The 111336-nt window shown below is 32.4% G+C and overlaps 10 protein-coding genes across 10 annotated transcripts in view; 5 read left to right on the forward strand and 5 right to left on the reverse strand.

Moving 5' to 3' along the window:
• The window catches only part of LOTGIDRAFT_153128 (hypothetical protein), a gene marked incomplete at both ends in the record, with an annotated part of 10317 nt that extends 4154 nt beyond the window's left edge, over positions 1–6163 (forward strand). Inside the window, 2 exons of the mRNA XM_009057063.1 lie at positions 5386–5501; positions 5821–6163. Coding sequence (XP_009055311.1) covers positions 5386–5501; positions 5821–6163 — 459 coding nt within the window. The remainder of the gene's footprint in view (positions 1–5385; positions 5502–5820) is intronic.
• Positions 6164–8750: 2587 nt separating this feature from the next.
• On the forward strand, positions 8751–10382 carry LOTGIDRAFT_153129 (hypothetical protein; the record flags this gene model as incomplete). The annotated part of the gene is made up of 4 exons (XM_009057064.1): positions 8751–8904; positions 9662–9847; positions 10090–10254; positions 10336–10382. The coding sequence occupies 4 exons, from the start codon at positions 8751–8753 to the stop codon at positions 10380–10382; spliced, it is 552 nt and encodes a 183-aa protein (XP_009055312.1).
• A 6712-nt stretch (positions 10383–17094) lies between these two features.
• Positions 17095–19113, forward strand: LOTGIDRAFT_104988 (hypothetical protein; the record flags this gene model as incomplete). The annotated part of the gene is made up of 2 exons (XM_009057065.1): positions 17095–17902; positions 18740–19113. The coding sequence occupies 2 exons, from the start codon at positions 17095–17097 to the stop codon at positions 19111–19113; spliced, it is 1182 nt and encodes a 393-aa protein (XP_009055313.1).
• A 4198-nt stretch (positions 19114–23311) lies between these two features.
• On the forward strand, positions 23312–30236 carry LOTGIDRAFT_104937 (hypothetical protein; the record flags this gene model as incomplete). The annotated part of the gene is made up of 8 exons (XM_009057066.1): positions 23312–23444; positions 23991–24116; positions 24443–24568; positions 26015–26137; positions 26394–26516; positions 29354–29497; positions 29718–29840; positions 30067–30236. Coding segments are annotated over 8 exons (1068 nt in total), but the record flags the coding sequence as incomplete, so codon positions are not given.
• A 4487-nt stretch (positions 30237–34723) lies between these two features.
• On the reverse strand, positions 34724–35608 carry LOTGIDRAFT_153132 (hypothetical protein; the record flags this gene model as incomplete). The annotated part of the gene is made up of 1 exon (XM_009057067.1): positions 34724–35608. The coding sequence occupies one exon, from the start codon at positions 35606–35608 to the stop codon at positions 34724–34726; it is 885 nt and encodes a 294-aa protein (XP_009055315.1).
• A 5326-nt stretch (positions 35609–40934) lies between these two features.
• On the reverse strand, positions 40935–47315 carry LOTGIDRAFT_104663 (hypothetical protein; the record flags this gene model as incomplete). The annotated part of the gene is made up of 14 exons (XM_009057068.1): positions 40935–41057; positions 41226–41323; positions 41626–41744; positions 42027–42189; positions 42558–42645; positions 43053–43263; positions 43504–43673; positions 43818–44033; positions 44407–44562; positions 44878–45129; positions 45425–45570; positions 46235–46371; positions 46797–46920; positions 47234–47315. Coding segments are annotated over 14 exons (2085 nt in total), but the record flags the coding sequence as incomplete, so codon positions are not given.
• A 5356-nt stretch (positions 47316–52671) lies between these two features.
• LOTGIDRAFT_209217 (hypothetical protein) lies at positions 52672–75164 on the reverse strand (the record flags this gene model as incomplete). Its single annotated transcript, XM_009057069.1, has 15 exons — positions 52672–52786; positions 53155–53318; positions 53622–53795; positions 54167–54246; positions 54579–54684; positions 54930–54990; positions 55255–55347; positions 55724–55841; positions 56180–56276; positions 59163–59258; positions 59527–59659; positions 60155–60252; positions 60650–60778; positions 61138–61182; positions 74673–75164. 15 exons carry the CDS (start codon positions 75162–75164, stop codon positions 52672–52674), a joined length of 2001 nt encoding a protein of 666 aa, XP_009055317.1.
• Positions 75165–79074: 3910 nt separating this feature from the next.
• LOTGIDRAFT_104873 (hypothetical protein) lies at positions 79075–84749 on the reverse strand (the record flags this gene model as incomplete). Its single annotated transcript, XM_009057070.1, has 5 exons — positions 79075–79475; positions 79892–80140; positions 81328–81396; positions 81682–81894; positions 84344–84749. 5 exons carry the CDS (start codon positions 84747–84749, stop codon positions 79075–79077), a joined length of 1338 nt encoding a protein of 445 aa, XP_009055318.1.
• A 6399-nt stretch (positions 84750–91148) lies between these two features.
• Positions 91149–96907, forward strand: LOTGIDRAFT_104845 (hypothetical protein; the record flags this gene model as incomplete). The annotated part of the gene is made up of 13 exons (XM_009057071.1): positions 91149–91409; positions 91645–91680; positions 91952–92010; positions 92434–92591; positions 92931–93172; positions 93518–93723; positions 94471–94562; positions 94829–94944; positions 95293–95337; positions 95609–95698; positions 95971–96177; positions 96316–96379; positions 96771–96907. Coding segments are annotated over 13 exons (1713 nt in total), but the record flags the coding sequence as incomplete, so codon positions are not given.
• A 3166-nt stretch (positions 96908–100073) lies between these two features.
• Positions 100074–100646, reverse strand: LOTGIDRAFT_95373 (hypothetical protein; the record flags this gene model as incomplete). The annotated part of the gene is made up of 1 exon (XM_009057072.1): positions 100074–100646. A coding segment is annotated over one exon (573 nt), but the record flags the coding sequence as incomplete, so codon positions are not given.
• Between the last annotated feature and the right edge of the window lie 10690 nt (positions 100647–111336).

Here is a 111336-nt window from a genome sequence, read left to right on the forward strand (position 1 = left end):
CATCACAATTGTCTACTTTATGTAGTAAATCAGTGAAAATCCATTGAAATTTTTCATGCATGGTGTATTGCAAGACAATTCAGTTAATCAAAATCTGTTTCAAATCATGGCAAAATGGAGAGATAAAATTGTATAGTAGTGGACTTTTCCAAAAAGAAATACCATCAGGTGAATCTTAAGGAGGTGTTGTTTGATTGATATTTTTTTCTATGTATGTCAATGAGAGATTTATTTTTGTCTAGAAGTTATTATGTTAACTTATTGCTTTCGTACAGTGATAATTTATTTGGGTCAAGCTGTCCTATAGGAGGTATTAGCTCCTTTTCTCCCGGCTCATTAAAGAACAGAGAGGCATTGAGGTCTGCTAGACCTGCTATAACCTGTCTGACATAAGTAAATCTTCATTTTCCAATTGACAATCTCAGAATGAGCTATTCATTGATGAATTCATTTACAAATTGATAGTCAAGTCTGAATTTGAAAAGAAATCTTGATTTTCAATACCCAGGTTTAATTTTATTGGGTAATGAAATTATTTAATTTGAACTATAGAATACGGCTGTTGATTTGTCAGACATGGAGGCAAGCCAACCAAGTCATCTCCATAAAAGGCTCTGTCAAGACATACCATTTAGTTTGGAAATCTACTGTTGGTTCAAAGTGAATAATGAAGATTTAAAGAATTTTTTGTGGGAAAAACTTGTTAAAAGATTTCAATCTTGACAATGATTAACGTTTCTCAAAAATTGTAAAAAAAAAAGTTGTGTAGATTGTTTGTAAAGTTGGAATCTATCTCGTCTCCTTGAAAAATAAAATTTGACCTTGGTATTTCCTTGAAAATGTTTATCATTTCAACAGCTGTGAGTAATAGAGGAAAAACATATCTTTGATTTTCCCACATGAGATGAAGTAATTTGTCTGCCGAGTTATAACAGTATTTAGGACTATTCTATATACTGTCAATGATGGATGTATTGTACTGATATCAATATGTTTCTAAGTCTAGTCTATATTCATCTAGATTTAAATACTGGTATTTGATACTGGGATGATACGAATCACTGTAATTCATACTAAATACTCTATTCTTTAACCAGACTTGACTTGACACAATTCTAAATGGCAAAGTCTCTTGTGATTTATCATTTTAGGGTATGTTTTAGAATTTTATAAAAGAATTTGTAAGAGGTTTTTTATCCTTTCTGTTAAGTATTGGAAACACGTTTCACTTCTCTACAGAAAACCTTCTTTAAGTCCCTTTAAGATATTTGCATTGCATTGATACTAGTGGTGTTTCTATGAATCATAAGGTGAGGAGGGTGGAGGAGTGGCAACAGAATTGTCAAGTGGGGCAAGTTAACAAGGTATTTTAGTGCTCAATCCCGTAAAAACGCCACTGGCTGATTCTTGAAATGGTTAAAGGGAATCAAGATGATAATATTACATGTTACATGCTGACAAACCAAGCCACAGAGAGGAATCATGTGTTCTAAAAGAGTGAGATCTTTAGGGACATCCAATTCTGAATTCTGCTCAGGAGCTTTAAACCAGGTGGAAGTTTTCCTCTGGATAGTATATAGATTCACTACTAATGGATTTTTAAGACATGAACTAACAAAATTATAGTATTTTATCAAATTTAAAATATCACTGTCTGTGAATCAGTCAGCCATATCAATTAGCAACCATCCTTAAAATATTATTCTCACTCAAGTTAAAACCTAACCTAGGAATGTCTTGGTGGAAATAAACTAATGATATTATAGGAATCCATGTTGACAATAGACAATCACAACAATCTTAATATCTGCTGTGATTTGAATTTAGAATGGTTGTAACATGGAAGTGGCAGTGATTTGTCAATTTTTTCCAGTGGGATTAGTTTATCATGTTTTAGTATTATTTAGTATTGTAAAATAATATCTTATTTGGGCTAAGATTTGCCTACCGGTAGATATGAAAAGCCCAAGATACTGATATGTACATTTAGTAAGAGATTGACCAAGTGGACATTATTTCGTTTGAGGCAACAAAAGGCTCATCAGACATAACAAAATCTGAGTATTCAGTAGACCAAACATTATATAATTTGAATTGAATATTTTAAAAAGGTTAAATGAAAGTATTTCTATATGGAAAATGAAGAATATATCTTTCCTAGGAGCACCTTCACATGATAACTTTCCTATAAATAAATAGAAAATAAGTGTCATATTTTAAGAGAGAAAAGCAGACAACCAATTATTTAGATAAGCTGCGGTGAAATTTGTCTAGGTGGAATTGAAACTCTATCAGGACTCCATTTATGCAGTGTTTATTTTGGCTGATGAAGTGAAATATTTATAGCTATGGAGACCAGACAGATCAGGTTTAGTCCATGATTAAAGATGGACTACAGAACCTAACAAAGATTTAATGTTTTACAAAGGAAATGAAGAAAAAACATATTTCTGAAGGATATAATATTCAGCAGATCTTTTCCACCATCTTTTTATACGCCCACACGTAAGATGGGCGTATATTGTAATCACCCCGTCGGTTCACATTTGGCTCGTGCTCACTCTACAGGCTACAGTTCTTTATGGATTCTTTTGATTTTTATTTTGTGTGTCAATGTCATTATGAAGATGATCCCTATTGATTTTCGTGATGATCGGATAATTTTTCACCGAAACATCGTGTCTGACTTGACGTTTTTCTCTATTAGCTATATTGTGCAACTCGTGCTCACTCTACAGGCTACAATTTTTTACAGATTCTTTTGATTTTTATTTTGTGTGTCAATGTCATTATGAAGATGATCCCTATTGATTTTCGTGATGATCGGATAATTTTTCACCGAAACATCGTGTCTGACTTGACGTTTTTCTCTATTAGCTATATTGTGCAACTCGTGCTCACTCTACAGGCTACAATTTTTTACAGATTCTTTTGATTTTTATTTTGTGTGTCAATGTCATTATGAAGATGATCCCTATTGATTTTCGTGATGATCGGATAATTTTTCACCGAAATATCGTGTCTGACTTGACGTTTTTCTCTATTAGCTATATTGTGCAACTCGTGCTCACTCTACAGGCTACAATTTTTTACAGATTCTTTTGATTTTTATTTTGTGTGTCAATGTCATTATGAAGATGATCCCTATTGATTTTCGTGATGATCGGATAATTTTTCACCGAAATATCGTGTCTGACTTGACGTTTTTCTCTATTAGCTATATTGTGCAACTCGTGCTCACTCTACAGGCTACAATTTTTTACAGATTCTTTTGATTTTTATTTTGTGTGTCAATGTCATTATGAAGATGATCCCTATTTATTTTAGTGATGATCGGATAATTTTTCACCGAAATATCGTGTCTGACTTGACGTTTTTCTCTATTAGCTATATTGTGCAACTCGTGCTCACTCTACAGGCTACAATTTTTTACAGATTCTTTTGATTTTTATTTTGTATGTCAATGTCATTATGAAGATGATCCCTATTGATTTTCGTGATGATCGGATAATTTTTCACCGAAATATCGTGTCTGACCTGACGTTTTACTCTATTAGCTATATTGTGCAACTCGTGCTCACTCTACAGGCCACAATTCTTTGCAGATTCTTTTGATTTTTATTTTGTATGTCAATGTCATTATGAAGATGATCCCTATCGATTTTCGCGATGATCGGAAAATATTTCACCGAAATATCGTGTCTGACTTGACGTTTCACTCTATTAGCTATATTGTGCAACCCTGTAGTCACTAAAGACTGTTTAATCATTTCTGACTGCTGCCAGTGGGCGTATGTTACCTTGCCTGGCAAGCTATCTTTTATTTTGAAAATAACTTTTACCTATACAGGAAAATGGAACTTGTTGACTCTTAGTGGCCTAAAGAACTCAAGAAACCCAATTTCTAGACTTTTCGAAATTTCCAAAACCCAAAGTTATCTACAGCCACCTGGAAAAATATAGACTAATTGAGTTGATAACCACTTAAATTTCCTAAAAGTGAATCTTAAATCTTAAGTTGGTGACTTCATTCTAGAGCTTTGAATTAATCATAGCCAGTCTGGTTAAAAGAAGATTTTTGTCTCTGATTAACCAGACACTATATTATTGAAAAACATTTAGGCATAATAAAGTTAATGTGTAATTTAGTCTCCAAGTTGTATCTAGGTCTATCGAGATCTATCAATAGGTAAACAGTACCATATTACCACACATTCACTTCTTCACTGTTTTCTTAAACAGATTTTGAAAATATCATTTTAAACTAAGTTTTATACAGCATTGTCTTCAGTCCTTCAGACTTTATTTCATTCCTGTCTGTCCTGTCTCAGAAGGGCCAACAAGGGTGACTGCTTCCAAAGAGAGAATTGATGTCTTAAATGTACTATTATTAATCTTGAGCATCAAATGGTACTCTGCCATATTTGAATGAAATCAATTGGACCACATATATATTTGCCAAATCTATAGAGAGATTATTTCCAGTAATTCTCTTCTAGAAAATTCATTGGAATACAACTTAGTTTTCAATTGTATGTAGAATAACAGAGGAACCCTCCTGAAATAAATTTGATACGATAATGGTAATAGATACGTGCTATTTACTAAATCAAGGCTTTTAAGAGGATTAGTACTGATCACTTTAATCACTGATTGATAGATTAGCTATCTCTTTCACGGCCGATCAATATATTTTAGCAGAATCAGACTATGGTTTGAATAAATGAAAACAGTCTTCTGTTTAAATACTCACCAACCCGTAATCAAATAAATCACCAGTAACAAGCCTAAAAAGGAATGTAGAGAGGTTTTCTTAAAATTTTATGTATATCAGGGACACCGATAGCATCAATTTGCACCGTTCCAATTTACAATCAGAAGTCTGTGGTTCCTTCAACTCTACTTAAAAATAATTAGGTATTCATTGTATCGTATTTGACAGGATGTAATAATTAGGTATCTAACTGTATTGTATTTAACAGGATGTAATGATTAGGTATCTTACTGTATTGTATTTGACAGGATGTAATAATTTAGTGTCTATTTGTACTGTATTTGAAAAGATGTAATAATTAGGTATCTAACTGTGTTGTATTTGACAGGATGTAATAATTAGGTATCTAACTGTATTGTATTTGACAGGATGTAATAATTTAGTATCTATTTGTACTTTATTTGACAGGATTTAATAATTTAGTATCTATTTGTATTGTATTTGACAGGATGTAATAATTAGGTATCTATTTGTACTGTATTTGACAGGATGTAATAATTAGGTATCTAACTGTATTGTATTTGACAGGATGTAATGATTTAGTATCTATTTGTACTTTATTTGACAAAAGGATGTAATAATTTAGTATCTATTTGTTTTGTATTTGACAGGATGTAATGAGGAGATTAGTCAGTAGATTGATACATCAATATAAAAAACAAGCCAGACAAGATGGAGTTAATGAAGATGATTTATTAGAAATTAAACAAGATATTTCTAGTCTCAGGTAACTCTTATTTCTTCAAAAAATAAAATTTTTAAATTATGCGTTTTGTTTAGAGTATTTTCCATGCTCTAAAAGGTGATGATTCAATTAAACACAGTTGACCATTCTACACTGCTTTCTATTTCTGTTTTACCCTAGACTTTTCTAATTCCATCAAATTATACTTATATATTCAAGTTTTCATGATTGACAAATACCAAAATTACTCAGCTAGGCTGGTTGGTCATGAAACAAATTGACAAACATACATGCTTTTGAATCCATGAAGTTATTATTGAACACTTTATATCTTTCACTGAGGATTACTTTTATATTTCAGGTATGAATTGAGAGAAGATCGGAAGAAAGAACATGCTTTATTGACAGGAAATATGGATTCTTTGAGGAAAGACCCGTTTGGTTCCTTTCAGTTTATATCTCCAGGAGCCAGTCCAAGAATACCACACAGTAGATCTAGTCCAAACACCAGTTCCAAATATTGTGGACAATTTTCAAAACATGAACTGGACTATCTAAAACATGAAATTGTTAAAAGTATGAAGTCTGAATTACGTGAAACTGTTTATGGTTGTTTTTCAAATTTTACCAATCAGCAAGCCATGTCTAATCTGGGACCTCTAGATTCCGAGCTCTACCAGACACATCTTTATACATCTCTTTGACGTCTGATCTCATAGTTTAGTTTCTCACTTGTTCAACCTTTATGGTTCTAGGAATGGCCTTGTCCATTTATAGTTTCTCTTTTGAGATGGTGTGCTGAGATGGCAGAAAACAGCAGTGTGTAATGGCATAGTGATCAAGGAAAGCTGAAAGAAATGTGTTGTTATTTGATGCATTATGCATGTTAAGGTTTTTGTTGGATTTAAATGATTAAAAAGACACACTCTGCTATTTTGTATGTAATGACATATTTACATTCTGTTGTATACTAAAAAAGATATTTATCATTTGATATGATCCCTGGTCAGAATTTGTGGGATAATTCTCCTAATTTATTTCAATATGTTATAAATTATATCTTTGAGCCTCAATAACCTAACATAAAACATTTGTTATTTTCCATTGAAATTAAGTATAAAAACATTCCATTTGCTTAAAATAAAATTGGCTAACACATATTTCACTAAAATCCACATAATTTCGATTTGGATTTTGTTAATCAATGCCAGTGGATTTGCCTGTCCCTTTTATCTTTATAAATTTGAATTCAAATGGATTATTAAGAGTGATTTTGAAACCAATAAGGTTAAATCTTTGTGTTTATGATGTTGTTCCCAAATAAGATGGTCATAAAATGAAATTGAAATCAACATATCATTTGAGAGTAAAGTTTGGTGCAATTTTAAATTCCATCAGTAGTGGAGAAACTACATTTGTTGTAAATATTAATTCATTATACATTCCATAGTATGTTATATCTTATATTTATTATGTCTTGACTTCTTATTTATTGTTCTATCTATTGAATAGCCGCCTACTTGAATTTTGCCATTTCAAATTTTTCAAAATGGATTTTTCAAATTGAATTTGCTGTGGCTTCGAATGTTTTCTAGTCAAGGAAAAGAAATATTTTTGAATAAGTACACTCTTTTACTGGTACCACCATAAATCTGCATTTTAAATCACCAAGCTTTAATTTTGTAAACAAAAAGACTTGCAGGACAAAAAAATCTATATAAATAATAATGTTTGAGTTCAAATATCCCAAAACTTGATCAGAGTCAATTATAATGTTTTATTTGTTTGAAATATTTTGTATTATCCATGGGAATAATTCACACTCATTTTTTTGTACATTTTACAATTTATTTTTTAAAAAAATTTTTTTTTGTGGAGTGAAGTTCATTCTTACATAAAATTTTATGTAAGGTTTGATTAATGACAGAAAACTTGTCTACTTTTTGATTTTTTTTTTTAGTCAAATCCTTTGGATGATTTTTAAGATAGATTTTAACAGATACTACTATATTTGTAAAACCTTTTTATCATTATATTATTATTTCAACCATGTTACTCTGTTTTCAAATAAAATACTATTTTGAGTAATTTAGGACAAAAATAATTTCAAAGCACTTTGCATTTGGTCATGGTAAAACTTCATAAATAGAATTATGCACGAAAGGATAAATTAAAATTCTTGATTTTCCCAGAATAGTCTAGCAAGATAACATATTAACAAGAACAGGTAGCATAAGTAGGTTACTAATGAACAGAATATAAGTGTGACTTTTCGTTTCAAAAACCATTTGTTCTACCCAAAATTTAAGTTCACTGCATGTAAAGATGATTTGAATCAACCTGGTGCTTACATATATTTACACTACTAAAGTACAGAAGTTTTAAAGAATTATATGCTGTAAAACCTTGACATCCCTCTCGTTACTATCAAATTATCATGTGATGTAATTTGTTGAAACATTGTTGTAAATTATATGCCTAGTGAAGAAAAATAATGAAAAACTTAAAAGTTATTTAATTAACTCGTCAATCTGATGTTGTTTTGTTGAGTTTCTGTTATCTTATTCTATCTCTGCATTAAATTGACTTCATATTACACTGGAGTTGAATATTTAACTACCCTTATACCCTACCCTATCCTCAGTGTCCAAACAGAGGTGTACCGGTAATGTGTAGTGCAGTGTAATAAACTAATTGCTCACAACCTACATGTCCTTCATAAATTTCAAAGGACCTCTGTTTTTATGTTACCAACACCTTCCATTTCAGAGCTAATCATTGAACAGAAAAATTGGAAATATTCAATGTAGCTTATTGTCTACCATTTTGTATGACTGTAATGATGTGCGGTAGTGGGTGAAGCTATGAAGATATGATATATGGGAAGTAACTCTTAAAATATAGCCGTCATACAACAATAAGTTTTCCACTTGAACTGTTCGTAAACCAAAGATAAATTTGATTTGTAGAAAAGTTAATGGCTCTAAAGACCACGCTCTCACAAATGATGGAAAGTTGAATAAGTTAGCACTATTACTCTTTCCTAATTTCTAACTGTTAAGGTTGACCTTAGATTACCATGCACAAGACGATAGCCTATATCAGTGTAAAACCCAGCGCAATCATTCCGAACCAAAAAAGGCCCAGACTTTAGAGCACTTAACGTGTCAACGTCCTTTCACGGAAGTACTTGATATCAAGACAGTAGCTTTGTAGTTGCTATGGTAACACATATTTTATTTTGGGCCATGAAAGATGAAATTTTTAAAATATTTTACATTTGGTGCAAAAATGAGATGCGAATGTGCAATCGGCCTTCTGGTATTTCAGTTTATGTTGTACAAAGCGGACGAGCTGGATTTGCTATTTGCTGAGAATGAAAATTATGCGGATAATGCAAATTATGAAGATTTTGAATTCGATTTTGAAGATTACGACTATGATTGTAAGTGTTTTCATCTTTAAACTCATTTTGCTCTAGTTTTAACAAATTTCTAACAGTCGACCACACCAGTTTGAATAATCATATCAGGATATCTCATAAAATCAAATCATATTGATACTTATTATAAAATTTTACGATACATTTAAAATAGAAAAAAAAATTATTTCATCTACCGATGATTTTCACTATTTGCAATTAAATTCATTTTTCTGAATAATGGGCTATCATTCCTCATGTCGTTAGTTAATTTCCAGATCGTAATTGCATATAATAACGTCTGATATATCCTGCTTCCACCGGATGCCACAATGTCATTTCCGTTATTAAAGTTCAAGGAGTTATTTATTATACACACCCCAGTATTTAATATTATTCATCCATATTTTATATATAGCATTAATAGGCTACTTATACTGTCCGACCACAATGTTTATAGAATCACAATTTACCGTTCATTTGTGATATTAAGATATTCACTATCCAAGATACTGCTGATAGTCTTAGATCGTCTTTTGTTTGAAAAACATTTCGTTCAATGTGTAACTCTGATTTTAAAAAAGAGAATTTCAGTTTGAAATGGGTTCTCACTTGATAATTCTACAAACTTATCAACCTTTATATTTCTATGATGACCTTCTATCAATGACTACGTTTTGAAACCCCCCACCAAAAGTCATTCCTTCCACACCGCCAACACCCAACATGTAGAACTGACTGTTTACAGCATTTTGATTCCCATCCGTTATATTTTTCAAAGTTTTAAATGTAAAGAAGACAACATGTAAAAATCCTGGACCAATAAAACATGGTAAAGTTGAGATTTGGGGAGATGATTTGTTAATAGACTATACATGTGATGATGGTTTTATACCGCATGGTATAACACATGGTGCGTGTGATGTTAAAAACAAAGCTTGGACCATAGATCCTGTGGTTTGTATCTGTAAGTTCTTGGTTTTTCACCATAAGCAAGTTCTTTGGATTTGCAGATTGTCAGACGCATAACTAATGGTATGAAGAATGAATTTGATTCAGCATGAGTCCTGGAAACCTGTTATTTTAATCTAGCTGATCAACATCTTTATAATACAAACACCACATTTGCATCTTCCACCCTGTTATCTTGCTTGAACAATATTCTATGGACATCATAAAAATCATTATGTATATTCATCTCCTTTATAGCATCTGATTGTAATTTTTTACTACCACCGAGAAAAGGAATTGTGACAATGGATAAGAACCAAGGTGTTGCTAGCATAACCTGTGAACAAGGTCTTCACCTGATTGGGTCTCCAGTGTTATATTGTCAACAAGGCAAATGGGTCGGTGACTTTCCTGTTTGTGCTCGTAAGGATGCCATTTCTAAATTTATATCAATATACATTATATTTCATCCAGATTCCAGGACAAATTCTGTTTTGTTTTCAGGTGACAATGTGTGCATTGATAGGCATCCATATAATTTAGTTTGCTAATTGCCTTGGACAAAAGTATACTCTTATTTTCTCCTCAAAAGATGTTTATCTTTGAAATGTATTATACTGTATGACTTTATAATTCTTTTAGGGTCAAGTGAATTGGAAAACCATTCTGGATTAAATGTCACTGAAGAGGAAAGGCTTCACAAGAAATTCGTGGATCAGTCTGATGAAAGCTGCTTCCATTATCACATTGAACCACCAAAAATTCTTTATTCCCTGGTCATTACTTCATATATCATGAACACAAAACGAAAACGTTATGTTATGGTAGCAAGATACAGCTGTGTCAATGGGTACAGACTTCTCAATGGAAATGCGGCGTACCTGTATTGTAAAAATTCAAAATGGACTGCAGAAATTATGCCAAAATGCATTTTAGGTATAGATTATCTCATATCAAATCAGCAAAGTACCCCGCCCCCACCACCTTTAATCCATGATGTTAATCCTGTTATAATCACTATTTACATGATATTGATGATGTATTTCTTGGTTGACATATCGAGTCAAATTGTTCCGCCCCTTGAAACATTTCAGCATTTCACTTTGGCATGATATAAGCCTGGGCTCTTCATAACCCCGATGAATCTGTTTCAGATAACGATCCATGTGAAGTTGACAATGGAGGCTGTGCTCATAATTGTGTATTTTACTCAAAGACCAATAAATACACTTGTACTTGCAAACCTGGTTACACTCTTGGATCAGACAAAAAGCAATGTGTCGGTAGGTTGCCTTTTCCTTCATTGATTGTGATTTGCACTACTTCAACAACAAGAAAGGGATAGCTGCTTCTGTATTAAAGCATGAAATCTGTCCTGGTCAATCCATTCCTTAATGTCACACGAAGGGACTATGAATCTTCCCTAATAATGGGAAGTGACTACGACATGATGAATCTTGGCTAACTATTTTTGTCCTTATCACTTACATCTCATCTGAATTATTTCGTGTTTCAGATATTGACGAATGTTTGGTTCAGAATGCTGGTTGCCAACAACTCTGTATCAATACTCAAGGATCATACACATGCAGTTGTAATAGAGGATATATTACTAATGGAACTAGGTGTACCGGTAAGTTAAGTCACGTTCCCCTTTTCACAAAACAGGAAGGTAATTGCCATATTGTGACCAAAGTAGGCTACAGTTTATGGGAGATAATCTTCACTTAATGCTATGAGTTTCCGCCAATGTTGTAATAATGGTCTATTAACGCTGGTACAGTATAGCTAAATATGTTCCCCTTTTCAGTGATTTTAGGGGGCTGACAAGAGAATAACCTATAACCTAGCCAACCATAAGCTACAGTTTCTGTTATACCTCAAAAGTTGAAAATCATTCCTTATGACAACGCGTGCATGCCAGGGGAGGTAATCATTCGTATGTCATAATAGGCTACAATTGATTGAGATATTAAAAGATGATATTTATATGTACCCTGTTTGCATGTAAGCGTAGGATATATAATTAGTATTATGCCTTGGTCTCTGTCATTATAGTAATAATATTCGATATTTAGTACAGGTACCTAACCTCATCTAAATTAGGGCAGAAAATCAATTTATCAAGGGTTCTGAATATTCAAGTGATTAAAGAAGACATTCTTATAAGTATGCCGATGGTTGTCATACCAGGTCTCTTATCAGGAAAGATTATCGATATATGTCATGGAACTCGTTTGCTCACAACAGATGACATTAGTAGACTACCCATGTAACCCCAAATGCGCACAGCATGAGACATACTTACATAATCTTGACCTATATCTTGTATGTAACAGCAGGACATACACACCACATATGAAAAAAAAAACGACTTTACACATACCTACACATTCTATCAAGATATATCTATCAAGACTATGCAAGTAAAGGAATGTTTTCGAAGATCCACAGCACTGCTTTTTGCATAAAATATATTCATTTCACACATTTGTCCAGAAAGTAGGCTAAGGTAACGGTATCATTGATGCCTGTTTGAAGGCTTCTCTTTTGGTGGTTTAGGCCTAACCACGTTTTCATGCTACTGGCTCACATCACCCTCAATGTTCTCTATAGAATATATTGATATAAATAAATAATAATATATCTTGAATTTTTAACGAATAAGTCTGTTTATGTGCAATGGGATTTGCAAAGTTAAAAGCCATACACTAATATTAAAAAATTTAAAATAACGTTTTGTGCAGTTTGATGAAGATCTAAATGCATGTTTTCTTGAATTGTGTAAGAAATTAGCTGCTGAAATTAATTATGCCTTATAGTTCTACACTTGTTAAGCTGTCCACGCACGGCAGTGTGCATTCCAATTTAACGACATAAAAGTTATATAATCTTTAAAACTTGTGAAGAAAATAAACAATAAGGGAAGTGTGTATTCCGAGTGGTAAGAGGCAATAAAATTAATAATAAACAGACGAAATAATCCTGACAACAATAATTCATTACATAACATAATGATTTAATCAGTCAGTGGGCCAAACATTCCGAAAAATGCCGATCCTTTCCGAAACCGACCATATGGACTCGGAGATAATCTTCGTCTGCTCCAATTTCAGTCTGCACGCTTGGCACAGTTAGCGCGTGTTGATTACCGTTAGAGCCCGGAAATGGCTGCGAATGCACAAGGCGTCCGGTTCCCGCATCCGCTCATTTCGATAGTTTTCCCGGATACCAGTTCACAGTAGTGAGTTGATATGAGGAGGTGATAGGATGTATACTCTGGGCGATTTTTAAAGGTAAGTTATTGCTAGTTATTCACTGTTGTATTCACTAGCACACGGTGTGAAATTTGAACCCCAATACTAACTGTTTCGTCGGAATCAATTTGATCCATGGAGTATATGCTATGGCCGTATATATACACCACTTTATATCTAGCACGCGGGTTTTATTTCCGACCTGTACTCTAACTTCTCATACTTTTACCGACTTTTTGAAAATTGCAAACATGAGATACATTGTTAAACTTTGTATTTATTGCTTTAAAGTTTGATGTTTTGTTAACGGGACTTCGTATTTCATGGGAATTCGTGTCTAACATTGTGTTAAGTGCACCTATATTCCGAGGGCAGTATACGTGGATATTCTACGCTTATACACAACACTGTATAGCTAGTTCTATAAATAACTATGGTATATTGGTGATAACGTATGGTTAGTAGGTCTAATGTCCCAGCAAGGCAAGCGGGCAGGAAATGATCACGTGGTTTGGTCCTGTTACATAGCTTAAGTGGTATGGTTTAAAAGGCTGGCTATATAATTAGATCTATTTACCCTATTTTCCAACTTGGTAATATTTATTCTGTTAGTAAAGAGCTGGTGTAAAATAACTTCCAATATATACTAACAGTCACAAAGTATATATGACTAATAGTTTTGAGGTTAAGACCTAAAAGTAACTATTAATTCAGGAATAAATCAAGAATGTCAAGTCCTGAAAATGCCATCAGTACTATTTGATACATGAGAAACTCCTAGTAAGATTAGTGAAGAGTCAACCCATAAACTGAGTTAGTTGACCTATTTATCCAGTAAAGCTCTATGCTTCATGCCCATATCAATAGAAAAAATATCTGCATATACTATTTCATGAAAAATTTAATGACTTCAAAAAGTTGGACTAATATATAACGCATGGCATGGTCATGAAATCCACACACTGTCTCTCCCAGTGGTTTTAACCATGTGCTCTTCTAGTCATGATGTAATATGTAAAGTTGGCCTATATGATTTAGGTCATTGCTCTTCTTACTAATATCATTTGGAAAATAGCTAACATGTATTCAACACAGTGTTTTCTTATGGGCCCTCTTAAAGATAAAGCATTGTGCATGCTGAAACAATCCCAGGTTTTTTTGAAACAGGTTAAAACATAATGTTACTGATGTTTTTTCTCTCAGTACACATATCAAAATATACTTAAATAGCGTGGACACCTTTTAAAAATTTTAATAGGCTTTTAGAAAACATATGTGTAATTCAAGAGTAGGATACAAGGGAAAAAAAATTCTCTTGAGGCATTTTTGCATTCAATTTATGACATTTGACAAATATTACTGTAAATTTCTCTTTGTAGTTTTTTTAAGGTATGTTAGATTTTAAAACAGATGAAAATATAATAGTTTTTGCAAGGAAAATTGCTTCAGTCCTAGATAATTTGAACAAGAAATTTGCACACTTTTTTTTTTCCAAAGAAACAAAATCAGAGACATGTTCCATATACTCAACATCAATAGTTGTTACCTGCATTTGTGCCACAATCTCCTAGCTAATTGGATGGGTAAAGAGTAGCTAATTATATTCTCAGGCATGAAAGATAACTAGATGAATATATCCCTTTAACTGAATGAAGTAGGTCATAATTCCTGAACCATAATTGTTTTTGAGGAAGTTTTTGATATAAAATTTTCCAGTAAGGAAATATCTCCTCAATGCCTACTTCCTTTTAGGTTTTTTTCCTTTTAGTCATTCTTTTATTCACAATATTTAGGCCATTTTTCCAACATAAAATTGAATTTTCCTTATGGGGTACAATATCTTGTCAAAGCCTTTTACAGATGTGATTCCCCTGCTTCAAGAAAGGTGTATCTGTGTTCAGAGTGTTGTACATTCTGGACAAATTATTTTGATTTTACCAACCTTTAGTTCAATTTTATTGTCTCTTTGCACAATGAAAATTGTAGTATATGTTTGCTTACGATCAAATATGTCAGCTGAACAATATCTAAGGAGTTTATGTTTCAGTATCAGTAATATATGTTTCACTGAATAATAACATACGAATTGGCATAGAAATCTGAACTATTTTGATGTGGTTTGTGTTTTTAATTGTATATAATCAAGGTTCTTCCAAGTCAACATTATGTCACAGCACCTGATGGTTAGAAGTAATCAATAAAAAGAATCAATGTCATGTAAAAATCTACTGATTGCCAATGGAAAATGTTTAGTTGTACTGAAATCTTATAAAATTTTGAAATTGAAAATGAAGTTGATATATTGATAAAACTAAGGTGTATTATGGCTTTTTATGGTTTTACCGCTAATCCATTGATTTATGGATTAAGCCTACCTGTGTTTTTGAAATAAGTTATTCCATATATCAGAATATCTCATTTGGGTGTCTGTCTCTGGTGAACTTACTTAAATTGTGCACTTATTATATCTATACTTCCCATTAAATATATTAAATTCATTTTAAAGATAAAAATTGTGTTGAGAGTAAGGTAACATGCAATTAAAACCTGCTCTGTGACTTCAAGAAATGAATATTGTAGACAATACAAGACCTTTGAAAGAAACTCAGGTCAGACAAGTTTCTGATTCTATCAGGTGTCAGAAAATCTTCTCTGACTGTATGGCCTGTCCCTGTCTTGATAACAACAATGAATATGGAAAAAATTAAATCAAGCAGGGATGCATTTAGAAAATGCCTGAGGAGGGGGAGGAGGCCAAAGATAAGAAGAGTCTTGACAAGGTCCAAAGCCACTAGAGGCCAGAGGCCCGAGAACGGATGGCCTGATTTTTGAGCATTTAGAGGACTCAATATTCACTTCAAAATTCACTCCCCTTAAATACCCTACTGAAATAAAGTAATCTAACCAATACAATAATACTAGGGAAAGTAGAATTTTGCAGAAACTTTATTACTCATATGTGATTGTATATAATGTTTTTATAACAATATACTGTACATCAACTTTATCAAGCCTGTCTATATGCTTCAATAAGTTTGTTATTTTATATTCGTTGAATTTAAGTTGCCAAATCTAAAGCAATGTTTAGTGAAAATTTAACATCTGCATCTGTTCAATGAATGGCTTAATGATTAAATGCAAAATAGGAGGCAAATAGAATAATTGACATCTGATAACTATTTTTATGTTGGTTAAGGATACTTCTTTGCATTGACCCTATTTCAGTGTCTTGTTTTAATGAAAGTCATACAAAATATTTTTCACAATAAGTGTTGTTACCAGTGTGTATTCCCATATAACTGGAAACAGTTCTCTTACAATTGGCATGCACAGTACGCCATCAAATCACAAAATTGTCACAAGCATTTAATAATAAGTTGCTGAGCAAATTGAGCAATTTTTGTGGAACTGAATGTAAGTTTAATGCATCATTTTTCAATTGTTAATTTGTTCTATTATATCTTTTCAGGTATTGCAACTAAGAAATGAAACATAGAGTATAAAAATGTTGGTAGCAGAGCGTGAATTAATCTCCAAGCTGTTACGGCAGTCCATATTAACATTATGTCGAGAAACTATGTCACAGTATAAACTGGAAGTAGATGGTATTGTGTGTATCAGTTTTGAGAATGACGCTCATCCCATTATTATTAAAGTCCATGAACAATTACAAACTGATTCAGGAGGCAGCACATTATGGGCTTTAAATAATAATAAAAGTGATAATTTTGTGAACTATGACCCATATGATCTTAGTGGTAAAAAATCCAGTGAGCTCAAAGAAAGGCTTCTCAATGATAGTCCAAGACCTAGAGACTTTTCTGTCACTGACGACGACTTGGATGATAATTCATTCAACGATAGTTCCTATTCATACAAGAACTCCATGAAACTTGGATTTTTGGCAGCAACCAGAGGAAGGCTGAACTCCAGTTTTAATGACAAGAAATCCAAGTCAAATCCTTTGGAATCAAGCTTAGCAAGTTCCCCTGATGAATATAAATCTATGTCTCCTCCACTAGGTGGTGTCAAATGTGAAGATGATGATGAAAGTGCCTTTCAAATTCCCGATGATGATTCCCCATTTTCTACCTTGCCTCTACCTGATGTTACGCCGGATGCTATTCCAACCGTCTCACGTCCAGGAATTCCTAATACCATCCATGCTCAGAGTGCCGCTTTAACTCATCCAGACGGTTATGTCTGTAGACGCTGTTTTCAAGTCCTGCCTGATACCAGTGCCTTTGAATCTCACAACCTCAGGGTACATACCCTTTTTACCTGCAAAATTTGCTTCAGGGCTTTTACAGCTAGAAATAACCTTAAACGCCATATTCGCTTGCATACCGGTGTAAAACCGTACAAATGTCCCATCTGCAACCAAGGATTCACTAGAAAGGATGACCTGAAGGGCCACGAGCTCAGACACTCTTTCAAGAAACCATTCAGATGTAACATCTGCAAGAAAGGGTATACTGATAGGTCATGTGTAAGGAACCATATGGCTAAAGAACATAACATGAAGCTTCAACATGTTTGTCCAAGATGTGGAGAGGGTTTCAGCAGCTCAGAGAAATTCACTGAACATAAGAAGACTCACCCAGAATTCAAAAATTACAGATGCGAGACATGTGACTTTATAGGAGTCAATGGGTTGATGCACATAAAGCATCAGCTGACCCATCAAGACAAGACCTATAGCTGCAAACCCTGTAATAACACCTATGATGATCCCTTTGAATATTCTGAACATCTAAAGATTCATAGAGTTGACGAATCTTTCAAATCTTACCAGTGCTGTTTTTGCGGATCATGTCAGCAAACCTACGACCAGTTTGTTAGACATGAACACTCTCATGCTCAATTCAAGAACAATACCTGTACTATTTGCTCCAAAAGTTTTATGTATCCTTCAAGTCTTAAGGATCATATGGCTACCCATAATCGAGCTGAAGAAGACGAATCTAGTGACTACTATTGTAATGAATGTCAGACTGGCTTCCCAACTCTTGACAGCTTGGAGGACCATATTGTCAGCACACATGAATCAGTCGACCAGATGATGGATGATAGCCCATATGATGATACAGTAAATGATTCATTACCAACATCAAGGCAAGATTCAATTGAGGAAGCTGAACAAAGAACTGAGCATCCACCACCAGAACCAGACGAGCCAGAAAGTGACCTCAATATCCTCAAGAACTCCTACATAACCTTACAGAAACCTCCTAGCATCATACCAATGAAAAACCGATCTCAAGGACGATCGAAGAGTTCGAAAAGTCCTATGGGCAGATTCAGTCCCCTCTCACTGAAATCTGCACTCAGCTCAACAGACAAACAAAGCCTATCAAATAAGACCCCTGATGCTTTTGCCAGCATGGTTCTGGCACCCTTTCCTCAAGATTTCGCACTTGGGGAATCCATGAAAACCTATGCAAGTACCGATGACAGCAATCCAGGTGTGAATAATGACAGTCTGTCAGACAGGAACACGTCGATTAAACTGGAGCCAGGATCATATGAGAATGGTTCAGAAGATTCTAGTGTCATCTCTGGGCCTCCCAATGAAGGAGGAGAAACTCCTGACAACCGAGATATGATGGTACTAGAGAAGGTTCAAATCAGACCACCAGGATTTGAACGAGTATTTACACCAAGTCTGCTTTTCAAATGTCATTCGTCCTTCCAATGTATTGAATGCAGCAAAGTTTTTACAGATTTTAACCAATTTGAAACCCATAGTGCCATACTCCATCGCCGATTTCTCTGCGAATTTTGTGGAAAGGTCTTTACCGCTAAACCAAACCGAGATCGCCATCTACGTTACCATACTGGTGAGAGACCATATAAATGTGGTCTCTGTGATGCTTCATTCTTTAGAGGTGATGATCTAAAATACCATCGCACTACCAAACACGCCTCAGAGAAGCCGTTTGTCTGCGACGTTTGTGGTTTGAATTTTGCTTGGCCAAAAGACCTTCAACGACATCGAAAGCAAAAGAAGCATTTTAAGATTTAGATTTATTATGTCAATGAGTAATATTTTTAGTAAAGGTGTTTTATGCAATTAATGCATGTATCTCAATCAAGTAAGGGTACACTTTTGTTACTTCTTGCCTTTTGATTTTGTACATGCATTATTTCAACCTCTGGAATGTATGTCTAACAAGTTTGTTGTTTTTCTTATGACTAAAGTTTTCTGTTAAGTTTGTTACGAAAATTAGGACATTTGGGCATTTAAAACTTCAATGAATTTATGGAATTTGAAATATTTATTAAACTTGTACAGAACCATGATCTATTAGAGCATATATTAGCCATTGAAGCTAAGATTATTGTCGAAGACTGAAAACAAAGCTCATCACTGTTGCAAGATAAGCAAAAACTTGAAATAGAATCCATTGCATGCTTTCTTTTGGTTACATAATTGAAGTATAGAGCCTCTATTGAGCTCTATTGTCGCAAATTAAGTTTTTCTTCATTTTGTACTGTATTTTCACTTGGTACATACCAACAGATTGTCGATAAGGAAACACGTGTTGACTTTGAAGAGAGAACAATACATACTATTGATTAAAACCTACACGGATTTACATTGTAAATTGACTGCATTGAAAATATTCGGAAATCTGCATAGATTAATTAATTCCATGATTGACATTATAAGATCTGTCCTTTTATGGGCATTAATATCTACTTGGCATTTATTGTTTTTTATGATCGAAAATTTAATACCTGTAGCATGGCTTTTCTACTAGTTATGACACGGACAACATCTGGAGAAAATCTATTGAAGTAAACTTATAATCAGCATATAAGCTTTGTATTATAAAGTATAATACCATTATTTTACACAAGAATGTTCTGTTGTCATGTCGGTTCTGATGTCGATAATAGATACTAGGCCACATAAAATGTATTTGTCTAAATAACATAAAAAAAAAATCGGTAAGGGATAAGGCATGACTTCACAATGAACCACTATGACACAGTTTCTAAATGCGGGTCACCAATTCAACGAACTGTATTAGGTTAAGTATCAATAACGATAATCCGTCTCAAATATTTTAGTTGACACTAATCTCGGAAACCGGTTTTATACCGAAATGATGTTATTATATATTATTCAATATTTTTTTATTATAGAGTTATTATGAAATACTGAATGTTAAAACTTTATGCACTAACTGACAGATTCACATGGGAAAACCTACACCTGACCAAAACTAATTATTTTGAAAAATAAAAAAAACGTAGATTGACAAATAAACATTATATTGAAAGCGGTTGCCCGTGTTGGTGACATATTTTATTACAAAACCAGTTTTTCAAATATAACCAGTTATTTTTGCTCCGTTTATAACCTCTGTATAATGAAGTGGGCAGCAAATTGTTTCAACCTTAACAACAACGAAACTAACCTATGAAAGTTTCTTTCTTTTATGATTCTTCAAATATTAATCTAAATTTTTGACCGACGTTTCATAAAAGATTTTTTCGATGAAAATTGATGACAAGTCTTAAGTTCTAATATGTCAATTTGTATATAGACTATTCGTCAAATTTTGATGGAAAGAATTTTTGTGAACGACAAACAGAATATTATAAAATGTCTACTAATAAGTTTTAATGTAAATATTTAGTTTTTAATTAATTCCATTTTTTTTAATTATGCATGCTTGTGATATGTTAGACTGCTGCCATATTTTTCTTTTATATAAACTCTTTTTTTCTAATTTTGAAATAAGTTCGTCATTATACGTCTCTTATTGTTAAGAAACGTGGGAGATCTTTTTTCTAGAAAGTAATTGAGCAATATTATTAAGTACAAGTATAGGATACGTCAAGGTCATTAATATAATGGGTAAAGCTTGACATGCCCATCAAACCCGGTTAATCTCACATGATAGATATATTATTCACAATTTCAAAATTTGTGAGATATTTTAACTCATTAGAAACTTCTGTTTACGGGCTTGGTCTGTAAGAATTAAAACTGCTGAACGCTGATTGCATTAAGATGGATACCTTTCTTATCTACCTATATTATGTCCTGCCTTATGAGTCGGGAAGCATCTGAACTATGCAGATTTCATGGAAAGAAATGTTAATGTCGACTGTTCCGCAATATGTAAATATTTGTTTCTGCATGTTATCACTTGATTAGTCTATTTTTAATAACAATTATTCTAGTTGAATTTTATAGGATTGTTACATTAATTACTGGAGTTTTCTCCCCTTATAATCCGAGCTTTCATATTGTGTAATATATTTTAAACAAATTTCATGATGACTACTGTTACTGACTGTTACTATATAGCCTCTGATATTTGTTTTCATGACCATATTAATTATCAGAAGCCAGATATTAATATTATATTTAGTATTTTCATGATTTCATTATCATTAGTAATGTAATATTGATTGTTTTGATTTAAGATTTTGATCAACGAAGTGCAAGCTGTTACATGGCTTGTTGTACAGTAATGCAAATTTATATAGGATAGGATATATCCTAGAATATATAGGATTTCAGAAGTACAATTCTGTTGAAATCGTCTTCCTCAATACGGCATAAAATGTGTAGTAAATCATTTCAAATATATTCATTTTGGTAAAGGGTATTTAAGGTTGAACACGGGCATTATTCTTGAAAGAGCGTCAATATATATTTTGCTCAAGCATTTTCTCTCAATATTCAGGTTTATTTCAGAAGTCCGTTGTGACCAGATAAAACACTTCTATTGTAGAATGATTTTTGAATTGTGTTGTCTCATTATAATGTGATGAATTCGAGTGCCTTTCATAATGAAATAAATCATATATTATCCCTTAATTCCGGTTGTATTATATTCATTCGCTGGTCTGCTTGGACACCACCTTCCGCCGATGAAAAACTCAGCCGCAAATTGCCAAACAGGAGACATAGAAGCTCGCATTTACACTGGATAGCCAACTGATGAAATACATGTTCTGGAATCACAATTAGGCCACTGCAACACCCCTGTTACTATTGTGTATCAAGAGAACCTTTAAGAAGACCTAATGACTTTTCTATTGCATCTGTTAGTCATTCGATTTCGCGATATGATGTCTTGAGGATGTCTTGATGCAGGATCCAAACGTGCCTTTCAGATATATGACATGATTAAGCGCTGTAAAATGTATTTAATGAGGTGCACAATCTGATTTGGTTGTCAGACTTCGGGCTTTTACAGGAACGTTTTGATTCACACAGTAATAGAATCCGTAATTTGTTCGTCGGGATTACACAATCAGATACTTCCGAAGTTTGAGAAAGGCGTTACTTTGTATTTGATAAGAAAAATATTATACCTTATGTAGGCAACCTTAATATAGTTTGTCGACCAAAATATCGCCAAGATCATTTGTTCGTACCGTCTGTCATAGTAAACCTACCGGTAAAACTTTGAGACTGCACGTAATTGTTTCCTGAAAGTACAATGCACAATATTCTAAACGATAACAAATGAAATTGCAATAAGGCGATGCCGTTGAAGACCAGAATAATGCTATTAAGGGGTGTTCAAATAACACAATAAATCATCATTCTGACATCTGACTCTGACAAAAATTACCAGATTTCCATCCTGCTCACAGATTCAGCTCTGTCGAGAGTTTCCGAATGATTTTAAGCCTCATAGATTTATGCATGAAAGGGGTTTCCAATTGCCTCCTATTCATATGTAAACGATAAACCTCTGTTTAAATTGTCCATCCAAAGAAAGATGACGATTGATCTATATTGTGTTTCAGACATAGACGAGTGTGAAACCAGTAAGAACGTGTGTCCAGGACCTTGTATTAACAGACCTGGAAGTTTTAAATGTAACTGTAAAATAAAAGGTTATAGATCCAGTAGCAAGCCATATTTCTGTCAAGGTAAACTGGTCTACTTATTCATGATGATAAGGATCGGATGGGGCACGATATACAAAAACAAACACTCATACACAATCGCATCATCGTGATCTTCTATTTGGAGCCCCGACAACTGCGAAATCGAATCCTTAAATTGCAAGTCCTGACAAGATAGTTATTGCATATACAATGAGCAAGATTTTCTTTTTGTGTCCCACAAGCATCTTAAGTAACTTCAGCAGCTTCACCATACTTCACTTCACTATAATATCATTACTATTTCCGGTGTTGCAATACCACATGCAGTTGACATCTGCCAATACCACCTTAACAATATTGTAGATGTAGATGAATGTAAGAAGAAAAAAGGTAAATGTGATGATATTTGTGAGAATACGAGAGGTTCTTATAGATGTCGATGTGAAACAAGAGGCTGGAAACTCCATACTGATAATCATACCTGTGTGGGTAAGAAATTAAATTCCCGACCTCAGGCTGCCTTTTGATTACAGAACAGATTTAAGAAAAATGTCTAAAAGATGTCTAAACTGTCATTGGTCATAAATGAAGATATATTAACCCTTGCCAGTGCTTTCTGTTGAATAGTAATTTTCAATCACCACTATCAATATCATATTACAATATATTTCAGATGTAAATGAATGTCAGAGATACAATGGTAAAGTATGTCTACATGGTGACTGTATTAACTCTATTGGTAGCTATAGATGTATATGTAACCCAGGATTTAAACCAGCAGAACTTGATAGATTCTGTCAAGGTAGAGCATGAAACCTGTTCTCAAGCAAATAGTGAATCCTCTTATTCTCTTTGGGGGAGCTTTTGTTTAAATTCGGGAAATTTGCTCCCGTGGGGCGTCTCTCTTCCCCCCCCCCCCCCCCCAACCCCCCCACCCCCCCCAACCCCCCCACCCCCTCTCGTAGAAACGCTACTAACAGTGGCGACATCGACATGGAGGCAGATTAATCACGTCTTTTTCTACTCTAATTACAGATTTAAATGAATGTAAGGTAGATAATGGTGGATGTGAAGATGAATGTATCAATACGGCTGGGTCCTACTATTGTAATTGTTCTGAACTAGGCTATACACGAGCTTCTAATGGTTTCCATTGCATTGGTAAATATATATTTTGAACTGACATTATCTTGGGAAACAAATACATGATTTATTGCTCACCTTTTTCAATTTTGGTTTGAACTTAAATCAATTGACTGTTGTGGAACAACCTGTCATAAGAATCGGAACAATGTTAGGTTGTAATATTGCGGTTAAGAAATGTTAAGAAACTAGGATTATTGTTATAACCCTGTCCTAGAATGCTTCTTAAAGATTCTGCTTGTAACCCAAATGGTCAGTTTGCAGATGTAATGAAGGGAAATGCAATCTGATTATAAACATGTTCATGGAAATCTTTGTTATCACACCACTGTTTTTTTTTGAAGATATTAACGAATGCACGATTGGAAATGGGGGTTGTCAAGGAACATGTACCAACATACCAGGATCATTCAAATGTTCATGTCCAAATGTAGGCGAAGTTTTGGCAGAAGATGGAAAATCTTGCAGAGGTAAGATCATTGTCAGCATCGAAATCTGTGAGCGGAGTTTGTATCTGAACAGGTGTTTAAGGGCGTGAACATAAAGATATCAAATTATGCTGTCGGTGCCGTTTCGGATAAAATAACTAGACACGAATATGGGCATCGTCCACTATCCATTAATGAAACCACCAATGTATCGTTCCATAGCCTGAGACAATCTACCAATCCATGGCATATCCTCAGACCATTTATCCATCCAGAGCTTAAGACAATTGATCCGATTCCTATCCTCAGACCATTTACCTATTCGTAGCCTGAGACAATCATTCCGATTCATATCCTCAGACCATTTATCCATCCATAGCCTGAGACAATCTACCAATCCATGGCATCAGACAATCAATCCGATTCATATCCGCAGACCATTTATCCATCCATAGCCTAAGACAATTGATCCGATTCCTATCCTCAGACCATTTACCTATCCGTAGCCTGAGACCATCATTCCGATTCATATCCTCAGACCATTTATCCATCCAAAGCCTGAGACAATCAATCCGATTCATATCCTCAGAAATCTGTTCAATCCATAGATTCATACAATCTATAATATTCAAAACACCAGAAAATCTATCCAATCCAGGGCCTTATCCAACCCACTAAATACATAAATCCAATTCATCGAAAAGGGCCTAACATTTGGGGGTATTGGTTGCAATTTATAATTGCATGTTATTTTGTAGCTTGTAGAGATGACGAAATATATAATAAAAAATATCAAACATGTGTCAAATGTCCAGAAAACGCGCAAACCAAACCAAATGTGCTGATGCCATTATCTGAAGAAGATTGTGTCTGCAAACAAGGCTTTGTAGGAGAACCATCACTCCGTGTTCCTTGTATGGGTTAGTATAAGCCTTATTCGGAGGAAATTCAAAATCACTATTGTAGAGAACACTTCGCGGGAATACTTAAATAACTGGAGCATGTTGAACTGATATTTGGACGTGTTTCCAATTTACAGTTGTTTCAAACGCTCGATAACAGATGAAATCAAATGCAAAAAATGTAAATCTGAAAGCTTAAACCGATATAGTATACTATATATATATATATATTATATGATTTTCCATATCTAGATATAGATGAATGTGCCAGGGGACTTATAACATGTCAGTATCAGTGTATTAACACGATTGGAAGTGCTCATTGTATCTGTCCCAAAGGATTCAAGTGGTTTGATGCCAACAAAGTTTGTAGAGGTAAGCTTGTCAAATGGACTTTGAAGGTGTCTTCGAATCGACATAAATTGCTGGAACTCATTATGTTTTCTGAATCGACATGTTGTGTTGAAAAATCAAAAACCGAGAAGCTATAGGATAATAGTATAGTAGCTATATGGCTATGGGAACAGCGCTGTCTACAAAAAAAGTCAAATGCCTCCTGATGACTTCAGTTGCTTCTTTCTTTCAGATATAAATGAATGTCTTCATGATAATGGTGGATGTAGTCAAAATTGTAAAAATATTCAGGGATCATATAGATGTTCTTGTGATAATGGTTATACTCTGGATTCAGATACACATTCCTGCAACGGTAGAGTATTTCTTATTTACTACTGATTTACTACCTAAAGCAGGTCGACAAGCTGAATCATTAGTAAAGAGGGTAACGAGAACGTGCTTGAATTTGGACAAACAAGAGATCCGGACTAGAATAGATTTTACATCCAAGCAAAACTAAAAGATGTCATCTGTTAACAGAAGAAACACTACTAGAGTCAGACAGAGAACACTCGGATTTGAGTGCTTATCCTAAACAATCAATTATACATTGAATGGATTTATTATAGATATTGATGAGTGTCTACTACCAAGGACAAAATGTCCACATGGATGTTTAAATTTGAATGGTAGCTATACCTGTACTTGTCAAGAAGGATATCAGTATAATGAACGAGGTGATAAATGTGAAGGTGGGAAAAGATTGTTTAAAACTATACATTTAGAAATTATCTCTCTATCCTACCATAATAGTGTGAAGCTTCTTTGCAGAATGATTATGATCATGATTTGAGATTACTTTCGAGCATGTTTGTGTTTCAGATATAAATGAATGTGAACGGGAGGAACCACCATGTAACCAGTCCTGTACCAATATACCTGGGTCCTACCTGTGTAATTGTGATGGTCCTGGATTTAAACTTTCTTGGGATAACACTGCCTGTATAGGTAAACTTTGAAAGTCTCTGATCAAATAATCATGTTATAGTGTCAACTATCTATACTGTTGTATGCAGTATATTTAGCGGATATCATATTTACATTTATAATTCTTTTTTTTAAATCCATTCTTGTCAAATTCTGCATGAGGCATTTGCCTGGATGTATATATCATGGCGTCTTTTTGAATCCCCAATAACTAATAATGAGTAACTATTCAGGATTAAAAAGGAAGCTATCACAAGATTTCAGTCTAGGTAATTAATGTTATAACTATTTCAAACCCAGCTTTATTGACCGAGGAAGTTATTAGAGACTATGTGGCTACAAGTGATGACTTTCATACAGCTGAAAAGCATAGTGCAGTTTTTCTCCACATATAATGTCGTTAATTTCAGGATTTTTGGTAGCAGGTCATATGACAAATCACTGAAAATTGGTATTTCAAAATGTAGCTTTTTCACACAAAATCGATGAATTTTGTCAAGTTAGATCATAGTTCGGAACAAAATGTGGCTCTCGGGTTCAGAATGTGTCTCATTATTAAAGCAATCATCACCACTCAGTGTCTTTGGGTTGAATCTTACTCAGTAGAAAAATACCACGATTCGATTGGATATTGGTATTTCAAACCAATGCCAGCTCAGTGTTAATATTCCGGTTTGGATTTTGAGAACAAATCACCTAACCCTTGATGCGCGAGTCAAAACAGAATCGAATTGATCTTTCTCTACATTTGGTTAACCTTAAAATTTATTTTTCAGATATTAACGAATGTATGGAGGGACACAATCCGTGTGGTGAAAGTTGCAAGAATACAATCGGGTCGTTTACATGTGAATGTAATAAAAATGGATATACATCTAGTGAAAATGGTTTGAAATGTCGAGGTAACCGCCATTGTAATATATGATTCAATTATTTTATGATTTACTTGAATTTTTTTTACAGTGAAGGGAAGCATTATTACCACTCAGCACCTGTCGCAAGCCATTTACAAGGGATTGTATAGAGGTTTTCTTAAATGTGTTTGTGTATCGAGGACACTGATAGCATCAACCTGCACTAATCCAATTTTCGATCAAGCATCTATGGTTCTTGCAATTTCGCTAAAACTAAGTGTTTATAACTAATCGCAGAATATGCTTTATCACATAAGGCCCTCCCCGATTAGTGAAGCCATCAAACACTTACTTTAAGTGGAATTGCAGGAATCACAGACGCCAGATTGGAAATTGATTCTATCAGTGTTCCCGATTCACATAATTTTTTTTAAGAAAACATCTTTACAATCTATTTACGGTACCTTGTTCAAAGGCAGCATGCTAAAGTAATATTTATTTTAACATAGACAGCATACAGCAAGAAATGAAATGAAATGCAATTAGAGAAATTTTGCCACGACAGCCTGCTCTTTATTGATTTCCAACTGTCGAGGGATCTATAACGTGCACAGCCGGTAAACGGGTCCTCGGTTTATTGTCCTATCTGAACGACTAGACGCTTTTTCCATGTCAGCCCCTCTTACCTGCATCACTGAAAGGGGGAAACCGGATTGAAAAATCCGAAGGTACTATCTCGACCTATGCCGAGATTGAATCCTGGACCTTCAGGTTAGAGAGCAAGCGTGTAACTTCACTGAGTCAAGGCGGTTCCCATCATGCAGCAAGAGACCTCTCATTCAGATAAGGGGTTATGGGCTTTGACCATGTGAATTGAGATTTTTATGCGAAATAATCAGTGTAACTCGTGTGGAATGGTTAAATAATACACCCTTTGAATAGAATCTTTCAAACGTCAATACTACTCAACTTCACATTGGAATATTTTGTTCCAGACATCAATGAATGTGAACTAAATGATACTAAAGTATGTGAACAGTTATGTATTAATTTACCTGGTACCTATAGATGTACTTGTCATCCTGGTTATAGGAGATCTGGATCTAAATGTATACGTAAGTAGCCCTTATAGGTTTAGCGCCAATATGGTTGATGCTTTTACTAATATGATGTATACTTGCCGTAATTGATCATCAGCAATATTAATATCGTAGCATCCTATATATGTACATGTAATTATCAAAACTTTTTAAAATCCTTGAAGATTTTGTAAACACTCGTATTTTGCCCTTTGTTTTGTATTCCAGCATGCCCCATTGGTTTCTTTCGAGGAGTTAGAGATAAAGACTGTAGAAGATGTCCACAGCATGCTGTGACTGGTGAAATAGGATCTACGTCTAAAGTAGAGTGTGTTTGTAGAGATGGTTATAAAGGAGATCCCAGTAGAGATCTTAAATGCCAAGGTACCATATAGAATTCACGAAGGACATCAGACTCAGTAAAAGATGTAGCATAGTCAAAAATAAATGGGCTACGTCCAGAAGAACTAATAGTCTGACCAACCATATTGATGTCGAAAACTCAAGGTTGTCTCGGATGCTGCTTTGTAGTATGACAAGAAACAGCTTAACAGTTATTATGGTATAGTGGAGCTCAGACTGGACAAAATATTAAGCTGCTTTATAAATATATTCAAGATTCGTTATGTGTATAGGATTTATTTTAACAGAAGAGCATCATCAGTTAAGTTACTCATATTTCCTTTTTAGATATAGATGAATGTGCTATAAATAACAACGACTGTTCACATAGATGTGTTAATACTGCTGGAAGTGCTTATTGTACTTGTAGAGTTGGATTTCAACTTGATCTGAACAGAAAGACATGTATTGGTAAGATTCTATCTGCCCCTCAAGGTTATAATTATAGGGAGTCAACTGCTTTATTACCGTACTTTACAGTTCCACTATGAAAGTTCTTTAAAGGGCATCAATGCAAAATGATACAAATCTTAAGAGATTATTGATGTGGAATTGAGGTTATTTTATAACACAAGAGCAAGGAGAACCTTATTTCTACTGATAATCAGATTCACTTCCAATCTGTTTTCAGATGTAGATGAATGTAAGAATGGTAATGGAGGGTGTGAACAGATGTGTTTTAACACGCCAGGATCTTTCTCTTGTTCATGTAGACCAGAGTTTGAGCTAGCATCCAATAATAGAAGCTGTAAAGGTGGGTATTAGTTTATTACAAGACATATTTCCTAGTTAATGTTAACAAACACTGACAAATTCAAATGAGCATGTGGGTTTAAAGGAGACGTCTATACATCTGAAAATAGCTAAAATACACTTCCTTTAGCATCTAAAGTGTCTTGCTATTGTTAACTTGTTGTATCCCTCGACTCTTGTCTTATCTGAAAGCAATTGATAATCGTTTAACCCTGTTTGGTTTTCAGACGTAAATGAGTGCTTAAGTGTTAATCATAGATGTGAACATCGATGTGTTAATACCAGAGGTAGTTTTCGTTGTGGATGTCATAATGGCTATAAGCTGACTACAGACAATAGAACTTGTGAAGGTATCTCTAATTCGTTACGTCCATCTAAAGTCGAGAACAACCTTTAGAAAAGTTTATATTTTTACAATTATTTTCAAAACTACCAAAGTCATATTTCACCAGTATGATAGCTCTGTTTGCAACGATGTGGATTGTCGTCTGCTTATAGATAAACAGTCTTAAGGTGCGAATAGACGAGGTCCGGTGCGTTGTACGGTGCGGGATTATCGATACAGAAGAAAATTCAGGAAGCGAATCGTGTCCACACCGTGTCTGGACCGTGCCTGGACCCGTATCTCGTGTGTTCACTTCTTCCGTTTTCGTTTGTATCGATTATTCCGCACCGGACACCGTACCTCGTTTATGTGAGGCTTTAGACTCCCATCATCACGACTAGAATCGAATCGAATTGGTATCACTACGACCAATATTCTCTTAACCTTTATACCATAATGCTCCATTACCCGAAATCCAACATTCTTCATATTGTGTTTTGATAGATATAGATGAATGTGAAACAGACAATGGACGGTGTACAGACAAATGTTTCAATTCAGTTGGATCCTATGAATGTAAATGTACTGTATCAGGATATCAGTTGTATGGTGATGGTAAACAGTGTGTTGGTAAGGTCTACTTCAGATCTTCAAACTAATAAAATAATGTACAAAAATCACAATCCTAACAGACTGTTCAATGTACAGGCAATATCTTTGGAAGATGACGAAGCATTTTGACGTTGCATTCCATTTTCAGAAACGTTAGATAAGTAAATAGGCAATGGGTCCTCCATGTTCCTTTAGCAACAGTACGATGATTATTCACAGCTAGATGATCATTATAATCCTACCGTTGCTAAAGGAACATGTAAGTCCTCGTTGGCTGACATTTTTTGGAGAGCAAAGCTATGTGGATTTGAATAACTAACTGACAAAACTAATTAGGTGATCTGGTTGGTAAATTTGGTACATCGATTTGTGTATTGGAGTTGAAAGATACCGGATTAAAGATGACCTCGGCGACCATCTTATCTATCAACAGTCATTACGATATTTATTAACCTTGTTGATATATATTTAGATATAGATGAATGTGAAGATGAAACACTATGTGAAGACCAGTGTGAGAATACTTATGGATCCTATAAATGTCTGTGTAGTGGTAATGTTAATCTTTCAAAGGATGCTCATACTTGTGACGGTAATTCTATTCTCTCTACAGAAAGCTTCATTATCTTGAATATTTTCGAATCTACTTTCACCATCTTCTAATCCGCTAAAGACATGGGCTTACTGATATCCGACACCGAAACTATACCGGAAGAAGTGTTTTACCGTCTTGCAATGGTCTGAAACTGCGAGTGGCTCATTAAGTTATGTTATCTTCTATTAATTAATCCAGGCTCGTTGATTGTTTAAATTTCTTTGAGTAACTTTTCCACAGCTGGTTATTGATGTTTCAGATTTCGACGAATGTGCAGACAATTCAACCCATGCCTGTGATCAGATCTGTATCAATCTGCGAGGAACGTATAGATGCGATTGCTATCCTGGATATTATAAGAGCGGGACTAAATGTCGTCGTGAGTAAATATTTACAACTTTCTCCTATACATATATGTCCTTTTCTACTCCAGCCCTATTGTCAACTGTACAGTTTCCCATCTTCATTAAATTAAAGCTTCAGAGCAGATGGAAATTCAATTCAATTCATTACACATTGGACCAAGGACTATTAGTGGCTTTTGTAATAGGGGGCATCATTTCTTATCATTACACATGAAAAATGCCTATTGACCTCTCCCTTAGTTAACACTAATCATCGAATACTTATGTTTGTTATTCCAGTCTGTCCAAAGAATTCGTACCGCGATGCTACAATTCCGGTATCTACATGCTTGAGATGTCCAAAACGTGCTGAAACGCCAGGTCCCGGAGGCTCATCTATCACTGATTGTAAATGTACACAAGGCTATGAAATAACTTCCCCCGACAGTAATGAATGTACAGGTATGTCAATTATACCTCATGTTTGCAAATCAAAAGGGCTTTTAAAAGATGTTGCGTCTAAAAATTGAAAGCTGAATGCCAAACGTGCATTTGTTCAGTATATTTTTAAAGCGTTTTTGTAAATCAAAATCAGAACTACTATTTGTAAATACAACTTGGTATCGCTTATAGTAACTTGTTACCATTCAACCACCCCATCATCTATTTTACAGATCTCAACGAATGTGGTGAAGAATATTTAAATATCAGTCGCTGTGAACAAAAGTGTAATAATTTACCAGGAAGTTATTTTTGCTCATGCGCTAGAGGTCAGCGTTTATTGTCTGACAGAAAATCGTGTGATGGTAAGCATGATCTGAGCTGCAATCATATACACCATGTAACCATGGTTATCAATGTAGACTCTCTAAAAGTACCCAACTAAGATTTTCATCAGGTGGTAAATGAGGGTGGGAATATTATAACCCACCTTTTGTAGTAGGGCTACAATTCAAATAATGCCTTTTTGGGCTTTTTTTTTCAATTATTTTGCTACATTTAATTGGTGCATTTTCCTGAGACTTTAAAACATTCATTGTCTGTGCAAATGGTTCCTTGAACGACAAGACAAAACTAATGCTGCTCTTTCTTTACACTGATCTTTTGCTTACAGCAAAAGTGAATTGTAAACCACTGAGAAGACAGCGAAAGACCCTAGTATGGCCACCAGATTGTGTAACTCCTGGACGTCGCCGTTTGACTCCAGGATTCATGTGTTCATCTAGGTGTTACCAAGGATATGTAATGACCGGAAGTAGGCTGAGGACATGTTTACATGATGGAAAGTTTTCAGGGATTGAACCTAAATGCACTCGTAAGTTTGATAATTGATAAATTTTGTATACTTCTTTTCTTCTTACAGGGCAACAAATTGGGCTAACAAATTACAGATTGCTAAATGCAGATTACTGTGATAGACATTTCTGCAATTTCCTATTTACAATCGTTATACAGTATCAGCTAATGTAGATTTTATATATGAAAACAGGGACTTATTCTCGACAGCATAACTAAAATTGTGTTTAGTTAAAATCACCTTTTAAATAGGTTTAGAGAATTCAACGTACCATATTTTAAGTAAAAATTTTAACTTACAAATGATTTTAATAGCTTTAAGTTTTAGAGAATAAGGCCCCAGATCTAAAGGCGGCTGACGATGTCCAAGAGCTCATTGCAGGATAAAGGGAAACATAGCGGCGTCATGGTTCCTCCGACAGAGTCGACACTCCGACAAGACATTTGAGACTTTTTATCAAGCAGGCTGCAATAAAAAGTTGGAATGTTTTTATAACGTATGAAGGAACGAAACAGTAAATAAATCATTTTTCAACATCTATCGTATGTCCTATGACAGCAAATGTTTAGCTTTCCCACTGTGGCGAGTTTCAACGTGAATACACTTATCGAATTTTATTGTTCGCATATTTTCGCTGGAAATTTAAATTTAGGCTATCTCACCTTTAGGCCTAACCGTTGATTATTTCAGTCTGCGAAATATCATTTATCCCATACGACTCTTGATCGATATGAGGACCAATGTTTATAAAATACAATTCTGCGGAAATATGAATTCCACATTCCAATGGTAAATTCGAAAATGCAGTCGCAGACAACATCTCAACTCACAAGTAAAATTTTAAAAAAAATAACATGGCGCGCTTTCCTTTTATTCACGTTGAAAGTCGCCTCTGTGGGGTAGCTAAACATTTGCTGTCAAAGGACATAGGCCTACGATAGATGTTGAAAAATGATTTATCTATTGTTTCGTTTCTTCTTACGTACTAAACATATTCCAACTTTTTATTGCAGCCTGCGTGATAAAAAGGTGCTTTTCAATTCGCGAATATCAAGTCTCAAATGTTTTGTTGGAGGAACCATAACACCGAAAACCAGTGATCTAACGTCTTCTTTCATGTCAATCAACATCTAATTTTAATCTCTCCTATCTGTTTTACAGTTGCCAGGTGTAAAGGATTAAGAAAGATACCCAATGGAAAACTTTACCCACCAAGATGTCGTGGTAGTTCGGTGCCTTTTGGAGTAAGATGCCGGGTCAAATGTTTGAGAGGTTTTGTATTAAAGGGAAGAGTCGGAACAAAATGCCGAGCCACACAAAAATGGAGCCATCGCTTGAAGACAAGATGTGTACCAATTTCTTCTGCAAATACAACTACTTAATTTTGAAAATTTAAGCTATATAGTATTAAATATGATAACATTGAACAATAGCCAGGAAGTTCATGTATAAACTGGTTCGCAATTAAACAACTTAAGCTTCACCTCAATAAGCTTACAATCTTTACTCCCAATAAGCGAACAGTCTGAAGTAAAATGTTTGTTAAAAATGATAAACTTGGTATACTGTCGACTTCTATAAGACCCAGAGGATTGTTTTTCTTTGAAAATGCACAAAAAGACGTTTTGAACGCCCACTTGCAACCAATTTCATGGTGGCTTCAGCTTAGCGAGTCCAGTGTTAGAATTTTTCTTGAATTTTAATCCTTTAATCATTCAAATAATTTGAGATTGTTTAAAGCTGGTATAATATAATCATCCAAAACTGGTGATAATTCATGCATGGCTTCAACAATTTCTTCTGTATTCTTCAGTTCCTTTTTCACCAGCTTATGTTCGGAATTTTCTTCCATAACTGTTTTATCTACAAATATTCTGGCTCGGAAGTTTGGAAAACAGATCCACCTTAAGCTGTCATGAAACGGAGTGATGATTTTATCTGTCATCACAATTTCATACATATCGTCTAGTGCACGAATAGTAGAAACTTCATCATCTTCCACGGAAAATCCATACAACTCCCTCCAACCATCTATCATCCGTTTTGATTCGCAGATTGTCTTTTCTCCTTTATCATCTCCTTTATGAACCCTGATAATAAGTCCTTCATGTTTGATGTATTTATATTCCACAAACGACTCACAGAAAATAGGTGATTCTTTCTCAAAATCAAGACATATTGGTTGAAATGTAGGGTATCCAGACCCCGCCTCCAGAAGATAAACATCTCCTTTTTTAACCAGATCCCTCAGAAGGATAACGAGGTGGGTGTATACTCCAAAATACCTTGCCTTCACCACGCCCACATTGAACTTCAAAGTATTTAGCATCTCATAGAAAAGGTAATGATGATGGTAACAAACCCCACCTTCCTTTCTGAACATGGCTGATTTTATAACCCCCCACGTTGGACGATGGCGGTTTACATAATCTATACTTAAAAACGTCGACACGTTTTGAAATGGTTGAATTTGAACATGAGCTCGTAATATGGTTGTAACTATTTCAAGTTTATCTGGATTGGTCAGAAATTGATCCACATTGGATAATCCAAGAACATTCGATAAATAATCCTTAACTTCTTCTAGTGGAAACATTTTACCGTCTATGATGTATTATAACTACACAACGTATATTAAGTTTGACCTCGGCCATTAGAGTGGAACAAAATCGTTATCAGTATGAAACAGTGAATATATGTTATATATATACATACTCACGTCCAAGTACACGGTGGTGGCGACAGTCGGTATGCATTTGCATTTATTTATTTATGGGCAGGGACATTCCGCTTTTTTTGTAAGTCGAAAATTTTATTTGCTCAAATTTGCGAAAACTATACACCAAAATATGGAGAAATCTGTCCCTTTAATGTATCTGATAAAAAAGTTTTATAACTTAAAAAATCTAACCGTTAATTTTTCTAACACCGAAACTATTTTAAAAATTTTCTACAAACACAAAAACTATGTCAAACTGCTTAATTAACAACAATTAACAATTTCAGTTTGATACATAGATATGAATATCATACTTAAGGTATAATTTACGACGTTTTTGATAAACGTTTTGAATGACCCTTTAATTGTGGAACTGCCGTCAAATGCGACAGCCCTGTTGTGGAGGCACAAATGGTTCACAAAGAATATTTTTGAAAAATTGCATGATTTGGTTCCTTTTGACAAAATCGTATTTCTAAATGAATTAAAGGTGCAATTGGGAGAACAAACCCTTATTCTCAAGGTGTGTTGGCAAACGAACAAGGGAGACGCAATATAATAATTATAATTTGGGTGTATAAAATTGAACAAACTGCTGCGACCGATTGTGGCACATGTGAGAACCTTGTTATTTCTGTGTTAAAAATCTACAAAAAACACTTGGAATTTGAGATGCCAGCAGCCGTAAGTCCTATTAATTTCAGTTCCCGTTTGTTCCATAATTCCAAACTAATTTCCAGTATCGGACAACTGGTGTTAAGAGTGAAGAAGTTCCTAAAAACTTCTATGTAAAGCACTGGCCAAGGTCACAAATAAAGAGATAAATGTTCAATACAAGATAAGGTGAAGTTAGCATAGTTAGTATTAAGTTAAAAAAACAACCACGAGTAATCAAAAGTCTATAATATGAAAGTTTTCTTGTTACCAGTTCTAAAAGAAAAGAGTATGAATAGGTTCTGAAAAGATAAACATCTATAGGATTAGAATATATTATACTTAATGAGCTAGAAAATAGAGAGGGGGGTCAAGTATTTTTGGATTCAATGGGATCGAGTATAACTGTTGAAAACCAAAAAATACAATTGTTTCTTCGAGACCCGTCGCCTTCATGTAAACATCCGTCCCCCGTCGAGGCTACCGTAGATTTCAAAGAATGTACTCAAAAATCATAGAAAACGAAATATATCGTCACACCATATTGTGTCGCATCACGCTTCGGATACCTTGTCACATATTATTGCGCCAATACAATGATATTATGATATATTTAGGCCTCTATTCTAATTTTTATGGGTATTTCAGTTTCATTTAACATAGATTTATGGTATTTGTGTATTTTTGTTATTCTGGAATTTTACTTGTACATTGGATAGCTTCAAACTTATGATGTAGTTGTAATAATTAATATCAAAACATGTGCTTGCGGCGAACCAAAAAAATGAGAAAAAAAACGAACGCATATCAAAGTTTTATGCGATATCCCTCGAGAAAATCATCAGATAAGCACCAAATTCAAAATTCAATAGTGCACATCTTCATAATGATATTGATACACATACAAAAGATCAAATGAATCCATAGAGAATTGTAGCCTGTAGAGTGAGCACGAGGTAAATGTGAACGGACGGACGGACCGACAGGGGCAACTACAATATACGTGTGGGCGTATAAAAAAATAAGTTATTGAAGCCGTTTGAGACTTGCTCGCTGGTCTGAAAGGGTTGATATTGAAGATGGGATGAATGTTAACGCTATACAAGATTATTATTATTATTATCATCATTATTTTGCAGAATGAACAAAAAAAATTCATGTCAAAGTCATGGAAAATTTATGTCATATTCTAGCGTCCCAGCTCCCGTATATATTATATTATAGTTAAATGAGATCAATAACGCCGATAACGATAGTTAATTTTTACTGCCAACATGTTATTGTATTATATATATACTTGATGGTCAATCATATAAAATGTATATAAAATTGAAAAGGAATTAATTCAGTCCAATATGTTACAAACATTTACTTTATTACTAGTTTTTTTTATCAATAAGTTCACACAAGATAACCATTAATTTTTATTATCTTAATTTTAATCATAATTTCACTTGTATCGATTCTCTCAAATGAATATTAGCATAATATTACAATATATTATGGCAATGTATATTATATTGATGGTATTGATTTGGTAACAATTAGAAGAATGGTTTTGGAATTATTGTCCTTGACTTAGTAAAACTGTGGGTTACTAACGAAGAGCAACAGACTTAGTGATGTCGAAAAACATTTTACAACATCGATAGCCAGTAACTGGATTTCGTCGTCTGTCGCCAAATGCTGGTTGAGCACTGCCCGACTAGATTGTTGCGAAAAATTTCATCCGTAGTTTCTATTAGCATGACTGGTAGGAAATGGCTCAACTGAAGATGAGCCCGTTGGCTCAAGTGTGTTTTTTGGCGACGGATCAGTTATAAAATTGTACAGAAGCCTCGACGAGCGACGGGCCGTGGAACCATAATATGTACGCATCCAATGAGAAGAAAACGCAAATACAATCTAATAAAATTGTAAATGGTTAAACTTTCCTAAACCTATTAAATATTCTAATCATGAAATAAATATCAAAATGAAAATCTAAAACTGAATCATTTATGCTTTGTGTTTTGGAGACGGGTCAGTTATAAAATTGAAAAGTAGCCTCGACGGGCGACGCACATTATAATGATATTCCTATACCGTCTGCGACGGACGACTGGCCATCCGCGACGGGTCGATGGTATGGTGGAGCTACCTCGAAAAATAAATTTCTCTAGTACATCCATTGATATTCGTGATGCAACCATGATCTTGTTAGCACAGATAAAGAACAGGAAAATGTTTTCACAAGTTTGTATAGAAATACATTTATACACACATTAATTGGAATGTAATAAATATACATTATTTTCATTTACATACATTTGATAAATCAGCAACAGAAACTAACAGACTTTAATAGCACAGGTTAATGAAGAAGACTCAAATTTCTGAGTGAGTGAACTATCTGAAGCCAGATTTTCCAATACAAATGTATCAATATACAATTACTGGCATGGATTTATTTGCATAAAGCAAATCATTTTATTCAGGCTGCTATGCAAGCAAATAAAAAGTAATGTGGAATAATAAGGAACATACCAAACCCAAACTAAATTCAAGAAACATAATATGTTTGTGTTCTAATTTATATTTTTTTTTAAATACAACAATAAAGGAAGAAATATTCATTATGATTTTTACAAATATACAAAATATATACAGATTTTTATCCAGAAAATAAGTTATGTATTATTATACAATGATATTTACTTTCATGAGAGATGATACAAAGAGATCAGAGGATAAATCTCATTGAAAAACAAATGCACAGCTTCAAAAAATGTGACTCCAAAATTGAATCATATAATAAATTTGTAATTGATTAATTATTGTTCTTAAAGTATTGTAAACAAACATATCAATGCAATACAAACTTATGTTAGTCAATTATATCATATACATCCATTTAATTCTCTGGGGGTTCAGAGACTGAGCACTACATTTGATATTGGGTATAAACTAATTTACTATTTATAGCACTCTGGAGGATTCCAATAAGCCGTTTTGTGATAAATTTTAATATCAAAATTCAATAGTATACATTTCTCATGTACATTTTCACTATTACACTTTATTTTAAGTTTTTTTTAAAAAAGGGGCATAAATATTGTTGACCAACTATAATCAAAATAAACAGTAAACAAAAACACAATCATCAACATAAACAATAAACATCAATATTTTGATTCCTGACTTGTGTCAATCAATGAAATTTGCTGTGTGCATCATCAACATGATTGAAATCCAACATCCAAAACCTAAACTGAACAATTGGTAGATGACCATTATCTATGTATAATACCGAGAAGTAGTTGTTTCTACAAACAATAATGATGCTCGGTCGTTGAGAAAGTAAACAATTACTAAAGAACTCAGGACTATTATAATTCCTAATGAGAATACCAGAGTCTGAAATAAAACAATAAATTAGAGTAATCAATAGTCTCAATTTATGTTTTGGTAAGCACAACTACTAGTGTAGGGTATCAGTACTACAGTTTAAGGGGCTTGTTGCATCTTGACTTAGCTACCTATAGAAATTGTCAAAGTCTGTAGAGTTTTAATTAAATACAATCTGGATGTCATGTACTACAGAAACAATATCAATTTCTTTCTTTTCCTATTTCATTGTTAAATGTAATATAATTACAGGACCATTTATTTTTAATGATACCTAGATCAACAATTTTTTGAAACATAATTAACATGCACAAAATGTAGTATGTACATATATACCAATAAAAATGAAAACTTTACAAGTTATTTTCACATACCATACAGTGCACACATTGAATCAACATCTGAGTGCAATACATTATTTTTAAAGTCCCAATTTCTTTCCTTCATCAGCTCTTTTTATTAAAATATAGCTCTGAATTTGAGCCATGGATTCACTACTATATACTTTTTAAATACCTCAATATTTGAATTATCCCAGAAAATCGTTTTAAGAAATTATCTCTTGTCATTAATGTTAAAAAACAGGAGCTAGTTTTCTACTGTTCTAATCATATCCTCCCAATAACATAGCCTTCTTTATGACCCAAACCAATGTATCTTTTATTCTAAACCACATGCTTCCAAGGTTCAAGGTTCAATCCTAGCCTAATTAAACATTCATATCTTATAAAGGTTAATGATTTGACTGTATTTGCCACTCTTGATCAATTGAAATTCACAATATCTTTCATTTGGGTTTTTTTCTCTTCACATAGATGGTTGATCTTAATTTACACATTAAAATGTCTAGCTGTTGAAATTTTGCATGCAATAAAGCATCATCAGATCAATTAGAGGCCAATCAGGATATTCCATAACTTATTGACCAGATTAACATTGACTTGCTACATAATGCACTTTTCTATAATGGGCTTACTCTACCTACATCTAATATAAAAGCACATTCAAAAAAGTAAGAACCACAAACATTCCAAATAAGCAGCCAAAATAAACCATCACCAATGACTACCAACTTTTGAAGAAAAAAATCTCGCAATTACACCATTCCAAACAACCATTACCAGAAGATTAAAGACACACCTTGAGTGGAAGAACAATGTTTTCAAGATGGCTGACTATCAGATGTAGCAGCAGACATAAACAAGATATCAGCACTTATACTTAATAAGTATAAGACAACCAATGAAACGAGTAGGATGCCAAAACCTACACAGAATGTTAGTACCTGAAAATTACATAGAAACAAGGCCATGAAGTTAAGTCAAGAATTGTCCAAAACCTGTTCTGGATCTTCCCTACCAAAAGGTATCAATATTCTTATAGTTCATGATGTTGGGAAGACTATCCTTTAAAAGTCAATGTACATTTATTTTCAGAATTAAAGTTTTCTTACCTTTTGTGATTCACTGGGTATTAAAAATACACGTACTTTAAACACAGACCAAACACTTTCAGTCCAAGTTGAATATTCTTCAGATAACCAATCATAGTCTATTGATAAACAAAGTTATATTTTACATAATACGTTACTTCAGATGTGGTATGTATATATATTTTCCCAAAATGATCTGTCTATATGCAACCTCATTAATTTCCAGAAAAGTGTCAGGCTTCAAGCTCAAAACAGAATGAAAACTGCAGCCTAGGCAAATGGATACAAAAATATTTATGCTTGCATGACACACAGTTTTTTACCCATGTAAAAGACATGTAATAGATATTACAGATTGCTGAAGAATTCTGTAGCAAAACTCAATTTTGGTGAAAATTTTGGTTAAATACATCCTACTTACTATCTATAATGAAAGCTGGGGATTGAGCTTTAGACAGTATTGCTGTAGATTTGATACACCAGCCCTCTCTATCAGAACTACCAGACTTAATAGATCCTTCCATCCATAAATAATTATATCTCTACAAAAATAAATATCAATTATATAAAATTATATCAACTTCTCAATATTCATAAATAACAAAACAAAACTATAATAATTTTACCTAGTAATAATTTATAAATAATGTCAAAATGGTTTGTTCCAATTACTATCTGAAAAGACTGATGTCGATCTCTTGAACAGTATATATATGTTTTACAAAGAATAAAGGCATAGTTGCTTATAGCATTAATAGCATTTTAACTACTAAGGAAATAAAATAAATGTCAAAATAAACCAATCTGAATTGTCAACTTAACAAAATAAAATGACAAACCTTATCTGAATCTGGTTGTTTACAATCATCTTTAGTACTATTGACCAATCTTTCTCCCAGATACTGAGCTAATATAGAATGAGTGAGTCTAGTAATCTGATTGGTATTACTATCTACACTCACATAAAATGGGAATGGTTTCTTGGCTATTTCTGAAAAAGCAAATTGATGAAACAATTGAAGACAACAAATAATATCATTTAATGTTTCCACGAACCAGCTGGTAAAAAGGACCGTTAGTTGTGAACCAAAGTTGTTATCCTTGTAAAATATTGGCCTAGTTAATATAGATTATGGAGTAAACAAATTTCTTGTCATTGTTCAATTCTAAATAAATCATAGCTATACTTTTTGTATGTTATGGCTTTATCTCATTCTGGACCAAGTTGGCTTTACAGCATTAAACATGTATAATGCATTATATAAATTTACCAAATTCTAAGGTTTATTTTTGATTTGCTTTAACTAAATTTTAAAATTTTTTTTTATCTTAAAAATATAATAATATAATTACTTAAGTCATCAGAATCTTCAGGAGAGACACTCTGTTTAAATAGTTCACAGACAGGATTCTCCAGAAAACAGTATAATAGATGGGCAATCTGAAATAATAAAATATACAACTATTAATTTCTTGTAATTTCTTTGAAAATGTTAGTTATATGGCTGCTCTGAGAGGAAAGTGGAGTTGATAAAACAAGTCACAGAATGACATCAGGTGTTTATTCTCACTTGTAACACAGAAATTATTATATGGAGCTCGAATATAATTAAGTTTTTATGACATTGGCTCAAGATATTAAAAATTATAGTTTGAAGAATGACTTCCAGAAAACAAGTAGTCATCAACCAACACAGTGTGAAAAAAGTAAATACTCAAATTTCATTATCAAAGGATAGCGGGGCTGGCCATCAAAGCTGCAATGTCACAGTGAGTGCTCTAGAAGGGAAAGAATCCCTGCCTGCATAGAGACACCTGAGAAGAAAACACGATTTAGTATCAAATTACCTCTAATTCATCAGCCTGTATTTGTTGAGAGATATTTGGAGTTATATCTTCACCAGTGGTTAATTTATACAGAAACTGAGCTAGCACTGTAGATACATGTGTTAATGCTTTAGCTTGTTCTGTTACATAATCATATTTCTCAGTCTCATTTAAATCGTCTGGATAACTAGCATTTATAAAGTCTGGTAAATCTAATCTACTGTTATAAAATCTGAAAACAAAATGATTTCATTCATAGTTTTAGCATCTAAATCAAATAGAAATTCATTACATACCTATGTATACGCGAAAAAAATAAAATAATTTATATTTCCTTAGAAAAACATCCTATTAGATCAACTATTTCCAAACTTAGTATTACCCAATTTTCACTTTTAACTGTTTTCTGTTTTTGCATTTCAAAAACATAAAAAAAAATTTTTTTATGGGATTCTGTGAAACTGAATCTTACTTGTTAGTGTATTGTTGTTTATGATCAGTTAGAACTATGGCAGGTATATTGGCTTTTTTCAGGAATCGTTGAACAGAAGCTGGTGGTAGGGGTTGATCTGGTCCTACATCATCTAAACTAACATTCTCTTCTGTACCTATATCTTTTATATACTTAATCATTTTCTCTATCTGTAAGAAAAATAATACTGGTACATGTACTCAAAAAAATAACAGGTCAATGCTTCAACCAACATCGATTTCAAGATGCACAATACACACAAACAGGAAGGAAATCTCTTTATAGGGGAAACAGTAATGTAAATAGTCCCTTACCTCACTAGCTGAACCACTACCTCTAGATATAGGATCTGTATGAATCCAAAGCTTGCCCTCATCACGATGTCCTAACTGAGCTAATTCTATTATATGTGATATAGATGGTAGTTTAACAATTTGGCTGGACTTCACATCATCTTTAATTTCATAAGGAAAACTATTCTTCTCCATTTCATATACCATTCTACTAGAACCAATATAATCAAACGCTTCCTGGAACACAAGCATCAGAATTAAAGAATAAAAATGCAATTTTGAGATCGTCTGAATTTTAAATAAATTTGAGGGTAAACCTTCTGAGGAATAATAATTCTTATGTGATTTGAAAATAGAAGAAAGATTTAATATCCAGAATACATGTTTATAACAAAAAATACGTTTTCAGATCACACGTTTATAACAAAAGATAAATTTTCAGATCACACATTTATAACAAAAAACAAGCTTTCAGAACTCACAGACTACTAGATTGTGCTTTTAAATGTTGAATTAAACAGAATTTGATATTCCCATCAAGCCATCTATTGCAGAAGATAAGAAATTAAAACATCTTGATCAATACTTTCTGTATTGTAGATAGACTTACCCCTTGGAAGAATGTAAACATGAGATCTTTAGAAGCGTTCTGTAATATTTGTCTCACTGGTCTTAAAGCTTTAGCAGCTGATAATAACGCTACTATACCAGTGACAGTTGTATCTGAATTCTGGTATTCATATTCAAACATAGAGAACGAATCCATCTGAAATCAAAAAACATTACATGAAATATGTTTACATGTGAATAACACACAGAAACATCTAAAAAGACTGATGTTTCTAGAGAATACAGTTTGGAGAAATTTCATTTCAAAATTTCATGCTTCCTTAAGTTCACCTGCTATTTACTAAATACATTTAGTTCTTTTGTTCACCCACAATGATAACTCACTTTTTTGCTTTAAGTTAAACCAGATTCTCAATTAATTATTGCCCGTGTGAAAGCAATACATCAACACCAATATATACAATACTATGACATCATGTCAAAAATACACCTAGAAAATTTGAATACTTACTCTTGTAGAAACAACAACAACTGATTTATTGAGTCTTTGTTCCGATTTATCAACCATTTTGGTAGTTGCTACAATATTCTTATCCCCCATGGCATCACAATATCGTGTCTGTTTCAGATTGGTCATGTGATTAGATCGGCGGATACATGTGATAGTATCTTTAGCTGCATCCATTCTGTCATTTAATTGGGCAGCACAAATAGGAAAACTTCTAGCAGTGCCATTGATTGGTTTGTTAAATTTACGATAACACTGTAAATAAATAGAGAAGAGTTAAGCAAACCAGCAAAGACATCAGACAATTTGTTATTCATGTAAATAAAATAAATGTAAAAATATATGCTTAAGTATATATCAAGATATAAAATCTACATCAAAATCAAGAGTTCTACTGATGAACACTAACCTCTATATCATAAACTACCTTTTTATACCTGAAACAGGTGTTAGGATGAGATCTTTGGCAATCAGAATTATCTGTCATTCTATCAATACAAGAACCAATGACACAAACACTGTAAGCTCACTTAAATATAAATCAACTAACCTGATCTACTAATACATTAAAATCTGTCACATTAGAAATAGCAAACATGGGAAAATCATGATAATCTTTAAAATACAGCCCATCACCAGCTGCATTCCATTTGACTTTTTTACAATGTTGATAATCACTGGAATTACTGTATATACCTGACAAAATAAAACAGTAGATTTTTAACAATTATAAATCAGGTCACTACTTAAAAATTAAATTCTTTACTGTAAAATGAATCATGGGTTTATGCTTTAATTCTTAATCAATTCTAAAAGACAGCTTGCCAGACAAGGTAACATACGCTCACTACCAGCTGGCAGACACATTTTGCTGTATCAAAAATAATTTCTGCAGGCACAAAATTATTTTTTTGTCCTTTGTTTACTGTGAATTTCAATTTGTAATTTGTCATAACATGAATAAAATTGAAACAAATACACAAAGAAAATCAATAAATTTGAAAATAAATAAATATCTTTACTAAACACCAAATTATTAGCTGAATTAGCTTAAATTTTGAGATAAAATTTTAATAGTGACCTTTGTGTACTTAGCACGCCTCTCTGTTTCAAGAATTGTGTTTGCCTTCTGTGTCCTTGGTATAGAAGGCACATATTTTACAACAAAATTGTGTGCAGACACCTTTATATTTTGTGTAGCCCTGCATCATACTTGTTTTTGTGTCAATCATCCTCTTCTTTCCATTCACATTTTTTGTAGTATGAGATGAGCTCTTATTGTTTTACGAATATGATCCGTTTAATGTCAACATTATATTTTGTCTCAAGCCAGTGTAAAAGCATTATAACATATACTTACCATAGTTATCATTAGGACATGATTTATCAGCTGAGAAACCTTCAGTTGGTATCGGTGATAAACTTTGATTGTTCAGTATATTTAACACCAATATACCATTGACTCTTTTAGTATTTACTAATCTTTCTACATTATCTCTGAAATGTCGGAAAATATTTTTTTATTGACACAACTTTCACTTATTTATAGGCTACAAATTATAAAAAAATTTCAGTGAATTTCACTTAACCATTGAAACAATTATTAGCTTTGATCCGATCCAACTCTATATTCTTTCTTAATCAACAAAATAAATCATGGTAATAATATTCAGACCAAATACATACACAGTATTATACCTTGGCTTTAGAATGAATTACCAGAATTGCAATGATTGAGTACTCAAATTAACTTCTTCAGAAAAGTTTTCAATTGATGACACTAGGCAATGTAAATATTATGATTAAGAATACTAGTGTATCATTGGTATTTCTTTAATAATGGTAGGGCTATAGTAGCAGGCTGAGTTGCCCATACTAATAGTGATTTTGGACATTAAAACAAAGTTAATACTTTCACTTACTTCCTAAAATCTAGAGAAGTAATTAAAACAATATATGGAGTATGTGGTCCAGATTTTAATACCCAATTATAATCTTCTTCTGATTCTAAATAATGTAATGTCCCTACATTACCTCCTGATTTCGCTGAAATAAAAAAAAAAACTTCATCAAATCAGCAAAATATGCCTGTCTTTAACCCTTGTAACATTAAGTGTAAATGAAATAAAATGTCATATGCCGGCACCCTGAACTCCAAGTAATATAGCTTTAAGCATATGACTTTAAAGTTGTGTGACATCACCAGGTAACGGTCGCTTTACTGAACACTTGGAAATATACTGCGTAATTATGTGGTCAGTAAACTGGCCTCTGGCCTTTAGGGTTGAAAAAGCTTCACTTCAACATTTCTCTCCATAACAAATAATTCATAATAAGGTAGGCCAATGTAAAAACTTACAGGAACAACCAACTTGGTGAGTGGCATTTAAAACTCTGAAACAGGCATTTTGGGTTTGAAGATCAATATAAATTTTTTCTTTCGTTCTCACAGCTTCTGAAATACAATTTCATGAGTCAGAATAAATCAAATAAGTTAGAAAGGAGATTGGAGGAAGAGTTGACAATGATTTTTTCTGTATAAAGTGAACCAGGAATGGAATCATATTTATTTCCTTCATTGTAAATTGAAAGTAGATCAAGAAAGACATTTTATGGTTTCAACAAAAAAATCTTATGATAATCTGATGATGATATGAAAGGCTTATCTAAAAGAGACATTATTCTTTAACAAATTCATACCCACCGACAGTACTTTTATGGGAAAATAGTACTAATAAAGCCGATAAAACGAAAAATTGTTGAAAACCGAAAATGTATTCGGCCATATTTGATGAGTAATAAACTTCCGAGTAAGGGTCGTAACTCATATTCGATTTAGGAAGATACAGACTATACATAAATTTGCTTCTTGAATAAAGAGCACTAATTCAAGAACACAAGGGATATTTATTTCTAATTTTTAGTTTAGATCGAATTCAGTCCGTTACCCGAAACTGATGACAGGCTTTTTTTTAGAACAACACTATGAGTAAACATATCAAACTTTAGGGACCGAGGCCGAGAGGCCTATATAATATTTAGTCATTTATTTTGAAATTTTCAAGCAATAATACACTGTAGAGTGAGGGAACAGTTTATATAGTCTCCTCTATAAAATAGTTATATAATATAATACATTCAAGCGGATTTAGTCTTGAGCATAAATATGGACATTAGTGTTTATCATAATCTATCAGTTTATTGATGTATGTTAGAAAAGATGGCATTGTTAGCACAATAAAGTTGGACAGGGAAATGTCATTTTATGCATTGTTTTAAGCAGTAACTTGATACTGATAATTGATTAGTGTTACAGCAGCAATCTGCATCATAACATTTGAAATAGAATGCAACTGAAGCAAGTAAAATCTGTGATAAGCAATAAATTGTTGAGAGTATTGGTGTTAAGAGTGAAGAAGTTCCTAAAAACTTCTATGTAAAGCACTGGCCAAGGTCACAAGTATTGGTGTGATCCAGGCCATAGTGTTAATGTGAGATGTGCACCTAGCTTGGTATTCTTGAACCTGGAAACAGTGTTAGAAGTGAAGACCCTAATCGTTCTGAAAAAACACAGCCAGGTATAATAATAATCTCTTTATTAGGGTAAGAAATGAGGCTGAAAAAACCTTTCTTGCTTTTTGCCACTACATGTCCATGGGTCATTTTTTTTATATTCAATAAATATACTAGTGAGGAAAAAGGGTACATATTGTACAAAGAACTTGATAAGATACTTTTGGCTTTAAATAAATGGTGCCTGTAAAGAAAATTCAAAATGCATGACTATATTTTAGGCTCCAAAAGACCAATCTTCGAAGCTCAAAGAATAAAGAACCAGTTTTTATTTCAAAAGTAGAATTTTTATTATGAACATGATCACAGAAGCCATTTTCTACAGAAATAAAACAAAGTAACAGATAAAGAAATAGACACTGAAATAAGTAAATGCTGTGAAATAAAATATTATACTTTTTGTATCATACTTTACTACAAATAAAATGCATATTTCTACAAATTTCTTATAACTTTATAAAAGGTTCTTTTACGTAGATTAATTGGTAGTGCAATTTGAGAAAATGCTTTTCTGTCATTTAGATTACTTTTTATTAGCCTAAGAACATGTCATAAAGAATATAATTTATTTAAAAAATAGAATTTCAAATGAAAGTGTACATGCATTGTGTGACACATAATAACATTCAAAAAGTTAAGCTTTTCAGTAAGAGAGTTAGCACTATACTAAGCAAAGGGACACAGTCCTGTAATTTATCATTTTGACCACTGATATATCTCTAGTTTAGATTCCCTTATCTTTTTGTCTTTTAAAATGCAAAAGGTTCTTTCCAAAACTGATTTAAGAAAGACAATAATTTTTTCAGCTACTCAAAATAATAATCACATGACTGTGCTCCTTTAAAAACTTCATATTTTGTTTTTTGGTTTTTTTTAGAACTTTTATTACAAAAAACATAACAATATAAAATATGAAAGAAAACATTTAATAGATACAGCAAAATATACAAATTTAAAACAATTTTGATTTTCATTTGAATAAGCATTATATAAATTGGGACTATTTAATAGAAGTTAGTATCTGGTTGCTATCAGACGAAGACCTGATTAACAAGACCACAAAAAAGTGAACACAATCAATGAAGCCACTGCAAGTGTACAAAATGAACAATATTATGCTTAAAATACGTTTTATTGGCATAAGTGAGTCTGAATAGAATTCATTCTTGAAATTGTGAGTGAATATGTTAATTTGCTTTTGAATTAATGAAAAGTTCAAGTTTAGAAATATAACTTGTATCTTGACAACTGATTAAACCAATGAATTATCCCAACAAACCAACATTAGAAGATCTCATTGGTCTAATATGTTAAACTCATGGATCTCACAATTTTCAAATTTAGAAAGATCAAAGTTTACTAAATAATAACAAAAAATAACTAGAATCACAGGTGGTACAGAGTGGGACTTTGCGAATGTTTGAAAAATTTTGAAAAAACAGAATATTACCGGGATGTGCCATGCCCACGTCAAATTTTTTGTACTCACTTTATAAATATTGATAATATCATATACATGCGTTATTTTTAAGCCTTTACATCTATTGGTTAATGCGATATACAATTATCAAGGTCAAAAACGGTCAAAATCTAAGATTGAAAATTTTGAAAATCGTAAAACCCGTTCCTTTTTTTGAACTAAAAAGCTGAAACATCTGAGATTTTTATATAATTCAGCTTAAGTAATGAGGTAAGCGTGTGCAAAAGCATTTTCCAAAAAATTGTAATCTATATATTTTTTTTCCAGACAACAAAATGTAAACAAAATGAAAATTTAACCTGGATGTGCCACGCCCACGTCAATTTTTTTTGGGTGGATGCATTTATATGGGGTATGTTTAATTATGTTCCAAGTTTGAAGCCTCTATATCTAATGGTTCGTGAGATATGCTTATATTAATGTAAAAAAATTCACAAAATCAGTTAAAGGTTTCCAAAAATTAAAAAATGTAAAAAAATTAAATTTTGCATTACAATCCATTGTGATATATCGTTCGAAAAAGTTTGTAAAGACCATTCAGAATCTGCAAAAATTAACTCTCTAGGTCAATTAGGTCACCTGTACGAGCAGTCCAAAGTTGCGATTTTGGCTGTTTTCGGACAGCTATAAAACCGGAAGTAGGTGTCGGAGGTCAAATATCAAAGTATCATCGGGTAGCCAAAGTCAATGACTTTTGACCTACTTAAGGTCAAGGTCATCAAAGGTCAAGGTCACGAGATATACGCCATCAAATATTGAAATAATTAAATTGCAAATTGCGAAAAAGCAAAATCGAAATTCAAAAATCGGCTTCCTGCGATCTCTCTTAATTTTTATGTTCTTTCATTTGACACCAAAACTTTGAAATTGGCTGAATAACAATCGAAGAGTTTCAGGGAAATCAAAATGGCAGCCAAAGTATCACTTCCGGTCTGGATTTTATATTCTTCATTTTTTTGTATTAGCATTTACTTACGACCTGCATAAATTCCGTTGACCTATTTCATTTACACCGGAAGTTATTCGACCGGAAGTAGATTGTACTTTCAATTGATTCCAACTTCAAAACCGGAAGTGACGTCAAAACTCTGACTGTATCATATCATTGACTTTATTGATGTCTCTTTGCATTTTAAATTTCAGATCAATCGATGCAAAAAACAAAAAATTTGCAAAAAAATTGCAAAATTCAATCGAAAAAAGTTTGCGACAAATTTTCAAATTTCGTAATTTTTCAAGTGCTATCTGATCAGAAAGAAAAGCCAGATTTTAAAAATGAAAACCCGAAGAAAATCGATGCAAAAATACGCCTTCTAGAGCTGATTTTCGACTTTTTGCACATGTTGAACTGTGGCACTTCCGGTTTTGCAAAAATGTTCCAATATATATTTAAGGAACACATTGCCACTACAGAAGGTCTAGAGAAGTTGAATGGTTGCTGCAACTACTGCAGTCTAAGCTCAGGAAGGTGTGTAAATTTCAAAAAAAAAAAAAAAAAAAAAAAAAAGAATGGACATTTCAATAAAAAACTGGGACTTTGCAGTAGCAAAGTCCCACAATTAAAGCAGCTATATAAGTAAATCATAACAAAATAAATTTTTGTATATTCAAAATTTACTAGATTTTGAATCTTCAATAATAAACTAAATATAAAATACATTCAAAAATTAATAATTTGTTTAAATAATGTTTTTCAAGAAAATTGTTAAATAATATATAGTTTATTGTAACTAGCTGTAATAAACAATGTGATAATAACAGTCATAACATGATGCAACAAATAGGTAATAATTGCTGTATAATTGCTGTATAGCATTTTCAAAGTCATTATCCTTGTGATCTTATGAAAGCAATATTATAATTATGAACATACAGGCAAAACATTTTAGATAAACATATGAGAATTAAAAAAGTCAGTGGAAATTTTAATAGGATTCAACTGACAGTATCCGTCCTTAAATGCAAAATATTGTGTAATCTTATTGCAACTATTATGGTTGAACAATAGAAGATATTTAATCAATTAAACAGTGTTCTATACTTATACCATGAGTTTTATTTTACATGACTATAATGATATGGAGCAGAAATACATGTATACAAAACACATCTATAGGAGAAAATAGTGATGATTTAAATAATAAAATATGTGATATGAATTATTAATTTCTCTAAACATTTAGGTGCTTTAATCTATTTACTATATTAGTATACAACTAAAACAGCTAAGATAAAACCAAAAATGTCATCTACCTCTTTCAATGTGGAGTTGTTCTACACTATTTATGTATGTTCTAAAGTCATTACATTTGGTATATTTGCAAAATACAAATGAAAAATAATATAATGAATTGTGGCTTTAATATATGGCACTAAACAATGCTAGATAAAAATATAAATAAAACATATATTTGACTGACAATGTTCTTTTGATCTTACTAATCGTAACTTACTAACATTGATACACTAAAAGAACTAATCTATCGTCTTTGCTGTCTCTTTCATAAGCCCTAAAAACACTAAGCACTACGTTGTCAAGTTCAGTGTTGTCATCAATATAGTGAAGGAAAACGAAGGGACTAACTTTGATCAAAATTATAAATCATAAGCACTATACAACAAAATGTCATGTTTTGATGACAAATTTTTTCCAAGATGTAACTCTTTAAAATATGAGATCATATTAAAATTGATTGAATCAGATAGTCTGATAGTGTTGACAAGTAATGTATGTATGACATCTCTCAGATACTGATAGAGTTTGGGACTATCTCTGGATCCAGGTAAATATATGGTGGGTTTCTATCTTCATTTCTTTCTTTAATTGTTTTACTAATTTGTCGTAAATCTAATCGGAATCTGAAAAAGGTGACAAAACAATTGTCATAATGAAAGAAATGATGGTTTGAATTGAGTTTTATCTTTATCAAGCCATCCATTACAAACCAAGACAATTTTTTCTCGAGATTTATACATGAATAGTTATAACATAAAGGACTGAGGTTGTTATCAGATTCATTATGATTTACATAAATTTCTGTTTTGAAGTTTGTCCGTTTCATATCCTTACCAATTTTCATTGCCTACTATTCTTTGAATAAATTTGACATTTTTCCTCACAATTAACTCAAAATTTATTTGATATTCTTATTTGATGTATTCTAAAATTTCTACAGTACAAGATAAATTTCCTCCTCCTCATTTGGAATAAATGACGGTTTACTTACTCATCAACAAGATCTCTGGCTCTGGGATCGAAAACATACTGAACTTCAAAATCACCCAGACTCTTGGTTCCTTTACCACTCAATATTTTGGTGACCACCATGATGTCTAAAGTAGTTGGTTTATCAGGTAAAGATTCTAAAATCAATCTTTCCTCCACTGCATCCTACAATGTCACATCAAATATTAAACTGACAAAATATAACATGATAAGAGCAAACACAATGCAGCAATCAACTCACTACCTAGGGGGACAGCAAGTTGGGTTGTCATCTAAGAGGTAATTAGGTGCAGTGGGGTTCAAGTCTCAATCAAGGTTGGAAAAATGTCAACACTTGTCAGTGCTTCAAAGGACAGTCGCGGTTGGATTTGACTATCAGCAGAGTGCATGTCATTTCTTGTTAAGCACAGATTATTCCACAGGTTTGATCAGGATATCTACTTTCTGTGATACAAAAACCTTGCTTACCTTTGATTTAGGGGGAGCACCTCTCATTAAACCAGGGTAGTTTGGTGGGAAAGCATATTCTTCATATTGAGGGAAGTTGGTAGAGGCATGAGATACACTACAAGTATAGACTATACACTGTAATACTTGCACTATTTCTTCTTTAGTTTTACAACTTCCATCATTAGGTATACCCTACAAATTAATACATAAAGATTCTAAATAATAATATATTGGCATCTCTGGATGATTCAATAAAAAACACAGTTATTTGAACAATTACAGAAATGCTGCTCTGACTTCTGAGTCAGTGCACCACTTTGGAAGATGATTCAAATTAGAAATGGTATGCCATTTCACATAATAATCATGAAACATCATTGCCAAGTCACCCTGCAAGATACATAGTTGAAATCTATACATCTTACAATCATAATAAATGTACATAAACCTAAATATTATTATTAACTATGTGGATCCGAATAGTACTTATTGCAGTAAAGTAAAAAACACACAGATGAAGATCTTACAGAATAACAATGACAGTTACTTACATGTAGACCTACACCACCCTTTTCTCTATCTAATGCTAGTTCTTTTACCCAACTCTGTAACTCCCAATCACCAGTGATCTTGTCTTCTGTATCTATAACAGATAAATTATCACATGTATATTCAGGCTGATTGGAATATTGTTTTGTTTCATCCTGTTTCTCATATAAAGGGATGTTGGCTGTATTTAGACAAGAATTTAAGGAGAACTCCCCCATTGAACATCTGACGCTATATATACCTCTTTCATTATTCTACCTTTAGCTTATTTTTAATTTCAAGCATAATAACTGTAAGAAATTTAAAAATCTGTCTGAGAGATTTTGGCATTTATTGGCTAAACCTTTTTGCTATAAGAAAGATTTTCAACTTTCTTCAATCATTGCAATTTGCACATTTGGAAATCGAATAACGATCATGGCTTACCATAGTATAAATCTACATATTTGGAAGTATATTGTTGAATTGCATTGTAAAGTAAGAGCGCATCATCTCGAAAATGGTAACCAGGCAACACTGTCTTATCATCCAGCTGCAAAAAAATGTAGGATTCGTAAACTTTAGAAAAATTGCTATAAACTGCCAATAATGGAATAGTATGGTATATAAAATTGTTGACTGATTATTATTGTGTCCGTTTCAAGAACAAGTCTGATAAATTTAATTCAACAAATCACACTTTTAAGATTTGATCTATTGATCCCCTCCCTAACATCTGATAATTGATCAAATTAAACTTGGTAACAAGATAAATCTGAATATAACATGATAACCTACGCCTCGTCTCTTGAGATCTGCTGGAAGTGTACCATCGATATCTAGCCTCCATCTATCAATACTATAAAATACAATTAGAATTTTCACATAACTATACAAACAAGTATTGGAAGTTATACAGACCAAACCTATTGTTCAGCAATCTGGATTATTTCTGATTTTTGACATAAAAGATAGCAACCAAACAGAAATCATAGGGTGAAATGTCACTGGAGTCAAGTGAATCTTTTATCAACAGCAGTATAAACTGTGCCAAAATCTGATCATTACTGCTTTCCTTTGGTACAATCTTAATGTTGTTTTAATATTGAATATATGATTTTACCCTTTAGCTATTAACTGGAACATTCCTTTGATTCCACTATTCATAGATTTATCTACCCAACCTCCTTCTGATACCAACAACTCTAAACCACGTCTGAAAGACAAGAAAACACTAAGTGACAACAACTTTACCATGGAACTAAATGACATAATAAAAGTACATTCCAAAATATCATAATTCAGCAGAGATGTTTCTACTCATCCAATTTATACCTGGGCCAATTTTATAGTTTGGAATAGAACCACTTGTTTCAATGAAGAATATATGTATATAAGTGGGGCAATTTAACTCTTCCAGCCTTAAAGCTCACTCAATGCTCTGATTCAAGGAATAATTCCAAATAGAAATTGAATCTGATATAATGTGATAATTTGAAAATCTACTGGGAAGATCACATGATTGTTTAAAGAAATATCATGCTTCGGTGTAAAACTGTTAAAACCATTCTGATCATACAAAATATACTTACGTATTTATGGCAATTAAATATAGAAAATGTGGAGCTAAAAATTTGAAAACAGGATGTGATTGTGAGAGATTTCTGTGTGTTGCTACGGTAACACCTTCCATTAAAAGATGTGTGAAACCTGAAAATTAAAAGCCAGGGAAATTACTCAGAGATAGTGCAACAACATATTTATGTTTTAAATTAAATGTTTAGCCTCAGCAGCTAATTTTGCATTTCATAGTAAATAGTATTCAACACACACAATCTATAATTCATGCTAAAATATAGGTTTATAATTGTGAAATATGATGATTTTACTAAATCAGAGCATTAAAGGAAATTCAAGAAAAACCTTTCAATCTATGTAAATGTAACTGCACTCTTAAGCAATTATATGTCTAGTTGTAGAATTTGAACTCTCATTAACATTATAACCTTAATGAAGGAAGTTGTCCAAGTCGAAGAAGAGTTACATACCGAGATGTGTCAATGATTGATGGTAAGCAGCATCAGCATTGTTGTACCACATTTTAGCTAAAACCCATGTATTAGGATGGTCTGTGGGTAAAAATACCTGCAAGCACAGAAAATTAAAAATTATATTTTACTCAAAGCATAGTAGAATTTGGATTTGGTGATGCAATCATGGCTAATTGCCATAAAGATAAAAATCAAAAACATCACTGGCTAATACAGCCATATTGCCTTGCTCAATAGCCAGGCATTCATTACAGAACTTGATATTTTCTTATGTATGACAAACAGCAATGACAAACAGCAAATATTTTAGGGAATTCCCAAAATACTGGATAAAAAGAAAGTAAGAAAAAAGACAAATCAGTTGGAATTCCAGGAATTTATTATTTATGGTAGGAAAAACCATTTTCTGATGAAATATACACGAAATATTCTACAATTGTATTACAGGCCACATTAGGACTATTTCACAAATAGCGGAAATCTATAGGAATTTCAGGAATAAATATTTATGATAGGAAAAACCATTTTCTGATGAAAAATACAATAACACATAAGTGCTATTATCGGAATATTTGTAAGGGAAGTGGAATTTTACTTATATATAATTCCTATCAATTCAATAAATTAGTGAAGTAAAAAAAAAAAACATGTCCAAGACTGAGCTGATGTAAGGTCAATCGTGATTAATAAATGTTTCATTCTGAAGTAAATAATTTATCATTAATCAGAAAGTCTTTACAATTTTCTATCAGTTTAGAAAGTGCCAGGGGTCAATAGAACAATGGCTATAGAACAGTTTTCATACTAGTGCTTTCATGGATAAAAACCATTCAAAGAAAAAATAGCTCCAACTTGATTATGATTTCAATATAAGAATAACCATTGAATGGTGTTATAATAAGTTAATAATTAAATCAATATAAAAGATGAAAGATTAATTAAATCCTGATTAGGATGAGTAAATAAAATTCAGGTCTCTACGGGTCAAACTGAATCAATAATCCAATAACTTTCATTATCTCTTTTTATTAATTAATCACTTATGCCACCTTGTCTTATAGTGCTTGGCGTTATCACAGAGGAAGAATTAGCATTTGGACAAATTTCATACACATTATGTTTGAGTGCAATTTGCAGAGGCAGTTGGCTAGAAATTCTGAAATATCTGAGTAAATGAATTAAAGAAATCAAACTATTTCGCCATAATTTTCATTGATCAGCAAAATATATGATTTGACATTGATTTGCCAATAATAAGGCTATAAATGAAAGAATAAGGTTTGTATGGCTGCCTACACATAAGAACCAATTGACTTTTTTTCCAGCCACAAATACTAAATCAGATAAAACTAATCTGATAAAGTTGCTTCACTTCTAGTTAAATTATCTCTCAGATGATAATTTCATTATGTTACTTCACCATCCCTTAATTCCAACAAACAACTCAGAAAGTTGTTTTATTAATTAGAGAGAATTCAAAATTCCTAGCCTTTGTATGTGTTAGATACACTAACATGTGTAATTATTGAAAATCCAGAAAAAACTGCCCAAATTGTATTGTTACTATCACAATGCCAAGTGGAAAATCAGAATGGTGCAAAGGGGAGCTAAAGGTGTCTTCAGATGTATAAACAAGGTTAAAAAAAAAACATTTTGAATGTTTTTTTATCTGTTGAAGTAAACTGACATCAGGCTTTGTGAGATTGATAGATTTTGACAGATTGGATGCATTCTGAACTGAATAACTTTATCATCTATAACTACGCAATTTCCTTCATCATCTTCGACTATATTGATGAAGTCAAATTTCAAAGTGATTAACATCAAATCTTGAAACTTAGAAATACCCTGTCAGAATTCATCATTTGAATATTCAACGTAAAATGGATGTAACCTTCATTAACAAACCAAGCACTTTATTTTCTGACTTATATCTGAATAGAATTCAACGTTACTCAGTGCATTACTCATTTGATCAAATCCAGTTGAATTATTCCTTACCATAATTCAATGAATCAGGAATTCAGAAATTAGACAAGATAAGCTCTTGTTAATTATAATCAGTTTATGATTGATTTCTTCTTCTGATGCGTAGCATTCATAGACCGAAGATGAGTAAATATTATTACTCATATTCTGAGAAAATGTTTAAAATTGATTTATGTTCAACAGTAATCCTCCAATCAAATTAATATGTTCAATCATTCTGATTTCCTAATCTTAATTCTTTGACTAAGATCTTAGTAAGCAAATAGTCATGGTCATCATTAAGTGATTTTCCTTGGGATGCACCCAATGGCCAAACTTAGGAGGAGTTGGAATGTTTGATGCACTATTTTCATGTAAAGGATATAAACATGCTGATCTTGAGTGATGTCAAAGATTAAGCAGACGCCCTCACCACCAAGTGTGACACCATACGATTTTATGATACACTAAACATCTTATACTGATGATGCTTCTCTATGAATAATCTGTCTTTGATTTTATGTATTAAACAAAGCTCTGGATTTAAGAGTACTGAAGCGATGTTGACAGTACTCTGACATACACTAAACCATTATGTGATAACACAAGAATCATAAAGCAATTTATTGAAACCTCCTATATATCTGGCATATAACTTTATTAACATTCCTTAAGTAAGTACCACCAAAAGAATATGCAAGGGATTCAACACATAATCTAGTTAAGAAATGAAATGAAATGAATGGAGTTTTACATCCTACTTTTCTGCACCTTGTGGGCTAATGAAGACGGGTAATCTAGTGAAGAGTCATTCGCATTATTCAACTGTAGTACTTTGTGTGTTAGAAGTAATTTTTATCTAAAACCATTTAATTTTTTTTGAGAATGGAAAAGTTTGTCCATCAGAAGTCTAGGTGTTTAACTGAACTTTCATTTGGTTAAATTAAAAAGTCTACTTTAAGCCAACTATTTTACAAGCAGGAGTATTCCGTGGATGTATGACTGTACTTACTGGGTTATCTGGTGCAGGTTCTTGGTATAACTGTAAAGCTATTGGTAATAATTGTTTATTATTGTTTACCATAAATAATCCAATCGGACTGCATAACTACAAGATTTAAATGACATTTATTAATTTTTATATAAGATCATAAAAAAATGCCTGAAATAGACAGTGAGATAGAAGAAGAGAGTTGGATTGACAACTTCTTGACACTGCTTGATACAATTAAATCTTCTCTCATTTCTGATCCCATGGTTGGTATTTTAAAGAGCTACTCAAACCAAATAACATAAGATATAAAGAGGAGTCTCTTAAGCCAATTTAAAGTTATTGGAAATAATGTTTTTCTCCACCAAATATAAAAGTGTCTTACTGTAAAACCGGGTCTAGAAGCTATGCCGTGTAAAATTTCAAAATCACAGATAAAAAGACGTTTTTGTTTGATTAAAGATGCAATGGTATTTCCTTCTAATAATGGTTTGAGCATTTCTTCTGTTACTGCTAATCTGAAACAATCCAACATTAAATTTCATTATCAACAATTATGATGAAATTAAAAACTCAATCCATGTAATCATAGTGGTAAGATATTTATAAAAACATTTATATCATATTTTCCTATGCCTATTTTCATTATATTTGTCACGTTTCAAATGAATCTATAACTATGTTGTTAATTTTTTCTTCCTGTCAATCAAATAATTATGATCATAGACACATTGCCATTTAATAAATTTTCAGAGCTGTTTTGTAAATTTACAACAGTGCCAATCAAATTAACAAGATGATTTACATATGGTTAGTTTCGAATTTCAGAAAACGTCATAAAATAGAAATCATTGAGTGTTTTCAACAATTATTTTGTTAAGTTAAGATGCTGTAATTCAGTTTCAGGGTTTGAAGGACCAATGTTGACATAAGTTTCATTTTCCCCTTGCTTCTCTTTCAGACGTTCAATGCATCACATTAGAATTCTAACAATGGATGTAGAATATACATACTTGTCTGGAATGGCTGTACAAAGTTTAATTAGTGAATGATTAAGACTGGCAATTCTCTGTAAACCAAAGTTAAGATCATTACTCCACCGGTCGGCACCCTGAAATATAATAAGACTATCATAGACAATACAGGAATATGTTTATATGTCTAACTCTAAAGCTTCTGATCATACCCTGAAAACCTCAAATTATATACTAAACAAGGAACAATAATTTAAAAAACTAATGAAACGGTTTGGCTGTTGTGGCATGATCATACATGATCTTTGCTACTGGGTTATCAACTTGGTGATCTTTTAAAGACAAGCGCACATGGGATTATGTCGGGCTCAAAACAACTGATTTGTAAGCTTGAAAACTTGAACAACATACTATCTTGCTGCAACCAGGTGTCCCTTTTAATAAACACATATAGTTAATTATTTCCTTTTGGTATTTTCATTAAATTGTTAGATAAAGCAGACAATGTAATATTTACTGCTTTCAATAGCTTACCTTTGGCAAATGGAATACATTTTGTGTATAAATATTTTTAAGATGAGCCAAACTTTCCCACTGTCCTGCCGTTAACTTAACTAATCTACTGGTAGCTAATAGTTGAGCTTTAGTTGTCACAATATCCCACTGGAAACATAAATAATGTAGAAAATATTCAAATTCTTATATTATGGTGTTGCATTTTTATTGCCCAGTCAAACAAAAGCAAAAAAAAAGTGTTTTAATGGAGTTTTTTGGTTACATATATATATATTAGTCTGATTTTATAAATGTCATACTCTTCCAAATATTTACAATAATAATAATGCATGCTGAATTTTAAAGAAGTTTTAAACACTAGGACTGTGCCTTATGAAACTATAGTATAGTGTTTATTATTCTTTGAATGAGTTACTCACTCAATATAAACACTCAGTATCTGAAGTTGTATTTTAATTATAATGAATTCTGTATTTAACATCAATCTATTTATATACATAACTTACCTTGTATTCAAATGAAAATTGTTCATCTGGTGGCATCTTGCTTATCTAAAATATATAAGATTTAAATCATTTAATTTCTTACTTATATTTTACATCATTTTCTAACCAACAAACAATTGACAGAAAAATGACAGCCATGAGAAGAGTAGATTTATTTACAATAGAATTTTTACATATGCATTGCAATAGCCCAAATTCATCACTAAATCATTGCAACACAAAAACAGTGAACCAACTCTCAAATCAAGATCTGCCCATTTAAAGATGGTCTGAATATTGACACAGGAAATCATGTTATTATCTAGTCATGGCCTACTTTAATATCTTAACTCTAAATTAAATATAGTCTGCCCTCAACTTAATATACACACATATCCATTCATATACTTATTCAAATAAAACATGTGGTTAATTGAAATTTATACAAGGGAGGTGTCAATCATGATTTTAATATTAGACATAGGGGATGGTCACAGTTTGACAGATTTGTGTACATTCACTAAAGTGGACTTAACATATTACAAAATCATCAATTTTTTTTTTATAAAAATTACAGACTTTGGACTCAAAACTACAATAGCTCAACTGCAATCCATAAAGGGGAAAATCGTGACAACCTTTTTCAAAAACATCCTTACCCATGAAAATATTTCTTTGCATTTAATGCAAAAAAAAATGTCTGCAGTTCATTTTAATCTGTCTTTATATAACCAGCATTCATTTAACTAAACATGAGTAATTTCATTCAGGATATTAACAAATTTTGGAAATTACCACAGAGACCTGAGCTGTTATAAGATATATGACCTTGAATATATTGACCTCCATGTATATGTTGCAGGAAGCAAATATGAATATAGGAAGCATGACATAATTTTGTAGTTACCAAGAAGTCACATATTATTTCATTTTGCACATTGGCAGCCTGGAATAAGGTTCCTTATCAGTGACTCCATAAAAAAAATGTGTAAGAAAAAATATGCAGTATGAAACAATTTTCACAGACCAATCGTGGATAACTTGATGACACTCTGCCAGTTTGTCAAGCTACAAAACCCTTTATAGAGTATTAGTGAAACTAATGTGATCCTTAAAACATATATATTATAATATCTATCTATTAATGTTAGGTTTTCATTTTAATTCTGTTCAGATTTAGGATATGTGGTAGGTAGTGGGTGGGAGGGTTTTTGTGGCTTAGTGGTATTTATGATGATTAACCACAATAACTATGTTTGATTGAGTAGGGTGGGGTGGGGGTTGGAGGGGTGTGTTGCTATATACAGTATAAACATGTTTGGTATGCTAAAGAATAGATGATATATTATAAGAATAGGAATATATTTCTCTATGACTTCAGTCATTCTCTCCTATTGTTATCAGCATGTTTTACTAATAAACTATATCTCTACTGTTTACATGTAAAGAACATACGGGGCCAGACCCTGTCTCAGTATTTTCCTGAGATTACATCAAAAGAAACACAGAGCACAATCTTCTGTTGTACGTCACTCATAGCATTATAAAAACTTGTATGACAAGTCAAAATAATCCGAAGACATTAATAGATGACCGATTTTGGGAAAGGATAGTTTCACCAATCAAATGAAAATTTTAATCTCTATACAAAATGATTCTAACAAACTTTCACTACAGGACAAATCCTTTGAAAAAGAAATATGGTATCAATAAAGGCTACATATACAACAGCATTTAACAGATAATTTGAGAGCTTGAATCATAATTAAAATATGTTGTCATTGGTCAAATAAGATCACAACTCAGGAGCAGACTCTCAAACGTTTCAAATTGAAGTACTGCTGTACTGCATTCACAGGTTAAATTTTAACATTTTGCAAATCTTTCAAATGCACAGGTTACTTGGTAGGTGAAATTGCCAACAACAGTTCAAACAATTTACAACAAGAATTAAATGTTGTAACGGGTCAAAAGATAACAGAATTTAAAATGACTTACGAGCAGTCAATCAAAAATTTCTAATTAAATATTTTATGTGGGAGTAATAAGGGGGGCGTGAAAAAAACTTATGAATGGGATTCAAGTATTTGAAATATTAAAAAAAATATCTTTTCAATTTCCGGTGGCCTCTAGCCATTAATATAAATCATCCATTAGATCTTTTAGATATTTTATCCACATCCTAGAGCTAAAAATATCTAAATTTAATCCTGACCTAAAAGATGAAGTTGACACTTATTGCCCTATCTAGCTATATCTTTACATCTGTTTATCTATTTATATTTTCTAATTAAATCATATATGCATGTATGAATATGATGTTATCCCTAAAACCCATCAATATCCATCCAAACCACTCATTATGCAAAATATAATTGTATTATAAGGTGTGATATCTGTTAAGTGGCTCACTAGTGTTTATGGCATAAAGCATAGGGTGATACATTTGAATTTTTCACACAGTTTCCATATCAACAATGCAAGTCTGAGGGTCTATGAAAAAAATATCATATCAGCTAGAGCTGTGTAAAATTTGAGTTCAAATTTGAGGAACTACTGGAATTATTTAGGAACTTATTCTAAATATGTCAATATACATATCATATAATATATCAATATATTATGGTACTTGCATAGTGTTATCATATCATTGAAATATATACAATTGTAAATCATGACTATAAATGGTGGAAATGCTTGGCATATTTGCTATTTTATCTGGATGTCTGACTCATTCTCATTATTTCCAAATGTTTTCAGATCCAAGGTAAGTGTGTCTTCATTTGACAAAAGAAAGGAATTCCAGTTTAAGTTTGATGGAAAATTTGATATAGAAGATATAGCAACGAAAGTAACAAACTTTGATGGTGTTTATTTTACATTATTTTCTGTGTTAGATAAATGACAAAAAAGACCTACATGCGAAAGATTTGAATGCTTCATGAAAATTTGAGATCTAATGGAATATTTTCAGTAGTTTTGTACAGTTTACCATGTCTGTATATATACAATGCCTATTCACAGCTTGAAAAATCATTGATCAAAAACCAGAGATAGAGGAGTTGCCTACAGCTATGGTATCATAATATATCAACTCAAGACTGTTTTGAACCACCATATCATTGAGTTGAACATCTCAAAATATCTCACAAACCACTCAAAAAACTCATAAAAACTGTCAACATGAAATATTTAGTACATTAAGGTATGTTAAACATGGGATAAGAGTAAACAAACTTAATCATTGATTTTTTTCCAAAATATCCTTTGCTCAATGCTGATATCGTCAGGAAATCTAATTTATATGACTGTACCAAATCCAGTATAACCAAACTATTACTTAGTGACGATTCCACATGATCACTTTCACGTACACTTGTGGTAGCTTTCACAATTGTCTGATACATAAATAGGCCTTTAATCTTACCATATCTTACACTACCAAGATAAATTTTGATACCATCTTTCTGCAACAGACCCATTTTTACTATTTACATTGAGGGGAAATCTTCAATTATCTTTACATCCTATATTATATTTTACTATAATCTATGTTTATATAATAAAATACTAGTACATCAATTACAGTTGAGACTATAATTAAATAGTGCTTTTATGTCAAAATAACCTAACCTTGAAAGCAAAAACAATAAATAGCCCCTGAAATCCAAACCTTGTGGATAATCGGATGAGAGGACAGGCTTAATAGATGACAAGATCTGTGTTAGATTCATGCATATTGCTTAATAATTAAGACCACTGTATTGGAGAACTCGAAAGCTAAAGTAACTTCCTACATTCAGAAGGCTTAAGTTGATTGCAACAGTAAGATTCTGTAATACAACTGTGAAAAACTGAGTCAAAGAGAAGATAGATGGCTGTTTCATAATCAATGATCATAATTTTGATAAACAATAAACCACCTTTCCAAGCCTAAAAGTGGCCTCACCAGACAAATGTGAACAACAAAATTGGACTTTATGACAGAATTAATTTAACATCGTGCATCCTCAAGATCAAAAACAATTACAACAAACAATTAAATTGTATCTTACAGTGCCTGATATTATCACCTTGACTAATAAGATCAGTCTTAGATAAATATCATAAGTGTTAACTCAAATATGATAATATCTATATAGACAAACTAATTAGCTTAACGAAGTAAAAAAATTAATTATTAACATCTATCACTAATTAACATAATATTCCAACATACCCCGTCTACTCGTCAATTGTCACCAGGGAATTCTCTATGTCATGTCATTCCCACACAACAATAGAACATATTCAATAATTTATTTAGGTATAAGGGAAGTGTCTCCCCATAGAGCCAAAATGAGCATTGTGTTGAGCATTGTGTCTATCAAACATGGACAAATATCATCCTTGAAAAGGTTAACATTTGATGTCCATTATGAAGTAGTCAAAAGTATTAGCTAAGTGATGAAACATCAATGCTAAGAGATTTGACCAAGGAACAGTTGGTAGATTGATTCCACAAGTACCTAAGATAAAGGCTGTTTAAAACATATACATTTCTTACACACTCTGCTCCTAGGTTTAATCATCCTCTGTTGTGGACATACCTGTATGAACCGTTTGGACCCAATGAATGGAATCAACAGATATTCTGTAGATCTTAGGTCTGTGTAAAGTTCTTAAGGATGGGGTAGGGGAACATGTGGTCAAGTATTATATAGTATGCAGATTTAAACTCCTTGGTTAAAGTAAGATATCAAGATAAAGTATAAATAGTATTTACTAGGTAAACTTCAAAACCAGATAACATTACTACTATACATTTTTACTATGTGGGAACATCTCACAATATCTTTTAATAGCAAAAACTAAATAGAAACTAACATATACATTTACATAAATACTGAAAGTATATTTAAAGGAAACTTAAAAATATTTTCTAAATGGGATGATAAAAAATTTACTACGCTAATTAAAGTAATGGAGTCAGAAGCTATCAAATTTCTGTTTTGGTAAATCCTGTACCATCCCTAAAGGACAACAGATTTCCAAAAATTCCAAAAACCAGTCATGATTGTCAAACATTATGTTTAGAAAGTCAGCAACGTATTGACAACAATTCTGCATCAGAATGTTGCCCAGATGTACTCAAATGTACCAAATTGACAAAAAAGGAGTTTTTCTCATTATCTTACAGGCTTGTCCGACAAAAACCAAACAATTTGTGTGTCAGTGTTGATTTTGACGGTAAAGATGATGTGAGAGAACTGAATTAGCAGACATATTCAGTGACTATCACTCAAATAGCTTTGTAAATATCAACCCGACCAAAAACTCTTGTAAATTACACCAGTGTAGGGTGGGATTGTTTCATCAAAGTTTGTCCTAGTCTGTTAAGTGGGCTTTTGAGACTAAATGTGAACACTCTACAAATTTTTCAGACATGAAGTGGACCATATGACAAACTGATCGACTTTTCTCTTAATTTGTATAGCAGACTACTTTGTAACTTTAAAAACAACAACATTACCTAATGAAAATAATGTGTCGTTAGAAATGTACATTAAAAAAAACTAAGCAATCAAGATATTTTAACATGTTTTTGATAACGTAAAACATTAAATAAGTACACAAGCACTAGATTTTATCTTGAAATCCTCCCTCTAAAATGAAAGGTTATCAAGAAAAGAGCTATATTCAAGTTTTATCAGGGGCATGGCCGATGGTTCTTATACTTTGGTTAAATTTCACATGAATCATGTAGTATCAACTATTTCTAGATTATTCTACAACCAAAATGACAACAATCTACTCTGAGTATCTGTGTCTGCTAAACATATCAACCTCTACTCTGACTAATCACTAAGCATATCAATCTGTAGTAGACTGTATCTGACTTTGTTTTCTGACTATTTGCAACCAGTACTGTTAAAATATAAAGACCCAACTTGCTGAGGGTCGGTAAATCAACATAGAAATTCCATGGTTAATTTTGCCCATGTCTTAGAACCTCTGTCATCAGAATTTCAAAAATTTAAAAAATTTCCATAAACTTATCAAAACTACATTAGACAAAGTAGGAATAGATATGAGAAAGAATCATTTCAGAAGACACTACTATTGATTATTGAGTCTAGATCAATTGATTCTTGATGAAATTCTTTCATTCGCACCAATTCCATCTAAGTGATCAGCTTCTTCTCTTCCTGTCCATGAGAGAATATGGAAATTACTCAAATTAGGCACTGAAATAGTACTGAAGTTAAGAAATGTGACAAGTAATGTGACAGTATATTTAGCAAGAAAAAGTATTGATGGAATCTCATTTGGATTTTTAATTTTCTGAAAATAATCATAGAAATACACTAGCATGAAACTAAGGAAATCTAGAGAGAATCCATCCTTAATTGTTTCAGGTAATTAAACATGCTAAATTCTAACAGTATTCGTTATAGTAGTTTTATCACGTCTGTTTCTTCTGTATGTCAAATTAAATTGTAATAGATAAGATGGTTTGAGAGATTTCAAACTAGAAGAAATAGCATTAATCTGTATGAGTTATCTTTCATCTGTTTTAATCATAAATCATCTAAACTTATACAGAAATGTTTTCATAGAATTATCTAACAAATACGCTGGTGGGAGGAATCTGCCAAACCATAAAACTATTTCTACCTGAAATTACTACAGATTACTAGGTGTATTTGGAACTGAACATGAATATAATGATTATGCTGGTGGAAAAGCATTAATTTCTCTAGTTCATGTCTTTGGCCAAGTGTTGCTAGAAAGGCAGGACATTCTCATCATCCAATGGTTTTATCAGCTTGGCATCCTTTTTGTACACTCACAAATCAGTGTGTCAAAAACACTTACAAATCTTCCTATACCATGGCCATACTATGCAGAGTGTTCACATTTCCACTACCCGTGGCAAAGTATCATAACTAGTATTCTACTTAGAACACACACTATCACTTCATGCTGAGGGTATATCAAACTTTAATGGGTTTACATCACAGGTTTCTATTTTCTAACAGTGTTTTCAGATGTTCAGCCACCATTAGCTAACAGTGTTAACAGTAAACTTGTCAACAAACCCTGATAATGATCCTAGGTAATTAGTTTTTAAAAGATGAAAAATAAACTCATTTAACTTCAGATTTCAGGTGTAGATTTTTCAATTCAAACATCTGCATTAAACAAACACTATTTCAAGTTACTCATTTTTATTGTGAAAGTCTGCAAAAAAAATCGAACACACTAATCCTTTAGAGCCCCATTCAAACAATGTGGTGGTCAACGTTTTTTGACTGAAACAATTTTTCATGTAAAACTACCAGACCTTGTCATTAAAAAGAAAAATAATTCAGATCAGACTGAGTATATCATAAAACTTTGACTAGCTTTACTAGACACAACAGGGTGTCTCTATATCTTGTTCATCTAAATTGCATGGATTACAATACCTAAGGATACAATTACATCCTGAATATTTTTGAAGAATGATAACACACTAGGATTTCCTAAATCTTATTAAATGTAACTATCATTTTCTATCTCAAATTTTGGCCAGGATAATATTTTAGTCTGGTTTCTACTTCTCTAAAGTTCAAATTTTTTAGAAAGTGTGAAATTTCTCAATTTAAATCTTGCACTTGTGACAAACTTTTATGGTAAGATTTTTTGATAGATGGAAGCCTTGCTAATAATTCCAAGGTAAAAAGTATTAGAATCATTTTGAGACATTAGAATTGTTTGATTTTAAGGATGTCAGTTACTTTGTTCCATTTAGAAAATTGTCATGTTGGTGACCATGAATAATAATAAGATCATTTCCAAAAGCAGATTTTGAAAAGTATCCTTGACCTTCCTTTCTCCTTTTAGGGTGTTTTTTTGTATCCCTGGCCTATCTATGTTGGACATTTTGGTAAACCTATTCAAATTACCAACGAGTGAATTGCTCCGAGATTTAAAAAAAAATATAAATGTTGAAGAAGATTTGCAAAGTTGTAAAAGTCACAGTAAAATAAAATATAATTCAAATTGTGAAATGTTTTTTACTCTTCACAAGTGCATAGATACTTATCTTTCACAAAACAATTACAATTTTCAATATTGAGCTTTTAACAAACTTTATCTGTTTTTTTCAGTAACACCTGGTAGCTCAAAATAATAAAAGATGATAAAACACAGAGTTATTTTGGTATTCTTCTTTTATTCATACTATAGTGATTTTATGGATATCAGTTTAATATTTTCAGATAGTTGATACAATAAAACATGTAGACCAGAATCTTACGAACAGGAGAATCAATATGTATGTATTAAGTTCAACCAAAGCAGAGAAAAAGTGCTCTCATAGCATGCTTTATGACTTAACTAATATCACCTGTTTATTCAGTAAGCTTACATATACATGATCTAATTGTGTCACGGCCTTGATTTTTAACAATCTGGAATAATGATTATGATTAATCAAATTCTAGAAAAAATTTTGGCAGCAGTTTGAATGAAGATGTTTTTGAGGTTTATAAAGGTGGTAGGTATAGAGTTAATCTTGTATGTTATTTAACAGCTAGACTCAATAATAAATAACATAAACTATTCAACATACATTAACATCATTCTGTATACATCACACCTGCCAAAATCACTCATACATATTATGTTACATCATTTCTACCCATGGTCATGATAAGAAACTGAAAGCAAGAGATTGTATACCGGTAACTAGTTAAATCATCCAATTCCTATTGAAAATTCCATGTTGGTACAAATTGAGTGCCTTTTACTGTCCATGAAATTTATAAAATCATGTCTGAATATTGCCAACAGGAAGCTCATTTGGCAAACCATGAAGAAAAGCAGCAAAAAGTGAATAACTTCATGTCCTGGTACATCTCAGTGCATAAAAAGTCAAATCTATACATGACAATAATTGTTAATTGAGGCCAGCCTATGATGATTTAGGTCAAGATCAGAACAACTCTTCCTGTAAGATAACACTACTGACATATTTCATCACTAGTTTCATAATTTATATCAAATTTAATTTCCTTCTTACATAAGCATGGTACAATTTTCAATTCAAATTGATAGACCTCATGCTGCCATCACCCACTGAACTCACTGAAGGATATTAACCTGAGTTTCTTATGTTTGCTTAGTTTGAGCTCTAACATACTTGATAAAGGTTTGGGAATGGCAAGGTGGTCATTTGTGGCTTGATTTCTGTTGGATATTGACTTTGATTGTTACCTTATGAGTAATTACACGCAGGTTTGAATCAACAGGAGATAATATTTATGACTCCATTGACAGTAATTTCCAGATTCGACACCAAGCTCTCACCAAGTGAGATTTTCTACTACAATCACCTTCAATTCAGAAATTGGAAGAGAAAATTTACCTCACATATAGTTCATTATTTTGACAGATATCTTGCCAATAAGGTGAACACTTAAATGTGAAGCAACAAGTGACTTGTGACTGGACAATATATCTTTTGTTCAGCTGTAGACATTATCTACAGGTAGTCTCTATCATAATGCAAATTGCATCGAGTGGTCTATTGTTCATTGTGTCTTCATCATTCACCTTTTAGCCGAAGATTAAAATTTTGATATATAAATATGACGGCAACATCAAAATGTAATAGTGATTTTCCAATAAACAAAATAAAACAGATAAACAAAGTACCAGTATAATGACAGTTGGAAATTGAAAAAGGGTAGGCAAACTACTTCAAAATAAGGTTGTTCAGGCATATCTACTTGATATAGAAAAATTTCTGGTTGGAAAATCAGACAGATTTACAAAAACTAAGTGTCATTCTTTTTTATTCGTTTTGAAATGAATAAGTGACTTATCTAGCTCCATATCCAACAATGAAAAGCAAAATAACTCTGTATGCATTATAAAGGTGTTGGAAAGGTAAATTATGTTGACCAGTGAGGTCAATAAGAACAGGACACTTGAGATATCCATCAACTATTCTTCTATTTATTCTATTATCAATTTATATAAAGTCAATAATCCTAGATACAAAACCAATGAACCGACCAATTCAACATAACAAAAGATCTTCCATATAAAGATATTAAATATGTCAATGACAATCAATTCTAGAACAAGTGTCCATGTTATATTTAATGTCAACTGACCAGGATTATGGAACAAGTTACCTAAACAGTTAAAACCCTGTAAATCTGTGGAAATCACCCTTTTGAAAGAACCTTTACCTAATAAGACCTGTGTGTGTCTATAGATACTGATTAATGTAGATAATTATATCTGTGCTTGTAAAGTGCCATTGCTCAAATTAGAGCAGTAATGAGTGATTTACTAAGTTCAATAATCTTAATCTTAATCTTACTGAGAAACAAACTATCTTCTGTTGTGATTTTTTTGAGAAAACATAACATGCTTTTACTATTCTATTCGAAACGTTTCTTCACAATTTGTTATTTTTGTGGTGTTCTTATCAAGAATACATACCGTAACTTGCAAGATGTAATAGGAAACTTTTTGAAACCTCCCTCAGACAATAGAAAACTTTAATCAAGAGAACTGCATATAAAATTCCATTCTATGCTGTTATTGTTTAAGAGACATAAGGTGAATAAAATGTGAATGTTGTGTCTAATATAACTTGACTGCCTTAAACAACTAGCTTATTGTTTAAAAGAGACAATGATTGAAGACGTGTTACCAGGATGAATTATTGAAAACTTACTTTTCCTCCGGTCACAGAGCCAAAATAACATTTTTACACTGAACGCTTTTGAAACTATTAGTTTTTGTTGGTAGTTTTTATTGGCAAATTTATGTCACTAAGCTTATATAAGAATACTTTGTCATCGATAAGAATTCACCAAAATTTGACGTGCAAAAAAAAAAAGTAAAGGATTTTACAATACAATTTCTTACTCTGGGATCAGGAATTATCAGTTACTTCATCTAAACTTTCAGGCAATAGACTAACAACGAAAACTATACCTCCAAAATCTCCAAAATAATTGTCACCATGGCATGCAATTGCCTTGCAGATATCAATAGGCTTACTAAACTATTCCAGTGGTTTGGAACATAGGACAATAAAAACTTAATGGTTCTGTATATTCAATGGCTTCAAGACATACCATGTCTGAGATATAAATTGTAATATAATGTTTATGACCTAAAAATTTTAGGAGATCAACCTGCTGTTTAACTTTAGATTTCAAGGACTGTATAAATGTCAACTATTTCCTGTCTTATCAGATGTTGGCCCTAATAGAGTCCCCTATATTATGTAAATTGAACTGGGATACTTCTATTTACTCTTAAATATAGATTGATATGTTAGTTCAAACTGAAATCTGCAAGAAAACTACTCCTCACATTTATGGCTGAACTAATATATAACTGAGATTGGATAGGAGCAAAATATTTGATGTAACAAACATACATCTTGTTAGCGAGTAAACGCACTTTAGATCAGAAATCAACTTGAAAACTAATCAAAATCTAATTAATTCTCAAAGGTGAATTACTTAATTTTAACACCTACATGTTAAGATCTAAGTCAATCAATGTGTAGGCTTAATATCCATTTCATAACTGGTGAGAGGCAAGATATCCACTTATTTTCAAATCAACTTTAATCTGAAAGTTACATAAGATATTTTTTTTAACAGAATACCTACAATTTCATCTTTAAAACAAGATAAATGTATAGGGTTTGTGTCATAGAATTTACTGGTCAGAGTGACAGAGTATCAGGGAGATAGCTAATTAACAGTCTTGTATCATACCTGAATCCTTTCAAAATACCTCAATTTTGAGGTGATAAATAGTAAGACAGATCTCATATTCCACATGAGTTAAGTCAATTTAAAATCTAATGAATGAATAATGATGGGGTCATTTTTTATGATATTTGAGATAAATGTGTACTTTTATGGATAAAGATCTGAATATCTTATTAAATTATGGCTTGACTCCTTAATCAGAGCAGAACACTTTGTATCTATTTCATTTTCTTTGACTGACTACATGATCTTTCTGAACCTACAATGTTTGTAAGCTTAATAGTCAATTCTTTGTATGTGAAAAGTGTGAAAGGGTGTCATATTTTCCAGTGTTAGTCAAATGGCTTTTGGAGTCTGGACAAACACCCCAAAACACCCCCAGCCTATGCCTCAAATTTCTAATCTTCAAGATGAGCATTCAATATTCCTTCAATGATGAAAAACTTGTGAAACAAATCAACAGTTATCATTAATTAATTATGTTTCAAATGACTATCCTTTTTATTAATTATCAGCTTGTTGAACATTGTCTTATCAACTTTACAACTTCAAATCAGTAGGAGTTTTAATTTCGGTCAAAATTTTCCAATGGGTGGGGAAAGATAAAAAATTTATCCTGCTTCCCGATGTGTAGATTCTCATGATTTGACTCATCTTCCTACATCCCTGAGAAAAATATGAACTTCTTATCTATATCAATCTTCCTCAAGGATGTTAATAATTTAACTGACTTAAAAATTACTTAATTACTACATCTTCATTCTGGTTTCCTGAGGTCTAAGTATATTAAAGGGATGTAAGACATTTAATGAACAATGTCTGACAATCTTAAATATAATCCTGATAACATCTTCTTCTTATTTTGGTGTAATTTTAAGTGAAACCATTATAATATAAGAGTCAATGGGTGGAAAACCAGGTTTTATATTCAGAAGTGTGTTCAGCAGAAATAAATTCAACCTAAAATCGTGATTTAAATGACAACATCTCTTTAAGTAGTATTGCACAGTTATAGAATCTGGCCATATTCTAAGATTATAACTAAGAATATTAATATTTAACATTTACTCTTGCTATGTATCAGCTGGGAAAATTCAACCCTGTTACCAATCCACTTTAATATTTATATAGCAAACACATTTCAGTGACAGTGCCAAATTTTATCAGTGTTTCATTCAACAACTGACTCATTTTCAGATCCGTCTCAGTCTCATTTAATCTTTTTTTTCATTTTCACTGACTACAGTATAACATGAATAACTTTGTATCAATAAAAAAATTCCTTCTCAATGTTCAATTTTACCCAGTGTCTAAGTTTGTTACATGATTAGAGACTTATTCCACAAATAGAGATCTACCCAAGTAGAAGCTTTTGGTCACTAACCTCTGTACATTGCAAATGATAGCAACTTTGAATTTTTAAAAAGGCTTAAAAGACTTAACAATTGTGATAAGTAGTATCAATCACTACAAATTGTAAAACGGAGATTTGTGATAATGGACAATCTTCTGTAATAAAACTTTATAAAAATTTACTATCAGTGCCATTTTGACGAATTCCCCACGAACTACATTTTTATATACCGGTACTCTTACCAATCCCCAATTTCCCTTTATTTCAGTACAATCCTCATTTCTTAACTATTACAGAGTACCACCTCATGGAACCATGATGCCCAAAAGCACGTTCAGTGATACCCTTGAAACCAACATTCTCAACAATAAGATATATCTGTTATATATACATATCAGCTGAACCAAAATAGAATCAATTCTCACCTGAACTGGCATTCCTGGTGCCTTTTGAGCATATACATATAACTTTCGTTTATCGTCCAATTCCATCTTCCTCTGGTCTGAATATTCGTCATCTTGGGGAAGAGAAGTGTCCAAATGTTTGATCATATAATGATGTCCAGATTTAATCCATCGAAATATTGGGAACACAAACATATCATTTGTTATTCGGTTTTCAACCAGAATTCTTTCAACATACCAACTACTGTCAATTCCGCAATCATCTCTCCAAAACTCAATTTTCACAACCTTGCCCAATGGCCGTAATTTGGACCGTGGAATGTGAAAAACGTCTAATTTACCTCTCTCAAAATCATTTCTCAAAAAGTTATCCAAACGAATTTTGTCTGTAGAATTGCCAACATCATCATGTAAAATAATCAAGACATTGGCATCGGTGCCAGCATGTCTCCTATCTCCAGTTCTTACATATACCAAATAATCCGATAATCGTCGGCTTATGCAAGCCCCCATAGCGTATTTAGAAACTGTCCACAATAATTTCACGTGTTAACTTCTCTGGATAAAAATCTAAAGTAAACTTCCGTGGCCGTAATCAGTGTGTATAACGGTCCAGTTCGAGTATAAATATAAACCGCTTGTATACCAAACAGCGTGATCTATGACGTCTTCTTATAGGGAGTTATTCTCAATATCGCCCCCTTTTATACTCCAATATCGAAAAGCTAGTCATTAACAAAAACTAACGTCATGTCGTTCTTGAGGATTTCCCTCACACTGTAAAGACTGGGTGTTGAGGAATGCTGGCTATTTTTAGAATGATGATAAAAGACAGCCAGCGATTGGTTAAATCTTGTGTTGGATACAATAATTACATACACTTGAGGTTAATAAAATAAATATTATATAAAGAATATTGAAACGATGTTAAATAGAGGCAATCATCACATTAAGGCGAACCTTCTTCCATCAATTCAACTGTTGTGTGGGTGTCATGGACACTGACCAATTCCATTGATCAAAACCCATCCCATAAGAGACATTCTTACAGATGACTTGAATTCAGTAGCAAATAAGAGCTTGAGAAATATACCACAGTAACTCCCTTAATATCGACACTTTCTTCACGGTTCAAAGTAACTGTGATTTTCTTACTCCTTCAGGAGTACAATTTTGATGTTTAAGTATCTGCTTTAGTGTCAGATCTACATCAATCTAGGGTAATAAGTAATGGCAATCAAATTGGAAAATTTCTATATTTTCCAGAAGTGAGATGGCATTTGGAAATACAAAATATCATATGGTTGGCTTATTTACACATGCGTTTTACTAGGCTACTCTTTAAGCCCAACTTAGACGGTAGTTTCGCTTCTAGATAGGCTAATCAGTGATATTCACAACCCAGAAATATGATTAATGATATAAAAAGTGGTTGTTGTGACCATTGGACTTACTATATCGCAAATCATTCCAGTTTTATATTTTCAACCTCTGGATACAACAGGACATATATTTGATTGGATAAATACTAAAATTATATTAACTACTTTCTATGGTAATGGTGAATCCCAAATACATTTTGCCTCTTTCTCATCTCAAATGGCTTTGACTGGCAAATACAGAAAAACAATATAGTAATAGTAAATTCTATTGATGATAAAATTTTATGTTTTATTAGGAAATAAATTTAATATATAAATCATATTTTCTATCTCACAAAACTGAAACTTTAACTGCACATCAAGTTTAAACAGAGATAAATAATGCTTCTTCATTTTTGGCATTTTAAGCTGTAGCAAAACAGATTGGAATAATTTCAACTAAAGCAGCTGTGTCATGAATTTTTGTATGGTCAATGCTGCATCTGTACACTAGTATTGCTGCAGACAGCAAGGGAAATGGAAGAATTCTGTACTTCACAAGTTTGATAGTAAATGAAGAGATATTCACAGGAAGAAATTCAATTGTTGATTGTATGTTAAGATGAGTTTCTAATATGAGTTTTATAAAGAAATTTAAACAAATAAATAAAATCATTTTTTCAACATTTTTCCTTATAAAAGTCAAAGAAGTTTTTAATCATAAAACTCTGTTCGAGTTGGGAGGTTTAATTCGGTGCCTGCTCATGGAGGCTTTTAGCTTCAGACTCTTTGTTTTAATGATTCAAGCCTGAGCTCCAAGGAATTAAAACTTTGATTCTCTTTTGTCAAAATATATTTTGTGGATAGATTTGTAAGTAAAAAGAGACAGGTAGACTACAATGGACATGTAGTTAAAATCAAATTTCAAGTGGTCTAGAATATAACCCTATATCAAAACACTAAATTATTTTCTATGGTTATGATATGGTTAGGACATTTTTAATAAAATATGTGATGATACAAAAGATTATTGCACTTAATTTAGTTTGACAACACAAGTTCAGCATATGAACTTAAATCATATGGTTTTGATAATTCAATGCTAGAGTTCAATGCTGTTCAAATACTAATGACTTTTTTCTTATTAGCAGAAAGGATTAAATTTATTTCAACTACATGTCCAATGTTGACAGGAATAAAGAATGTAAAATAATAGAGAAAGAGATGAAAAATGAAAAATAAAATAATAATACAGCACTATATGAATTATTAACATTTAGTTGGTTAAATATATTATTGTGACCCAACTTAATACAGACAATATATACATCAACACACATTGTTATAAATCAGAAATCAGATAGACCATGCTCACTCAACTGGAGAGAATTTCATTTCATTTTAGTCATTCAAATTTTTATTTATTTTTCAGAAGTTTATAACCATTTTTAAATTTTGAAAAATCTAAAAAAAAATTTGCAAAAGAACTTTCAAAATAACATGTTTTTTTGTTGAAAATACTGGTTATACCAATATATCAATTTATTTCTAACGTCAGGAATTACAATATATTATATTAAAAGTGATATTTGGTTACTAGTTTAACAATGGGTAATGTATTTATTGTCTAATAACTAATGATATAATTACAGAGCAATAATCTAGTACATTATGTCATATTTACATATATATATACAATATAACTTTACTTCAAAATAATAAGTAGAACTAAAAACAAGCTGGGCTTTTTGATTTGATCAAAAGGCTATGTTAAGTATCATGCAATAATTCTAAGTATGGTTTGAAACAGAGAATAAAACTTAAAACGGCTGAGGTTTGTAGTAAGGTATTTGATAAGATCTTTGATTGGCCTTTCTTGTCACAATGACAATATTAACCGATTACAGCTCCTGGTAATAATCAATGTTCTAATTTGTGCCATAGTCCTAGACAGTTAAAAGATCTAATCCATGTTTCATTTTGATTGTTAGCCTTCAGTTTTTGTGCACCATACGTGTAAACTTTTAATAAATAGCAAGGAAATATGAATATAAAAGATAAACAAATAGCAAAATTTGGTAAAAAAAATTAGGAAGCACTATAAGTTACTTTGTGGGAGAACCCTAATAAATTTTATACTCTTGGTAAAGGCAAACTTTTCAAGTACTTCGCTAAAAAAATAATATTGCTTAGCAACTTTAAATGATTTGAAAACATGATAAATATGAAAATGAAAGTATAAATTCCATGCAACAATACAATTGAATATTAAGAACAATACTTCATTTGACTACCATAGTATAATGTATGATTAGGATGATGACTATAATACAATGTAAAATATGTTATATATTTCATCAATAATGAACTTCACTTTACAGCAGGCATTGTGTTCGCAGGACGCTTACAACTTCTATTTGCACCATTCTGATTTTTTATCTGTGATGACTTTCTGCAAGTCTGGAAAACTTGTCCAGAATATAACACTACTATTGGGCATGAATGGTTTTGATGTGATATTTTTTTCATTTTTCTGAAATTAATGATGTCTGACAAGATATTGGTTAACATAATATTCTGTTTTGCAAAAGTAAAAGGGGTTAGAAATTCCTCTTTGGAATCCCTTTCAGAGCTGCAAAAATTTTCCTTAAAGTAGAAAATTACAATATTGTACCTAAATTTGTACACTTGAAATTTGATTTTGCCAAAAACACAGAGGGAATGCCATCAATAAAACAGTTTAATGTTTTTAATGCCCATTGTAATCAAATACTTTTCTTAATATTAAGACGGATCTATAAACTACTGTGATATTTTACATTTTATACAAAATATTGTAACAGGAAGACAAATAGTGTGTTTTATTGTTTTGTCGTACCATTTCGTGTCTGTCCACCAGTCAAACAAATTTCCTTGTGGTTTGATTTATCAGTCCTCAGGTCTTAGTCATCTAAGAGTTATGTCCCATAACAACTAGAAATCCACTCATGGAATCAAGTCATAAGTTGTTTGAATCAACAGCAATGTCTCAATAATTACTCCAGATATATAATGAAATAGAATCAAGAAACTGAAGAGATGGGGTTGTGTGGTGATCCCATCTGAGTAAGAACTTTATCTAACCATTGTAGAGGACCGTTTAAATGTAGCTCAATCCAGCATGGTGTACTGGTCACGTCTTGACGATGATATTCAGCTCCCCAACCTTTCACAAAACTCATACGGATTGTACACATTTTAGTTAGTTCATAAACAGCTTCAAATCCATGATTGACTGATTGACTGAGTAAGGTGGCAAATTCCTGGTTATTGAAGATTTTGAGACTACAACCAGGCGGTATTTTACAAACGGTTGTAGGATGAAAACCATGATGATAGTTACAATTACGACTCTGTACAAATATACTACTATCACTTAAACATTCAGCAAATACTTCACCACCAACATAATATAGATGTACCCCTGAAATATATAATAATAATACCAATATAATGACAGAGACAGTGTGAAAGAAGAGTTGATAAACCTACGCACAGAGTCGTACGGGTTATCTATTAATATTCCTATTATAATTCATTTTTCTCTAAAATATTTCATATCTATTGTAATCTTACAAGTTTTCTATCACAGTCCCGTTCTAATGACATTCTAAACAAATCACAGAGAGTAATTTAGGACCCATTTTTTGCTAATGGAGGAATGAGGAATTGTGGGATATATTTTGCAAATCTTAGATTTGTAGCAAACTGATCAAAATGACAAGCCCCTTGTTATTACCCATGTAATTTGTACAACCAGACTTCATAAATCTGTCATATTTCTTAGCAAAGAGCTTAAAACAAAATCAAAAGTACTAGTAATAGAGGTCAAGTACCAACCTTTACTGATATGACGTCTGGTGTTTTCTATTGTAGAATTTCTATTAACATTGGATAATAAACCAAGACAGAATCTATCCGCATTATTACTGGGATCTGTAAAACCATCTACTACAATACTAGATCTTGATGCATGAAACGCTTCCCCAACTCTGTTATTTAACTCATAGTACACTATACTACACCAATATTGAGGTTCTTGATACGTTACTGGCTGAACATCTGAAATAAAATAATTTTCCAACATAACTATGGGCAGATGTACTATCTCAATTAAAGTTCCTAAAGTGCATGTAAATAATGTTCCAAAATCTTTTAATTTACAAGTTGCCATTCACTGCACTGATCCTGTAGAATAAGATATGCAACTAAACTACCATTACATAAAGCACAATACAATAAAAATAAGTGACACAATAAATAATATACAAGCTTATAAGTGTTCTGAGTAATATTTCCATGTAAAGAATACACCATACAATGTAAATATCAACTAAAAGGAACCATTTAAACTTACATAGTCAAATGTATTTTATGCAAATCTGGAGATATTTCAAAACATGAAGCCACACTATCATTAGACTCTAATAAAGAAATCGGTATCAAAAAAAAAAGAGGAAAGAGGGAATGAAAATATTAAACGAACGTACCAACAGAAAGTTGACAAGTCAGTCTTTGATCTCGTGGATTGGAGAATTGACGTGAAACATTAGGTCCTTTGTGATGCATTGATACACCTACAAACACAGTGAATAGTCAACACCAATATCAAATACATAAAGCATAAATAATATACATAACACAAAAGTATATAAAAAAAAGCAGGAAATAACAATTTTGGTGAACAAGATTTCTTTCCTAAGATGGGTTCCCTCAACCTTAGAATTAAAGGGATTCATATCAAATGGTTTTTCTGGAATACAGGAACCACATACATCTAAACAACATCTGAATAGTGCAAACTGAAATTGTGTGAATACCATAATATTAATGCTTTTCAGGTCGAACCTTTTTCAATGACCAATTTAGTGTTTCTCTATCTTTACATGCACATACAATTTAAATAAAAATTTGAAAACATAATTCTTATTTAATACAGGAACCCATCTTTAATTGAGCATCAAATCAATTTTTGATATTGTACATGCTACGCTATGTTTCCTTCAAGATCTACTAACTGCTAGTCAAAAGAGAATAGTATATTCCATTCAAAACTTATATATTTGTTTCAAGCATGCATGGCATTATACATTACACAGCTATTTTACATCAACAAATGGTTACAGATAAGGAAAATAAAATATTTATAATATTGAAACCAAATAATACATTCTCAAAAAGCTTATCTACCTCACTATAAATTTGCAATAGTTTACCTGAAGGAGGAGGCATTGATGTTGTATCCATAGGTGTAGGTCCATTCTGTATATTATTACTTTGATTAATGTTAATATTATTTTGATTATTATCTTCTGGTGGCTGGTAAGCAGGAGGTGGGGTGTCAGCTGAAACAGTAAACATGCTTTAACATGAGTTATCTCCCTTCAGGTACTGAATCTCAAAGTTACTTGTGTAAATTTGAACTTCTTTATTAGAAAAGGTTTAAACAAGGGAAGACAGTTTAAGATATATCCTCAATTGCAAATAAAACAATGGTAACTTTCATACAGCCAGCAGAGATTCATTCAATTTCAACTATTGTAAGTACACTATAATCATATGAAAGTTCAATGGTCACACTCTTTTTTTACAGCTCTGGATAAGGCGACGATTAAGAACCAAAAACTTACCTGGTAAACCATAAGGACTGCCTGGTCCAGAACTTTGTGGTGAATTAGGTTGTTGTTGAGGTGGTGTAGCTTGGGGTTGTTGAAATGGGTAAGTAACATTGTGAGGCATGGAAGGTTCAGGAACTTGTTGAAAGGGTAGCAATGGCATATGATTAGGACCACCATGATGAGCAGGAAATTCACTGTATCTTGGTACTAATACAGGTGGAAGAACTGGAAAGAAAAATGATATCAAATACAACATGAAATTTATACTATTCTGTCTGTATCTCATTAGAATCTAAGGAAGGACACTACCATAAAAAAAACTTTGTTTTTCTACAATGAAATATTGTTTTTCTACAATGAAATGTTTCACATAATATGAAGATTAAATATAAAGAGATAGCTGAATGGACATGAATGGCAACAATTCAATGAAATAGTTCAGAGATTCTTCATAAAGTGTTATTTTTATCACAGAATAATTCATGTGCGAGAAGAATCTAATAAGCTTACAGCATAATTTTGCAAACAATATTTTCTTTTATACACTGCCAAATTTATATCCAATTATATAAGTTTACATTTCATCAAGTAGATATTTTACTCATATTTCAATGTGATAAAACTCTACAACCAATATATGTCAACATATGGTCATTTATAAACATTATAAGATTATACTGTTCTGTATCAAGGCAAATGTTTCTTTTCAGCTTTTTTGTCAGCTGTGTAGTTTGAAATGTAAATCATTCTTTAACTTCAACTGAGAAACTGTCATGGAATCTTTGATTGAGCTGATTTATGAATTAAGACATTATTAATGTAGGATACTAATCTTACATATCAATTAAAAGATGAATCAATAATGGGTTTATTTCAGCAATTCATTGATACGATCAATGAAAAGTCAGATTGACAAGAACATATTTTAACAAGGATAAACTATAGTGATTGAGATATCTGTACCAGGTCACTGGTTGTTACTTATTATTATCCTGCTATATACAGGGTAATACAAATATAGTCCCATCACATCAGCTATTACATACCACTATTTAAAATAACACTGCCTCATCTATTACCTTTAATCAATAACAGTGGTTTATACCATATTCATTTTATCACAATATGGGTATTTTGCACATTATGGTATTAACCGACTGTATAGAACAAAATCCTTAATGAATTCACTTTCTTTAAGTCTATGTAGATTGATAGGTCTGTTGTTGAAAAAATGACGCTTTGCAAAGACAAGCTCAAGAAGAAAGGAAGAACGCAGGTCTGAAGCCAATAACTAAACTAAGACTTTCGGTGTAAGCTTGAAGATCACTAACAAATGGTAGTTTGCTATTGCATTTTTGCCTATAGATGTGTTTTGTCTTTGTTTAAAAAACTGGGTTTGTTTTATCTATATCTATATGATAGTTAATATTGTGATAATTACTTTAAAGATGGTCTACAATCTTTACCACTATCATATAAATAGTTGATTTAGTATTTGACCCCAAGTTTCATTAAACAAATTTTGTTTACTCAGTTTATCAACTAGATTAGTCTTAAACAAATAAACAATGATTTATATAATCAAATTATCACCATACAATTGTACACTTGAAAGTATAAGAACATATAAATATATTTTATGTCATTTGACTGTACAGATGAAAACTTAAGTAGTTGTACCTACCAGATATTCTATGATGTCGCTAGCATATCACATGGTTAATATCTAAATGATTTTAATCATCCTATCATCATAAATTTTTAACACCATTTCAAAATGAATTATTCGATCTGGCAATTATTTTATAATGATCATGATCACAACCTCTCTCTCTCTCTTTACTGATTGAACTAAAATTTGGTTATGGAGTCACAATCTAAATCTGACACTGAAATTTCTATATATTCCTGTCATTCTAATATCAACACAATGTGATATTTAATGTGATCTCCCCCATTTTCAATGTTCCAGATATTTCCAATTTCATTTACAAGAAAAATGGGCTAAAGTTAAAAAATAATTATGAAAGCTAAAAATCTAGGGCATATTTCTTCTTAAATTATTCCTTTCTTGGCAGCCTCTTTCTATTTCCTTTAAAGCTTCCTGCAATTTCGCAATATGAAAAAATTCGTTTCATTTAGACATTAAAGGTTGCTAAAAAATGCATTAAATTATTGTTTTCTCGCTCCAGGGGTTATTTTATACAACTCCATGACATCAAATTATATGTTTTTTATTCTAGACTTATTGATTCACTCATCGTACTGATACAATGATGGAACATTTCTTCTTTTTTTACTTTCTAATCAATATCTTATTAAGTGAGTCATGAATCTTTACATAGTTTTCATCAGATACTCATTTCCACAGATTTTCAAAATGGAAAAATAATGATTATATTCATGCTAGGTTATGTTTATTTTATATCATGATTCATGCTATTCTGTACTGCAATTTTTTATAATTGGAAAGAGCTGAGAGTATTTCATTTCTGACTAAAAGTTCTCGACATTATTAATCCTTTGAAGCCATCATATTAGTTCTCAACTGAATAAATTGTAGTAAGCACATGTTAATATCGAAAAAAGGGTCCTAATGAAAAATCACAGTATACACTGAGACAATGCCAATGATCCGAATTTAAGAAAAACATTTAGAGGAGCTATTAGTTACCTGGACTTTCGACTCTTTTGTAATGATAAGGATTAATGCAGACATCTTTCTGTTTGGCACTGAAGGGATATTCACAGCATTCTAAAGGTTTAAGTTCATGATGAGATTGTAAGTCTGGCCAACGCCATACTCGACAGTAAATTACATGGGGTAGGCCTTTACGATGAGACACCTGTAATCTACCATCTAGAGATCGTGGTATTGTGACACATTTACTTAATTGTCCAGGCTGACTTAATGCCTTTTCTAAATTCTCTAATGCTCCTTTGGTTTTCTTTAACTTTTTAACCAAAGAATCCACAGCCTTTTCTGCCCATTTCTCTTCTTCATCACCTTGTTTCCATCCTAATAAACGTTTTACAGCTGGACTTGTGAAAGAAAATATACTTGATAGAGGCGACGTCATATCTGAAAATACAGAAGGAATAAGCTTATTACTTGATACTACAAAAAAAACTTATTTCTGCAGGCACTGTTTATTGCAGTATTCTATTAAGCAAGAATTTGTCTGATATTGCTCTGGTCCTTCATTTCGCGACCAGAAGTTTAGAATGTTGAATATGTGTAGTCAAAAGACAAGGATCTGAATCTCTTCTTCAATGTCTGACAGTCTTAAACATAACAATTATAATTTAAAACCCGTTGAAATCCAATGATTAGACAGATAGGAAGCAACAATAAAACACATAATAACTTGACTTTATTTAAATAATCTGCAGTTATTTTACTACATGTGTTAAAGAGATTCCAATCAAATTGATTTTTTCCCCTAGATTTGTAGTTTCTTAGAGAAAAGCCATCATCCATTACAGTGAATCACACTTGTCAGTTGTTTTCATTGAAAATTTATCTCCTGTTTTTATTTGATTCATTACTCACTGACATTGAAGATCATTGGGGACTAGAAAATCTCCTACTTCAAATGATTTGATCAGGCTATCTAATGTATTACAATTACTTTCTATTATACTCTTCAATATTTGTAGGCTTAATATTCTGATACTGATTTACTACATAACCTAGGTTTTTTTTTTTACATTTCATGAGGCTTTGGCTTCATTTTCAGATGTCAGGTCATTTCATACTATCATATTCATTTTGTGATTTAGTTTTTGTATTATCAATATTCCAAATGATAAACAGAAAATTGTGGGTACTTTTAATACCAGTAATCAAAATCATTTAATCAAATATTCAATCCATTGCCACAAGTTTCCTTAATTTTCTTCAAAATTAAAATAAAACATATCATTTATCACTGTAAAATAAATTGAGATTAAATAAAAGGTGTTGCTTTGACCCAAGAATGGAGTACATTTGACATAGAAAAGATATTACCAAGTACCTACAATATACACAGTTGAATATTATCATAGACATCAAAATGAGTGAAGTGAGTACAAATGAATGTTTTCACTATCCTTGGTATTGAGTAGAAAATATAACAAAATTGACCTAAATTTCTATTTTCATTTTCTATCACCTGCATTATTCAAATAAACGGTTTATTATTTTTTTCTACCTTTCACCAATATAGTAAAACAGGTGTAGACTCTTTTAATATTTTCTCTAGCACTTCACAAACTTATACTGGTAATTTTAGATTTAAATTATAATAATTAGCTAATGTGAAGCTTCAATGTTCAGTATGGTTTGATGAAAATTGAAGTTAATGCTCTGATATCAATCTTATTAGTTTTATTTCAATATTTCCTGTAATAATCAGTGATTTTGGCAAGAATTGAGATTCCAAATTGAGATACCCATAATAATAAGCGGCAGTAGCACCTGATCTTGACTTCCTTCAAGTACATTAATTTCTGGAAAATTAGCAAACAAAAATTGTCAGTTACAGGTAGAAAACATTGCAAGTACAGTACTATATCTTTTTTGGGTACCGCTAACAGTTTTTAAGCCCAAAGAAAAACTGATCTGTGTCAATGAAAGTTAAATTTTAACTAAACCTAACTTTTTGCCCACAGCCCAATAAATGACTACCAGAAGACAAGGATAACTGTTGACTGTACCGTATTAGACTATAAATAAACAACACACCAACAACAACATATTATATCTTTAATCTTCCCACTGGACATCGGTCAGCTTTAACTTCTAATTCTATTTCATCTTTATTGATGAAAGCAATATGCTAGTCGAGACAGTATTCTTTTTGTGACTGTTTTACCTCCTACTGTCCAGCTTAAACATTAAAATAGTGACTAAAAGCAAAGACTTGAAATAACTTCAGAAATTGGGTCAAACATTTTGTCCAGCACAAATGAATTGTGTCCGAAATTTGAAATTTTATACCATATTTTCCATTGAAAATTGCATTCAAAAATGTTCAATTCACGACCCTTTTCTCACCTGCAATACAGGTTAATAACTAAAAAAAATTCATTTCATTCAAATCGTGATTACTTATATTCCCAATGACTGGAGAAATGTTAAAATGCTCAGTAAACAAATACATAATAAAATTAAATCATGCCTTGTTGAAAAGCTCTAGGCCAGAATAAAGAGCCATCAGAAGTAAAGACTGTTAATAATGGATAATAAAATATGTCTGTATCAGCAAATGGATTTCTTACTTTCATCATCTTTCTACTTTCGGTTTTTTGTACATCTTTGTATCAAATTCGTAAGTAATATTTGAAATACATGTGTCAAAGGGTGATTGGACTTCATGATTATAATATAATACTATTTGATCTTTTATATCTTTAGTAATAATAGAATAAAAATTATTGAAAAAGATTCTGACAACTGATTTGGCAAAATTGTGTTCACACCATTGTTTTTTTTTTAACTTGAATATCCAGGCCATGCTTTTCTTTTAATAATGCTAGTAATTAGATGATCTAATAGACTATGTTATTGACTTCCATACTCAGTCCTAGGTGAGAAACGTTAATTCAGTGCATGAAAAAGTACATTTTGATAAGAACAAGAACCTTGACATTTATCAGCCGTATAAAAATCCAGAAACGCTGATAATTCAAAAATCAACAAAGAATGAACATTCGCTGAGATTTTACCGGACAATATCCTTGTTTAGTCGCTTATTTCATGCCTTGCATAATGCACATAGCTCATTTCTTCTTTTGAAGCAAATCTTTTTTTAGATATGTTCAACAAGAAAACCACAGAGATAAGCTTAAGGTTTAAATCTACTCAAAAAGTGATTGTCCACAAAACAAAAGGGACAAAATCAGGTTTGATAACGTCACTAATTGCAAAGAGCCATTATGTGATAAAGAAAATTTTGCGATTAGTAACATCATAGAAACACTTAGTTTTAGTTGAAATGCAGGCACCACCGACATCTGATAGTAATTTGGAATGGTGCAAATTAACAGTGTCCCTAATACACATAAATGTTTTAGAAAACCCCTTTACTACCCCTTTAAGACAAAACAAAAAATTTATTTCAAGTATGGCAAGATTCATCAGATTCAAAGCACATCACATTAGATAATGATTTTTGTTTTAGGTATACTGTAAGCCTAGGGTATTTGACAAGAATCTTCCACAACATAGTAAAGAAAAAGAACTGTTAAAATATTAACAAGGTCTCATAACATTTGCAATAAATGACTTTTTTCTTTTGTTAGCTTATTAATTTCTAAACTGGAAGCCAATTAACATAGAAAACCAATTACAATTTGAAAGTGAGAAAATAATTAGTTTAAAAACATGATTGTGTTTTATTGAAGTCAAGTGATTGAGACATTGGTATACTGACACCCCCAGTGTTATAAGTTGACAGTTAACAGGCTAATTAGTGAAGTCAACACCCAATTAAATGCTTCAATGACCAAACTCATTCTTGTGCAGCAAAGTTGCTAAACCTGTCTGTTAAGAGTTTTTAATATTTTCAACAATATGCAGGATCCTGCTTTTTACAATTTTTACTGTAAACAATAAATTAAAAAAGTAAACTACAAAAACCATTTCAATTTGACCCAAGGAAGCACAGTCAGCTGCCATCTGTACACTACAAAAATTCCAGAACAGGGAAAAGACATTATCAATTTTCATACTGGTCTGTCACAAGTTCTCCTTTGCATTTGAACATAAATCTCATCCAAAGGAAAAATCAAAATCAAGCAGTCACTTTGGCAAATCAGTCATGTCATGAGATTAACTGTCAGAAAATTCTTCTGCCATCCAACAGACTTTGTTCACGCTGTATTCCGTCATTTTGATGCTTGTATGAAGCATTTGACGAGAAAATAAGGGTTGTTATACAGTCAAACATCATTTGTTGGGAGGTACTCCTTCACCCAGACATGATATCGCCACGCTGTCGACATCGAGTTGAGAAATTTCACAGTCAACTCATCAAAAATGGCGAATTTGGGAACGAAACCTCTCGAAGAAAGTGAAAAATTTACCTGTCCAACTTTCGGCTACAAATGTATTAACCTCCTGATCTTCAGAAATATAGCAACTCAGCAATCAAGGGCTATTTCTACGGCGGGAAAACCATCCGTGAAATTTCTCCATCAAAAATAAGTCACAAGCCAAAGAGTAAAATTTCTTTGCTATTGTAAGTGGCGACAGTCAGACGGGAAGTCGCATCACTGGAAACAACCATTGATATTACTACACGAAAACGACCTCTACGCACTTCCTGTTTTTAAAGATTTTAACGACACTTTTAGAAACCTATATTATAAGCATAAGTTCTTGGCGATTTTATAATATTTAATGTCATTTTTAACAATACACAGGCGGATAAATCAGTTTTCATGTAAATAACATGCACTATTTCATTTCGGATGTAGCGATAAAAATAAACATGTTATTTGGTTGAATGGTGTGTTGAGAAAAGTGACGTCACGATTTATTGGCGACAGAATGGCGGAGAGGCTGCCCCATGTATGTAAAGGGGTGACTGTATTTCTACTTGGGGGTCAACCAAAGCTTTTGTTACTTTATACATCACTGTGGGCTTAAGATGTATTTCATTTATTAGAATTCACAGTTTACACAGTTATTGTGGATATGAGTTATCCTTGTAACATTGAAGTGTTTTGCAAAAATACAAAACTGGTTTGATGAAAATTGTGTATTCCCCCTAAAATAATAATAATGTACTGTTCCATAATTTGTAGGGAAATACCGTCCGATTAGAATGTAAAGTAAACACAGATTTCCCTTGTTGTGGATGATCAAATACTTCAACATTTAACGTCTTCAATTTAGATTGACTCATTTCTACAGGGCAGGTGGATAGATTAAAAGTTTCTTTACCATGTTTTCGCTAGGTTGAATTTAGTTGATTGGCAAATATTATTACAGAAGCCGACAAAGGCGGTGAAATTCTTGTGCATTGCTTTTCCATACATACACGTGACTCACCATCTGAGAGCTGTTCCCCACATGTTATGTACATTTAATAAGCCTTTATTATTGTATCAGTGAATTGGAGGGATGGTAGATTCTATTGTACTAAATAAGGATTGGGCTACAGATAATTTAAGGTGTATTAAGTTATTCATTAAGGGATTTGTGTACCAGATTTTGCCATTTGACTTGAAAAATTTGTTGAAAAATTCACACTTTCGTAGGTGAAACAAATTTATCAATGAATTTTATGTAAATTTTGATATCAGGTTCAGAACTACATATGTATAATGCAGTATTAGATCGACATTGCGTTTATATAAATATATGTTGTTTTAAACATACTTCAAGAAATTTCAACAGGAACATTCCAACTTTTGACTGAAAATGGCCATTATTTAATATAATAATGTTATCCCATGTTAACAACGTTATCAATGCAAAGTTTTTTAAAGCTGAAATTCCTTTAAAGATAAAAATAAACAGATAGACGCACATCTATATGCCGATATTGGGAAATCAGCTTTAGATAGCCCATCATTATGATCCAATTGGTTAGAGAATTTTATTCAGTTTATTTCTGAACCCATATTGAATCCATATTATAGAGTATGAAATATGGCACATGTAGTATTGTTTAAATAATATTTCCTCTATATTTCAGAGGATGGTTCAGTAGATGTTAGTAACAATGTGCCAGAAACTCTATCTAGAAGGGGTATGTACTGATGATGGTAGATTAAGTCTGCCTCTTGTATCTTCAGCTCTACTCTTTGTATCCAGATACTGTCAGTCATACCATTTTCAGTATTTTTTAGTCATACCAAATGATTTGAAATCAACAGGTAAGAATTTAGGATGAGAAGTTGTATGTATGCTATATTCATTTTTTTACTAATGAATGAGCAGTTTTTGAAAAGATATCATTATCGAAATACATAAATCAGACCGTTAAAAGGATTGTTAGAGGTTTTTCTAAATATTTGATGTGTATTGGGAACACTGATAGCACTGTTTCAATTTTAAGTCAGACGTTTGTGGTTTCAGCAATTCCATTTAAACCAAGTGTTTGATAACATCACTAATCGAGAAGGGCCTTATGTGGTACAAGCCTTTTTTACGATTAGTGACGCTATAAAACGCTTAGTTTAGGCATCTGACTGAAATTTTTAATGGTGCAAGTTGATGCTATCGATGTCACATTAAAATTTTAGAAAACCCCTTTACTATCCCTTTAAAACCAAAGTGACTTTCAAGCATTCATTACCGATATTGTGAATTGGAGAAGTCCAAATGTGATACTGATACCAACTGGACTGGAACTGCAAGTGTCATTTCAAAACATACACAAGTAGGCTTCATACTTTTGTCCATGCCCTGATAACTTAAGATTCTGAGGTTATTGTGCCACTATGCCTGCGAGATTTATCAATTTTTTCACAGGGAATCTCCTTGCATAATTATAATATTAAAATTGTTTCTGATTACTTCCATTTCAGAAAAGTATGTTTTTCAGTCAAGTAATATCTTAAAAGGGTTGAATATTGAATATATTAAAGAGAGTTGTCTACCTTGCTTGGTAAAGAACTGTATATTACCTGTAAGTCTTGATGAAGAAACATGCATGATAAGATCAGGTCTATGTGGGACAGTCAGACATCTTATACAATCATCACATCACAATAATCCTGGAGAAAACTTCATAGATTTATTGGTAGGTATTTTGCAGTTTTGATCATAATTTCATCTTAAAATGAATCATTCTTAGCTTTCCAAAAACTTAATGCTTAAAACTAAAGATCATGATAACGCATAAAATTGAATTTATTGGAACTGGATTAGGAAGAATTCTTTTAACATTATTTTACATGTTGGTATCTGAATATTTGCCATGCTTCGTGCATTCTATTTGTTAAGTAAATGAATTTGAATTACTTGTATCATTGTAGGGGTTTAGAAGTGGCAGTTTGAGAATGTGTGCTGAGGTAAGAAATCAAGCGGTATTTGTCAGGGGAGGTAATTTGATGTATCAGGGGAGATAATGACAAGGCATTAAGCCGCTTGGATCAAGGAGGTAGACATAACATAAAAACCATCCTGAGTTATACAGATGGAGATAATTTGGTATGTCAATAATGATAATGATAATAAAAATCACTTTTGATTTGTAAGGGAGAAATATTATTTTTTAAGATCAAAAGGATTAAGGAGTCAAGTTTTAGATGTTGAATAAGAATCAAATTGTTATTATTTCAGGTATCTGGGTGGACTAAATTGTGTGAAGTTGATCTTCCTGATGCTATTTTAAATCTTGTGTCAAAAATTAAGTGAGTTTATGTTATTTTAAAACATATCTCTTGAGATATGGACATTTACCTTAAGACAAATATTTTTCAATGTTTGATACCTTTTAATGTGAAAATTTTGTGATCATGGCACTGTGTCTGTTTCTTCCACTCATTAGAGTCAAAAGTTGAGTCAGGTGTTAGGGAAACGAACGGATGCCAGTTTACTGAGATTTCAAGGATGGGTTTTATATTCTTTAGATCTGATCATTGCTCCAAAGTTGTATTTTTAGTTTGAACAGATGTTGATTTGTTTAAATAACTTAACTATACTTTTGCATATCCATGTTGTGCTTATGTTTGGTTTTTGGAATTAAATATTTGTTTTATCATTTAGAAATCCTAAAGCTGGACCTGTTTATACCATTTTGAAAATATTTATCTTAATTTTAGTGAAATGGATATAAAGGAAGAGAATGAAATTGCTATTCCAGTAGATTTGTTGAAATTAGAGATGCATTTTTCAAAGCCTCCTAAAATACATAATGATCATAAAATAAAAAAACGTATACTAGTTGAAAATAGAGATGAGATCCTCAATTCTGAGAGTGGTATGGAACTGCTGATGTCGCTAAAACGAGACAGAAATGACTGTTTATTTGAGCGAGACGTTATTTTATCACATGGTATTCGCAGATATTTTATTTATAAAAATGTCAAAAACAATTTGTACCTTAAAAGTGATAAAAAGTATGCCAAGGACAGAATTCCAAAATACAAACCAAAAGACAAAGAAAGGCCAATAACTCCTCCTGTACAGAAAACAAATGAAGAAAAGGCGGAACGTAGAAAAGAGAAAAAGAAAAGAAAATTGGAAAGAAAAGAAGCTAAGCGTTTAGCTGAAATTGAACAAGAAACTTTAAAATTGAATTTAAATCGTAACACTTCAGTTAAAATTGATGTGAATGATTCAGTTGACACTGATGAACTTTCAAGAAGCATTTCTGATAGTGACTCTACAACAGGAGACAATTATGGCTGTGTAAAAAGTGAACCATACACCATAGAGGAAATAATATCAGCATTTAAAACTATAGCTATTTTAGATGTAGAATTTGTTCATGTATATTCTGAAGGTTTAGAGATGACTGTTGCTGATCTGATACTGTTTGTTTATTGTTATTTGTTAATGGTAAGAGAATTCTTTTCTTGGTTAAACTTAGTGTTTTGACACAGTAAAATCTAAATTTCAGTATATTTTATTAAAGGGTAAATATGTTCGAGCATGTAACTTGTTTGAAAATGGTCTGACAATATCATTTATTTCTTTTCTCTATTTTCTTCATGCATGTCAAATCTAAGATAGCTGCCTTGATGATGGTTACATATCTAAAGTGTTTCAACATATAAGGATGAGCTTTTGTGAATTACAATAAAGTAAAATTGCCTATATGCTTTTACTTGTCATTTGATTTGATTTAAATATATTATTTATTTATAATACATGTAACAGTAATGAAAACTTTATGATTTGTAGAAAAGTTTGAACTTTAAAATGGATGCCTTAAAAGAACATCTACCAAATATTTCAACTTGGTTAGATCATATGTTATCATTACCTAGAATAAAGGAATCCTGTCAGCAGTGTGGTTTATCATGGAATCCCAGACTTGCAGGAATAAATAATGTAACATTTAAAATTCTGTCTGATACTGTTCCTGTGGATGAAAATATGGAACTTCAGTAAGTTGTGATTTTTTTCAAACAATTAACTTGAAAATTATTTAACCTTATTCTGTCAGTTTTTTTTTTATGATTGATAAAACCAGCCCAATCAGATGTTGATATGACTTGACTGGCTCTGAGTACCAAACAATAAAATGCTACAAAACATGCTTAAAGGTGTTATGGAAAAGATAAGTTTTTCTCTGCACTATGCATTGCACACAACGGCCAGTGTGCCTCCATAACCCATAAACATGTATTTGAAGGAAGCATTATATAAATAAAGTTGATAAACTTTGTTTTTCAGTCGTAGAAATAAATCTACAGTACGAGCTATAAAACCTGAAGTAACAGAAATATTACAGTCAATTAAAGTGAGATATTTCATTCTTCCTCTTTTCAATCATTTAATTTTATAAGCTTACTTGTCTATTATGTTTTTGTGTCAACAAGGGCTGTCACTATTACATTTCCTGTCTTTCAGGGCAAATTTTTTTTCTCTGATTATCTTAAATATGTGAAAATGTCACTTAACTCTTGTAATGAAAAAACATTCTAAAATAGAATCAGAGTTGGACATTCTATCTGATAGACCTGCAAAGATGGTCTAATCAACATATATTCGCTTCCAATGTCTCCTCCAGAAGAATTTTTGATGATGTGTTAAAGGTAAAATAGTCATCTGAATAGTTTTCCTAAAGTTCAGTATAAGGTTGAGTATTTATCTGTGTAGTAACCAATTTAGAATTGTGTCTTTCAGAAGAGTAATATTGATATCAAGCTAGGTAAACATCCTTGTAATGAAGATGTTGGTATAAATTGGAATGATTTACCACTAAGTGCTCATCCACAGGAAGGTTGGTATATATCTCTATCAAATCAGGCCTATCTGTGTAAACAAAATGGATATCTTATAAAAATTTTATAGGAAGTGCGCTGACATCTTGATATGAATAGTTACTGGACCTGTTGTTGAGGAACACAATTTTAAAAAAAATGTTACATGCATTTGAAATATAAATTTCTCATTTGAATCTTTTCAGCGTTTCATTTCCAGATCTGGTACAAACTCAACATTATTTTGAATATAAAATTTTACCATCGTTTGTTTGTCTTTATAAAGGTGCTGTTCCACAGAAGAGAATAGAAAGAAAATGTCAACAATTAGAGAATTTAGTAACAGCTGTAGTGAAACTAGCTAAACCTGGTAATATTATTGTAGATTTCTGTAGTGGAGGTGTAAGTAAATATATTATTATCAGAGAGAAAGTGCTCACCAGATAGACTCTCAGAAGCATGTAAATTTTTCTCACCTTGAGGAATGTTCCATTAGAAAATAAACTCGCTACTGCTATGTGTATAGGATATCCATTGAAAGCACTGACAATCTGTAACACGAGTTTGCTTGCTACATCTGGCAATGAGAGACAATAATCTTGTTTGCAACTGACAGAGTTAACCCACTGATATATTGCATATAATACTACTTAAAAACTGGTTTGAACAAAAGTTATTTTCAAATACTCAAAGGTGCCAACTTAGATTGTTAGGTCCATATGATTTCAGTATTTTTTTTTCAATTTTTAGGGACATCTTGGAATTGTTATAGCTTATTTGTTACCACATTGCAAGGTATTGTTATTAACTAAACTATTAAATTCTTAAACTTTATTGATACATTAATTAGAAATGGACATCCTTGTCTTTTTGCCTGTAAAGAAAACATATATATGACACAATAATAATTTCTACTTGTTCAACTTCAGTAGGGACTTAAGCTTATAATAGGTCAGATGTCTGAAGATAGCATATCAGGAAACTCGTGGGTAACAACTAAGTTCTGTTTTAATCTTTCTATTATGTAGTATTGTATGATTTAAGGATATTATTGTATGATTTTCAGATATATTTGATAGAAAATAAAGAGGAATCAATAGATAGAGCTAGAACAAGAATAGAAAGTTTACAGCTGAGAAATGTTGTAATATATCAGGTATATATTTCAGTTTGAACATGTGAATAGTTTATATATATATAATAACGTAACTATCATAAAGGTACTTACATATTATTAGCAGCTTCTGTGATAGTGATGTCATTTAGCGCTTAGTTTTAGTGGTATTACAAGAACCACAGATGTTTGATCGAAAATTAGAATGGTGTTAATCGATGCTATCAGTGTTCCTTATACACCATAAAAAGTTTATGAAATTTCTGTGCTATCCCTTTATGCAAAATGTGTTGATTTTAATACTTTGATTCCAGTGTAATCTAGATTATTTTCATGGTAATTTTGATATTGGGGTATGTTTACATGCCTGTGGTGTTGCAACTGATATGGTATTACAACAATGTTTAGATAATAATGCATCATTTGTTATCTGCCCTTGTTGTTACGGTAGCATTGTGAAAACTCATAGAATATATTACCCTCGTAGTAAATTATTTACAAATACTGGTATGACATACAAGGTAAGCTTTTAAATTTTATGTCTTGTAGTTTTTCAACCTCCTTAGTAAAGTGATTGACATTTGTGAAGTTGAAACTCCTTTCAGCCAGAATTCTTCAATTATTTCAATTTAAAGCATCGTTTGCCAATTATTTTTCAGGATTTTGTAACTCTAGGACATGCTGCAGATCAAACAGAATTTAATATTGCTCTTGCAGATCAAGGTTGGTATTTTTTTTAGTTTTAAGTGTGTTCCATTTATTTGAAATGTACCTTTGTCAGTAGAAATGCTGAAAGAGTAAAGAGATACCTATAGAGGAAAGAAGCTTACAGCACATAGCTCTTCAGTTTTTAATCCCATCTACATGACTATTTTTCATTAGTCATTTTGACCTGCATCACTAAAGGAAAACCAGATGAAAACACCCTTGTCTAGAAAGAACCGTAGCCCTCCTGGTTTGTGGACAATAATGTAAACCCATGTGTAATCAAGCCTAATGCATGATTTAACAATTTGATTACAGCACAACAAGATGTTTCCTCTATAGGTTTTTAGAATAATTGTTGAATTGTGAATCTAATATTATGTGTATGTATGTTTGTATATATTTTTAGGTGTATACTGTGCTAACCTAGTTGATACAGATAGAGCTGAATTGGCTAGAGAAAATCATTACTCTGTTAGTCTTTGTACTTTGCAACCTAAATCATGTACTCCTAAAAATAATCTCTTGATTGGTGTACCCTGTTAAGTTTAAAGTTTAATCAAGAAATCTGTTTTGAATTCATTTTGTTACCTCTTTAGAGTTAATAAAGAAAGTGCCATTATCATGGGTAATAATCTTAATAATAATTGTATTGTTGCATATTTGATTTCAACAGAATACTTCCTCTTATAATAAACATTTCAGGTTATGTTGTTTAGTTATGACACCAGAGAAGTCTACAAATGAATATATTTAATATTTTATCTTCATTTGAAATAGAATATTCCTTTATCTTTATATTCTGATCTTCTTGGGCTTGTTTGGAAAAGTATTTTTTTTAAAGATATTTCAGCAATCATTCTTTAAGTCATGCATTTTTTAAATTTTAAACTGTTATTTTAAAATGAATTTTTATGCAATAAAGATGATGTTATGCTCTTCTGTATATTGACTACTTGTAATATGAAAATATACCCATCTATTAAGTCTATTATAAGTTCTTGATCTCTGAAAGAGTTTCAAACCACAGACTCTGAAACTATTTTTACTCAAAACCATTCATTGATTTAAGACAATTCAATACTACTCATCTGGATAATTCTGGACACACATGCCTCAAATTTTGATGGTGAGCTGTGAACACTACTACTGATTGGCTTAGCCAACAAATTACCGTTTCTGAGACTCGGGTACGAGTGGAAAAAAAAATGGTGCAACTGTCTCTTTAAGGAAGACCTGAATAAAGATAGATATAAAACAAGCTTCAGTAGGTTTATTTTATAAGATGAAACCACATACATAATAACAACTCATTTACCCAAAAATATATTCAAAGATATCCAAATTATCGCATTAATTAAATGTTAATGGGAAAAAATAGGAACACAAATTTACAATCAATTTACAAAATCATGGTTTAACTGGTAACAGAAATATATCCATGATATAGTGCCTAAATATTTTCAATTTGATGCAGTTACATATAGTTCTATTATAATACTATTAATTATCAACTGGAAAATATTATTCAATTGTTTCCTTGAGTGGCATTTAGTAATTGATGATATTAACACGAACACAATTATATGGATAACAATTACTTTAATAAATAACTTGCGACGTTTCGACGATGATTCTTTCGTCTTTATCAAGCAATGATGAATCATTGTCGAAACGTCGCAAGTTATTTATTAAAGTAATTGGTATCCATATAATTGTGTTTGTGTTATTCAATTGTTGACACTTGCAATTTTTCACTGGTTTATAATGTACAATGCATAAGTAAGAGATTTCAATTAGCCTACATAAATTAGCTAAATTGATATAAGATACTGAATTGGAATTGACATGCTACCAGATTGATCAATAAATTTCCAAATACTTTAAAAGTAGGAGTACAAACCGAGTTTGGACCTGTAGAATTCAGAATAAGCGAAAAAAATATGCATCACTCATATTGATAAAAATGCAGAAATATTTTCTTTTTTTTCAAAATCACATTAAACTCTCTGACAAACCCAGAGATAATGCCTATTCAACTCTAAGAAATCATGCAGAAATATTGCTTGAGAATAATTATGTAACTATATAAAAAAACATTAACAAATATGAAATAAAAACTCCACAATATGGTTCATAGACACAATATATTATAATGTTTGAACATTTTCATCAAATGGGCATAAATATCAAAATTCCCCTTATTTGCTTGTGACTCAAATTCCATGCAGTCAATGTGCAGAATTCTAAAAATAAACCTCAGAAATTAATGCGATATTACATGCGATTTTATCTTCACAATACATAATAATGATATATAACAAATACAATACTTTATCTACAGTAATAAAATCACAATGAAGGAACTGTCCCTGATTTTACAATAGCCTAATGGTAACAATGGTTAAAAATTCATCTGTAGACTTTAAGTGTGTGGAACTTAAGGTCATGTCGGAACTCTACAAGGGTCAGATCCCATGTAAATCAAACGCAAACAAAATTTTAAAATATGGACAAAATGTAGATATAGAATTAAGGGCATAACAAAAAGTATTTACAAATACAACAATAATAACTGTTGTGGTGCTCAACTTGAAATTCATATTCATACATGCAATCAATAACATCATGTTTTCCATTGACAGCCGATTTAGAGAGTAAATGCTATCGCACTGAGAGTGTTCATTCCTGGCAGACTAAATAAGGTACCATTAAAAAATAAAGATATTTTGGAAGTTTCTTTTGTATGATCCAAATTAGTTTTGTATGAACAGAATTAAAACTAGCTGTTAGCGCCACAATGTTAACAATCTCTAGTCAGTTTTCAATGGGCTAGACTTTTGTTGGTATAGTTCATGGCTTCTGGTTCTTCTTTATTACCTCATCATACCATATAAATAGAACCATATAAATATAGAATAACATCTGAAATGACGAAAATAGTTTATTCAAAAGAAGTTCTTTCAATGTTTCAATAATTATCATATATAGTTCAGCCACACAAAATTCGCATTTATCAGCTACTTCAAAATTTTTTCTTAAGTGCTATAAACCCTCTTTTAGGGGACAAAATGGCAAAAAACATGGTAAAATACTGAGAGTGCCAGAGTGGGTCTCTAATTCAAATCATGTACATTTAGCTCAAAGAAATGGATTGATCTCGGCTTTCATAATTTCAACCATCTTATCATACATTTAGAAGCACAGATGGGACAATATTGACATGAACTATCACACAGATCTTTTTTTATTAAGAAACCATTCATCACACGACTTAATAACTCACCTAATTCTGCATCTGTGTGAATAATTCTGTTGCTTGACTGGTGCTAGGCATCTCAACATCAGGCTGCATAGCAAACTGTACTGGTCCACCATCTTCTTGCACCAAAGTATGGGTAACTTCATTTGAGTCTGCAGCTTGGACAATTATAATAGTTTCTTGACCTCCATCTGTTTGTAGAGTTGTAAATGTTTGACCTTGAAGCATACTTCCATCAGAGACAACAGTTGCAAAGTCACCTTCTTGAACTGTAGCATAAACTGTTGTAGTCCCATCTTCATTTTTCACTTCTGTCATCTCCGCAATCTTTTCTTCATCCAATGTTGTTTCATGCATCTCTTCATCATCTGGGGCTTCTTCCTCAATCTTCTTAATATAGGCCTGCATAGCTTTAGCAGCTTCACCATGAGCTACATGAACTTTTCCAATATGCTCCAGAAGAAGTTTCTTTCTTTTGAAGGTTTCGTGACACATGTCACACATGTATGGCGATAGTTTCTTGTGTACCAGTTGAATGTGGGACATTAGGTTAGATTTGTTATTAAAGCATCGTCCACAGTCAGTACATTTATGAGGTTTCTCTCCAGTATGAATCAGCATGTGTCTATCCACATGGTACTTCTTGGTAAATCTCTTCTCACAAACTGAACAAATAAAGATCTTCTGATTGGGGGATTTCCATCCTTCATGAACTCTCTTGGTATGTCCAATCAAAGCTCCAAGAGTCTTGAAAGCAGCTTTACAGACACTGCATAAATACTGTCTCGTATGGAGATGCATTCCTTTGATATGGGTATTCAGATTTCCTCTAAAGGCTGATGAATAGTCGCAATGAGGGCACTTGTATGGTTTACGTCCAGAATGAACTGTTCTCATGTGAGAGCTCATACCAGTCTTGAGTACAACTTTTCCACAAATTGGGCAAGGAATCTGCATTCTATTTTGTTGATGAAGCTCCATGTGTCTCTTCATGCTCTTAGTCTGTTTACCACATTCAGTGCAAACCTCAACAACATCTTCAGAGACTTGGCTGGAAACTTTCATGATCCTTTCTCTCCATTTAGCATTTCTCATTTCTTCATCAAAGTCTGCTTCTTCCTGATGTTTACTCTTTATGTGTTTTACCAAACCAATAAAGGCTCTGTCGCAGAATGGACATTTCAGAGCCTCTTCAGTGTTTCTCTTTATAGATTTACGTTTTGGTTCAGTGTCTTCAAACAAAGAAATATCATTTTCCCTTCTTCTTCTTCTTGGACTTTCTTCTTCTTCGTCAAATAGTCCTTCATCTTCAAAATTCATATTCAATGGTCCAAATTTCTTCTTCTTAAGTTTGGGATCAGTTTGTGTTTGGACTGTTCTTCTTCCAGGAGACTCCAATACAACATGAAACTCCACAAATGGTTGCATCTCTTCTGGTTGTGCTGTTTGTGTAGAATGTGATGACATACCATCTTCATCTTCTTCATCAATCTGATCAATACTGTAAATATCACTCGATGAACCTGGAGTTGATGGAGTTCTACGAATTTTCTTTGGTGATGGAGTTGGTGAAGGAAAACCATCATCAATTGGTTCTTGCTTAACAACATGAGTTGGTGTTTCACTATAGCTATTTTTAGCTTTCTTCTTTGCTGGCGTAGGTGCTGCTGGTGTTTCAGGAGTAGCTGGTTCATCAAGAGGTGGTTCTTGTGCATCTTCAGCATCATCCCTGGTCCTCTTCCTTCCCCTTTTACCAGTTGGTTCCTGCTTAATAGGAGTACCAAGCGCAATAACTGGTTGTTCTGATTCTTCCTCTTCTAGGTCCTCTTGACCCCTTTTCTTTGATCTTCCTCTTCTTCCCGGTGTTTCAGCAGGACTCTCTTCAGCCACTTTCTTTTTACCTTTGGTGGGTGATGAAGCATGAGTTGCTTCTTCAGCTTCCTTAAGCGACCTTCTACTGACTCTTTTTGGCGTGTCTGAAGGTGTAGAGTCTTTAGCTCCTTTTCCTTTTGTTTTCTCAACCTTTATTGGGGTTTCCTCAACTTCTTCATCTTCTTTGCTTGCGTCTCCTTTCTTTGGTCTCCCTCGTCCCCTAGCCTTCTCTGGTTCTTGCTTTTTAGGGGTTTCTTCTTCTTGGTCTATATCTTTTCTTGGCCGACCTCTCTTTCCTTTTGGCTCTTCTGTTTCAACTTCATTTTCATCATTTTCGGTTGTATCCTTGCGGGGTCTACCTCTACCTTTCTTGGGACTTTCTTCAGACTCCTCATCTTCATCTTTACTTGCTTTTCTTGTCTTGCCTTTTCCTTTCTTAGCAGATTCCGGCTCAGGTGTAGCAGGTTCTTCTTCTGCATCCTTGTTTGCCTTTCCTCTTCTAGATTTCCTGGGGCTCTCAACTTCTTCAGAGTCTTTCTTGCTGGCAGATCTTCTCTTTCTTGGCTCATCATCCTTCTCCTTTTTGATAATAGTTTCTGCTAATGGGGTAACATTTTCTTTAGTCATAGTTTCCACAACCTCTTTAATAATAGTTGGGACAGTTCCATCATCATCTCCTGTTCCAGTTGCTGCCTCTGCAACTATGGCTTCTTCCACAACTTCTTTAGAATCACCATTAACTGCTTCTCTCAATTCATCAGCGGTTTTTGACTCATTGAAAGATTGATCAGGGGTGTCATCTACATCTTCCATATCATCATCGTCATCATCCAAACTAATGATTCTGGTTTCTCCATCTTCGTCAGCCATAGTAATTACCTCACCACGCTTCAACTTTTGACTTCCACTTATGTCGTCATCATCTTCTTCATCACTGTAGTTATAATTAATGTTCTCAGGTGGAATTTCTTCTTCCTCATCAGACTGTTCTGCTTCAGCAGGAATATCAGCTTGTTCTTCAGTATCTTGAGCTACTTCAACTTGGACTTCACTGGCATCTGGTCCCTGAAGTACTACTTGACCCTGATATTGCATATCTTTGAGTGACTCAGCTACTTGATGTTCTAAAGATTGTTGATCTTTGTTGTCTAACTCAACAACTGTCTGCCCAGGATGAGTTTCAGCCTCAGAAACAACTACAGTGTCTCCAAAGCCTTGGGCTCCTTCTACAGTTTCAATAACTGTAAAGCCTCCATCTTGATTTACAAAGGTAGAGCCAGCTTCTCCAGAGACAGTTATCACCTCAGTCCCTTCTTCACTAGAAAAAACTGCGTCTGATGTGGGTACCAGCTGTTCACTGGTAGTAATAATTTGGCTTTCAATAACTGTCTCGGTTGCATTTCCTCCTAGATCCACACCAGTTGCCGAATCCAAAACAGTCTGAGACAGACCGACTTCACTACCATCACTCGTTACAACCTGACCATTAGCATCTACTACTACAAATTGTGGTTGATCTCCTCCTGCTTCAATGGCAGTATCCTCTTGCAGTAAATTCTTTGGTATTTCATGCACTGTCTGGATAATCTGAGCATCAGCAACATCTCCAAATCCACCATTTGTAACCTCAGCTTGATTTGCTTGTTGTTCTTCCATAGCTTACCTGAAATATACAAAATTTTATAATATTAATAAAATGTGAATGAAGTGTTTTCAAATGAAAATATGCGATTGATAATGTAACAGAGTTCAAACTTAATATATACTTATTTTTCATTTGTATTTTTCCAAATGCAAATGCAACAATATTGAAAGAACCAAGGGATATAAATAACCAACCCATAAGAAAACAAAATTCAGTGCTTTCAAACATATAATTCAGCATTCCACTTTGTAATAGGCTAATGTTATGCCTTATTTTTATCTCTATTTTTTTCCAGCAAAATTAATGAGGAAATATTGTAAACTTCTGCCATTAGGTTCATGATTAAGTATATGTGTGACATTTAAACATTTATACCACATTTCTCTGCCCAAAATTGCACAAGAAAATTACTTAATGTTTCCATCTGTCTAATCTAATATATTTATATATATATTGTTTCATTCATATTCATAGTTTAGTCTTGCAACAACACTACTACTGTCAACAAGCAATTTCATATCCACCACTGATATTTTGATATTTCAATTATAAATTAATGACAATGGACACCAACAAGAACAGTTATTTCTAACATTATTCAACAAAAACAAAAAAAATGCAAGAAAATATAAAGAAATTTTAATTTGCTAGAACTTTTTTTTCATTACTATGCAATGCAGTTTAACTTATTATGGGTCATTATGACCCACTTCCTTCCACAACGAGGTCTGTGTTCAGTCACGTTTCACTGTGGTTTATGAGGTCGACATTGAAAAACATCCCAGATCTTGAATGAAAAATTATTTACAAAAACCCAATTTTTACTCATATTTAACAAATCAGACGATTTCCTGTGAATTAAAACTTACTTTTCAACATTTATTTGAAAGCGTCTATCAAGGGGAAGGAATTTACAAATAGGTTTCGAGAAATCAAGCCAGTCACGCTTCCGAGTGATCATCGACATGCCAGCAAAACGACGCCATTATGGCTTTGTCTACATTTTAAATAGGTTAAACTTCGTGAACTTGTATATAAGAATTGAGTAGGCTATTCATGTAGATTTGGGGCATAAGGGATGTAGATAAAAAATAAGAGTCTTCTCTGGAAGTTTCAAGACAGGGCAATAATTCTTTGGCCAGAAAATTGTCGCCCCTGGACAAGGGCAAATAACCGAAGATTTTCGCCATGTTGAAAAAAATCCACCGATAAAGTGGTTATCGCCCATAGAAATGAAGAAAATGAAATACTGCCGGTCTTTGCCGGTCTTAAACTTACGTTTAAAGCTTTGACATGTCTTGCAAAATTCGAGTATTCAAAAAATTTAAATTCTGAATGGGTTTTAATACTTTTCTCTGCCTGCAAATTCGACTTCGTCTTGATCTGTAAATTTTAGCTGGGCTTCTAACAAGCTAATACATTACCCACAATGCATCAAACACGCACCTTGTTGACTATAGTCTCGATCTCCAGACGTTATCCCCATGTCAAACGGAAATTGTCAAGTGTAATGTGCGTCTGGAAGTTTTGACTTAATAGCCTTCGTAGGTGTTCGTTTCATTCCGTAGCAGTAATCGGACAGAAGTTTTCGGCCGAAAAAACAAGATACACAAAACCTAATATATTTCGATTTATATTCTTAAAGATGATCACACAATGTTCATCAATGTTTAGTGGGCCAACAAAAACAGCAATAAGCATAATATATCTGTATCACTGTATCACAATGTCGTGAAATTATTAGTTTTTAAACTGCATTTAGTATTGAATATAACTTAACTAATTAAAACAATACGTTATTCCTAAATATTAACAGGGATAAAAGGGGATAGTTCCTGGCAAATCTGGGGGCAGAGAATAATTAAATAAAAGTGGATGAAAAATTCATGCTTTTAAAGTCCGTGATGAGGTGGGGGTGGGGGCGTGCGGAACATTGTCCCGAGGGCACGAAGAACAAAACATGGTTGTCTTTTGATAGAAAAAAATGAACAAGTGCCAACATAGGTTTTTGTCGCGGTAGGAAAATGTATTAGTTTAGTAATGATGAGATAAAGATATGAGTTTTTGGGAGGTTATTTTTGGACATATATATTCTGATTCTGATTCCCCTGCAAAATTCCAGCTTTTCTGAGACCGAGTGGTACGTGGTCCCAGTGGCGGCGCCAGTTGGGGTCTTAGGGTTGCCTCTAAGTAAGATGGTTTGCACCCCGAAGTTTACCCCCACTCCCCGATTAAACAAATTTAAAAATATGATTTTTAAACATTTTTGTACCAAAATATGTGTCAGAATGCATTAAGTCAATTCAATTTTTCATTGAGAGAACAAAGCCAGTCAGTCTGCCCATACGCAGTCTACCCCCAGCGGTGCCCCCTTTGGAACTATATTCGCCCGACCTCCCACCCTCCTGCAAAATTCGAACAAATTCTCAATTGAAGCCGAAATCAGTCTCTATCAGTTTTTGTGCCCCCCTCCCCCCCACCCCCCATGCAATTGCGGCCGCCCCATGGCACATTGGGCTGGTAACGGACTTGAAAACACGTCCAGGATGTTGATTTGTTGAAATTATCTGCTTTGTTGGTAATTTTACAATGGAAAAGGTTCAAGGTGATAAAAGTTGACCTTGGAATAAAAAGGCGGGAAAAAATAATATCGGTCTACATGAAAATCAATGTCATATTATCCTCCCTCTATCTCAAATAGACTGTTCTGAACTATGTTCAATGATTATTTGTAATGGTTGACGAATTATTATGAGCGAAAGCACGGAAAAGAAAATCAACCCTTATCACCGGTCGCCAGTTTTTGCAACATTTGGCAACATATAAAATGGTAAGGGAAATTTTATTTTTTAAATATGTTTTGTTTTTTTATATTTCATGACCAATTCCATCATCCAGAATCAACTGCAGACAGGCGTTTTTCATAATGGTCAAAATATTTCTGTCAAATGATATTGTCTTTTTATATATTTCGTATATTTCTCTTCCTAAAATTGGAGATGAGTATCATAATATCAATCAAGCCAGTAGTCAGACTTGGTTGTTTTGAGGGGCAAATATGGTATTTAGTTGCATTAATGGAAATGTTCAGTTGTAAATTTTCTTTGCCCCCTTCTAAATATCTAAAGTTATTAACAACATGTTGGAAGAATTCACTCAAATTGGAAATAAGGGTTAACTTATTAGCTATTGCTGGCACCGAAAAAACAAATCATAAACGACAGATTGGAAATGTGAAAGTTGCAAGCATGTCTCCGCATCCTAAGAAATGTTTATTGGCTAGAAAACATAGAAATGTATCTGTAATACTACTGTAGTAGCGTAATACATTTAAAAATTTGCAGTTAAAGGGAGATAACTCTTCTTGTCTTGAAATATTGAACTACAACCCCTTCTCAGTTATTAAATTACACAAAAGGGAATTTGGAGCTGGCAAAATCAATATATTTATATTCAGTATACATGAATAGCTATTACATCAAGTAGTGGATAGAAGATATGATAATAGGATCAGTATGTATAGCCTGAAAGCAATCTTTAATCAAGATCGGATAAAAATTACAGCTTTTATCTTGCATACAAGCCAAATTGAATGCTTTTAACTAAGTCAATGGCAATAAATCTAAAACCATTCATCCGATTATTATCATTTTCGAACTTGACGGAGATCTCATCAATATATACATGGATACTACGTTTCATCAAAATCGGATAAAAATTGCAGCCGACATTTCCATATGGGCGTATAAAAAGTTTGATATACCCTTTTCCTTCTAATCAATTATTTAACTTAAATGTCGATATTCTGCCATTTATCTTTGACTTATATATCCCTGATTATATTTATCATTCTAGAAACAACAATTATGAATTTTATAAATCTTAGTAAATTTATGAATTCAATGATTGTTCAGGCAATTGTAAGTTGCAGATTAACAAAACTCTAGCCAGTGAAACAAATTTCTACTTTGATGGCTAGTTTCAGTTTGCAATTAATTTTCATTTTTCTCATTTACTTAAACAGTTCTTTAATCTATTGCTATGGACCATGATGATCTTTGTAAAATTATGAAATCAATTTTAATGCACTAAACATTCATTTTGAGTGGCTATTTTAAACTGATAAAAGTCTGTTTTTCTCCATAATTCATTTTATTGATTTTATTACACTAGTGTGTCTGGATAACGTGATGATGTCACGAACATCTATTTTTGTCATATTCTATCTTTTTCAATCAGCTTAATCTCTTTTCTTTTCCTTTCTCTATTGAAGAGTTTCTAAATACTCTTTGATTACTGGTGACTGTTGAATTCATGAACCAATCAAATTGTGTAGTTTAAATTCTGCGTGGTTTTTAGGTCTGCCTGCGTCAAAGAGACTGAAATTCAGGAAATTATTGAGAATAATTCCTGCCACTTAAAGAGGATTATGATGAATATTTCACCACCAGAAAGGATTATTTCTAATATCAAATATCATGTTAAAATGACATATTGATTCTATTTGTGACAAGCTGTTATTATAGGTCTTTAAAAGTTCCAGTTTTGTTCCTTTTTGAAAATTGATGGAACATTCTGAACAGGTAAGATGTTGTTTTATTCTCTTGAAGTGAATAATTGGTTACATTTGGGTATGAAACATTTGATTTTGCCCTAAACCCAGACTTCAGTGCACTGAAATCTGGAACAAAGAGTGGGAAAAAAATCCATATTTTATAAATGTGACAATTTTAGTTCTGAAGCTATTGTCTTTAAGCTGACTTCTTTCCTTAATTAATTCTATTGTGTACATTTTATCATCTGGAATATTGAGAACAAATTATTATATTGAAGGTAAACCACCTTCTACATTCAAATCAAATGAGCAATCAATCAATGTACCAAGGTTCTATGTTACACATCAAAATGAACTTCAGTGTGCAATTTTTCCAGGATAGCAGTAGCAGCAGGAAAGATTTCATTTCTCTTGCTTCAGTCAGTCATAATACTCATTTCAATTGATTGTCAACTTGATAGTTTTTCTTCCCATTTTCACCAATGTGTTGGTGTGCAGTAGCGTAAATTTTAATGCAGAATATTATAGTACCTGTATGGTTAAAAATGATGTACTATGACAAAATAATTTGAATTATACAAAATGTTAAACCATGCGTTGAAATTTAAAATTTTTAGAAAATTATTCAAATGGTAATGATAAATGATAATTTTAAGCTCAAATGTCTTAGTTGTTGCGCATTCCTTATTGTGGTAGTTTTAAAAGAAAGTATAAAAAGTTTGTGAAAGTGATTTGAGTGAAGGCCAAGTGCAGGTGAGTCTTAAAACATTTTTACATTAAAAGACCTTTGAACTTTTCCCACAAAATTTCCTCATTATTCAGTGCCAATGTTGCTTACATCCAGGACTAATTGTGAATTGTGCTAAAAAGGGTGCCAAATAAAACACTGTTCTCTGAACATTTAATTTTCTTGTATGTACATTTTACTGAATACTACATTGCAGACTAGTGTGAAACTTGTCCCAAAGATACATGACAAGGCTAAAAAACCTCTTTTTTTGAGTTCTATGAAATAATATTAAGATTGTTACATAATGTGACCTTCATAAAAAAAGGTCTAAATTGTAGGCCTATTCTGCTGACAAGGATGACATATTTTATCTATTTTTCTAAAAGAATAAACAATAGCCATGACATGATAAGTGCCATGGTAAAGTTGTCTGGTAAAACTTGTACATATTATCTAAATTATCAGATATCAATCACCCTATGTATTTAACATACCGATGACAATAGTCTTTATAATCTATAACCAAATATATATAACAACAATTAAAAGCAAATTTTTTATAGGCTGTAATAGAGTTTGGCCATGGATCGAATATTTTTTAGCACCAGCTATAATAATAAAATTGCACTAAATGGTTATGGAAGATTTGTAAGAAGGAAGTTTTTAGCCTGTTGTTTCAAATAGTTGTTGGCTCAGAAATGTGTTCTCCGGGGCACACATAGAAATAAAGTAAAATTGTGGAAAAGTGCAGAAACGTAGTTGTCTGCTGACAATTGATTTTGAAAGGGGTGAAAGCAGACTGGCCACAGAGGTCTTGATTATACTTGTCTTATTATCGGCCTAGTTTGAAAATCTAGTTTTTATGCTTATTGTAATTCCTTTAATTTTAACTTTATTTGTGGTCAAATTATAATTGCTTCTAGATAAGTTCAATTAGATCTTCAGAAAAAGACTTTTGTTGAAATTTAAATATGCTGTCAAGGACATTTGAGTCTATTTCCAAAAGTAATCCTCATGTAACTCAAAAGAAGGTGGAATTTAGAAAACCCAATTTTTTGATCCTTCCTGATTCAATTATAGCCTTACTAAAAAATTCAAGTTGATGTAATAAGGTTTATGATAAAATGTTAATGCAAGAGAAAACTTCAATATTTGTTGAAGTTAGTTGATGCATGGAATACGTTCTGCTTCAGACAATCTTTATGTTATCAGATCTTTCTTATCTTCTAAGGAAATCGTGTTCTGTCTTAACAATAGATCTTGTATATATGTCTTTGTATATAGATTCTGATCTAATGGTATCTTTACGGTTGAGATTTAAAAAATATTTGCAACATATAGCCATAGTTTACACGTATTTACAATGTCAGTCTTATACCTTGACTGCAATAGTCACCTGAAAAAGCGATTTTAATAAATTGTTTGTTAGCCAATCTGGACAGAAAGTCTGTAAGTAATAGCTATAATGATTACAGTCTAGCTTATAATTGAATGGAATCACAAGGTGGCTATTGCAATCAAGGTATTAGATAGATATCAAGTTCTTGATAGCTTCACATGGTGAAGATATAGCTTACAGAGCTTAATTTCAGCTATCCATATTATTTATCAGTGTAAAAATCTGACATGTTCTAAATTGTTCTTTAGTTAACTTAATTAATAGAGGTAATGACAGCATCAGTTTCAATTCATATCATTTTTTCCATCAAGTGTAGCAAAAAGTGTGAGTCTTGACACCTTGTAATAGTAAAAACTGTACAGTAGAGCCTAACAGCAATTGACAAGCTAGATTTTTGCTTGGCATATAATGCAGTAATTTTAATAAAAAATGAAAATTTAAAAAGTTCAATATAAAAAAAATGTGGCTCATTGTTCAAATTCGTTTCTTTTGATCTTTAAAATACATGAATAAATCTTTTTTAAACTATTTGCCAAGAGACTTAAATCAGACATAAAAGAAAGCAGCTGGAATAATGTAAAGCCATAGATATCCTTTTGTTTTATTTGTCTACATCAAAAAGAAAAGAGAATTTTAAAAAGAAAACTTGTCAATAGTAGACATGGGTAGTTAGGATTAAAACAAAACAAACTTGGATAGCTTTAAACAAACGTTACCTGCCGTAGCCTAACAATGTTTAGTGTGGTATGTCAGTCTAGGTATGCTGTCTTTCAATCAACAGTACACAGTGGTATAGTGGTACTCTAAACTCGTTTGTTAAGTGTGCCTGGCTTTTTCTGCTACTTTATTACAAACTTACGCGAAATAATTTCTCTTTCTTTGAGCCAACTATATTAAACAAGATAACTAGCTTCACTGCTGGAGGCTATGGTTTTATTTTCTGTGCCAAAACTATTTTCGGACAGTAAAAATACAAAGATCTTGTTTGGAGTAATGAATGTGGGATGTGTTTTTGTGTTGGGTGGTGTTTAATTTAGGAGATAACATAAGGTAAGATGGGATCAATTTGTCAACGTTTTTGGCATGGAATTTTGATGATTTCTACGTCTGTTTATGATGTTATATTGTATTAGAATTAGGTAATTGTATATTAAGGAATTTATCTTCAAAAGAAATCTGACAGAAGACATGATTTGTATAGAAATATGAGTTGTTTTGATAGAAAAAGATAAGAAAATATTGTTTTACACTTATTTATAATGATCTATAAAGTAAAATTATGTTAAAAACCTAAGCATGTTTATGTCTTTGAAATTGCTGCATAAATGTTGTGGGTTATTTTTTTGAAATATTTGAATTCTTAATGCACTTTCAAGAAATGTTTTAAAAAAAAAAGAATGTATTAAGAGAGATAGATTCATTCATTAGTAGAATTTAAACTTCAGGAATGCAAAGCAACCTAAATCCCTCCAAATATATTGGAAATAGCCTGTCTTATTTTTCAGCAGAATC

Source organism: Lottia gigantea (genome assembly GCF_000327385.1).
Source record: "Lottia gigantea unplaced genomic scaffold LOTGIsca_3, whole genome shotgun sequence".
NCBI classification, from domain to species: Eukaryota; Metazoa; Mollusca; class Gastropoda; family Lottiidae; genus Lottia; species Lottia gigantea.